At 45.5% G+C, this 144,179-nt stretch overlaps 2 protein-coding genes across 3 annotated transcripts; one reads left to right on the top strand and one right to left on the bottom strand.

Moving 5' to 3' along the window:
• The first annotated feature begins 69,526 nt into the window (after window positions 1-69,526).
• Window positions 69,527-79,452, top strand: SMNDC1 (survival motor neuron domain containing 1). The gene is made up of 6 exons (XM_084264882.1): window positions 69,527-69,615; window positions 70,303-70,422; window positions 74,104-74,246; window positions 75,986-76,147; window positions 76,797-76,950; window positions 77,686-79,452. Exons 2-6 carry the CDS (start codon window positions 70,303-70,305, stop codon window positions 77,821-77,823), a joined length of 717 nt encoding a protein of 238 aa, XP_084121008.1. The 5' UTR covers window positions 69,527-69,615; the 3' UTR covers window positions 77,824-79,452.
• An 8,638-nt stretch (window positions 79,453-88,090) lies between these two features.
• On the bottom strand, window positions 88,091-143,649 carry MXI1 (MAX interactor 1, dimerization protein; the record flags this gene model as incomplete). 2 transcript variants are annotated; one of them, XM_084264814.1, is made up of 6 exons in its annotated part: window positions 88,091-88,284; window positions 89,553-89,724; window positions 90,927-91,041; window positions 115,131-115,160; window positions 132,822-132,954; window positions 143,466-143,649. In XM_084264814.1, 6 exons carry the CDS (start codon window positions 143,647-143,649, stop codon window positions 88,121-88,123), a joined length of 798 nt encoding a protein of 265 aa, XP_084120940.1. In that variant the 3' UTR covers window positions 88,091-88,120. The 2 variants fall into 2 exon arrangements, with proteins under 2 accessions (XP_084120940.1, XP_084120941.1); XM_084264815.1 differs by lacking the exon at window positions 143,466-143,649 and adding an exon at window positions 133,654-134,051.
• Window positions 143,650-144,179: the final 530 nt, after the last annotated feature.

Here is a 144,179-nt window from a genome sequence, read left to right as displayed (position 1 = left end):
TTGTTGTTACTTTTGGAGGGTGTATCTAAGGGCTTCCTATTGCTTGTGCTTTAACCCCCAAGCACAGTGAGCTATGGTGAGTACTAATCAACTTCCCTGCGTGGTGCCTTGGGAAAGTCAAACAGGAATCATTGTCCATTGTGGGATAAATTAGCATGTACCTCTAAAGTTGCTTCCCAGTCCATATACTGTAAGGCCATGCACAACCATAACATCCATGTAGCCATTCTGGCCAACCTGTGTTTGAGGTACAGAGGCGATGGCAGACCAGAGAGCCTGGCACTTCTTGCCTTAGTACCAGCAGCACTTTGCCTGAGCAGGAGTCACAGGGCTCTTTCTTAGGCAATGGTATCTCCTCTGAGAAAATCTGACCCCCCCTTGTATTTTGTTCCTTGCAGCATGCTGGGTTTTGTTTTGCAGTCCCTCCATCAGTTGATGGGCTGGCACTTCTGTTGGACCCAGTTGGTCTCTTTCAGCTGGGCATAAGGCAGAGTAACAAATAAATAAATACACAGATGATGTTTTGTTGTAGAATTTAGTGTGTCCTTTCCTCCTCCTTCTCTCAGCATTTTGGATGGAAAAAAGCTGTCAGAGGTAGGTAATGGAATCTGGTCCTCATTTCATGTACTCTGGGGCTTGATAAGAACAGGATGCCAAAATATGAATCACAGAATGGTTTGGGTTAGAAGGGACATTAAAGCCCATCTGGTTCTAACACCCTGCCATGGATGGGATCACCCTCCACTAGACCAGGGTGCCCAAAACTCCATCCAATCTGGCCCTGAACACTACCAATGAGGGGGCAGCCATAGCTTCTCTGGGTAGTCTGTTCCAGAGCCTCACCACCCTCACAGGGAAGAATTTCTCCCTAATATCAAATCTAAATCTCCTCTCTTTCAGTTTAAGGCTGTCACCCCTTGTCCTATCACTACATGCCCTCGTTAACATTCCCTCTCCATCTTTGCTGTAGGTTCCTTTAAGTACTGGAAGGCTGCAGTTGGGTGTCCCTGGAGCCTTCTTTTCTCCAGGCTTAAGAACACAAACTGTCTCAGCCTGTCTTCACAGGAGAGGTGCTCCAGCACTCTTGATCTTCTTCATGGCCTCCTCTGGACTTGCTCCAATAGGTCCATGTCTTTCTTGTACTGTAGTTATACTTGGAGCAACAAAAATAAACAACAAAAAAACCCCAGCTGTGGACAGTTCTCTGCCAAGTTCACTATCAGTGTTGGATGAGCTCTCTGCCAGGGAGTCACTTTTCTCTTAATGGAAACAGAAGCAGCACAAGACCTGTTAAAAAACCTTTTTCTATCCAACTACTAAATTGACTGTGATTTCTCCTCGTGACAAAGCCACACTGGACTGGCCACAAACTCCATTATAAGGAGAAAATTGTAGACTCACCTTGAAAGTAATTAATCTTATCTAAGTCTTTAATTGTAAATGCATGAAATTATAATATCCTAAGCTTAAGGGTGCTTCATTTGCCGCTGAATACTGGTAATAGGATAGGGCTTGTGTCACCTTACTGATCTGTGTTTACACAGCACCAGCAAGCAGACAAGCTTGAGGAAAGCACCACATTTCCTTTGCTAAGGGCTATGTCAACTACCTCCCAAGGCCTGACAACAGGGAGGAAGGGAATGAATTTGGTCCCCATGATTCAGAGGTGTGGGCTGTGCACAGGTCTCCATTTCATTTCAGAGAGAGGATTTTTCTGGCAATATGCTCCTCTTTAATATTCTCCCTCAAGATATTCTGCCTGGGAGCAGAAGAGCTCATCTGAGTGGAAAAGGACAGAGTGCTATGTTCTTCGTAGCCCTGGCCACAGCTAGACATGTTCCTCCAGAAGGCAAGTGTTTAGGGAATTAATGACTTTTTTTTCTCACACAGTTACTTCTCTCCCAGCTCAGTTTCCCAATCTGACTCACTTTCCAGCCACACCAATGCTAGCACTGGCTGGAAGGAGGGAACAAGACAACAACAGCTGTGCATGACCATGCTGTGATGCTGCAGGTCCCATGGCTACCGTCTGTTTCAGGTACCCAGAAGCCCCAGGACAGAGATAACACCTCAGGATGAAGGGTCATGTCGAGTTCCATGAATGGGTGAGCCAGGCACACTGCGCCCACCCTGGCAATACAAACCAGAAGCTCCTGTTGCTCTGGCTAGCAAACAGCACGGTGTGAGCCCATCAGTCTTTTCTTAGGGAGCAGCTGGTGGACCTGCAGAATATGTCCGTTCATCCTCACATAGTCTCTCTCTCTCCCCTCCCTCTCCCAAGAAAGTAAATGCCACATCTTCTGTATTTCTTAAAATATCCCTTGTTAACATAATGAGGCCATTGACAGTAACCTCAAGTCAGCATCCTACTGCAATTCTGACAATTCAGCAGCATCCTCACTGCTCCAAGGAACTGGAAAACACAAGCAGGGCGGAAAACACAAACATCAATGTGCAAAACAAACACATCTGATGTACCAGAGCAGCAACAAAGAGCCTCCAAAGGCTGCAGGGAAAGCACCTATTTGTTGGGGAGAGCAGACCCGGGGGGCATAATGAGCTGGTGAGGTTTCTTGGGATTCAGAGGTAATTAAAGAAGGCAGAAGTCAGCAGAACAGAATATTACGCTGTGACTTTGCTAAAGTCATCAGCACTCACCCCCTACTGAGAAGTCTTCTCTTTCCCTCTCTCCCCGCCCCCAGCCCGTTTTATTACCAAAACCCAGAGTAATCTCACAGAAATGGAGAAGTTAATTTTAAAACTTTCTCAAAATGCAACTTGGAATCTTAGGCGCTCTGTGCAGGAAACGTATAGAGGAAATAAAAGAAAATCAAGAAGAAAGTTAGTCAGACAGTGAAATGAAATGAAACTACAGCTGCAAAACTTAATGGATTTTTATGGCTGGGGGAGCCCACACCAGCATTTTGGTCTCCTGCCAGCACAGGCAGCAGCATGAAACCCACGACCATATGGTTAGATCAGTATATATCTGCCACAAGCTCTACTGAAACTGGGCTTGATAGCTGGTGCCAATACAGCTCTGTCCTGAATTCAAAACAAGTGTTTGTTCTAAAGAAAAAAACTGTCTACAGTTGGTTGCCACAATACAGTGATCGGAACGGGATACATCTGACACTGAAGGCTAGGCAGGCAAAAGGGTTGCTTTCAAGCTAGTATGGTTACATACTTCCACATTTTAAAGACCTTGGAGATGGAGATTTGGTAGAAGACCTTGTTCTCATTTACTTTTTCATTTTCACTCACAGCTAAATATCCCATGTCTGGCTGAAACTGGACAAAACCCCACTGTTTTGAGAAGGAATGATGTCACGGCATTTCCAAGCAGGCAGGGTACCCAGGCATGACAGCAGTGTGTTGCCATTACTGCAGGAACCAGAATATTAGGAGAATTTTCCAGAAAGGCACAGTATGGAGAACAGCAGGTTTGTTTACGTCGCTTTGCAAGGCCAGCACCACATGGCCCTGCACATCATCCCAGTTGAGGCCAGACCCTCCTTGCAAGTTGTATTTCCAGAAAAGAGGAAAAGATCAAAGCCATGGGAGTACTTGTAAATACATTGAGAACTGCCTCACTCTGCTGCATGAGAGATGGACTTTGTTGGAGAATTAATTGCTATTATGTCCAGAGAGTAATCTTGCACTGCCTCCACACCATTCCCAGCCACACTGACCTTCATTGCACCTTGACTCTTTCAGCCCATCTGGCTATAAATTAGGACAGATGGGTTACACCCTTTCCTTCTCCTGTAGTGCACATGAACATCTCAGCAGTGCTGTTGGCACATAAAAGCTTTTGCCCTTTCTGTTTCCCTCCCTAGATAATGAGCCATCTATTAAGGAGGCAGATGCAGTTTTAGCTGGTGATATCTTATGTAATTATGTGGGTGAACAACAGATACAGAGAGAACAGAAGATGGTGGAAACCAAGAAAAGCCAAACTAGGCAGAATTTCCAGAGCCCTGCAAGCTATAATATCATCAATGCTCTTCCCCTTCATTGTCTCCCTGCTGCTGGAGCCTGCAAAAAAAGTTTGCTCCCCATGACTCCCAGGCAGCTCTTTTCTGCACCTGTACTGCATCAGACTCATTTTAAATAAGCCTTGAAGTCCTGCCTATCCCACCAGTCTCAATTCTCACATCAACCAGCTTAGGACAGCTGGACATCAACCAGTCCAGTCTTAGACCTGGACTCCCAGAGGAACAGGGTTTTAGCTGAGATTAGTGTGTCTCATCAACCCCCCACTCAACTGTCAGCCAAATAAGATCTTTCCACTCATCTGATTTCTTTGGTATAGTGTCCACGATGTGTTTGCATGCTGTTCACTAGCATGTGCCTATATTCACCTGCACTTCAGATGCTCTTGGTCACACAAAGCCAGTGGGACCACGGCTGCACCCTTACTTAGCCAGGAAATACTGCAGAGGCCATCTTCTGAGCAGGAAATCAGTAATCCTGGAACCAAACAGGGCACATGAGTGGAAGAAGTACAAGAAGCTAAAAACATTTTTCAGATCCCAGGGAAGTACAGGTAGAACGAACAGTTACAGGTGGCAGCTGGAACCGGGTCCCAGACATTGCTTTGCCTCCATGCAGATCTGAGATTTGTTCTAGCTGTGGGGTGCAAATCCACCCCAAGTCTTCTAATCTTCTGAAATAGCCTTCTGAGCTGAATGGTGAGTTTGGCCTCAGGATGAAAAGAAAAGGTTTTGGGCAAACTGCTACCGGTCTTACTGGTTTGATGTTTTTGCTCCAGTTACTCACCCATCCGTACCCTAAAGCTGAGATAAGCTGGTCTCACAGGCCTCTCCTGGGGGATCCACTTGTAGCTGCCAGCCCTGCACACACACGCAAATTAAATCTTACCTAATGGGCAATTACCAGGGGACTGGGACATTTCATTCGCCTGATAACAGCACACACACCTCAGAGAATGAAATAACATTTTGAGGCTGGACACAAATGCACGTAACACAAAGATGTTGTGGTTTACCCTACATGTCAATCATTACATATCTGACACGGCATGAGGAAACAGGTAGGAGAAAAAGTGCCCTGTGGGGCCAGACTCTGTATATTAACATGGGAATAGGCAGTTTTTCCTTGGAAGATTTTATAATTTATGACAGCAGTGCATGGGTGAGATGAACTACGGATCAGATTGGAAATGGATGCACAGATGTGAGGAATTATTTGCACAAGATGGATGGCCCTTTCTCCATTGCATCTATTTCTCGAAGCTCTACCTACATCTTCCCCCTTACTAGAGGTGTAGGACCAAAGAAAGCTGGGAGTGGGAAACTTTGCTTGCACCAGTGCAGCAGGAGTGCTAAAGGTCACCCAGACTTTCAAACAGAAGCTGGAAATCTTGCATGGATGTGCAGGCTCTGGTTCAGGGTTACATCTCAGTCCCCGGTCCCAAGGTGCTCCCCTGGGATACTCACTCCAGAGAGCTCTCATGCTGCCTCCTTTTCTGCAGCAAAAGTGGATAGGATCACCTGTTTGTTATATAGCCACAAACAGCCTTCAGTTGAAATATAGATGCGTCCTGTTCTCCTCATTTTTATTTCATGCTGGTGAAAAACACTGGGCTGATTGCATTGGCCTCTATGTACCCACACGCTGGAGTGATGAAATCTCTCTTACCTCACCCTGTCCACTCACTTGCACTAGGATCTACAAGACTGGGACCAGTTTGAGGGCTGGAGGGGCAGTTTGGTTTCTATTGTTCACTCACACATTGGCCTCCCAGACAAAAATGCAAAGAAAAGGCTGCCAAGTGGAAGAGGTCAGGGAGGCAGGCGCACACTTGCTGAACCGGATTTGCAGTGACACGGCGTTTCTGACCCACAGGCCAGCAAGCACTCTGCTGCTGGATTTTCCTCCTGCCAACTGGCTCTAGATTTGCATTGGTAACAGATTTGCATTCAGTAACACACCATAGAGTCTTTGCTTCTAATTTCTTGCATGGCTGACTCCTTTGCCTCCTTCCATGTCAGAAGCTAATTTAGGTCCAAAACGTGAAAGAGCATCATGCAGGAGGCAGAATGATACTGGGCAAAATAAAATAGCACAGGATCCTGTAAACAAGACTACATGAGAAAGAGCATTCAGAAAAGATGCTGAATTAAGATGGTATGGACAACTTTAAATTTGGATGCAAATTAAATGGGTACACGGAAGACAGAAGTCAATATGTTTTCTGATCTCTAAAAGGGAGAGTCTACAAATTGAATTCTCTATAAACAGACTTTTAAGTCTATTAAAATAACTTTTTAAGACCCATGTGAGCATTCACTGAAGACATCAAATTATATTTATTCCTAAAACTCACCACAAAAATGTCTACAAAAAAGACTTTCCCTTTTTTTCCTTCCCTGTAGAAAAACAATAGCAATCAAACCGGTTTATCTTACCGTACTTGTTGTAAATACCTTTATGGCAAGGTAATTGCTAAGTGCACTGCATTGAACACTTTGCTGCTTTGTTAGAGGAACATTTGTCATGCCCTTTGGATGGCAGAAGAGAATTCCCCTGTGACCTTTGGAAAATTAAATCAGTGGCATTACTCAGAAGCCAAAGTCGAGAAGTTTAAAAACAGACTTAAGAAGGGCTTCCCATGCCTCCTGAAAAAGACATGATCTGTACTTCCACTGGAGCCGAGCTACCCTTTCCAGCCCTTTTAGACCACTAATGATTTGTGCCTAACTAGCACTCAGGGTAGGTGATTCACTGCTGAAAGCGCTGCAGGGCTCCCTGTCCTGCGCACAGCCCCGCTCTTGTCATCACAGCAGAACAGGACATAACACCGTGGGCTGCCTGTACTGGAGAGAAGATCATGAGCTCGATTGTGTGCTACAAACAAAGGGAGAACCATTATCAGATGCTGCTTTGCCAGGCTCCATGAAAAAAACGCCTCTGCAAATTGCATAATGCCCCTAGATGTTCCCAGCAGTGCCATGGCAGGCCCACAGGGCTGGCGCTCGGACAGGGAGGAAGCCGGATCTCCTCCTTCCCGCCCTCCCTCCCAGCATGGGAAAGCTCAGGAGAGCTGTTGTGTAGGCAAAAAAAAACCCCCTCACTTATCTCCTGGGAAAGAGCTGTGCTGCTCTGCAGTGATGTCTGACGCATAGAGCTGTGGTCATGGATCAGAGGGAGCATGGCATGGCTGCAGCATGCAGTGCTGAGCTCTGGGGAGTGCCGAGAGAGGGAAGTAGGAGAGGAGATGTGCGTGTTCTCCTTGTGCATACATCACATCCCTGTCCTTCAGCCTGCACTCATCTTGTTCACTGAAACAGTGCAGCCCAGTTTTGATTGGACCCTGTGTGTTATGACAGAGAGCTATCTAAGGGACAGAAAAATGCTGGAAATACAAAGCCTGGGTGTGCTGAAGGACCATCTCACACCCAGCATGCAAAAGCTGTAGTTGAACAACAGAACAAGGCTGATGTGATACTGTCTTCTTTGCTGTTCCTAGGTTGGATGAGTATCCACGTCCATACCAAGGAGGGAAGGGAAGTACAGCTGTGGCTGAGGGAGGGGGCTGCCTCATTGCCCCAGAATCAAAATGCAGCATGAGGCTGAGATCTCCAAGAGCACAAAATTCCCACCAGGACAGCAGTGACATTCCCAGCTGATGTTGAATGGGCAAGACTTCACCATGAGTGAATGTGACTGTGATCAGCAATGTGTGTGACCTACCCAGCTTCATTGCACTTGCTTGAGAGTCCATATGCTTGGAATGCCTCCTCCTCTACCGCCTCCTCCTTCACCTCCTCCTCCTCCTCTGCTGTTATTGGTGGCACTAGGGATTTATGAGGTGGCGTGGAGTGTTTCCTAATACTTCTTGGGTGTAACTTTCCAGAGCAACTGATTGTGTTATTAACTGTGGCAAAGGGAAGAGCGTAAGTGAGCAGGCAAGGGAGAGCTCTTCAAACCCGGGAGATGAATGATAAGTGATATTAAAGAGCTTTATGTATGCAAAATACATGTTTAAAGCTTGTAAAGTTATTGTTACAGACATTGCTGGGTTTATTAGAAAAGGGGAAAGTTTTTTTAGAAGATTGAAACCTATGTAGAAAAAATGAGATGTATGTAAACGAGACAGGAAGGAGCTGGGAGTTAATGGAGTTAAGAGTGGCAGGAGAGTTTTAAATTAAAAACTGGCAGTAAGAGAGAAGTATGGAAGAACACAGGTTGGTTGAAGCTCTCAAACCTCTCTGTTAAGAAAACAGATAGGACAGAAGGCAATGGCAGTAAGCAGAAAACAGAGAAGCCCAGTCTCTATAAAGAAAGCCCCAGTTAAGTAAGGTGCACAGTGCACACAAACACAAAAGATGGGTAGCGAGCTCATGACTGCAGTTAAAACTATTTCTGTACAAATGGCAGCAATCTGAAAATAAAGGAAGATGAACTAGGATGCCTGGCTTTAAATAAGGATATTGGCAACACACGTAGCTGGGGAACTTTCTAGAAAGAACTAATTAGTAAAATACTGCTATACCAGGTTTAAACAGTGTAAATGTCAGAACAGTTCATGTCAGGGAGGGAAAGATAAGTAAGTGACTCAAGTTCTCAGATGTACATAGATCGAATGTACTGAATTAACTGTTTACCTTTAAGAAGGAGAACCACATAAAAGTGAGGAAATTCATTGAAATCAGCAGCTAAAACAGTAAAGCACTTGTAGAGGATGTAAGATTGTTTGAAGACACTCTACAGCAGGCTCAGCATCAAATAAAAATATTCAAACAACAAGAAAAAGTAAGCCAATGTGATTAAACCATGTAACACTTCTGAGATGTAAAAATAAACTCTTTAAGAAATAGGGAATTAAGGAAGATGGAAAAGAACACAAAGTCTGACAAAATGGATGTAAAGCTACAATGAAAGTACAAGAAAATGAAAAGCAACAACCTGCTAGAGGTATGAAACTGAAGATACGATTTTTTCAAGTACAGCAAAAGCAGGAGGCTGCCAGAGAGTTCATGGGGTCCATCTGTCTGCAAAAGAAGCTCTTGAGAGAGATGGGCCATAGTAGAAACAAAACCCAAACTTGTTGTGTAGGTGTTGCCGGTGGAACTCCCACACCGGAATACTCTTTAAGGAGGATCAGTCTGAGGGGGCAGCTTCATGACACCCTCAACAGGACCAGGCTGAGGCCACTGTGACTTCTCCCTTCTCAGTCAGAGTCTATGCCATAAACATACTGGGTCCACTACTGTATGTAGAGGCCAACACATCTCACCCCACTGAGCACAGAGCCAGCGCAGCCCATCAAGTTTCCTCACCAGACTGTGTCTGGGTAGCAGGCAATGAAGGGCAATGTGTTGAGGATGTGAGTATGACATTTCTGAGCTATATGGTTCAGAGACAAAGCAGGTGGATGTCAGCCCACTGAGGTGATTCATAGGGGCTGGAAAGGGCTGGTATCTTTACCTGAAACAGAACTGACACAAAGCAAAACATTCTCTCTTTCAGCCTCACTGAACTCCTATATAAATTAGGATAATACTCACCTCATGGGGTTGTTTCAAGAATTAATTGATATGGTCAGAGCTGTATCCTTAGATGCACACAAAAAATGATTTGAACAGCTTTTAAGCAGTTCTCTTTTAAGTGTGAAACAGACGCGGTTACATCAAGGTCCTGTCAATTGGAGATGTGACCAAGGTGAAAGTGAGAGTCTGGAACTGATCATCTTCAAAGTGGGAGTGCCTGGGGTGGCTGCTCTGTGTGGGTGCCAAGCACCACACAGGCACTGGAAATTCAAAACTGGTGATTTTTTACACTGACATCTTTCATCTGTGCTAGATCAGGCTGTGAATCAACATGTTGCAGGCTTCCTGTGACGGGCAGACCCATGCCTCAGTCATTTAAGGTAGCGTTATATGCGAGTTGCATCCTTTTCCTCTCTGAGCATTTCTGCTTTTGCAATAATTAAGCAATTAAAAAACTTCCAGGTTTCCCATAAATACAACAATTACAGTCAGCCATATCTGAGCAGGTCTTAGTTCCATGAGCAGTTCCTTCATGATCATTTCTATTGTTGTAATGGTTGCTCTCCAAGACTTTACTTGGAACTACACTGTGTTATCCAAAAGACTTCGTGCTTTATCCAGTCCTAAGAAGAGGATTCTCTGAAACCAAGCACAACCAGAAATACAAATAGATGACATTCACAGTATCTGACTTGCTAATGCTAATTAAAACAAAATGAAATGAAGATAACTAGCCTATGATGATTGTCTCTTTTCCTGAAATTTGGTTGTTTGCAATTTCCTAGCCACATGGATCTTTCAAACTGAAAATTCAAGTGTTGTTCTTCTCCAAGTGTCAGTATGCTCTGAAGGCACTAGAGATTTCTCAGGAAGGTATGGTTGGAAACCCTGTCTCCTGTCTCAGCCAAGCTCCTGAGCCATGATGGTATGGAGGGCAGACAAGGCTGGTGTTCAGATTCTTCTGAGTGAAGCTGGAAAACCTGGCAAATGCTTTGGATACGCCTTATTCCTTATGTCCCTACCTGAAAAATCACATGGTCCAGTCATGCCGTATGTCTAACAAACAGGCTTAAGGTTTAGGCTGTTGTTGCTTTTTTCAATCAGACCTTAGGTCACCATCCACTAGACCACAGGCACTTTAAAACTCGTGCACGTAATTAAATTCCATTAAATAAAGGCTCAAATCCATCTTGTCTTTAAACCATCTTGAGTGCTGGCCTGAAATAACCTGATGTTGTGTTTGCACTTTTCAGCACTCCTCAGCGGAGATCACACACATCCCATTTCTCATGCTGGAATTAAAAGTGACTCCTGGCTGATTGAACCTCTCTCAGCTTCTGTGATACTCACACATCTACCACTCTCCTTTCCAAATATTTAGTCACTGTCATGGTTGCCGTTGCTGCAGTCTCTGAGTGGTCTCATAGTCTGTAATTCATATATATCCATCACATCTCTGTGACTGACAGCTGCTCCATTGCCAAGAGCACAGATGGAGATCTCTGGGCCAGTGAATATGTGTCCCACACCATTGCAGACCTCTTCCAGCTCCTTGGAGCCCTCAGCAGCCAGCATAATTGCTGGATCAACTTTTCTTTCCCGTTTTCCCTCTGGTGAAAGACATGGGCCAAATCCCACTGGTATCATGAGCATCTTATCATTGATTTCACAGACCTTCTGACTTCAGCAAACTTGGCTCAAACCTCATTGCTCCTGTCAGTCTTCCTATGTTCCTGGACTTTGCAGGATAACTGCTAAGGACAGAAATAAACCCTTTGTTTACTCTGGTAACTGGAGAGCTGCTTTAACCTCTGGCTAAAAACAGGTGCATTTTCCTATCAGGTTCATGAGTCACTCATCCCAGGAAAGGTCGGTGAGCTTGGTAAGCCCAGCGCTTACCGAACAACAGGAAAGGATGATTTTTTAATTGAATAGTGGTAAATTTCATCATCTGCTTTTCCTGGGTGGCTTTTTCCTTTCAAAGTCACGTTAAGTCATTGGTTTAACACAGCTCAGGCATGTTCCTCGCAAATTCCTGTTCCGTGTGGTATTCCAGCATCATATCCAGTTTGGGATGGAAAGCACTACCGGTGTCAGACTCCTACAGGAAATAGCAGGTGTAACGTGTGGCTACATAAACAGTGCAGGCAATTAATACCTCTGTAATAGATTCTGTGCTTGGTCCAGCATAATCAGACCCGTCAGCAGAGTGCCTTGTACTTCTGATTTTTTTTTTTGATGTGACAACAAAGTGCTCCCTTCCCACAGAGCTGTTTTCACAGAACACAGTACTGCTTCTCACATACTGCCTGGCCAGGAACAGCCAAGGAATTCTTAAAAGGTGACCTCCCAAGGTGACTTCTTTTTGATAAATTAAAAAAAACCCCAAACAACTCCAGCACTCCAAACCTGCAAATCTTTCCTGTCAAATTTTAACACCAGAAATTCAGTTCTCATCACCCTGTTTTTCCACTACTGAAGACTCACAACGACACCCTGAGAAGCTACTCTGGGGATATTTCTTCACTTATGTTCTGATTGAAAATCAGTGGTTCCTGTCATGCACAGAATAGAAACTCTGACCTGGCCAGGGCATGCTGCTAGTCCAGACCAGTTTACCTAGTTGGCTGTAGGGGACAGAACCTGGGACTGGACCCCCTGTCTGTTTTGCACAGTGCCTGCAGACAGGGAAACTAAATAAAAACCACTTGAGTTCTGGTGGCTCTCTGGTGCACCTTCCCCGGCTCCCCCGTGGCAGCCAAGTGCCTGTGAAAGAACCCTGCAGCCTCTGAGCACCTGAAAAGTCTGTCTCCATGGCCAGAAATGCAGAGATCAGCACAGCACCAAGGTCACAGAAATACAGGAAGGTCTCTGCCTGAGGTTGGGACAGGCTGACTGTGCAGTGAAAATGAAGCTTGGGGGGGACACACTGATTTTGTGTCAAATCTCTGGTGGTTTCCTTTCTGACTTGAAGCTCCCCTTTCTGGAGCTATGCCCACAGACTTTTCAATTGAAAGGCTATTTTCTGCTTTTCAACTGAAGAAAATGGCTGACCAGCTCTGTGAAACCCCCCTAGCTGAGGAAAGCCCCAGGCACAAACACTTTTCCCATAGGTTTAGGTTGGAACAGAACAGAATCAGAAAAGCACAACGAAAGAGAAGTTCAGAACAACCAGGCTGGTGATGCCTGCACAGCAACAGAGCCCCAGCATCCAGCCCTACTTCCAGTGGCCAAGGTCGTGTGTGACAGTAAGTGACCCTCTCAGCTGGACAAGGGTGGGAGTTTTTGACAAGAACCCTGCGTGAGCAGCACTCCCAGCACCGCCAGCCCAAGCTGTGTGAGAACTGAGGAGCAGAATTCAGCAGAGCAGTGAAACAGAAGTGGCAACAGAACCACACTCAGACATAAAAGTGACCATATGTTCTACTTAAAAATAATTACTCTGATCTTAGCTGTCCTATATTCACTAATAGGGAAACTGGTGATGTGATGATATCTTTTTTTATTAAAGAAAGGAATACTACTACAACTATTACTACTGAAAACACTTCCACCGCAGTGACAATTTAATCAAAGCTTCTCAATTCTCCTCCACAGTCCTGAGCCCTATGACATCAGACCATCTTCAGGGCAGACAGTGTAACATTATACGAGTACAAACACAATTATTTCTAGTTGCCTGCTTAGAGGCCAGTATACTCAGAGACTCAGCCTGAGTCTGATCCACCCCAGGCACTGTAAAGCAGGAGCGAGAATCCACTTCTGCTTCTCCCACTCTCCCTGTTCAGCCAGCACCACCTCTCCTAATGGCAGAGAAAAGGGACCTGACAGAGGTAGGATGAAAAAGGATCTTTCTGCCCTGCCAGCATTACAGATTGAAAGCACCAGAGAATGGGAGGCTGACAGTTCAGGATGTTTTCACAGCAGAGAGGGGAAGGACATCAATAATACAGAAAAAATGTGCCCTGTAGCTCTCGTGGTACCAGTGCTTTAACACACATGCATTTCTGGGCCACCTAATAATAGCAGAATATTGATAAGTAAAGGGCTGGGACTAGTGTGCACAGTGTGTGGGGAAAGTGATGGTGACGGAAGAAAAGCTGATGGGGGAGGAGTCAGGAATTGATTAATTTGATAAAAATTAGCGGCATGTAGTTAGCTCCACTGTCAGCTGTCCATATGCAGTTGAAGGACATGAGAGGGCAGGCTGGCCAAGGTGACAGCCTGGCTGCAGGAGGTATGGGGTGCTCAGGGGAGGGACCACAGTCTGATGGGAGGAAATGGGTTTTGTTTCCACAGTGCTCCAATTAACCCAAACCAGCCTGAAACAGTGCAGCCCCACACACCCATCAGCTGCTGGGTTGCAATGTACACCAACCTGAGACTCTGCAGTCCAGGACCCAACAGAAAGACGGAAAACAGTTTTCTCACTGCCAAGTACCACCCCTGGTTCCCTGCAATACAGCCCAGGCCCGGCTTTTACACAAGGCTGACTTCACAGGGTTCTCCACTGTTTGCAGGATCTGGTCCTTCAGATGTCATGGGTGAAGCCATGACATAAGGGAGAACTTTGCAATGAGAGAAAATCCAGCAATGGGGAATCTCCCCCCTCCTGAAACCAGGAGAAGCGCTACAGCTTCTGTATGCCTAGAAGTGCTTCTTCCTGGGAAGGAAATCGCTAGTAAATAAACCAACACATTTATCAAGGCTTGGCTTGTTTTTCCCAACCTTTTCAAGCACTTTGTAGCTATGAAGAGGGATGGAAGGACCTACTTTCAGTAAGGAATCTGTTTATGTGTCAGGCTTTGAGGAGGCAGCGCTGAGTTTGGTCTGAGCACAGCCATCGTCAGGCCATGAGCAAGCCAGGACCTAACCACTGCAGGGGAGAGTAAGTTGGAAAAACTCCCTCGTGGATTCCCAAAACAGCCACTGGCTGATGTGGTCCTGAGGTGACTAATAACAATTTGGACTGATTTGACACTGTGGCTTTACTGGAAAGTTAACTTCTTCCCCCAGCATAAGGAGGCTCCCTCCCCTTGCTGGGTTCCAGAGAAACACAGAGGAAGCTCAAATAAAATAACAATTTACTTCAATGCTGTGTCACAGTGATGCTGATGGGAGGGAAGTGGGGAATTTCATTTGATCTGTGTTAAAATGTCCCAACTAGATCATATTCAGATCTGGCCTGCCAAACAGGCCCCACAATAAAGAGCCGAGAGCAGAGAACTAAAAACATGCATTGAAGAGGAGAAATCTAAGCCAGTCTCTGTCAAAATGTAGTGTAAGTTGGACCTCAGTTCACCCTCCTCTTCTTCAGCTTTGCTAGTTATCCTTCTTGGGTTGTTTGTTTGTGTGCTTGTCTTTAAAATATTATTTCTCTGGTTGAAACCTATTACTCCAGCTCTCCAGGCTTCATGGAGGCATTATCAGCCTCCAAACCCTCCTGCATTCCTCCTTCGTGCTCCTGTTCCTCCATCACAATATCCTCTGTCAGCCCAGAGGCATCAATTAGAGGATGATCCCAGGACACTCACAGGATGCCATCAAAATGCTGCCCTGTCACCTCCTCACACCACTTCCTTGGCATTTGTTCCTCCAATTCCCATTTTGCTGGAAGGGAGGAGCAGGAAAACAAACGTGAGCTGTGCTTCTGCAGAACACAGTGGCAGCAGCTCCTTCTGTCAAATTAATGAAAGGAACTGGCAGAAAGGAGCTTGTTATTCCAGTTCTGCTGGACACCTGATGACAGGAGCAATTGATCCCAAATGCAAATAAAAATGTTATGAAATGAGTAAGAGTCAGTTGTCCTTAAAAAAAAAGTTTGCAACCTGAAAACTGCATTTTTTTTCTTTCCTTAGTGACAAGTTTGGAAACAGAAAGAAATTCGTCAGCTTAATCACCTGGAGGTGCTTAGTCTGCAGGTTTGTCAAAACAATACTGAAAGATGAGATTCTTAAAAGTTGAAAAAGAGCGATACAACCCTGCTTCCCCTTTTCTAAGCATCCTTACTTGCATTATCAGCAGAGGCACAGAAAACATAAAGGGGAATTCAAGCAGCTCAGAAATGTCGAGTTCTGAATTTCCCAACGTGAGTCTTTTCAAGTGGGACGGGGAGAAATTCCTGTTTGTTTCTCAAGAAACAAATAAACAAAGAAGCCACCCACAAAGCATAACACCACAATCCATCCAAGTCGTGGTTTCAAAGTGAACATTTTATGTAAACCTAACATCTAGTTTTGTGAAACTGCTCCTGAGAAAAGCTCTAAGCCACAAATAACTCAATTGCAACATTTTCAGACCTGAAGTTCTCAGGATTCATACTGCTTCGGGACATTTGCATTTTCACCCTCCCTCACCTCCTACTTCACTACAGCAAACAGTTCAGGGAAGCTTTTAAATGCAAGTAAAAATCTGCTTTCAGCGCTGACTATAATTTTCAAGAACACAGTATTGAATAGGGAGGGGAGGAGAACCTATCTTGATTTTTTTTTTGTTGGTGGCTTTGTCCTGAATCACAAAGACCAGATGGGTAATTTCAAGCAGAAAGATTTTTGTCTGAATGGGAAACACACAGAACAAATGAGAGCAAAAGCCAAGCCTCCTGCGTAGCAGGTCCCTCCTATGGCAGTTCTCAGAGTGAAACATGAAAAGCATCCCTGCCCCTGCAGACCCCTCAGGGATGGAAAGCCTCACAGCACTGCAACGCCTTTTCTGAAGGCACTTCATAGCTATACACACCCAATGTATAAACCTGTCTATTCCTTCACAGACAGTAAAGGATGGATGAACAGTGAAAGGCAAAGCTTTTTTTCACTCAATTAATAAAACACAGCCAATTCTTTTCTTCTTGTGCAGAGACCTAGTGTGCATGGACTTGGTGTGCAAATAAGACAGTGCAACGTTATTCTGACTCTGTCTTTACCCCTTGCCAAACAAGTATAAGAGAGAATAAACATTTCTATGAGTATGTCATGCTCCACTTCCCAGTATCTCTTCCCATCCCTTTGCTACAACTTACTTAAACAATTATTTCTACACTTAGACAATCCTGATGTTAACTGACTCACCTGTACTGATTACACCATTGTAAAGGGATTATCTCCATTTAATCCTTGTTGTCCTACAGATACAGATTAGAGCAGCATTTGAAATGCACACAAGCGAACTCAACCTTTATGTTTAACTTCGTTTCCTTGCTTGTTGTGGCCTCCCTTGCCTCAACTAATATCTTCCTACTGCTTGCCTTTCCAAAACTGAAACATCACATCCACACCTATACAACTAATCTGTTCTTACACCGTGCACCTCCACGTTCCCTTCTCCACCTGTGCCTACTCTTTTACCAGCTACACAGACCCCACCACCCTTTCACTGTGCAAATACCTCTGAGCATCTCACACAGCGAGCCCTGACTGGGTCCTACTGCCTCTTCAGTAAAACCAGAAGAGTATCCCTGCTCCATGAGCTGCTGCCCTGCTGGACACCCACTCCAGCCAGGGCACAGAGAGGAAATAATCAGTCCATGATGGCAAGTCCTCTTTTCACTGTTAGTTCTTCTTGCAGATTTGCACATTGAGGAACTAAAGACAAGCCTGGATCTGTATGAGCACAGCCCCCTCCTCTACAGTTCTTTGTCTTTAACATGTTACATGACACATACTAGATTGCAAACACTTTGCTCTGTGCAATGTCTCTGTTCCCAGTTTTGTAGTTTGATACAGTGAGCCTCCAACCTTGATTTCAGTCTGACATGATAATTAATAACCAGTAACAAATAAACCTTAACCAGATTTCCACATGCTTCCTGAGTACACCTGAAGGATATAGGCTGCACAACAGCATCCCTTGTGATTGCTTGAAACAGGCAGATCTAATACTCCAAGACTTCTCTCAGACTGGAAGTAAACAACCTCCCTACAGCACCACCCTGTGCTCCACCCACCAACTCCACTTTCCAAAAGTAATGGGCAGTGAGAGAAAATGAAAGGGTTAATTTCTCTCTGTCTCCGGTTCACCCTTCCAGGCTATTTGGTTTCCTTTCAGACTCCAGCCCATGGAGGCAGGAGAGGTGAAGGATAGAATTACACACGGGGCATATTTCCTGTACTTAGTGGGTGGATAGAGCACAACTTCCGCACTAATAATGTCAAGGTAATTAGGACATCCTGTAAAACCTGTGACAGGGAAGAAATAACCATTGTTTATTGTCATTTCTACTGCTGAGGTAGTGGGCAACTCTTCTTGCCTTTCATTTTGAGTCCAACTCTGCTTCAGCAGAGACACAACCAGGCAAAATACAAGAAACACAGGATTCACAGTATAGACTTGGGCTAAAATTTTGGCTTTTTTCCAGTTCAACCACTCCTCCCACCCCTGAAGCAGTGACTGAAACAGGCACCTCTGTCCCTCATGTGAACCTCTGAGCCATGGGGCTGCAGAATCACATCTTTGGCTTAGTAGTGAATTAGTTTGTGCAGTGTGACACACCCCCAAAAAGATGGATCAAGAGCACATGTAACGCACTCCCTTCTTCCACAATGCAGACTCTAGTCTGGTGGTCAGGAGAACCCTTGGACAGATGAGGTAGGGCTCTGGAAAGGCATCTCCCCTCTTGAGAAGAACCCAGTGTGCAAGAAATTTTTCCTGGAGTCACTTCTCCTGGCTTCTGCTGGAAAGAAATGCTTCTTGCTGAGCTCTGGAAAGAAAAGGCACCAGCTCTGACCTTCAAGTGTTATGAAGCCCAGCAGCCCTCTCCAGGTCACGGGAGCCACAGAGTGGGGTAAGATTTAAGTAATTCTGCTCAGTGTTTCCTATTGGCTCTCTTATAAAAACGCCTTTCTTTGATGTAGGTTTTGGTGGATGCTAGTTAGAGGAGTAGAGCTCTTCCTCTGCCCTTTGGTAACCCAGATTTTGTAGAGAAGTAACAACATTTCACTGGGCCCAGTGAATGTGGCTGGAAAAAAAGGAAACAAGCTTTGGGTAACTGAAACTATTTTTAGATCTCTGTTTCACAAGATTATTATCAGCAGGTTTAGCTACCTGAGCCCTACAGGTTTGCTGAGAACTGCCTCTCCCCTCACTAAAAATATGCTGAGGATGATATGGTTGCATGGATTTGATACTAGGAACCAGCTGGATGTGCAAGCCCAGGCCCCCAGCCCATTTGCTGAGTGGGATGGATGGGAAATGAGACAACTGTGAGACAATGCACAAGCCTTTGCCTCTCATCACTTGTCTTTTCTGGCTGCAGTCATCACAGCCTGTGCACGCACACAGATGCCAGCACAACCCGTCCCCTATCACAGGAAGCGTCTACGTGGTCAGATGCAGAGAGTCATATGGTAGCTCAGCCTCTCCAGAGCTGGGGGCTGCTGGGTTCCTGAAGCCATTTAGATGCATTAGCAAGGACCACCTCAGTATCACTTAAACCTTGCCAAGGGAACATGAGTGTGCAGACAGACCCTTGACCGGGGCACTAGGTATGAATTTGTATGTATGTTTCCCAGCTAAACAGGCTTTATGATCTGTTAAATTATCACTCTTCCCTTTCATAAGGCTTCCTGGCTGCTGGGGGCTGGTGTTTGTAAGCACTTCAGGGAAAGCAACATTGATTTTTTCTCAGGTGGAGGGTTTCAGGATGCCGCGTGTCTCTTGTTTGCTCTGCCAAACATACTTCTGAGAGTTGTGGTTTTGCACACATTGCAAGCACAGCCTGCATCAATATCCTGGGGGGAATTGTGATTCTAATTAACACAGAGCACTTCTAAAGGTGTCTCTATTAAAGCTGTACATAAGGGCAGTCTGCTAGGAAATTTCCCTTCCCTCTCATGTGGCACAAGCTGTTGCCATCTGCAAAAGATACGGACAATAATGCTGAGCCTAAATTGTTAAGAGCACTGCTGCTGGGCTTGTGGGGAGAGCCACATGTTGTACAAGCCCTGTCTGAAGGAGCCTGCATGTAATGAAATTCTGCACTTGCCTTTCAGAACCGCCAGGTTTTCAAACTGCGCTTGTGGTTGTGTCATCAAATTCATCCTGCAAAAGAAAGCCATGAATGTCAGATGTGAGAGAGGGGCAGGGAAAAAGGATTTTGGGCCCTGAAATAATTAAAGCTCACTCTGAGAGAGCCTGAAAAAATGAGAATGTGAGAATAAGTAACAGTGTAAGTCAACACATGATTGCTAGCAATCAGAAGATAATGGATGTTTGTAACAATGCTTTTCACCCTACAAAATAACATTGGTGTCTAAAGACTGGTTTCCACTCTGAATTTACTAGCATAATTATATTTCTAGGAACACCAGTATAGCTCTGTTTGGACACCTTTATTTCAAAATAAGAACGTTCATATAGGGTGGAGATACTGGTGTAACATAAAGTATAATTACTCTGGTAAAATTCCCTAAGGAAAAAACCCAACTTGCCTGGTTCATTGTATGCACTGGTTTTAGAAGCCAACTCTAATGCACAGATGAAAGAAAAAGCCCACCCACCCAAAAGACAGGTCCCACAGTGCATCTGTCTTCCAGGCTAGAAAGCTGAGACTTACAGAAAAATGCACCTTTCCACGAAAGTCTGCAAGGAGGAGGTTGGTGGCCGAAGTGGCTGAGTAACAGCAATGCCTTTGGTTTAGGTCACTGTTTCCTCTTTGCTGCTCCAACGTGGGAACAAAGCTGTGGGATAACTGGGGGTGGGAGAGCTGCAGTGGTTGGTCTGGGCAGTGCCTTTCCCTCAGAGACCAAGAATTTCACATCCAAAGCAGCCTGAGCCTCTCAGGCTCCGGAGGAGTGCGGGTCGGCAGTGGTTAACAACTGACCCTAACCCTTCTGCTTGGGAGTGGGTTGAACTGAGGCAGAGGCAGTGGGAATTCCTGCTGATGGGTCCAGAAGGGTCACCTGGTGGTAGCCTTAAGCTCTATGCAAACTCTGAAGATTGCCCCTGCTTGCCAATCTTGCTAGGCCACTGAAAAGGTGAGGATTTCATGGGGATGCTCAATTGTAGGATTTTCTATTGTTTTCTTCTGCAAAGGAAGATCCCAGCCTCTGGACCTGGGCATAGTAATCCTGAAGGTCATCTGTGAGCAGCCCATGGCCATTCCCTGCCTCAGCACTTTGCTCAATGCAGCCTGCAGTGACACAAGTTTCATGGGTTTCAACCACTTCCTCTGCAATGCTGCCTCAGATATCCCCACGAGAAATGCCATTTCCTTTTGCTAACCTTTTCATGCTATTTCTAGTCATGCCCAAGCAGCTATTCATCTGTCCAACTTACTCAGCCTTTGAAGGCACACAGCTCCTAAGAGAGGCAGGTGCCTGAAAGTGATGGTAGCAGGAGTCCAGCATGAGGACATGAACACTTAATTCAAGAACCAAGCATGTTGCACCAAATCCACTAGCAACTATTAATAGCAATGAAAGAAATGTTGTCTTTTGCCCTGGAGACTCTCTGCTACTTGCTCGTAGCAGAGGGGTTTTGAAACAAAGCAGAGCTGTCATGGCCTGGATACAGACCAGAGTCAGTTCTGTTCACTGACCTCTCTACTGAGGCCCTTAGTTCCTCCCTCAGTCAACTTTCTAACAGAGAGAAGCAGCTGCCCAAGAGTCAAAGTTCTTAAAATGTTGATTTAATCTGGACTCAGAGCTGCAGGAACTTGGAGATGTTGGATAGGTATAAGGAAGAGCTTCTGATGGAGGAAGTTTGGAGCAGCTCTGCTGTCTGTTCACAGAATCCTGCTGGAAAACAGGACGGGGCAGGACACAGCGAGTGAGAAACACCTACAAAATGATACTAGTCATAGTCACTTTGAGCAAAATCTTGCAAATTTACCAATGAAGATGCTTCAGGAGAGAAATGAGTCACCAGAGACCAGCAGGCTACAGACATCATCCATCAGCCACAAATTCACTATCTGCACACATCTTTTCTCCTTAGTTCTCTTCTTTTTATTGATTCTTCCTTTAGTGCTTCAGGAACTAGGATGGTCTTTCCAACATTCTTCTTCTCTTGCATTCTCCCAGGGAGGAAACAAATTCCCTTCACTGTGCATCATCATGCAACCAACACATCTGAATCTGGGGACAAGCATCATGGCAGAACAGAACACCCAGAAGGGATGACTGTTGACAGAGAAGCTGAGATGTCTTGCAGGGATCTATCTATACAGGGCCTCTCACATTTTGCATGGGTTTATAGGATCCTGAATGGAGCACATTGACTTACATGATGTGCTCTCATGGAGGAGGCCAGATTCTGGAGCACTCTCAAACTACATGCGACCTCACCAAGTGTCTGAGACCAGTGTAGATAACCTGTGCTGGAGCTCAAGTGCCAGATGGCATTGGGACTTTCACCAAACAAGCTGAGGTCACACAAAACACATACATATTTTAAGAGAGTCATTTAACATACCCTCAGAAGTGAGGAGGCTTCTGTACACAGTTATCACAGCTTTGCATAGGTCCAATTGGTGAGAAAAGCTCAAAAGTTCTCTTCTCCTAAAAGCAACCACAGAAGAAATACTTCCCATCTCAGCTACCAGTCTGTGAACATTGCCGAGCTTGGACTTTGCTTATGAGATACCCTGGATGTCAGGAGTGAGGTAAGTCCTCTGATTCCCCGAAATCATGCCTCCTAGTTCTTCAAAGAAAACGGCAGTTTCTCTACAGATACATAGCTCATTACCATTGAAACTTCTCACACAGAAGAGGAGCAAAGCAGTTCCCCACCAGGTGACTCTGTAAAGGACATCCTGCACAGACATGCTGACAGACCCCTACCCTGGCTCAACAGACACCTTGAGTGATCACAAAGTCCAGAAGAACCTTGTCTCAAGTAGAAGTGCTTGTAGGATAGAGGAAACGGCAGAGATTCTTCCCCCTGCCCCCAGCCCCAGTTCTGCATAAGAGACTCATGAATTCACATCTGCACTGAAAGGCAGCGCTGGCAGGACTTTTATCCTTAGTTCACCCTAAAACAATCCCTTGACTTGATCCTAAACCAGTCCCATTCCCGTCAGGACACAAGCATGTTCCAGCGCCATCTAGCCAACTTGCCTTAGAAACACACAGCAGCACTTGTGAACCGCAAAACCCAGCTGTCCCCAAAAGCACAAACCTCTCACCACCACCAAACCCAACACTGAAGATCGCGTTGTCAGCTCTGGTTGGTCCCGATGTACACTTTGGCTCGATAAGTTTGCTGAAGGCCTCTTGAGCTAAATTGATAAGTTGAACACTACCCAAAGACTGAGTTTCATGTGCCTTTCCTACCAGAAGAAAAGCTAACAAGGGAGCTATCATGGCATCAACTAACTTTCGTTTCAGGTTCTGTAGTTCCTTTGAATGAGAAGTGAGAAGTGAAACTTGGGTGAGGGTACAGGATAAATCCCCAGACAGATCTATTACATGAAATCTAGAATCTCTGTGCACCTCTGTAATGTGGCTTGACCTACATCAAAGCTGGATCTTAGTGAGAGGGAAAGCTTTGCAAACAACTCCAAGGAGGAAACCCAGCCAGCTCTTGGAAGTAGGATGGCTGTGTCATGCATGGAAGTAGAACCAGTGCAAACACAGACTAGCAGCTTTCATTAAAGGAGCTGTTTTCATGATCAGTTTAAGCCAATCTAAGCCTGCTTCCTCCCTGCTACACACTGCCATCAGCTCTCTTGTGTGGGTACTGATCATCACAGGGTTAGGTGCAGTTGCTGAACAGGCCTGCTGATCCAGTTGAAAACCAAAACCCTGAAAAGGAAAAGTCTTCAGACAGGTAGAAACTAATTCCTCTCCCCATCCCAAGTGCCAGCATCAAGAAGGGAGGTGGCAGAAAGATGCAGATAGATGCTCAGGGGAGGACAGGACCACTTATTTTGGCCACAGCATAGTCCTAAAGTATAAATACACCTGCCTAGCACTCTAAAGAAATCATTTCATTCGTAACAGCTGGCTGGAATACATGTTCAGTGTCCCCACTGAGTGTGAAACATTAGAAGACACCATAGAGGAAGCCATAAACTGAACTGCAGTAGTAACATAATACTACCACCTGTAAAGTGACATGTCTGAACGCTGACCTTTTTTATTGAAAGTTCATTATGCATGAGAAATGAGAACTTTCATGTAATGCCACAAAGAAAAACAAAAATCTGCACTATGGCAGATGTCAGCGTGGGCAGTTTGTAAAGCTGAGCTGATGTGAAGCACTGAGCATCCCAGTAATGAGTTTCTGAGATTATGGATTTGTTAATGTGTAACTTTGGAGAACGTGGGAGTGGTACCCATATTCCACTGACCTGAGTGATGTAAATTTATCTCATGAGCCTTCTGTACTTCTGAAAGGAAGTATCAGCCTCAAGTTAGTCCAGCTTGGATCACTGGTCACCAGAAACTGTCAATGGAAGGTCTGTTGCCTAATGCTGCATGTTGAAACAAGACATACATTTGCTTCCCAAGACAGCATTTCATCCTCTTTAGAAGGGAAACGTGCAAGGGAAACACAACAGCTACTTTATCCTGCCTTCTGAAACCATAAATACTGTAAACACTCAGGTTTGAGCCTGATGCCCTCTATCCATGGCCCCTCTTCTCTGTCCAGCTGTGTAAGCAGCAGTTGAACGTGGGGTGTCCTTTTCACAAATACCTCAACCCTGATGGGATGGTCTCTCCCAGCAGAGACTTGGCTTGGGCAGGAACCATTCAGACTTTTCCCCCAAAGCCTCTAGTGCAGATGCCAGTCAGTGTAAAGGGCACAGGCGGTTTCTGGCAGCGTGGAAATGCAGCTCCCCCCATGACAAGTCATGGGAGACTGACGTGAAATGGCCAACTTTGCCTGTCCCCAGGGCCATGATTTCCTCACTGCAGCATGTGAAAGAGACAGCTTTTGCCAAATGTCTCTCCACAGACAAGGTAACAGTTCAACTTTCACCCGTTGTTTGGCTCACCCCATCCAGAAGACTCACTGGACTGACAGAAAGCAATGGCATGATAGTACTTACTTGGGTTATACCCCATTGCATACTTGAGAATTTGGCCTTTTGCATTGTGAGCAGGTTTTTACTTTCATTTGAAAGGATTTTAGTGCAATTTGGAATCTGTGCTTTCCTAGACACTGGAAAAGCAAAAGGCTCGACTCGTACATCCAGAACTCACTCCAGGCCAGAACCTGGTGAGGAACTCACTGACAAGACCCAGTATTTCCAGGTTTTAAGATCTGAATGTTGTCAACAAACCTTCCCCCTTCCCTAACATTACATGAACTTTGATACAGCTGCTTCAATAGAAACAAAGAAGTTGCCAGCTGAGAATTGCAGATCTTTGAGTCACTCCTGCATCCCCTGTCTGCATTCACTATGGTAGGGTTCAGCTCTTCCATCTCTGGATTTTCTAAGTGAAAACAAGGATGTATATCTGAGCAATGTGCTTTAAAAGCAACCACCCAACAAACAAGCCAGAATTTATTGAGCTCAGTACAACAAGAAGCAAGATTAAATTCTCCTAAGAGCGTGTTTCAAATCTGAATGGCAGCCTATCATTTCTGTGTTATAAACTAGGATAAAGGGAACACAAAAGGGGTTGCTTCTGAGAGTGAGCCAAATTTGTGCTACTGGAGTAGACGTCCTGCACCCTGGACTTTGCTATGAATATTAAGTGAATCTGGTCTGCAACACCAAGAGCGCCAGGCAATTTCTGGTCACCCATTTAGCTGCCAACCTCCCCAAATTTAGTTACCACCCTCACCTGACTTAGCAACATGGCAACATTGCAAACTCCAAATCATGAAGTGATTTGATGTCACACCATGGAACAGAAGTTTATTTAGGAGACACTTACAAGTAGGTTACATCAGAGCAAGTCTGTTAGGGCCAATTATTTGAAAGTTACTAAGAACATCACTGAGCTGGTGCAGAGGGCTGATATTTAGGTAGAGTCTCTCTATTTAGCAGAGGGATACAGAAGAGTTGGCTTGGCAGCAGCCTTTTCTATATAATAACATCACAGTGACAGGAAATGCATGCTGTTTTCCGGCATTGAATTTCTAATTCTGGCATCTTGCTTCCCTCAAACAATTTCTGTCGTGTATGTGGCTGCACTAAAGCATTATTATCTTTTGAAAGCCTGGTTTGAAGCTTTTTGTGCTATAGTGGAACACGAGGAGGGTTTTGGCTTTGTAAAAGTGGCGCATTATTGCTCCGTCATCGGGAGAAATTTCTTTTGAGGCATAGAGGAGTTGTGGAGAGAGAAAGAGAGGAGGCCTAAGTCTGTCTGTAGCTTGTTGTGGGCTTGACAGAGATGCTCTGCTGGTTTTGCCAGTAGCTGTATGGCTCTTATAAAAGATTTCTGGGCAATGGCCAGCTCAGCCTCACAGAACTGTTTTGGTCAACGTTTTGGAAAGAGGAGAGGATTTGAATATCTATGGGTAATGGAACGAAATGCAGAGGTGATGCAGTTAAAGCTGCAGCCCATATATATGGCTTCTAAGCACAATCCTCAAGGAAAGGATTTTATCAGCAACTCTTCCCTGGCTATGTAATAAAAGTACAACTGAATGCTGTCATATCTAAGAATCCTACAAAGTTTCCAGGGCACCCCTAGACAGGGAGATGACACTTCAAGTTAACCAGCCCCCACTACTGCTGGTGGAGTCCCACCTGTCCCCAGCAAGGAGCCACAGTTTGCAGAGTGGAAAGGGAATAAGCATTATGTTATATAAAAAAAACCCAACCTTCTTACCACAACAGCAGCACAATCTCAAGAAGCTTTACAACCCTCATGGTTAAAAAGAAATCACAAGCAACCCACACACTAATCAGCCTAGTTACACTACTATCACATCCCTCTGCCATCTACAACAGGACACCAGGCTGGGTCAGATGAGCACCTTTGCAGGGAGGTCAGTGGTTTGACATGCCAAACAAAGTATTTGGAAATTATTAGATATCAGGACTTCTGAGTTCAATGTGTGCCAGCCATCAGAGGCAAAAATACCCCAGCTTTACACAAAACCTATAGCATTATTTTCAGTGTACGTATTTGCCTATGGGGAAAAGGGAGTTCTATTGTGAAATATTTTTCCTGCTTCAAAATTACTGTTGTTCCAGTAAATGCCACTGAAGATGTCCCTGTTGATGCTCTAAACTATTAAACCCACTCTGGTCCTGTAACTGACTGTCACTGTGTCTAAAGGTGGTTACTCCCTTTCCTAGTCCACTCAGGCAAACTTAAGCATGGGGTACTGTAATTCCGGGCTTGCTGAGAAGACAGCTGATTTGAATAGCCTAAAGTCTGCCTCAAATAACTGCAGCATTAGTATCAAATGATACTACTCCTATGATCCCAGGACACACCCAAAGCAACCATCAGCTTCCTTGGATGGTCCCTTTGAACTGCACCTTCACCTCAATCCAGCCCACTTGCCATCGTTTCAGGTCCCATATGTGAAGATGGTGTGCTGACACGTACGTATGGTGCTGTGTCACCAGGCACTCCTCAGTCCCCGAAAAGAACCAGCTGACATCAGGAAGGAGAAAGGAAGTGGTGAAAAGTCATTACTCCTGGTGGCATTAAACCTTGGGATTGCATCATGTGAACATGAACAGCCTCATAAACCCCTTTGTGCCTGCTGGGGATTTGCAAATTTAGTTTTTCATTTATGAGCTGTGGCCAAATTTAGTTTCAATCTACGACATTCCCCTGTCGTATTTGTTCCCATCCATATTCTTGGTTCATCTTAAATTAGCCTATGGCCCAATCTAGACTGCAACAGTCAAGGACTCAATTACAACTTGTGTTGCAATCAGGTCTGAGAACAAATTATTTCCATTTTGTGGTGTTGATGGGAACTGGTCCCATGAAAACTTGAACCCAGAGAAAGCCAGATGGTTCCATCAACTCCCTTGATGGGAGAGAGAAGCGGTGCTGGCAGAGCTGCTTTTGCACTGTTGTGCTGGACTATTATGGGAACAAATTTCTTTCTCCATCCTTTAACCCAAGCTCACATACACATTTTTGGTGGGTGGCACATCTGGCTCTCAAACTTATTGTTTCTCTGACTGACAGTTGGCAGAGGTTGGCGGGTGATTTTCATGACAATAAGGCTTTTGTTTGGCGCTCCTTTCCAGCCAGCAGATGAGAAGCAAAGACACACAGCAATACTCAATAAACACAGCACAGCTCTTTCCAGGGATAGTTTCTTTTTGAGTCTTTTCAGTAACAAAAATAGCTTTTCCACAGAAGTCTACATGTTTCTGGAGAATTTATATATATATATAAATCAAATATATATATTATTGGTGCTACTCCTCCAGGATAAACATAGATATTGTACATCTTATTCTGTCCTCTGGGAAGACTATTCAGTTGGAACAGCCTCCCCTGAAGAATCTCAAAAGTGAACAGAACAGACTGAACTCAAGTCTCAACCTCACATTCCCCTAACCAGTCTAAGCAAATTCAGCTCAGGTCTGAATCATATAAATGTGAACCAAATGAACTTCCCCATACTGCTCTGGAATAGGGAATGGCTGCCAGCATTATATAAAAGATTATTTCAGTCTTGAACAGAAATCTGTTTGCCCAAGGTCACAAAAATATTCTGGCAGAGGCAAGAATAAAAAATCTTGATTTCTGCCTCCCAATCTGCCCTTTAGGCAACTGAAACCAAGCGAGTACCCTGGGGTAAGAGATACGCAAGCACCACACCAAATTTGGAATAGGAGGGGAAGAGAATTTGACATTATGACAGGACAAATATTCTCCTCCTCATGGGAACTGTATCTCTAAGGCCCCTTCCAGCAGATGCTGGAGCTCAAAGAAAAGACTGATCTTTGTTCTTGTACCTCAGAAGTGCTGGGAGCCCACATACAAGCCGTAAAACCAGAGCACCAACATTTCCCATCCCTTTGCTTACATCCCAGGAGAGTTCACATCTGACACCAATTACTCTGCTCACTCCAGATGGTTTTCAAATACGTATCAGCAAGTATTTAAGGTGTGTTTTTCAATTTTAGCAACTGCTTTTCTCTATGGCTTAAAGAAATACCCATTAATGAATGGATAAGAGAGGGAATCAACAGAGGAATCAGGAGAGTGTGTGGTTTGCTCCCAAGCCTGACCTCCCAAATAACTTAAAGACTTTAACTGGGAAATGATTGTTCAATACATCAAAACACATTAAAGCAAAGCTTGACTCCAAGCTTTAGCTGCCCAGCAGTGTCTCCCAGCCCACCAACCCCAGCAGCTGGCACCCATTGCCCCAGGTTGTCCCATCATCTCTGGGTGGTGACATGGCACTGGGTCCCTGTGCTGCCTTCCCTTCACTGACACACCCCACTGTGATGCAGGCTGGTGCTAGAGAGGAGGCTACCTTTGAGAGAAAGGCTGGGTGAACAGAAGAGGGGCTTCCCACTGTTCAAACCTAGGAAGGCACGCTGTCCCCACAGCACACCTGGCACAAAGCTCCTGTGACAGTCCAGCTGCCAGCTACAGTCCATGAACCCTACTTTGCAGTGGGGCCTTGCACTGGGCTGACTCCACCATCATGGCAGAATCTGGAAGTTGGTGGTTTTTTTACTCCCCTCTGTAAAAGTCTCAGCAAAATGACCAAGTGGCACCTGGCTGCTGAGAGGAAGAGGAGGCTGGTAAGCCTTAACAACACCATGCTCACCCAAAAGCGCCCTTTGACAGAGGACTGACAGGCACTGACAGCACACTGGTTTTTCAAATCTGAATTTGGGAGGGGCTGAGGGTACGTGATGGGAGGAAACAAGTGTCTAAACATGAAAAAGACATGAGAACTGTTAGACAGGTGAGTAACTGAGACCATCCAGGGCTTGCCTGGCTTACAACCGTTGCAGCAGTGCCCAGAAAGACCAGTCCTGGGCTGAGCCGCCCCACGTTCCTCACCTGGTGCACACACAGAACAAAGACTGTCTTTATGCAAAGCACTTAGCAGAGGACACCCAACCCATGGCACCACCAAAGCCACTCACCTCCAGCCACCAGCAGTACACTGGCTTGTTCAGGTTTGGGAAGAAAAAAAAATAAATCCATCTGTAAGAGCCTGTGGGATCCTTGGACAAGACCCAGACCCCTCCTACGTGGCATCTGTAAGAAAAAATAGGTTATATTGCATTAGCCTCTGAGGATAAGACCTCATAATAAAGCCTGGGCCTGCTTAACTTAGCAGGCATTAATACTGACAAGAGTTCAGGGTTCATCAGTCAAACTAATTTGTTGAACATTACCCTGCTGTTGCTTATCTGGGATAATCTTTCCTGCTGGAGGAGGGCAGCAGCAGGCTAAGGCTCTCAGTCCCCCTTTGCATGAGGTAGTTTTATTTTCCAGCCGCCGCTCCTGCCCAGCTACAGCATTTCTGTTTAAAGGTGGCTGCAAAGAGGGAAAAAACGCTTATCAGTGTCCTCTTTGTTTCTATTTCATGAGGTGCCAAGGAGTCAGGGAGGGCTTGTCTCACTGCTGTGGGGTGTAGTTTCAGCAGCAGAACCAGAGGACTGGTATCACGATAGGGCGATACAGAGGGCTTGGGAGCAAATCAGGTTTGAAAAACCTCTGTGAAACTTGTTTTTGGTAACCCTGATTTTAATTTATTTTCCCCATACACACTTGGCATAAAAAGCTGTGCAGGAGACACACCTGCCTCCTCCAGCAGGAGCTGAGAACACTTTTACTCATCAGTTCACTTGCGAAATTCTCCAGCACAACCAACTGCCTGAAGCCTTTCAATAACAGAGAATGTGCAATCTCAAAAGGAGTCTGAAAATAACCCTTCCCTTGACAAAGCCTTCAGTGAAGGAGGAGAGAATTGTGAGGCCAGACCGCTCTAGCAGGGAACCATCAAGGGAACGGGGCAGGGGAAGGGCTGGGGGACCGCGTGTTCACTGAAGCATATGGTTACCAATTTGCTGGACATATGTTGTATTCCCCACGGGGCACGGGAGGACTTCTGGATTAAAGGGTGTAAATCATTGGTTATCACCATAGAATTAAGTTCTATTCTAAATGTACAGAGTCTAAATATATACCTTTTTCTCCCCAGAGATCTCTTCCCCTAGTTGCAGCTCAAAAAAACCACCAATCACACTGTGTTTGCTTTTAAGAAAGAAAATGAAAATGACTGTTCACACGGACTTTCTTCCCGTTATTATGATACTTTTTTGAGGGGAGGGAGGGAGGGAAAGAAAAGGGTGGGGAGAAAGTAGATAGAAAAATGTCTTGGGACGTCTTATGCCATAATTTCCAGAGGGAGCCATTGATCACAGATGTGCTTTTACACCACAGCAGCACCTAATTAGTTTTCAGGACTACTGCAATACATGTTTAGGAATCTCTGAATAATAGAACCATATGGTAACATTGTCAGAAGGAGAAAATAGGGACCCAGAAGGCATTAAAATGTACTGGCTGTAAATAGAAAACAATTTGTCAAACAAAGAATGAGGAAAAAGCAGGAATGTGAGTTGTTGAAGATAAATATTTTCTTCACGTCCTCTGGAGAAGATTCCAAGAGCCTCAATCTTTGTTTCCCAGCCTTTTTGCTACAGTTGTTCCCAGAACATCTGTCCTGTGAGACTGGGTATGGTGTTGTTGCAAAATTTTTGGAGGACTGAGGAGGAGCCTGGAGATTTGATTTACACCATGGCAGGTGTCTCCAGCTTCACAACCATATGAACACAGACTTGAGGCACCCACACATTTTCCTGAGGAGGTTAAGCCAGGACTCACTGGAAGCTCTTTTTAGGCCCAAGAACTTCCTCTTCCACCCAGAACATCTCAGGGAATAATTAAATGTGTATGTAATAGATAACACATACAGGAGAAAGTAGTCTGATACATCCATGATGGCATCAACCTTTTTTTTCATACACAGTAGTTGGGGTTCATGCAGAGCCCCAGACCTTCTGATGCTTCACACTTGTAGCTGGGCTGCAAGATATCCCAAACAAATATCCACAGTCCTCAAAATCCTCCTGGATAAAATGCTCACCTAGAAAGAGGAGACCTGCCTGAGGAAAACCCATGCCAGAACATTACCACAGCTGAGCTCCCTCCTCCAACTTCCTCCACATCCTTACTGCAAAACAGGCAGGTCAGAGCTCAGCTTCAAAAGCAGCCTGGGCTCTAACCTCACCAGATAGGCAAGATGACACGTGCTGAAAGTGTCTGCCTGCACTGGCATAAGGGCTCTTTGCCTAAGCAGTTACAGTACTGGGACCTAAGGTAAGTTTCCAGAACAAACCTACAACACAGCAGCAAACACCGAGAGATGTTTCCACCACACAGCTTGAGGTGAAGTGACTCCCCATGCAGGAAACCCACCCAGCTGAAATGAGGTGGTGACTGGGGCTGTATTGTGGGGAAAGGAGCCTCTCCTGAACAAAAGGGTGCCACCGAAATGATCACAATGTCCTCAGCATGAGGCAGGGGCAGCCGTGATTGTGCAAAGTGCTCTCTACTCATTACCCTTCACCAAGCTGTGTTCCTGATTGTGCCTCTCAAAACAAAACTTCAGGGACACTCCTTTCTTGTCATCAGCAAGAGGCAATTTCCTCTCTCCTCCTGGAGAGTACATGTAATCATTCTGCAAGGGACCAACAAGTTTAAATGGCCCAATGTGCTAATATTAGATCTTCATTCCTGACTTCAGATTCGCTTCAAATACACTTTATGAACAAGAAATATATACGCTAACAATTTTAGGGTCACATTTTTCCAAAGGGCCCAGAAATCCTCACTGCATACATAAATAACTAAACTCACAAGTGATAATTGTTAATTGCATGCCTAATGTGCAGACCTTCAGGTAGCCAAACCTCCAGAGGGCATTCACTGCAACCACAGCTGACTGCAGGAACAAAATTGGAAACCGCTTCTCACAAAGCAGCCCAGAACATCACTGAAGGTTGGAAAGGGGAAGGAAATGAAGACACACGTTCCTCCCCTCAAAAGCCCCCAATCCTAAAGAACCAAAAGAAGAGCCAAGAGAACTAGCTACCTAACCTTTGACAAAACCAGAAATGACTACTGAGTCCATTAAAAATGTATATATAGATGACATCAAGATAGATTGTCATCATCCTTGCTTTAATAATTAAGTTTCAAAGAAATAAGAACAAATTCTTCATGCTTATTTCTTTTAAAGTCTTTAGTGAGATACAAAGGAACTAGTCTGGGTACAGGTGGTAATCTCCCTACACAACAGGAAGCTCTACTGGCTGGGTTACTCTAAGACTCAGTTTACTGCTGGTAGTTAAAGCAGTGGAATGTTTTACATTAACCTGTCGCTATTTTTAGCCCATGTAAATCCCTCTGGATTGCCTCAGGTGCTGGTTAAGGAAGGTAGTGACCATGTGTTAAAGCCAGACCTAGAGTCAACCGTTTCTCCCCGTCAAGACCCAGGCCTGTCACTCTTCCAAATGCTTTCCAATTTGACATTATCTTTCTGCTTTAGATTACCACTGCCAGATTGATCTCCTCATCCCTTCTGGCTTTCTTTAGCAATTACCATTTCATAGACTTCTCTTTTTCACAACACGAGTTTTGGATTATTTTCTTCCCAGAAGAAAAGCCAAACCTGAATCTTGATGTCTGCCCAGGTTTTAGTTCTAAATCAATTTCCATTGTCTTTTGTCAACATTCATTGTCACAAAACCTTTCCTATCATGCCATGATCAGCTTTTAAGTATTTTGTTAATGTTTTTTGCTTGAGGCCAAAGAGAAACATTTAAAATTTTCAGCTTGGCACCAAAAGACCCCAACACACTGCTCAGAGGCTAATCTACCACACAGGAAACATGTTCCCTACAGACATTCCTAGATGCTAAGAGTGGAAGTTGTATGTGACAGACCAAACTCTGTTTTCTTAGTGATTCATAAAGAATTTGCATCTACAGCAGACACCCAACAGAACAATAATTACATGCCCAAATCCTTAACAAACCACACCACTGAGGAAGACTTCCCAGATGCATTTATCAGAGAAAGGTTCAAGCAACACCCTCTGCTGTTGCTGTGCTTTATATATCTTACCTAGAGACACTGCTTCCAGACTGAGAGTAGAATTTAAGTTTTCACAGCTCATTCACCATTGACTTATCACTTATTCTTTTATGAGTGGATCACAGCAAGTTCCAACAGTGAGGGTATTTTCTGTAGATGTCCAGAGCAACAAGAAAGACCCAGAGCATCCTATAAAAAAAAATAAATACATGAATAAAGACTTGTTTCTCCAGACACAATGGGGCAATAAAACCCCAACACTGTACACTGTAAGTGGAGAAATTCATTGGGTACTTTGTCTTATTTAGGTTTCCCTATCTGCTTGCACAGATAGCCCCATTCTCTGAACAGCCAGTATACACACTGTTGCTTTAAACTGTGCAGCTAAAACACAGATATCTTAGATAGAAATGTAAGGCTTCCTGGACAGACAGTAGTCAGTCAGGGGAAGCATTCTTAAAGAGTGTATGAATTTGAAAACACTAATTCCTTAAGATCATGAATCACAGAATTGTAGGGGTTGGAAGGGAACTCCAGAGATCATCGGGTCCAACCCCCCTGCCAAAGCAGCTCCCTAGGACAGGTTGCACAGGTAGGTGTCCAGATGGGTCTTGAATATCTCCAGAGATGGAGACTTCACAGCCCCCCTGGGTAGCCTGTCCCAGTGCTCTGTCACTCCTACTGTGATAAAGGTCTCCTGCAATGAAGGTGACAAGTGGATTCAAGTGATTCAGCCAGTGACTATCAACTGTCCTCAGCCTACAACTGCTACCAAAGTTTTCTGGGCAAGAATAGTTTCCATGGCGCTGAGGGCAGGGGCTTATACACGCTCCCTTGGGATGCTGGTCTTAGAGTCCAGCCTTCCCTGAACCTACTCTTGTCCAGCACCTGGTATCCCAAGAAGATAAAGTGTGGCTCAACTCTAAAAAATGGCCAGATAAAACCATGCAGATGGGATGTGTTTTCAGTCCTCATCATAATGCTAGTCAGTAGTAGGCACGCAGCAAGGGATTCACATTTCCATCACGCCAGCTCTGCTTAGCACCCTGTCGCCGTTTCTTTCTTGTCACACCACTGACTAACCTGGCAGAGACTAACATAGCATGAAGCAAGGTGATATGATTGAAGAGGCTGAGAAATATTACACCAAAGACATCGCAGTGAAATTCATACCCCTAAGTGCTTTCCCTCCTTCCTATCTTTTTTTTCTTGAGGAGAGCACAGGTGGGAAGAAATATGGTATTCAAACTCAGAAAGGGCCTTAAAATGCAATCATGCAAATCTTTTAGTCTAGTAAGTTGAAGGCTGGCCTTTATTTTGGGTAGTTTCCAGCAGCATCAGTAAGTTGAGAGAGGGGAAAGAGAGGACCCCAGCCCTAACCAGGGCTGATGGTGTAGGCACTGTCACTGTTTGGTGAAGAATCCCTGCAGATGACTCAATGAGCCAGACAACACGTATTGGTTACAAACTTCATTTTCTTCCTTTTGTACCAAACCTGAACCTGCTCTCTCTCCAGAACAAGGTCAGCACTGGGGCCTTCCCTTCCCTTAATTTCCTCCCCTGACCCCTATTTTGAACATTGCTGTTAAAGTATGATGGCCTTCATTTGTACCCATGAAGTCATCCACATTTCAGGGCACTGAGAGGAACATCCCACTGCTATCCACAGCTTTAAACCCTTGACTGACTCAGATTTCTCTCTCCATTTCTTTCTTGGCTCCTTGGCATCCTTGGGTGCTTTATACCCTGTGATGCAACCAAAGAAAGAACACAAGTTACCATAGATTTCTGCTTTAAGTTACTCCAGTTTGCTTAGAAGGCCTTTTGCAGGGAAACAGCTAATTCCTTCAACCTTAGTGTCATAATGATACTGTCTTCCTGAATGAAAGAAACAAAGGAAAGAAAGATAGAAGTAATAGGAAGAATAATACAGCTTGCTTAAGCTTTACCACAGAGATGTATTTCAAAACTATGGAAATGTTCATAAACTGCACCAACACCTGGCTGTGATTAACCAAAACGAAGCTATGCTGTAGCATTATTATTGACAACGATTGTAATTTTATCCATTACATTTCCACTGATTCCACAGTACTGCAGCTCCATTGCATTGGTATCTTAGTAAAGAAACCTTAGACATTATTAAAAATTCCTTTTCCCACATAAATACTGTTACGAAATTTCCATAAAATTAGAAATAATTAATATAAGTGTGCAGATACTTTTTCTTTCATAGAAACAGGGTCTACAATGTCTGTTGGGACACAGAACATACCAGATTTTGCAACAAGCAAACCTCATTTTTCTCTCTTTATGAAGGGATTTTCTAACTCAAGCTAATTTGATGATATCTTTCTACTTCTGGCTTTTTAGTTTGATTAAAGTTCTCAGATATCCCTTTAACTTCCTGACTTACCCTGGACTTTATGTGTCTTTTTTTGTGGTTTCATTTAAACCTCCTTTCCTACCCTTGATACTTCAGTCTTTCCACAGTGTAAAAAATACATGTTTTTTGACGCTAGCAGCTCAGAGGATCTTCTGGTGTTCATATTGTTTGTCCACCTCTTTCAGTGTTGACTCATCTCTGTGACGTCCACTATTATCTGTCCTGTCATTTTAATTCATGCCTCACAGCATTATGATGTGGCTTGCTTTCCATGCTGATGGACAGATATGGTTTGAAAGAGATAAGTGAGAGAAAATAAAGGGCTTTCCTACTCATCTCATGTCAGCTGTATTACTCCACAATGACACATTTTTTATCAGAACCCCCACAAAACCAGGAGACCTCCGTTCACCCAAAATATCAGCTTTTTTCCCTAGCTGCTCATCTCTAATCCCCATTTGTGAATTCACTACCTCCTCACTTCGTGCTGTTCTGCACCGTTTTTGTACTTGGGTAACTTTAGCTGTTAAAGCTGAACCTGCTTTGGCAGGGGGGTTGGACCTGATGATCTCTTGAGGTCCCTCCCAATCCCTACAATTCTGTGATTTCTCCATGAAAACTCTATAAAACACAGGCTTTTAAAAGGTGCTTCCACATCAGGAATAAGTCTTACCGAGGTTTAGGACCTCTATTCCCATGGAACTGTCCCTGTCACCAGAAGGCCTCTACCATGCAGATACGTCCCCATCTCCATGGGTACAGCCACACAGGCACAGACGCTGTGCACGGGCTGGGCACAAACATATGACCCTCACCACTTGTGGTCCTGGAGCCCTCCTGTGAAAGGGTCACCCAGTGAGGCTTTTGGAACTCAGAACTGAAGGCTTTAGGGGTAAAGGACTTAATCCAAAAAAAACCAACAAAGATTTCAGGGGTTGTGACAGAAGTCATGTGAATACCCACGCTTGGGTGGCTGTTAGCAGAAACCAGAGTAACACAAAAGGTTCTGCCTTAAGGAATAGCAAAGCACTAACTCAAGGTGTTTCTTTACTTGAGAAAGATGAGTGGAAAACAGGTGGTACTTACCAGACCTGAAATGAGTAGCAAGAGAGTAGGATGTGATAAAAAGGCATTATTTAGGGAGACAGAAGAGAGACAAATTAAATAATTGACAACAGCAATCTAAGAACAGATATCCTGCCCAGGAAATAACAGGAAAACACTATTTTATGTTGTTACCTACAAAAACACGTATTTTATGTTGTCCTGCAACCACCTTACAGCCTCATCTCACCAACCTGTGCTGCTGTTGGTTAGCACTGTTGCATGCTCAGCACTCTGCTCCTTGATTTCCCACTCATGCAACAAGTACTTCATGTGCTGACCATAACTCAGCAAGGAGGTACATTGCTCCCACCAACAGTTCCAATGGAGAGGTCTTTCACAGTTCTCCTGGACATTTTATGTGTGAAAAAGATGCTGGATATCATACCCATGGGTATAATATGGGAATAATTCCTAATAAAAAATCAAGTGAAAAGTGGTTTATCTACAAAGAAACCTGAAAGTGTCACCCCTACTTCTCACCAGTGTACAACACTGGGAATATAAATTAATGTACATGAAGATGATGTTTGGCTCTTCCTGTGAGCTGGAGCGGTGGCAGCCTCCCAAAGCTAGGGACAATAGTGGAGAAGACAACCAGCAACATACAGTCCACTCTCATGTAGGCTGCAGGTCTGTGATGGGACAATTTCTGACCTCCCATCTTGCACACCCCACGGTCGGTGAGCACCACCGCACAGCCCACTCTCTCCTCAGCTTTTCAAGCACACCTTTGTGTTCTGCTCCAGGTCTGGAAGCTGCTTGCCAATCAGGAAATCTGAGGGCAAGGGAACCAGCTGCCTTTGGAGACTGGTCAGTGACACAGATTCATATACCCAGACAACTGGATCGTTCCAAGACGGACCATGTTTGGCAAAGGGAAAGCTGCAGGGAATCAGCTTTGCTCAGCAGCAGGTGATGTAACGTCTCTGGAAAGCAAGATGGGCAGAGAGCTCTGATGCATCCTCTCTCTCTGTCACAAGAACAAGAACTGGGGATGGAGGATATTCATACAAACGTGGGAAAAAGCAGAACAGAGGGAGGAAGGAACAAGCAGACGGGGAGGAGGAGGTGCTGAAAATCGGCAGGGGAACAGCTCTTTCTGGGAGAGAGCAGAAAGGGTTTTGCGTCGAGGAAAGCTGTCGCCAGTTATTTTTGTACAGATTTTAAAGTTCACCGAACCCAGCTCTGGAAGTTGCATGTTGTGTTTTTGGCTGGCAATATCAACATACCATATGGAGAAGGCTCAGTTTGAGCTTTACAATATTGTTTGGATTTGATGTTGACGTATTTTCATTACTGAACCTGCCTTGAATCGTGTGGTCTTTTCTCTTGATATATGAAGCGAACTCATAAAACAAAGCAGCAAACCCTAAAAACAACAAAAGAAATACACAGGGAAACTCCTGTATTTTTAATTAGACCTGAAATTCATTGTTTTTAGCATCCTGTCTTTAACAGCATCTACCAGACACAGTAGATTCCAGACAAGGGGAAGAGGCAAGAAATACTACACTACTGCAGATATCATGATGCTGTTTCTCCATCTGTTTGTCCCATTATTATTGGACTGCTTCCCTGTTTTAGGGATTTGCTGAACTAGTGGGGTAAAAGTGGGGAACAGTCTAAAGATAGCCCTTACATTTATTGGTACACTAAGAAATGAAAGGAAACAGCTCCCACCTTCTATGCTCTGGGAAGATCCCTGGCAGAAAATAATCTGGAACAAAAACTTGGATGGATGAAGACATAGAGGCTGGAGTGAAACATACAGGGAACAGAAGAACTGGAGGTCCCAGAGACAAGGGAGCTGCAACCACTTCCTAGTTTCGTTAGTTATAAAGCTTCTCTCCTGTAATTATTCTTCTGCTGGAATTGTGTATGTACTTTGAAAAGCTCAGGGCTTTTGTCACTCCAGACCACTGATCACAGCGGCCAAAGGCACGATTGTCAAATAAACACCCTGCAGATAACCTGCTGACCTAATCACAGCGTTTGGCATTGGAGCCTGAGGACCTGATCTGAGGCAAGGAGAACACCATGGGCTTCAGGTCAGCCCAGCTAATGGCCAAACGGAGCTGCTGAGAAAGAGCAGGAGAAGTCAGGGGGTGGGTACAGCCACTGTCAAGAGAGAAGGGCAGCTTGCTTTGCAGACCTGCCATGCTGTAGCAATTATACAGTAATTATACAGCCTGCTGTCCACAGGGAATGAGAAGCCCAAGCAGCAACCTTTAGGCTGCACAGTGGAGCTGCAAGACAAAGGTAAATCAGCTTCACAAGGCCAAACCTGACATTTGGGTACCCAAACCTGTTGTGTTTGGGGTTTTTGGGGTTGGCTTTCTTTTGTTTGTTTTTTAAATAATATTCTAAGATTGCAATGTCTTTAGAACACGAATAATGTTGATTACATTCTTGTTTGGCTAAATACTTTGTGTCCTCACCCTGGATAGGGTCTCTCATTGTTACAGTAATATGAAATTCAACATCCAAAAGCATCCAGTGAACACCCTGGGCTGTGCTTGGACCTGAGAGCCATGCAGTGAAAGATTTTTTAGATTTTGTAAACCTCTCTTCAGCCAACCACTGTCCCTAGCTGATACTTCTTTGCTACAACCTGCATTTTAATAAACTATCATTTCCTCTGCTAATTACCATCAGCAGCACAAAAATCAAGCAGTAGTAAAAGGCTCTCCTACGCATCTCTTCCACCTCCTTGCAGCTCATGCCACACCAAACCACATATTTGCATTTGCAGAGACTGCTTGCCTGAAGTGTAATTGAAGACATACAGATCATCTGTTTACAGTAACAAATTACAGTAATTTCAGTGAGTGACAATTTCACTCCTAACATGGCTATTTTCAATATGCAGTTAAAACACAAGAAAGCTGCTGGTGACATGATCAGAAAGCTTGCAATGACATACAAAGAAGGAATACTGTAGCAATCATTCCTTTAGAGATAGGAAAAGCTATACTGAAAAAGAGAGCCACTTTTCCCTTCCTGGAACTCCAGATGAGGAAGCTACAAGTATGTGATTACAGCATTATACTGTGCGCTACTACACCTTTGTAGCTAGCGTGGGTTGTGCTATGCAAGGAAGAACTCTGCTAGCCATGATCCTGGTCCAAAACCTCCCTTAAGCACCTCTCTAGCAGCAACTCCTGCACTCATTTCCCTTGGCATCCCTATCTACTCCTTAGCTGTTCTGCAGGCTACACAGAATATCCATCTTCCAGGTAGCAGCAGGAGCCACAAAACAAGTTCAAACTGCTGCTTGATTCACCTCATGGGAATTTCTACTACTGGTTATGGCCTCTGGACTGCATTTGTTAAAGCCTGGTGACATGGGGTGACCAGTGCTCCACTGCAGAGCCAGAAACATAAGAACCTTTCACTGGTCACCTGTCACCACACCTTGCAGAAAACAGCGTTGGTAAAGATTTAGAAAGAAGTACAGACATTAAATGTAGTTATCCCAGTATGGTTGGAATCAGAGATTCCCTGGGGAAACTGCTTGCTCATTACACTGGACACTGGCAGAGAAACTTAGAGACCAGTGACCAGGTCCTCTAACTTCTCTGTAGACACTTGAGGGAAAAATCTCCATTAAATATTTTCAGGCTTGTCCTGTTCAAGTGGGAGATTGGAAAGGGATAAGGTAGACTCATTTTTAATTAACAATGAAGGTCACAATTAAAAAATGAAACTATACCTTGAGGGAAAAAATGAGGAAAAAAAAAGAAACACTTAGACTTTCATGTGACTGATATCCCACTAAGCTGACTACTTGCTGCTCAGTTCTTAATACTCTGTGGTTACTTCTAAAACTTTTTTCACCTCTGCTTGTGCTGGAGCAGTGGGAAAGAAAGAAGAACTCACTGCTGAAAACTGAGCACTATCACTGTATCTTCATTTCTACTTGTAAGAGCATTTGTGCAACACCAACCCAGCTCTGCCATCTTATAATCCTTACAGGTGCTCATTACCACAAGCCCTGTTGAGGTAGGAAGCAGTCATATCATCCCTATCAGAGCAAACCACCCAGCCAATGAATTAGATAATTTGCCCAAAGACACCCCAGAGCACTCAGGTTTGTCAAACCAAGGCATGGTGCTGTGCCACCTTCTGACTGGCTCAGCTGAACTCTGTTCCCTTCTATTTTCTCCCATGCTTTTGGAACACCCACACATTTATTCTCAGTTTTAACAGAAATTAAAGCAAACACTATTTGCACAAAGAACGGGGTTTTTTTTAATCAGAAGTTGCAGCTGAGTACATTAAGTCTTGAAAACATTAAGAGTCATTCTAGAAACCAAGTTATCCTTGAATTTCACTAAATGCTTGTTTACATCTCTTTATCCTCAACTGTCCTGCAAATTCTCTCCGATTTTCCAGCCAGAGATAACCTAAGTACAAGATGCAATTAATTACGTGCACCAAGTTGTCCTCACCTGCAATAGCAACCTTGTGTTTAGAGGGACACTAGTTTGGTTCAATTCCTACAGTTACCCTCTCTGAAATCCACCTCTCTGCAAAACCCTCACCTGCTGGAATCAAGAGAAAACAGCTTCCGAGGGGCCAAGAGAATTTCTTATACACATCAATCATCAATGTCACAGGCACTGCAATGGCACCTTCCTCTCTATGTGGATATGAGAACTTAAGACCCTCTCTGCTCTCATCAGTGAGCAACTTCAGCAGATTTGGGTCAGCTGTCCTGGCTGTGCCCCCTCCCAGCTCCTTCAGCACCTTCAGCTCCCTTACTGACAGGACGGTATGAGAAACTGAAAAGTCCTTGACTTAGTGTAAGTTAAACCATCAGTGTGTTATCAACATTGTTCTTACCCTACACACAGCTACTAGGAAGAAAATAAACCCTACCTCAGCTGAAACCAGAGCAGTGAGCTGGCAGCAATCTCTGCTATCTATCATGCTGAAGTTGAAAGGAAATCAGAGATTTTCCTACAACAAATAAATTGAAGTAGGTAAGCCCTTAAAATGAGCCAGCACCCGACACACAAAAGCCAGAAAACTCATTCCTCTTGCCTTTGTTTCTGCAGCACAGCCCTAAAGAGGCTGCTCTGCTCCAGTCCACTGCAGAGTTCATTAGGAAGACACTGCATGATGCATCAGAGGTAGGTGTGTGTGGGAAGCAAAGCTCATAGTTTCACAAAGCATTTTGCAAATGCTTTTCTAAGCATGTGTAGTATCATTTGCCTCAGCTGCTTAAGCCTTTGCATTCAGAGCTCTGCTCACCCCAGTACTTCAAGCTACACAAGACAAATTTAATTAAAATTTCATAAATATTTCTGTGAAGAAAGCCAAGTGAATTCTGTACAAGCAGGAGGAACAAACTGACTGACATCTCTATAAGCTGAATTCCCTGATTTACTTACAAAGCAGTCCGAGGGCAAACACAAAGCCAATTTTCCTCCTACACAGTATACGTCAACCTGAGGAACCTTCTAGGAAAGGCAGGAAAGAATGCACCCATTCATTCATTTTCTGTCTTAAGACTACCAGCTAAGGAGGTACAGCTAGGGAAGGGAAAGGAAAAGGACATCTCTGTGCAAGGCAGCCCTCTACCTAGTATAGGTTTTATGAAGGCCACTAAATTAATTTAGGTCATCCTTATAAGAACCAAAACAAGCAAAGAACCATAACTGAAAGCAAGTTTTCTAATAGGGAAAGTATATACACACCTACCCATCCTGCCCTTAGATGCTTCCTTCAGGAAGGGAGATGAAGAACAGCATGAAGAAAACTTAAATAGCTGCTAAAGCCATATGACTCTTTCCAGTAGCAAGGGTGCTTCACCCTCCAGATATACTGAGAGGGAAGTAACATTTATAGCCCTATTGAAAGCAGAAATAAAGAAAAGTAATGAAAAGACCAGTTGTTTCCCCTGCCTTCCTTCCTCTCTCACCTCCCCCTAACTCATATACCCTCCAGGAAGAAAGATTTAACTCTCCTTTGACTTTTTGGAACAGCTGGTCTGTCTCTAACAAATGAGATACCCAGAAGAGGAAGTTTAGTAATGATTGAGCTGCTGAAGAGACACAGCTGACCTCAGGGCATTGCCTCCCCTCTCTTGGAGAAACACAACCCTTCCTAAATGCCAGAAGTTGAGGCATTTCCCCACAGCAGTTCAGAGAAATCTCTCTTTTTTTTTTTTTATTTTGTGGGATCTATCTTGCTAATATTTCTCATCATTGCTCAAATCTTGCTCTCTGTTTCATCTGAGGAATGCAGAAACAGCCATTATACCATGCTTAGGCCATTATACCATGACAACTGCTGTGAACCTTACATGCAAAAGGCCATGATTTTAGGTGGAAATTTTGGAGTTGTTTCTAACAAGCAGTATTTTCTTATCTCTTTAGAAATGTGGCATTTGCTTAGTTATCTGAGTGGTTTTAGGTTTCCTCTAAGCAAAAGGAAGCAAAGAATTTCAGATAAGAACAAGAGCTGATGCATTTCAAACCGGATTCACAAAAAATGTTTTCATGTCAAGTGTTGTAATGGATCAGGAGAGCCCCTCCATTCTGCACAGCCAAGGACTTTCAGTGTTAATAGAGAAAGTAATACTGATGGCAGGCTATTCTCATGTTCTTCTGCATTGGCAGCAGCACAAAATGAGAGCTACAGAAAATGCCAGGGCAGAGGGACACTGTGTTCATTAAGGGTTGCAGATGGTAGCTCGCAAAATGTGGGGTACATTCCTTGAGCCGCTCAGTTCAAACAGCAAACACAAAACACAACAGGAATTGGACATTCCTCAAGTCATTTCCAAAGCACTGGCCTCAGCCAGGACCAGGGGAGCAAAAGCTACTAATGAATGAGCAGCTGGGTCTTTGACAGATGATCCACACTCAGTGTCAAAGGTGGTATGGGGTCTGCAGCAATACTTGTCAGAAACGTTGTCCAGCAGACTGAATGACAAAAGGGGATGCTTTAATTGTTATTGACAGCAGCCACTTTTTGTAAGAGCTCCTAAGTTTCTTGAAATTGTACCCAAAGCCCTTAGAATGTCCAGAGAACTCACTCTTTGAATTGCCCCATTGTGAAGCTCTCAACCGTACATCTGCCATCACTGTCCCCGCATCCAATTGGACAACTGGGACATCATTACATCAGGTCACTGAGCTCTATACCCAGCTCCTATTAGAAATTAGCTTGAAGTGGCAAATTTAGATCTTCACATTGCTATAAACTCACAGATATTCAGATGTAAGAAGTGAGCCCTGCCTCCTATTTCCAGCAGACATGTGAAAAAAGCAAGCTTGAGAGAGCTGAGCAGTGGCAGTCCTTAGTTCAAGTATGTGCTACCATAACACACCATGAAATTATCATCTAGCAATGACTTAAACTGTGTCCTGAAAAGTATCCCCTTCCCCAGGAGGGGGAAGCAATACTACCCAATCAAAGCCTGTCACTCACAGACCAAGTGCAATTAGCCAGAGGCATGTTGCTACTGATAATAACTATAATGAATCCCCAAGCAGAGACACCTTCCCTGGCAGGCTGCTGTTTGGGCTTGAAAAACGGTTGCAGAATAAATAAAACAAAAACAGAAGCCATCACATTAGCTACTGATTTTTCACCTCCTACTCAAGCACTCCATAGAGATCCACTCTGGGCTCTGTGAAAAGCAAGCAATTACTCTCAATCAGAGATATCTGGCATGGAGGGAGTGACTTAGTGCATTCCTTGGGGTGGGTGGGTATTTTTATACTAATTCAGATAATGGAGCTAGCTTGCTGAGTGGGAGAGGAGGACTACTCATTTCCAAGACTACCTCCCAGCCCCCCCCCCTTCCACTCCATTCCTTGATTTTTAACGTACTCCCACTGCTTTATGACTGGTGCATTACACATAACCAGCTCCTGAGGTGATTGCTCCTTGGTAATAGGAAAGAATTGCTCACATTCCAACACTGGGTGAGTTCATTTTCTTTGGTTTTTTCCCTTTCTTTTTTTTTTTCTCTGGCATTGCATATAGCAACATATATATTACACTGCACCAAACCCACTTACCCCCCCACACCATCTGCCCTGGAATCACACAATTCAGCAAGGTAACTGCAAATGCAATGCCAGGAGCAAAGAAATTAGGTGATGCTGTGTTGCAGAAAGATCTGGCCACAACTTGTGCTCAGCTTTGCACAGCTGGTCTCAGAAGGTACCAGGCTGGTGACCATTATCTCAGCCAACACCAGGACAGGAAAAGAGCTGGTGTCTGACTTCAGACTGACATTTCAGATGTCACTGGCCAGGGTCTTCCAGCTGATATCCTGGGCTGACAGCTTGCCTGGGCATGAACTAACTTCTCCCCAGTTTGCTAAATCAGCATTTGTAATTCTGGTCCCTTTCACTTCTTGTCAGAGGATAAAGTGAGTCAAGAGAAATCCTGTGCTGGCAAGCCAGGACTGTTCCAGCCACATTCCAGGCATACTGCTGGTACAGGCAGTTTATTCCAAAAGACAGCCAAGACCTAGAGACCCCTTTCCACTTCCAGCTACATCAAACCCATTACTCCCTGCTTGGGTCCATTAAACTGTGTGTAAAGTGATGTTGCATCTCTGCAGTTGTGCAAGAATTTGATGGTGTTGGCAAAAAGCTGGTTTTGTATAAAGCACTAGAGAGTAGTGTTGTGCAAAACAACTTACTCACTGATAAATTCTTAGTGCAGTTTTGCCCAGAGGTGAAACACAAGGGCAATATTTCAATGTAATTCCTTAATAAGGCCCTTCCTTACTAAGCACAGTAGGCCACTTATGCCATGCTATTGCTGTCAGCCTCATTGCCTAGAGAGCATAGAGGTGCTTTCCCAAAATGTCACTTACTAGACCTACTTTTGTTTAACCCAAAGGTTTCCCTTCCTCCCACTTCTGAGCACACATTCTCCAGAACAGAATGAAGGAAGTATTTACCCTGGATCACTGAACGACAGTATTAATGAAATCTCTTTCTAGCTCTATCAGTGCTAGACAGCTGGCAGCTGTGGATGCCTGTGGCATCCAGGTACAGACATTTTCAGGGGCTGCTGCTGGCAGTACGCTGCAGCATGAGAGCCTGCAGTGTAACAGGGCTGGCTTTTTTAGTACAGAGTATCTCTCCTGCAAAAAAAGCACATCCCTTGCCAGCATAATACTGCCTGCTGTACAGCAACTGTGTAAGAGCAAATAAATTACAGCAGCACATCCAAATCTCAGAGTTTGCTACAGGGAAACCTTGTCAGCAAATTTCCCCTATGGGATACATAATACGGTCGTCAGATACACTATCACTAGTAGTAGACAGCTGGAAGTCAAACAACAGCTATAAAAACCCTTTGAGATACAATGCTGGCACCTTACAAATTGGGTATTGTTCAGCACCTGTTGTCATTTCTACCATTTTATTTTCTTCTCCATTAATTGCACTGATTTTCTGATAGAGCCTACACACCAAGCAGGTAGGGTAGTTGGCCAAAGAGAGCAAATCTTAGCTCTACATAATTCCACAAGGAAGGTAATTAGTAGCACTCTTGCTCTAACAATTGGAAATAATGCAGAAGAAAGGAGGGACCTGCCTACCACTGAAAGTTTATTTAGATGAAAGACGAGACTTAAAGACAACAGTAAACTTTGAACAATTTGGTGTTCAATCTTGATCCAGAATGAAACCAGGACTGCTGTGAACTGAAGGAGGTACCATTTCTCTAAAAGATGAAATTGTTATTAAATATTAAACCATCAAATTATCATGGCATATTGTGCATGAGAAATCCTCAGACTTTCAGAAAAAACACAACTCTACTATGAAAAAGAGGAACAGTTATTACTGAGGCAGCATGTCAGAACAAATATGCAAGAGCAGGAGAAGAGGAGGGAAATATAATGGAGAAGGAGAGAAAAGCTTTTAAATTTGGCTATGCATAAGAAAACAAAAATTACTCACTTCTCTCAACCTAAACTATGCTGAGGTTTTATCTGTTATATAAATTTAGGCTTCCAATGGAGAGTCAGACCTACATTACCATCACAACACTGAGTCACTCAGCTGACTGACGCAGACATACTGAGTTCTCCTGCTGAAGAACTTAGGCCTTTCCCCATTAAAAACAGAAACAGTCTTCCTTCTTTTCTTTTTTTTTAAAAAACATATTACTCCTCTTGGGAATGTCAACAGCTTTAAAATGGTGTAGTCAAAGTATTCTAACAGAAACTAAATTATTTTCTTGGACAATAACCAACCTGCAACCCGAAAACAAACGTTACCCTCTGTGACAGCCAGGCTCACTTAAAGTTTAAAACCTTTCTTCACCCCTTTGTGCAGCTTCCCACAAGTGAAGTAGAAGCCTATCCCACAAACTGTGGTCATGGGAAAAGCCACTGCTGAAGTACTATGATGACCGACTACTTCACATCAGTCTTAGTGTGAAAGATTAAGAAATAATCCCTGTTGCGCAAGTATTCCTGGAACTCTTGAACCCTGAAAGTTACTTAGCTTTAAAAGGTTAATGAGCACTGAAGGTACTAACAGAAAGGGAATTCTGTAAGTCACTTCAAGAAGTTCTGGCCACGATGATGTCTCACGTTATCGTGTATTTCAAATGAAGTGAATTTAAATGAAAAAATGCAACTCAATTGTGCATCTCACCACTGATTAACCAGCAGTTTGTCTCTTAAACCACTATTAATAAGAGCAGCTCTTCGTCATCCTAGCAGATGAGAGCACTTTTCCATTAAAAAGTCACTTCCCCATAAATCAGAGCTTATCAAGAGCAACATTTGACGTGCGTAAGCAGAGGAGTAAGAGGGGAACTCTGCGAGTGAGCAGCAGGCTGAACGAGCACACAAAGCAGGCTATATGCTGGACCAAATGTGTGCATCACACAGATTCAGCACAGCTAATGACATCTTTTCTTGCCAGGCATTAAGATTCCATTAACCGGTGAATCATTCTGCCATCTGCAAAAAGCAGGTCCTTCCGCCCTCCTCCCCTCACTCAGGACAAGGGGAGGCTTGAAAACAACTTTCAGCTCTTTTAATTTGTCCTTATGAGCAGTTCCATTGTTTCCTTTGGTGATACCATTAGTGATATCTCTAGCTCTCTCTCAAAGAGATTTTACAACAGTGTCATGTAACATGCCAAGACCAACAGGCTTCCAAGTGGCATGTACACCAACATTCAAAGTGACAACCAAAATTGACACCTTTGAAGACAGCCGCATAGACAAATAGATGGTTTCAAGTTCACTGCCATTAAGAAAAGTGGCATTCATTTTTTAGAGCCAGGATTGAAGACAAAATATTGCAACAGAGCTGTGAGACTAGCAAATAGAACCTAAGCTACCTGCTCAGCCTCCAGTCATCTGGCAATTTCCACAGACCACAGGAATCTTCTGGCCCTTCTTACAAAGGAGGGCAGTTTCGTTTGCAGGTCAGTGCCTGCCACACAAGTTTTACTTGGTGATTTGGCTCCCCAATGCCACACAAAAACCTAGACAAAGAGGGAACTCATGTCACCTATCTCAAGCTGACAGTCGCTAACCACATGTCAAGAGCTGCTGCTTCTCCTCATTCCAAGGACACCATTAGTCATGGATGACCAGACCCAGGAGCATTGCAGTAGAGAGTCACTATTTCAAAGTTACTGCAAATGTGATTCCCCAAGAATTTCCTTAGTAGCAGTCCACATCCCACATTGTTCCCACCAGAGCTGGCATGGATGCTTGGACACTCACACTGGCAACCAGACCAGATAACTGATCCAGATGCAAAAAAACCCAACCCCAAAGCCAAAGGTATTTTTTGCTGTGCTAGCATCCTTGGGAACCTGCCATGAAAGCTGGTTAAGATGACTTCAGCAACATTGCTGTAAAAACCAAAACCACGGCCAAATGATCTGCTTTAACAAGGAAATTATTTGGCTTTGTTGTTTTGGGTTTTTTTTAAAAGCTAATTTTCAAAATAATTAAAGCTGCAATTTAAACTCTGTGTTAGGCAGCATCCTCTCCCTCACCACCAGTTTTTTTAAACACTCATCTGGCTCCCAGGTCAAAATGATAGTGCCACTAATGGTCCTGAAATCAGCTTAGGGAAAAAATACCCCAGCAAACCAGTTCAGTGTAACTGATTTCCCAGGCATTTAGCCAGACTTTTTCACTGCTGAGTTCAGACTTACAAACAACAGCCCTCAACCTGCCTCAAGTTACATCTAAATCTTTAAAACCTAGGGCTGCTCCTTCCCATGTCTGGTCAAGAACAAGGGGGGACAGAGACAGCCCAAACTACCCTCCCACCCTAGTCTGTTATTCACATTCAGCCTCCAATTTCTATCAAGGTAAAGAAAAGAGCAGCATCATAGCATAACACCTAGCTTTTACAGTAATTTATCTTAAGTCTCCTATTTAAGTAAATAAGAGCTGAAACAGGAGGAGGAGAAGGCTCAGGTCAGTTGCATCAATTTCAAGGGCTTCGCATTGAATTGAACGTGACATTCATAAAATTGCTGTTAGTGGCCGGGTGCACCTGAAGGATCACTTCTGTCTGAAGAGTGAATTCTGCAGACCTTGTATTTTCAGGGCTTCCTTTGGCTTTGTTTTTTGAATTTATCAAATTGTAGATATTGTTAAGCTAATGTGCAAGCTTACCCATGCTTCCTTACAGCATGAAGCATCTCCTCTCTCCTTCACTTTACATTACAAAGAATCCATCCATGGGGGCTTTTTTGCTGTTTTGGCTTTAAAGAGAACATCATGAAGTGCTGTGCCAAGAAACCTGATCAAGGCACTATTTTAACTTGTAAGTTCTTCTGAAACAAACATTCAACTGGCAGCTTTAAGTAGATAACAAATGAACTCCTCTAAAAGAACATTTTAAATTCAGAGGTAAACCAATTCTGCCCTGCAGAAAGGAAGAAAAAAATTGCCAATTCATTAAGACTAGTTTGATATACATTCACCCCACAAAGAAATGCAGATTGTCACAGCTGCCTTAAGCAGTGATTACAAACCAGTTATTCAGAAGTACCATCCATTCCTTGATAAGAGTTATTCAAGTCATTTTACTACAGTTGAGTATGAAGGCAGCACACTGACAGTCTCCTGATAGTTTCCCAATGTTCCCAGCAGCTGGAAGTGGCAATTTTGCAAGTTCTCACAGAAAGCTCCTGAGAACGGGGAGTACTGAGCTACTGTGAGGTATGCTCAGAGAAAAACGTCATACTAAAACTTTACTGAACTCCCCATGAACCTGGGGTTCCCTTATTTTTTTTTTTACTGCCTCCTATTTCCTTACTCTGGGATTCCAAAAATAATCCATGAATAACTTATCCAGTGACTTAAGCTCCCTTTCTTGGTCACGACTTCGATATTTCATGAAGAGAGCTGCCAGCAGCAGCTACTCAGGCAGCTCAGATGATGCTGCTCCACCCTCCGATGGGATGAGTGCCACAGCACTGCACTTCATGGCAGTCACCGCTGAAGAAGCCACTGTGTCACTGGTGTGTCATAGACATCACTTCTTAAGATTTCTTTCCCATCCCTGCTGTGTCCACAAATACCTCCAGTTTGTATGCCCACTCTTTTAGTCCCCAAGCACTGTGGCCATAACAACAGCTGTAGGGTCTGGGGGCAGGATGAGTGGACATCTCATTGTTCTCTCTGTATGTTGGTGCTTCCCCCAAATGACTGTCGTTACCTGCACAGCAACTAAGCTAATGCCTTGGTATTAGACTCACGGGATATTAGAATTATAGGGGGATAAAAATATAGGGGGAAAAGGATATGAGTAGCAAGAGGAAGTGTTAATAGTGTGTTTAAACAGGTTTTTCTGTCTTCTTGCATCAGGTAGTAATAACTCAACGAGATTTCTCATGTAAAAGAAAAAAACCCTGCAAAACCAGTTTTTGAAGTAAAAACCACTCCAGAGAGCAAACAAACAACTTTCTGCACAAGGCTATGTGGCAGCTTTCCCTCTGGGAAAGCTTTTATTTTTTCCCTTTGTGATTTCTCCACAATTCAAACCTCCGTGTCCTCCCCAGCCCTCAGCAGCTGCTAGTTCACACGTTCTGCAACGTGATTGTTACTGATGCATCTCACAAGGTTTTTTTACAGCCACCTTCATTCTCCACTCTGACCAACTCTCTTCTCCCACCCCCTTGAAACTTCTCACAGGGCAAGAATTTGAAAGAAACAGAAGAGTCAGTCACCTAACTTCAGGTTTGCAAGGAGCGGCTGCAGCCCCAGCTGAATCAGAGCCTTTTGAAATTGAGTCATTTTGTCTAGTTTGCTCTAATGCGATAAGCTAGATGGGATAGAAATTCTATATATTATTACACAGAATTATTTCAAAACATGGAGCTAAGATAAAAGCAGAGTCCAGGGAGGGCTAATCTGTGCCTGGCAGCCCACACTTTAATCACATGCCGATTACTTTGTTAGTCATCTCCTCATCAGTGCTCTCAACCCACTCCTGCTCCTCCTGCAGTAAACTTTAATTAACCAAAGAAACACTGGAGTTACTCAGTGAGAACAGAGGAGCAGAAAAATGGAGGAACCGAATGCCTCTCATCATAGGTGAGAGTGAATCAGTCTGGAGGTAGAGGAAAAGTCAACTCTTCAAACCAAAGCAGCAGGAATACCTGTCTGTGAGTGAACATTTTGAAACAACCCAAAAGGAAGATTTTCACACCATTGCTCTTTCTTGTGTCTCTCCCTGGCATATGCTTCAGGAGAGCAGCTGGTCTTTTACAATAAATTAAATTGAGAAAAGAGCAAATAGAACAACACATGAGTCACCTGCGTGGAGAGTTCACTAAAAATCACTGCTCTTCATCTGCTGTGCATTATCCTTACTCTGATGGGACAATTGTTAGCTAAAAGCCAAAAACAAGCAAGTCACATAATAGCAATGTTTGTACTTTAGGCTGAGCCTTCAGTTCTTTCTAATTTTAGTGAGCTAGCACCACCCCTACATGTCATGCCGATTACCACAACAGTAACAGCATCTGTCATGCTACGAGCAAGTAACATCTGAGGTGTTATGGTTTTGTTATGCTCTTAGGGGTAATAATTAACTACTGATGGAAAGGAAACCACTACAGTAAAGGATGATCCATCCCACTGTACAACAAGTTGAACAAGTTGTCATGACTTGCCGAAGAGAATCTGTGGCAGAGCTAAGGTTTGATCCTCCTGGATCACCATCCTTGCACCAGCACTAGCACTCTTTCCCATCACATCAAGCCAGGCAGTGAGAGATGTGGAAGATGATGAAAGGAAAAGAAGGTCCTGGCTCTTCATCTGGGGATATTTCCGTATTGGTTCTGCAATGTGAAGAACCTACTAGATTACTTTAGTTATCAGGTGAAGTGTCAGAGAAACAAGAGACTGTCAGGCCCCAGACTCTCCCAGTATGCTGAGTCACACAGAAGAGCTGGGACCAAAGCTGCCCATTAGCCTTTCATGCTGGTAAGAGACTCTGCATAGCATCCTGCACCCAGCATGCACCTGGCACATTTGCATAATTTGCAGTATTAGAATAGAAAGAGGATTGTGAAAACAATGACTGAGGCAATATTCAGCTCCAAACGGATGTACTGCTACTACCCAGCTATAACAGGCTGCTGACAGAACTAGCTTTAGATAGATTTGTCACTTCCTTGGTCTCATTGTCCCTTCATTCTTCTCCTACCCTCTGTATCACATCTTTCTTCCCACTTCTCATGATGGTCTACATTTTGCCCATCCATAGCACTCTGCTGCTGCACCACTCTCTCCCTTTCTCTCGAAAACTCATGATGTCATGCCTCACTTTGTGCCAGCATCTGTTTCAGTCACAACAGACCAGGATCCTGCTTCTGACAGTGACTACGGGCAGATACCTGAGAAAGACAATAAGAATCAGATTCTTTTTCCTTCACATGTGGAGCCTCCCCCCTTCTTCTACTCCTCACCTTGTGCTGTCAGTCAGCACTTGCTCTCATGCCTGATCACGTGAGGATATAAAAGATCCTAATAACTAGGTTTGAGAGGAACAAGAGCAAAGCTTTACAAGAGCTCACCATCTGGACAGTGCTTGGTATAGAGCTGTCACTCAGTGCCACATTCACATGCCAAGTCAGATCTATCATTAGAGAGATGCCTGCACGCATGGGCTATATTCACAGCTGAAGCGGGGCGAATCTCAAAGAATTAATCTCCATTTTTACACACTCTTTCATCTCAGTGCTGTGTCCTCTTTCTGACACTTCAAGATGCTATTGCTGCATCCCAAACAGCAAAATAAGCACCAGAGGTAAGGAAGGCTTGCTCCTCCTAAGCACAGAGCAAGAGGCTGGAGATTCATTCTTACCATTTAGGCTCCTGTTCCCCTTAAAGAATTTCAATTTTGCTGTAGCAAACCACTTTCTCCCTCTCATAATCAAAAGCCCACAGCAGTGAGTGCACTTGGCCACCTCTGCGTTTCGCAGCCTAGAAAAAGAGAGAATGACTGTTGTGTTGGCAGGGGAAGGATTTGCCGGCAGCCACGCACAAGCCTGCTGACCTGGCACAACATTCAGCTGTAATGCAGAACTATTTTCCCATGCTGCTCATTGTTAGCATTTAATTGTGAGAGCTGTAGAAAGGGCTAAGGGATTTGGAGGGAGGTTATGGGAAGCGGAGCATGATCTGGAATGCTGCTCGGCAGCCTAGAGAGCAGGCGCGGAGAGACAGCAGAGGCTGCCTGGATAAATGGGGAAGGCTGAGGAAAACTAGCACCATGCAGCAGCCTGTCTCCAAACACAAGACAGACTGGATCATCACAGAAAACAAGTTTCATAGCTGCTCTCATGCCCATTATGAGAGGTGTATGAATCACATCAGTGATAAGAGAGTGACAAATAATGTAAGTACTGCATTATTGGACTGGGGGGAGCAAAGGGAAACTTCAGCGTGGTGTTTGCAGAAGATGGAAGTCCTGGGCTACAAAGGGACCTTTGGAGCTGAAGGAGCCCATGTTTTCATGAGCGTTTACTTTGGTGACTAACATGTAGATGCACAAGTCACCTGATTCCATGCAAGCATATAAATCAAGCATGGATCAAGGTCAGAACTGAATTGCAGGAAATTTATGTACCAATGTAAAGCAAGCAGAGTGTAAAGGGCTGCTAATTTGTTGTCAGTTATGTCACATTCAGGCCCTCTTTCTGATGTAAAGTTTTCAACTCTGAGATAGATATATCTCACAGTTTGATTTATACCAAGAGCTCTCACCTCCTCTAGATTGCACTGAAGATTTTTGATAGTTGCTCACACATGGAAAGAACAGATTTCATCATGCCTTCTGTCATGGTGTGTTACAACTAGTTAAGTCCAAATCACTGATAAATGCCTGTAACCGCAGGAATACCTGTATTCCTTACCCATTCCCTTTCATAGGTTTGTATGCTTTGGTAAGAGTTCTAAAATAATAATACAACAGGTACAGGTTAAAAAAAAAAGAAAAAAGGTCTTAACTAAGCTTCACGGTCCCTTCACTACAAATAAACATCATGCTTCACTATACCCTCTTGCCCATCACTTCCTTTCAGCTCAGTGGGACCCCAAGTCCCTTCTGATGTGTAGTACAGAAGGTGTAACTTACAATGTCACCTAGCCTGAACCCTGCTTGGAATATTAAAACCCAAAAATATATGCTTCTCAATAGCACTCCCTTGATTACCTAATTGATTTTTTAGAAATTAACAATAGTAATGCTAAAACACCCAGCAGCCTAATTATCAGCTGCTTTTCATTTATATTCCCATTAAATTCACAGCTGCTTTGCAAAGTGACAGCCTGCTGCATGAAGGCTGCCTTGTATGCTCTCCCTCAAGCCGCTTCCATTTATTCCATAGAGAATGACGACACAAATAACTCAAATGCCTGCTTGGTTCTTGGCAGATGCCGCTCGCATATGACACACTATTCAAAAAGCAAACAGCAAGAATGACATGACATTCTAAAGGGAAAAAAAACAGGGCATATTCTTCCTCTCATGCTAATAAAGCAGTTAATCTTCAAGTATCTGCTCATCTTTTCACTATCCAAAGGAACTTCATTTTGAGCCCAGTCTGCCAGTTAACCTGTCTTGTAACAAGCCATAACTGAGAGGTGGATAGCTGTGAATGCTGCAACTGCTGTTGAAGTGGGGCAGGGGGAGAAGAATGAAAAGCAAGGTGTTTGTCTGCATGACTGGCACATTCTAGAAAGCACTGTTTTCCAAACCTCCCCCCCACCCCTCACCCCCCCCCCCCCCAGCTCAGATCCTTGGCAGGAGCACCTCAAAAAGAAGAATGAGCCTGCAATTACATTTTGTTGGCTTTGAAACATGTTAAATTGACTGAATATGTGTCAACTTTATGCTGTGAGATGTTTCAGCATCTTGAAAAAGTATTTGCAGATGTAATTTTAATTTGCCAGGGCAAGCATGCAGGCACTTAACCAACAACACAATTCTACACCAAGAACAAGTCTGCATCATCTCAGCTAAGAACTTGTGCAGTTTTGCTAAACAGAACTAGGCTGATTTCAGGCTGGATGTTACAAGGAAACACAGGGAGCTATGTTATACCCGTGCATCACAAGAGCGTGTGGTGATAGGACAAGAGGTAACGGCCTTAAACTGAAGAAAGGGAGATTTAGGTTAGACATTTGGGAGAAATTCTTCCCTGTGAGAGTGGTGAGGCCCTGGCACAGGTTGCTCAGAGAATGGGGTTTGAATGGGGTTTGGGCAACCTGGGCTAGTGGAGAGTGTCCCTGTCCATGGCAGGGGGTTGGAACTAGATGGTCTTTGAGGTCCATTCCAACTCAAGTTCTATGATTACATAGGAATAGCTCTGATGTAACTCATTCTGCCAGCACTTTGGCCCCTGAACTATTGTTGCCCATGAGCAGTACGTCATAACTGCTGCAGTTTTTATACACGTGTTTCTGTCCACTCAGAAGCAGCCTGGGTTTGCCTGCTTCTGAGTTAGAAAACACTCCCACTATAAAATGTTACCTACTATGTGTTCCAGCTGGAATCATCCAAATGACCTAAGGATAAATATTCTAAATAATAAACAGACACTCTGGGGTGTTTTCGTTTTTCAGGCTCCACTAATCACCCTCTGCCCAATACCTTAATTCAGCGTCATCAATGGAAGTGAGAAGCACAACTGAGACATCTTCAAGTAATTACATTTTCACAGCAACCAATTTTAGCACGACCAAATGAAGTTATTTTTATACATTTACACTACCCATAACTAAAGCACCAGAAAAAATACAGAACATGCTTTTAGAGCAGCCATCAAAGGCCAAACACAGCCTTCAGACACAGCTGTTTGCCTATTCCCACTTTAAAACAGTGAGAAAATGGGATGTTTGAGCCATATTTGGTTTAAAGGTTCTCTTAGACTCCTCAAAACCAGTCACAGGACAGAGAACAAAACACGCAGGCTAAGATGTTGAACATGCTCAATTTCTGAAGGCACTGATCATAATTAGAGTAGTTTGTCATGGAAGAATTAATATGAAGGATATAAGCAGGATACAAAGTAATACACAAAACCAGTTTGGCATTATCAGCTGACATCAGATGACAAGCCTATGTTTTAGTGGTTTAAGAGTTGTAAAAATGCCATCCTCATTTAGATCAGACCTCCTGCAATATTCCCTGCACATTCATCTGGAGCAGAGGTTGTTACATTTTGTATATAAAAATCTTGGGACGTGTGCAGCTTATAAAGGATAAAACCACCCCAATATACACAGGAGTAATTTGTAGTAAAAGCCACAACCTGAGCTGAAAGGAAGGAGAAAGAAAATTTGTACTTGTTATTTTATGGGTTGACTCAGACAAAAAGCCAACAGAAACACCCTGAAACCACAATTTTGGGGTATTTTTACTAGCTAATTTTTGACTTGTTAATGTTATTTTCAAATTAAAACCCTGAAATAATAAAATATGGAAAAGCATAATAAAACTAAACAGCCTTGAAGAAACCTGTGACAGCATCTGTAAGCCTTGTTTCAGGTTTTAGAATAAATCAGATATCAAGTTTGGATCTGGCCTAGAATTTTTTTGGGTTTTTTTATTATGGGATATCAAAACTATGAATAATGTACTTAAGTTCCATTACCAAGTCCATCAAAAAACTCTGTGTGTCTTACAGCCTCTTCTAACTACCTACAGCCTCTTCTAACTACCCTCAACTAACATACACAGCTTACTGATGATGTAAACCTGATGAATTACATCTGGTTTCATCATCATGCAGCTCATAAACCACAAAGCAAACCAAAAGCACGTTTTTAGAAAATCATTTGGAGTCAATCAAGTTCCACAGCTTTATGATTCTGAACTTTGAAAAAGAGCAGGGAGGCAAACACATGTGAATTTAAGGCAAAGGGCATGTTTACTATAAATGATATTCCCTCTCTCGCATGGCTGTAAACATTGGTGTGGCTTATTTTTGAAGGGGCAAGAAACACATGACAAGTGTATTCAATGATTCTGTTTGTTAAAGAAAACAAGATGTTGTTGTTTATTGCTTTATAACCGAGTGCTCTGCGACCTTCCCTGATAAATGCTTCACTAGCTGAGTCACAGCATGTGCGGGATTACTCCCAGCTGTACAAGTGTCCTCAGGTTTCGTTTACACCTGCAGATTTACCTGATGTATATTAATTTCTTCTTTAAGTCTAAACTCTCTGAAGTGTGCTTCAGAAGCTCCTGGCTCTGTCACCCCCTCAACGTCACCACACACCCCACCTGCACCATTGGCACTGAGGGTCAGACCACGATAGCATGCAAGAAGGTGGGCGATGTCTGCCGGCCGTCTTGAGGAAGAGGAGCGGAGGGCTCACAGCGTGTACATCGACATATGTTATGTGGGCCACAAGAGAGCACAGCATGCGTCACGCTGACTTGACGCTATTTTAAGCAGCAATGGGTAAACTAAATGACTTGGATGAGCAACCAAGCACCCCCCTTTCATTACGTGCTCGAGGGGAAAATGTCCGAGTCTTCTGAGATTCCTCCAGCAGAGAAGCCCAGCAGTACTCTGCTTATTAGCTTCTACCCTGGGGTATTCCCACTCCACAGATAGGGAGCAAGGACGAGGGGTAAGTAACTTTGCCCATGGTTTAAACTGCAAACCCCTGGCTGCATAAAACCTCAGGCCTCCAGGTTTTAAGCCATACTCTCCACATAATCCCTAAAGATCCTCTGCCTGCAAAACCTGATCTAGAAAAACCTAGCTTTTGCATGACAGGTACCAATAACCTCTACACTGGATCACCAAAGAAACGCCAGGCACCTTATCTCAGTTGACTTCCCTCACGAGCTTGAGCAAAGTCTGAACACGGGTGCAGGCACGAGTTAGCTGCACACCCTGTTTTGAGAGGCTGGCATGAAGCAAATGGAAAGCCAAGCCTGACCACACAAGCAACAGTATGAAACCAAAAGCATAAGATTCCTAAATGACTTACATGTTGTGGTGGTTCAGCCCCAAGCAGTTGCTGAGCACTACTCACAGAAGAGAAACACGCAGAGCCTCTGTGGTTTGAGATAAGGACAGTTACCTGACAAAAACACCATGAAAGGGGAACAATAACAGCCCATGGCAAATTTTACTCATACCCAGTGATAACAGAGTACCTTACTGTCTGACCAGCACAACACAGAGTACTGAACTGAGGACCAGCCCAACACCCCAGCCACACTCAAACTGCCCTGGAGGCACCTAGGGGTGCCCTGCCCCACCCAGCCCCTTTTATGGGGGAGTGATGTCAGGTGGTGTGGAAACAGCCTGAGCTAACTCAGCTCACCTGGGCTGACTGCTTGGGGAGGGTAATTCTGGCCTGGCCACAACCAGGACACGTGTAGCCAGCCTTTGAAACCTTAAGGCACCCAGGTTTACTGCACTCTGCATCCCACTTTCACACACACCTTAATTATGGCACTATTTAGACACAGAGGGCTCTTCCAGTGGTGCCTACATCCTTATCCTACCTGTGTGAATGATGCTCAATGGGCAGTTTGCTTTCTGACCAAGGGACATCTCAGAGACTTGCCCCCAACCAAGTGAACCATAGACACACTTGAAGTTACCTCCAATGGAAGCCTATCCTAATGGAAAAACATTCAAAAAGAAAAAATTGTAAAGAAATATTCATACTGCACTTAAAGGGCATGTTATTACAAGATCAGCCCCTAAATAAATTTACAATCTCTGTTAAGTAATTTTTCATACAAAAGCAAACCACGGTGAAGCAGGCAGTGAAGTCTAAATCATGGCTCTATGCCACATTGTTTACAGGTTCCAAGACAAATACGGAGGCCAATTTGCCCAATGAAAACAAACAGCTCCACAAGACTGTTGTGTTTCTTGTGTTCTTATGAGGTGAATATACATTTTATTCAGCTCAGTGTGTCCATGTGGTAAGTGCTATACACTGACTCAATTTTGCATTTTTTCCTGCAGCAGAACCCAAATTGCTAACTCACATCTGTAGGTTAAACCATGCCTAATTTCCTTCCTTCTATTATTCTATATCTCCTTCCTCTCTTCCTGTTTGTGTGCTAAGGATACTGACATCTACTTATATCGCTTTTAACAATTTCTCCAACCAAAAAATTGCTGTCAGAGGTTCTTAACTGGTCTCATTAGACACATGGAGTCCTTTAATGCCATGTAAATGCAAATATACTGTCTGAAAGCTTGACTAGTTCCAAAAGAGAAGTGAATCAATATCTACTGAACAACCTGTACTAAAATCACTTATTAATAAAACCAATGATAGAACCAGTCCAGAGAGACTTATTCAGTGATTTAGAGCTTCAAAACAAAGTGTTTCCCTGCTCAGATCTATACAGATGCTCCAAAGAAATCTAGAAAGATTATTTCCCAAGGCATTTCACCGGAAAAAAAAAAAAAAGAGGAAGAGATTAGCATAGCTGATCAAATAATTCAACCATTCTGCACCACAGTTCCTGACAACAGCTCCCTCAAGGTTAGCTTTAAAATTACATCACAGCCTATTTTGGCCTTGTGTTACATTAGTCTGAAACCATGTCTATATTTTATTGAACTCTGATTCTGTTACTGGTATTATATATTGCCCAGATTAAATTTTTGAGCTGGTTTCATGGTTTGAAAAGCATCGTCATCTACTGGTAGGGAGTTTTTAGTGCAGTGGGAAATGGAATTAGGAAAGATCTACTGACTTAATTGAAGACGCCACTAAAAGCATTTGTCAACTGCAAATATCCTGCTTTCAGATTTTAGCTGTGATCCTGGGAGGAGAGTGTGGAGCAAACGACTCTCTCTGCACAGAGCAGCTATACTGAGGAGAAGTCTGAGACACAGAACAGGACTGTCTATGTACATTACAGCTGAGGATGCATTTACTGCCTTTAGACCCACTGATGTTATTCAATACAATGTTTGGATGTGCAATAATTTGCTGTGATAATCATGCTATGTTGTGCCTGCTTTCTAGCTCCAAAGAAAACACTGTCCTTGTAAGAAAAACACAGTTCAACACCACAAAACCCTCTACCTTTTCCACTGCTGCAATGTATATTCAAATCCCCAACATGATGAAAAAAAATGCCCAAATGAGTGCCCTAAATCTAGACATATTAACACCAGGAGTGCTAGTGAAATAAGCCTGCTTGGAAGGCAGAGGATAAAACCCCTGTGTTTGAGTTCTCCTACCATGTTTTATCCCCATGGCTTAAGATATCAGTGTCATGACTCATTCTGGGGATTGAATTGCTCCCTGGGCGACACCACCTCCTCATACCAGCTTTGTTCCTCATGCTAGTACAAATTGGTCATCCATGAACACTGAATGAAAAAACTTCCTCATTACTCATCGCTGGATCTATAAAACTAATACCACAAAGCGATGTTTAAACAAGCCCACTGCTGCTTCAGGTATGTGGCCTTCCAACATTTCTAGGCTAAATAGTTTCATCAGGTGTGACAGGGAGGATAGAAAAATGAGAAAAAGTTAGACACAACATCTGCTTTGTGGCTCTCTATAAAATCTCTGGATCAGTGCTGCTTGCAGCACTTTGGATCCATATTTAGCTTTTCATGTTTATTTGCTTAACTAGCACACCCCAAGGAGATTCTGAGAGTGATGCTTAAAAAAACCCAAACAAACATAAAAAGCCACCAAACCTTCAAACTCAGAAGGCTCAGCTCTCAGCAGCACTTTAGCTGATTAGCTGTCCATCCTGACTTACACTGTAAGACACTGTGCCTTCCCATACTTAATTACAGGCTACACATCAAATCCTCCTGCTGAACATAGGAAGAACAGGTGCTTGTCTACACATGCTCCTGCCTGCACCTGTCCTGGAAAAGTTCAGTTGTTCACCTGACCTGGCATGAAACTAAAAACTCAGGGAAAAGCAGGCTGCATCTCAGTAATTAGTGTGATTATAAGCTCGGTTGCTTAATTCAAAAGACACTGCAGTTCTATCAAATAATTCCCATTATGATGGTCACTGACAACAATCATCCTCTCATTCCCAGGGACATTGGTTGCTTTTCATTTTAAGCTCTCCCTGCTGGTAACTGTACAGGGTCGAACAGCATATTTCACCTGCTTACCAAATTATGTGAATAGGCTTGACTAAGATGAGGACAACCACCCCCTGAATTTCAGGGGACCTAATCAGAATCCATCATCTATCCCTGAGTCAACAAAATTAGCAAGCCAAGTTGTGAATCCTCCTGCAGCTCCAAAGCTTTGGAAAGACTCTGGATCTATAACTACACTGAAGAACTGGAAGCTTCTCACAAGGGAAGCATAGCATGTGGAATCAAAAGTCTCATGGGAAAAAATCCAGAATATGAAACAGCACAGCATATCCATTATACCTTTTTTCCCTCTGTAAGGAAAGGATGTAGATAGTGCTGCACGTAAGTAAGATAAAACTGCTTGAAAGAAAACTAAACAAACAACCAAAAAACCTCCCATAGATTTTTAGCCAATACACAATGACTAAAAATTATCCCAGAGCCCAAAAGTGGTGTTGATACCTCTGTTGTGTAGTTAGGCTTCCAAATGACCCGTGTCTTAGTATGTTCTTGGCAACCTGTCATCTTGGTTTCCCCATCACATCAACATGGATACCACAATATTTTTATATGATATTTAGCATTTAAAGGAATATCAACCAGTAGCTCCACTTTTGTTTCCCTTCAAGTGACATATAAATAGAAACACGGGTGAAGCGAGTTCTAGTTGCCCATCTGATGATACTCTTCTTTTATTAGCAGTCTCTGCAAAGCACCATTTGCTTGCCAAGGATGCAACCTGGCTTCATTTGGAGACGGCTGCAATGACATGCAAGACAATTACTGTAAGAGGCATTTCAGTTTCATTTTCAGAGGAAACATCTGTAGGACTTTCAGTTTCTCCAAGCATCGGATCAGCTGTAGGATGTGAGACAACACTCTGATTACCAGGAACAGGATGCTAAACCACATGAAAGCAGTCTCGCTGCTCAAGTAGTGACTAACATGATGTAGAAAGGAACATTTAACAAGTTTGTTCACGCAACAGGATGAGTGGTTGCCATATCTCACTGCTACGTGCAGGCTCCAGAAATTCTCTCACTTCAGGAAAATGTGTCTTCAAGTCTGTCAGTGAAATGAAGGATGGAAAAGTTTGGAACAGTAATGTGCATATTTTGCATTTTATGCAAATTGTACATGTTGTTTATATTGGTAAAGAAAGCACATTGCTGCATGTGAATTCTGCAGCTACTACAGCACAGTTAATGTTTTTAAAGGTTCATGTACTGTGTAGTTAGCAAAAATAACCTTATCATATTTAAGCATAGTTAAGCATAGTTAGGCAGCTTCTAGGTTTCCAGGATAGGAGTAAAACATAGCAGGAAAAAGTCAGATTTTGGTGGTCCTTGATACTGCTCTGATGCCAGGCATTGATGATCTGGTTTGATGCCAGCAGAACTCAGTCTTTGCCATGGCCTCCTCCAATTCTATTTTAAAGAAGAAGTATTCATTTCTACAACATAAGGAAGCTTTATTATGCCTTGTTCTGCAGGGGGGCAGGGACAGAGATACCGAGGTCCATAGGTGTCTGAGTGGCTCAAGTTCTGATTTTGTTAATTTCAGGAGAGGCAGCAAATAATCAGAAGGCTCTTTATAAATAAAGTTTCACTGTATCAAATGGTTTCTTTCTAATTTTGATTGCCCCCCAAAAAACTCCTCACATGGCCTAAGTAACTCTGATCAGGAGCAGTAGCTGCCCCAAGCCAAGACACTATAATTTTTCAAAACCTAGGAATGTATGACAGTTCCTGAAAGCAGCCTAACCATGCCCCAGTGGCAGCGAAATTACCTGTGGGTGGATCAGAGCTTCTTTGGGCACTTCTCAGTGACAAGTCCCGTTGTGCAATTAGCTCTAACGTTACACTCAGAGCTTTCTTTGTTCCTTATACAGGTCTACCTCACCCATACTCACAGATCCTCATAGTGGTATTTACTACCTCTCTTGCAAAGCTCTCTTCTTCTTTCACCTTACTTTCCTTTAAAATTCAGCAGAGATACAAGACCTACAACAGCAGCCTATTTTTAAATATGCTTCCTTGATTACCGTAAATCCTGTGTTCTGAACAGAGCACTGAGACCAGGAGCGTGCAGCTCCCATGTGGGCAGACCACCAAATACTGACTGCCAGCACCGAGCTCCAGCTGTGGGACACAGAAGAGTAACTCATCCAGCTCTTTGTGGGTCACTGCTAGCCAGTGCTACAAACCCCAGCCAAAGCATGGCACACAGCTGGCAGGAGCCCCACACTGGGGAAAACACACACAGTCATCACTGCTGCCAGCTGCACCCAACATCCCCTTTTCTCTCCTCTCATGTACTGGTTACCAGTTTCCCTCTCCTCACATACAATACCCTTCCTTCTGCCTGTGCGCACCACTGCAGGCCCCAGGTCTCCTCTGGCCCACAGCAATCCCACAGCAACAGCCTGTTCGTTATTTCCCAGGTCCCTCCCCACACACAAACAGAGAATACCCCCACGCTATTCCCATATTAACCTCGAGTTCCTACTTCCCAAACCTCCCATGCTGCTGGCTCGCTGCTCCATGCTCCTCTCCTAATCCTCACAGGCTCCTCACATTGCTCGCTGCAATGGCCCTTGCTCCCTACTTTCCAAACTACTCTCATCATCTCAACTCCCCTGCCACCCAGACCCCTTCTGGATGTAAGGAGTCTTAGCAACAGACTTCCCGGCACCCCAAGAAGAAGGACCAGCATCTCCAGCTGCCACCTTCTGAAGTCCCCAGGCATCCCTGGGGACTGACACAGGTGGCAGAATCCTCAGAGAAAGAAGTCGCACCTTGACTTGGCATATTGCTCCCAACTGAAGAGTCACTTTGAGCTGAAAATACCACCTGACAAGCTGCATGTTGTGTAGGCTTGATTAAGACTCCTCAAGCGGACCTGCCTCTTGTGTTAGTAAAGTACTGATCACACTGGCACATTGCTGTTCCCCTCCTAAGCCATTTTGTCAGCTCTCACAAGCTCTCAGTTGTATGGGAATGGAAATCTAAGAGCCTCACACTCTTCTGAAGTGGATGAAGTCCTAATGCTCACAAGCGTTCAGTCCGTTCTTCCTAATGCTGGCATTTCCTTCTTATCTCCATGCTGCCCCACCCTGGGTCTTATTCCTCATCAAGCTCTGATTCACTTTTCCTCCTCAGTTTTAGTCACCATGCCTTTTGCACCCATGGGGCACAATTGCTGCAGTCATTCAGAGCACAGAGCGTGTCTGAGCCCTCAGTTTCTTTGCTTAGCACCACAGCCCGAGTCGACTACTTTGGATATAGAGAATTAAATTATGTTTGGAAATGGGCACACACTCACCCACGTGATCCTGCTTCCACATGAAGGTCTGTGTATACCAGCATTCCAAAACCTTAAAATTAGGCCAAATTTCAAGAGAGTAGAACAGCAAAAAGTGAAGCCTTAAAACAAGCAGAACTTCCCCAAGAAGCTTCGAGTCTGTGATTTAAAGCGAAGAGGCACCCAAAGAGGAGAGCTGTGTATTTTAATCATGTGTCTGACCGATCAGCATTTCTTTCTAACTTGATTTTATACGTGTCAAACTTTCCAAAGGTCAGCCAGAGTCAAACAGCCTATAGAAACAAATACTGCAGGAGCAACCACAAAAAAAAAAAATGCCTCATAACATGAAATATTGCAAAAGTGCCTTTATGGGCCAAGTTGACAGCTCTGCCCAAGAAAACAAATGGTAAACACCCCCCCCCCCCCCCCAAAAAAAAAAGACCCATGCTTAGAGGCATGGTTAGCTCAAAAAACCCCAACACATCTTCAGGAAAACAACCCTTGAACCCTTGAACTATTAACATGGTGTTTTCTTGATGGTTTGATCCAAATGGGTACACCAATGACTTTCCAGCCTGACATACTGCTATTGACAGGGCAATGTCTCCCATGCAGGCAGCCTACCAGAAAAGCCTAAAAGAATCCAGTGTCTCCATTTTGGCCCACTGTTGGATTGCAGTTTCAGTCATGAGGACAGACTGTTTTGTTTGCAGAAGCCAATTTATTATTAGTATTTTGCTAGCGACTAGGTCCCTGTGCTGAGCAGAGCAATCCATCCATCCAAAGTTGAAAAGCAGGGACCATTCGGATATAATGATGTCTTTAGGGCATGAGTTGCTGCTGAGGACTCCAATCTCTGACCCCAAGTTGCTCCAGGATTTAACATAAAGGAATGCAGAGTATTGCTGATGTAGGTGTACTTACTCACCGTAACTCCTACGTGTTTCGAAAGACCATGGAGCCCCAACTGTCTTAACAAAAATAACTTCAGCTCTATGTTCCCATTAGCTCCGGCTATAAAAATAACGCAGCAGACTGTAAAAAAAGGGGACATCATTTTGGACCTGTAACTGAGCGAGTTTCCATTGAGAGTTACAGACGGCGGGTGATACGGAAATACTGTGCAGCACCACTACCACCTCCTGGACAAGCTAAGCACGGCTGCAGGGCGCCTCAGCGTCCCTTCCAGCTGTCAGTCAGTTTGCTTTCAGGACAGGCAGCCCCTTCATGAGCCCCTAGGCATGCCCAGCTACACTGGGTACCAGAAAGCCCACCTTCCCAACGAAGGCTGTGCCATCACTGCAGTGTCACGGCTACCCCGGTGTCACTGCAGCCCCACAGCTCCAGCACGGTGAGAAAGGCTCCAGGCACATCCATGTGCAGAGTCACGTCCCTCAGGCAGCTTCCTGCCAGGAATCACAGTGGAAAACCTCAACACTAATGGAAACAGTTTGTCTTAGATAAAACCTAATCAAATTACCTTTTCTTTCTGTTACTAAGTTGGGGAAACAAATTATATGGCATTTGTGATGAAGCACTGTTGTAAACTCACACACCTTCATTTGGCAGTAAACATTAAGTTCTTTGTATCAGGTATGATAAAATTCCAGTAACATGGTACAAATTATTTTGCAATTATTGTATTACTGCAGTATAACTTTGTAGCCTGTAAATAACATGGCTCAGTTCTATGAATACACTGTAATACTGCACTACAATGTATGAACACCTCATAAAAAGTAAGGATTTGTGAAGAGAGACAGTTCTGGTGGCTACTCTGCTGCCCATGGATAAGATGAAAGTACAGGATGCAGTTAGAAACACTCAGATACGGCACAAACATACCTGACCTTGCTCTGGTCTCCTAACACATGTAGAAAGAACAAAATCTTGGCAACAGATAGATAATGCATCTAAAGAGTGCTAATGTGCTACTGTATCACTTCAAGCACCAACCATTTCATAAACTGTAAAGTATATGGTTTAAAAATTGTAATCTGTAAGATAACAGGAAGATGTCCTGCTTATCACAGCATCACTAGCTTGGAAAAGACCTTCAAGATCATTGAATCCAACCAAGCCTCTATAATCAAACATAGATTTAAAAAAAAAAATCTCATTTTTTGGGTGAAGAGAAATCCAGTTTTAAGGATGCAATTACTAGGATTTTCCAATTTATCAGAGCTAAAGATAAGTGACTTCAGGATGTGGCTTGTCTGCCTATATATACATAGCAGCATGTGCTTGAATGGCAGTGTGCATGGGAATGGTGCTATCCTGAGCTGAAGAAATCAAGAGAAAAAAAAAACAAACCCAAAACTCTTAAAGGTAATTGTACTTTTAGCTTTTATTCAACTGGGCATATTCAGTGCTTTTATGTTTCAAGTACTTCCCATCATTTTCCTTTCAAATTAGTTACATGTAGCAATCACGTCACCTCCTGTTCTTTATGAGGTTAAGGAGCTCAAGCGTTTCTGCCTTTTGGTGAGAGAAGGGCCTTTCCTCCAGCCATCAACCATGCTGGTGGCTCTTTTTAGACATCTGCAGCCCTCATAACACTCCAGACCTTAGAACCGTATCTACTATTTTGGTATTAACTCTCACCAAAACTTTTGTAGAGGTAAAATACCTCCATATGCTGACACAACCACAGAAATAGTCTCCTTTTTGCTGTTGTTGCCTTTGGAGATACCTGGACGCTGCATGCCTCCTCAGTGCCTCTCTGTCACATCATTCCTGCAGACACGGCCTGGATTTCTTGCTCTGAGGTGTGAAGTTGAAACCGATTGTACTCACGTGCATTTTAACTCATAGGTACACCAGGAGAGTCACCGGGGCGATAAATGTGTGTGTCTGCTGATCTGTCCACAGTGCCTTAAATGTTTACTATATATACTAGTGTTTCCATTATTAATGGAAACATAATACTACATATACTAGTGTTTCCATTAATAATGGAAGTGTTAATATTATTAATTCCATTAATAATGGAAACACTAGTATATATAGTATTATGTAGTATATATTGTAGCATATATAATATATACTATAATATATATTATGTATATACTATACTATATATAGTATATATTATAGTCTATATAGTATTATTAATGGAAACACTAAAAAGATGCTGCCATTGTTACACGTGGTCTCATCAACCAGTCTGTGAACAACGTCCAGTAATTTCTGCATTTTAATTGTCAAATCATACACCAGGATACAGAAACATGTTCCGTCCTCAGTCAGGACATCCTCCAAGGACACACACCAACCGGCACAGACCACGGCGGATGTATTTCCCCCTTACTATGTAAACAAACCCAACGTCGCTTTCCCGTGAAGCCCTGCCGCCGGTGACCAGGAAGGAGAGGATGTTTGCAGGAGACACTGACCCTCCTGGCAATACTAAGAAACCTTTTGGGCCCAGCTTACTCTGCCTGGCTCAAGGGCACAAGGCCTGCGACTAGAATCATAGAATCCTAGAATGGTCTGGGTTGGAAGGGACCCCAAGGATCACAGAGCTCCAACCCCACTGCCACAGGCAGGGACACCAACCTCCAGGCCTGGATATACACAAGGCTGCCCAGGGCCCCATCCAACCTGGCCTTGAACACCTCCAGGGACAGGGAATCCACTACCTCTCTGGGCAGCCTGTTCCAGCACCTCACCACTCTTTCTGTAAAAAACTTCCCCCTAATATCTAATCTAAACCTTCCCTCCTTTAGCTTTAGTCCATTCCCCCTTGTCCTGCCATTATCTGCTCTTTTAAAAAGTCGAATCCCCTCCTGCCTATAAGCTCCCTTCAGGTACTGGAAGGCTGCAGTGAGGTCCCCCCGCAGCCTTCTCTTCTCCAGGCTGAACAAGCCCAGTTCCCTCAGCCTCTCTTTGTAGGGCAGGTGCTCCAGCCCTCTAGTTGTGGGGTGTGCACCCAGAACTATGTTTTCCTTCCTGGAACAGCCCTGCCGGGGCCGCTGCGCTTTTCCTCCCGCCTGCCTCTGCTGCGAAACGTACTCCCCCCGAGCTGCCTGGCGCTCAGCCGTGCACCGCAGCAGCCAGCGGGAACTGTGCGGATCGCGTCGGGCCCAGAGCCGCGAGCGAGGGCAGCCGGGGCGCACGCAGCCCCCGGCACCCTGCCCTGTCCTGCAGCAGCCAGCGGTCGGGCCCGAGAACCGCCACCGCCCCCCACGGCGACGGGAGCCGCGCCCTGCCCGAGCGAGGATGCCGCTGGCGGCGTCACCGAATGCCGGTCTCCTCCGCTCCGGCTCGGCCCGCGAAGCCGCGGCAAGGAGGGCCCCGGCCGGTCGCTGCCGGCCTCTCCTTGTACGGGACTCGCGAGGGGACGATGGAGAGACCGGCCGCCGGTGGGTCGGTGCCGGCCACTCGCCGCCGCGCTCCCGCCTCCCCAAGGCGCGCTCTCGCGGCCTCGCGAGGCCGTAACGGACCTCCACCCCCTCACGTGACCCGGCGGCTGCGCGAGCGAGCCGGCGCGCTCGGATCGGCCGGCGCTGCGTACCGGCAGCACGTGACGCGCGCGGTTCTCTCGCGAGCGCCCGCGCGCGCTGGGCCTTTGCCCCGCCCTTTCCCCCGGCTGAGACGGAGGAGACAGAAGCGGCCGCGGCCCGACGGGACCCCGAGCGGCGCCATCCCGCTCGTCCCCCCCAACCCCGGCCCGGCTCGGGCTCCGCACGCCCGCCGAGGTGAGAACCGGCGGCTCCTCGCAGCCCCCGCTCATTCCTCCCTGCCGCCCGGCGGCCGCGTCTTCCCCGCTTCCAGCGAGCCCGGGCCTAGGCCTCGGCTTAGGCCCGAGCCAGGCCTGTCCGCCGGCGCGGGCCCTTCCTCACGGGCCCGGCCCCTCTCTCTCCGTGCCGTCGCTCCCCGAGTCTCCCGGCTTAGTCCGACGAGGAGCGGGCGGACCCCGGTGCCGGGTAGTCGCCTCCCGGGAGCAGCCCAGGAGGTGCCGGTTCCCGGGTGCCGCAGAGCATTTCGCCGCTGTAAGCGCGCAGGCTCCGGATTGTGGCAACCGGAGGGGGAAACCTCCCGTGCGCGGTGGTTTCCCGGGGCTGGGGGTAGTTTCGAGGCTGCCGTAGGACCCCGCTGCTTGGGCGCTCGGAGTTCCCGGCTTTCCCTGCGCACACAGGCGTGTGTTTAGGCTTTGGCTTTTACGAGCTTCCTGGGAGCAGTTCAACAGCACAAAACTTAAGGTGAGTGGCCAGCTGTAGTCAAAGAGTGACTTGCTGAAATTTAACCCCTTGTATTTTTACTACTGTAGTATTAACTTTTTGTGGGTTTTACCAATTTCGTCTTACTTGGGCCACAAAACACGACCAAAAAAGCAGCAAGGCCGTTGTTCTGACGGGTTTTGTGTGTGTATGTGTTTCTTGCAGATGTCAGAAGACCTTGCTAAGCAGTTAGCTAGCTACAAAGCTCAGCTGCAGCAAGTTGAGGCTGCCTTATCTGGGAATGCCGAAAATGAAGATTTACTAAAACTGAAGAAAGACTTACAGGTGAGAACTTGAGGGGTATGAGTCGCTGAAACTTCAGGGTCTTTAGCAAGTTTTCATTTTTCCCAAATACTTTTATTGCAATAAAAATATGTGCTTGGTGGGTTTATTGCTTTCTTTTTGTACAATTTAATACAACTGTGGTAGAGTCACCTATTTTATTCCCGTCTTGTAAGTAGTAAAAAAAGTGAAATTTATATGGCAGACTCTTCTGCTTAAAAGCTTTAGCCAGAGTGATGAAAGATATGCCAGTGCTGCCTTTACTCTCTGTTGTTTTTTCTTTTCAAACAGCATTTCTCAGTCATTAGTGTTTGTCACTTTTACAATACTAAAGCCTGGGCTTAACATTTCACCTTTCTGCTTATTTTTAGTTGTCAAATCATTTGGTCCAGAATTTGTTTATTCATTGCATGTATTTGTGATGATAGAAGCTTTAGTGTGCAGTTCAGCATTCCTTGTACATCTGAGCCTTGATTGTGTTAAGATTTTGCTTTAAGAAAGGAAGAGAGTTGTGCTCTTCATTTGGCACCTGCAGTTTTTTAAACATCTGAGAGGATGCTACATTCTTAAGAACCAAGAAGCATTTCAGGTCCTTAGAGTACTGTTTGGTGACAGGAAGACCACCAACCTAATATTAATTGATAAATGGTGTTTCAGATCTTTGTGCATTTAAAGACACATTGGCATATAAAAGAAACCCAACAACCCCAGCCAGCATTACTGTTAAAATTTGTTGTGAGAGTGCAAGATGCTGCTTCATTTCTGTTGTGGATTGCTTTAGCTGTCGGATCCTAAAATATATCTGACTACCCAGGACAAGATTCAGTAGCCACTGTTCTGTATGGAAATAATGACAATAAAAATGATGCTTCAACCAGAGTGCCTCAAATCAGTGATCTTTAGAATTCCTTTTAAATTGCAAAGGCTTTGTGCCCACAAGGCACTTTATAGATCATCTGAATGTCCTTCATTGTACACTGTTAAAAGCATGTGTATATTTTTATATTTTTAAAATGCACAGCAAAACCCATATGGGATGATATTTCCGATACCAGCACGACCTCGGCTTTGATATGCAGAGATCATTGATCTGAAAGGACAACTTGCAAACTTTTTTATAAAAGCTTTCTGCACAGAATGGGGAAGATCTTTACACTTTCGTCCCCAAAAGGTTTGCTATCCATATGTTCCACCTTGAAAATGACATAATGTTTTGCAGACTTAATATATGCCAACCTAACAGCTGTAAAAATGGGTTCAGTGCTTCAGTGTCCCAACTAAATAGCTTTTTGTCTGTCAAAAAGATTGTTATTATGTAACTGAAACTTTTTTTTTGGTATCATAGCGATGCCCTGGTGCATTTTTATACTTGGTGTATTCCTGAGTAACCAGGTTAAAATAAATATCAGAAGAAGTTTTTATGAATATTGAACTTTCCCCTCTTTGTTTCACTGAGACACTTCTAGGACAGTGTCCGTGCACCCAGGGACATTCTGCATCAAGTAGAATTGATGGCAGCTGTCATCTCCTGTAATTGGAGATGATATCTGTGGGTGCTGTGTTCTGGAGTCTAGAGCCCTGGCTTTGTAAAGACCAGTTGGTCAGGAAAAGTCTTGGCAAACTCCAGTGTTCTCTGCGGGTCACACCTTCGCATCACGGGGATGTGGCAGCGAGCCATATTGTTCAGCCCATTCGGCTGCACTGAGCTGCTGTGGTAGCCTAATTCATGCTCAGAAACTCCCTTTGAACGAGCTGTTTCACTGCAGATTTTAGAGCTATATCACTGGTTGCACCCTCAGGTGCTCAGCACTGTATGTGGATATCAGATGAAGATTTTTACCAGAAGTTTGCTGTTTGTAGTCTGGTGTGTAAATGACTTTATCAGATTCTAAGAATTTCAGACTTGTCTGAAATGATTCCCGTTTGAGTTTCACAATAAGCCACCTATGAACATGGCAAGAATAGTCAGCAGTTCCATGCTACCATCAGTCCACATAGCTGAAACACTCAGGTAGCTTTTGCTTGATGTACTTTATATAACCTGCTGAGATAAGATACCTGTCTCAGACCATGGTGCCTCTTGGATTTGCAGAATACAGCTGTCTTTACGTTGAGGAATAGTTTGGGATTTCACGTCTGGGAGGGAAAATTAGGCTATGGCTCTATGTCATGTGGAGCGCTCTCAAATTAGGTAACTTGATAATGAAAATCTGTTCTGGTCCAGATGTAGTATTATGGAAAATGGAGACCACAGTAGTAGAAGTTATTGTAAACATGTTTCTGTGCTTATAGTTGCACTTACCAACTGGCAGTTCCTCTAAAACAAAGAGCAGAACTTGTTAGGAAGGTGTTGGATATTAGACGGCAACAGCTGCGATGGAAGCAAACTTAGGCCATTCATGCCAGTTTTATCTGATAAACTATACAAATCCATGCAAATCTAATCTCTGTTTTTATTTTGGGATCTGCTTATGATCCTGTAGGTTCTTGAGGAATAGCTTTTTTTGCAACTTTTTCCTGAGCTAATCTTTATCTGCCCATAACAGAACTAGGATGTGAAACCATGAGAAGAGCTCAGGCTCCACTGAGCTCCAGTTGAATGTTGTTTGTCTGTAACCGTCTCCTAATTTAAATATTTAATGATAGTTAGGAGAGTGACAATGGGTCATGCTGAGAGACACAAAGACCTAAAGAATTTTTCTTCTGTAATGATTGCAGAGTTGCTTTGCCTTATACAGAAAGTTTAAATGGTGTTTCAGGTGCTGGCTCCTGTGACTTTAATGCTAGTGGCATCCAGTGCTCTTGATTGTGCAGAGCAAGAATGTAACAGTAAGTTGGCCAGTGACTTTTTGCACTCTCCTCCTATCTGGAATAATATGTAAAGGCACTGGAGAAATCTGTTACTTTGTTATTTGTCTTGTTGGGTTAGCAAGGGAAGGCCTAACTGGAAATCTGAAGGTTGGGGAATTTAGAGAAAAACAAATGATCAAAATGACTCTAGGAAATTGGTGTCATTGTTACACACCTGAGTGCTTCCTGCAAATGAGAGGGCGTTACAGAGCTGCAGGCTCGCAAGGTACCCTTCCACCCTGGCTTCAGCTCAACCACTCCACGTATTTTGGAGTAAGCTGAACAAGTGGTTCATGCCTTAGAAATGCTGCAGTTAGACTTGTTGTGCTGCTTAGACACTATCATATATAATCTACCCCACCAGTCCCAAATGGGAAAGGATGGAAGAAACTGGCAGATAGAGAGAGAATGGAAGCATTATGTCCTTTCGTGTTTTATCCTAGGAGAGCTGTCCTGCTGAATACTCACTCTGCCTCATGTTATGTTGGGTTTTGGGGGTTTTGAGACTGTCTAGCTGTGTCTTTGCCTATGGATAAACAATGCACCTAGAAAGAAATGCTGTAAAAATAATAGGCTACTTTTTGAGTTTGAGGAGGGCACATGCAACTGCTGCAACACAGGGAGGACCATATGTCTTTTTGTCTATGTTGGCAATGAGTGAGTTTAGTTAAATGATGAAAAACAACAAAACAAACTTAGTCTGCTTTACATCAGCTTTGAATTTAATACAGTAACTTCAGAAAAGCCAAACCAGTAAGCTTGGGGTGAAATTATGCATGGCAACAAGAGTCAGAAAAATTATTCTTGTTGGGTTTTTTTTTTTGTCTTTTCTAGGAAGTCATAGAATTAACCAAAGATCTTCTTTCAACACAACCTTCAGAAACGCTTACGAGTTCTGACAGTTCTGCTTCCGCCCTGCCCAGCCATTCCTGGAAGGTTGGGGATAGGTGTATGGCCATATGGAGTGAGGATGGACAGTAAGTGTAGAAAACTTCTCTAAGAGTTACATGAAATAGTGCAATGGTAAGAGACTTTAATTCAGTTTGACCTGCCCCTAGGGTGACTAAATGCAAGAACAAACTGGGGTATTCTTGTACGGCCTTTAATAAAGGTTAGTATTCTAGATAAAAAACAGAGAGATGTGGGGTTGCTTTCTAGAAAAGCCTTGTCACTAACCTTGTAAAAGTAGGGTAGCTCTGGGAAATTACCACTGTGCTAATGAAATAAATGGCAGGCTTTCATAAATTGATCTGTCAGAGTGGCCTTTTTGTAAAGGTTTTGGGATCTATAATTCATGATTTGTTGTTGTATTCATATATATGTAATTATTATCAAGAAAAAATCCTTCCTGGAACTCAGATTGTGCCTCTAACTGGAAATTAATTTATAATTGGAAATTGAAATAAGCATTCTAAAATTACTTTCCATGCCACAGAAAACATGTAGGTTAAAAGTATAATTTTTTTTTTCAGGACTAATATCCCAATCACTACCACTCAGAAGCTCTGTTGTTCATCACATGTGGTTCTGTCAACAGTGTAGTAACCACATAGAGATTTTGGTATAGTTATTGATGTCTTGGGTAGAAAACAAACCTAAAAGTGAATGTTTCCTCTGTCACAGATTATTGAGCAAAATGCTTTTGTGTAAGAATTTAAAAGTTGAATCTTGCTCTTATGTTAACTTTAGTAATTCTTGCTGTGATGCTGGGTTAGAGGATCAGAGCTTGGGGCAGTAATGTCTTAGAGCGTCCACTGAAGTGGATCTTACTGGACATAATGGTATTCTTAATTTTTATTTTTTTTTTAATCCCCTGCTTTTGTTGCAACACTGTTTAAGTGACCAGTGTTTCATGAAGAGCCAGCCAGAGTTGGCTTCTTGCTTCCTGCAGTTTGGGTTTCTATGTATCATCACCTGGCTCAGCTCAAGGTGTTGTTGGCCCACTAAACTTGCACAAGAAATTAATTTAGTACACTTTGTCTGGAATGTTGTCTATGAAACATCTCTCTTTGTTCCTTTATTTGCTTTGGAAATATCATACTGCTCTGAATTTAGACTCCATTATTTGAAATACCTTTTGAAATGTCACTTGTATTTTGTTCCCCTTTCCCATCACAAGGTCACTCTGACCAAAATGTTTCACACGCATCAATATGAAACAGACTGATGTCTGTTAGAGTTTGAAATCAGTAAGAAAACTTCCAATGTTGTTAGTGTGGAACAGGGGATATCTTGAAAGCTTCAGTTTTTCTGAATTCTTCTCCACATGGAGAAAAATGGACCCAAAGCCTTGCTCTTGTGAGCTGACATTTTCTGGAACTCCTCAGAAACACGCTGAACGCCGTGTTCTGTGGATGCAGAGCTTTGTTGTGGTGTGGTTTGGTTTTTTTTCCAATCCCATATGACCTGCCAGAACAAGAAGCAAATCAGGGTATCAGATTAGATTGGCCCCAGCAGTAATCATTAGTCTTTATAACTGTGAGGCCATTGCTTCTTGATGCTAAAGGTCAAATACAGCAGATTCCAGTCTTTGTACTTGTGTCCTTTTGACCTTAAGAAAATAATCTCTTGGTTTGATTTGTGTAATGACCCTGAAAATGAAGGCTGAGACTGGCAAATTTTTTACTTAATGCTGTTAGCTGGCTGACAGTGTAGGTGTTGAAGGGCTGAGTATTAAAGCTTTACTCACATGCTTACAGCCATGATATCTTTACAGGTGTTATGAAGCTGAGATTGAAGAAATAGATGAGGAGAACGGAACAGCTGCCATCACATTTGCTGGCTATGGCAATGCTGAAGTTACACCTCTGTTCAACCTCAAGCCTGTGGAAGAGGGGAGAAAAGCAAAGGAGGACAGTGGCAACAAACCCATGTCCAAGTAAGTAATACTCAGGCCTGAGTTGGAAAGCTGCTTTTTATTTCTTATCTCCACATAGCCATAAAGATTGGTAATGAAATAGAATCTTTTAAGTGTCTTCCTGTGTTTGCTTGATGGAGGATCTTAAATCAATCCAGCATGTAATGTTTGTGGCTGGCACCGTGTGTTATGTGTCCTGGCAAGATAACACAATAGACTTTGTTTTAACTCCGATTATGCTGTCTCAAGGTACCTGTTACATAAGCAGTAGATTTAAAAAATTAGTACTTTTTTCACTGACAGCAGAGAGCCTGCAAGTTTCAGCCCAGATGTGGTGCAGGCTGTTCAGAGCTGGGATTTGGCTAAAAACAAGTATAGTCTCCAGGGTGAAGGATGTCTGCCTCTACCCCATACCTGGGTTAGGGTAGCTGCGTTGACCCCACTGCTGGGGGAATGTGTTTTACTTGGTATCCTTGCCCAATACTTGGTTACATGAGACTCCTGCAGACCTCCAGAGAGGGTTTTTTTTTTTTTCTCTTGGAAGTGGAGAATATTTACAGGCTTTGTTTTATGTCATTTACTTATGGAAAACTATTGTGCATGTCAGTCTTACAGGTGTTTTAGTTTCTTACAGGAAAAATAAAATGTCTTTTTTTTTCCTTCTTTCCAGAAAAGAGATGATAGCCCAGCAACGAGAGTATAAAAAGAAGAAAGCTTTGAAAAAAGCTCAGAGAATTAAAGAACTTGAACAGGAACGAGAGGACCAGAAAGTCAAGTGGCAACAGTTCAACAACAGAGCCTATTCTAAAAACAAAAAAGGACAGGTTGGTTTGGTTTCCAGTATGTGAATAACAACAGGGCATAGATCTCTCTGCGTTACTTTGGGAGAGAGAAGAGGTTTTCAGAGGGAGTTCATCTCTGGGGTTCTGAAGTGTGTGGTTTGGTATTTGGTGCACTTCAAAGGCCTGGGTTTGTACTGGGTGGTTTTGGAGGAGTGCCCTCTGAAGAGGCTTAGCTTAGAGAGCTAGGCTCACAGTTAGTGCCGGGGAGTGTTTGTGGGAGCATAAACCTGGGGGCCTGCCTGAACCCCCAAACATGCCTTCCTGTGTTTGTGACCTGGCAGACACGCTGTTGGAATAGCAAGCAGGGTGCAAAAAAAGGTAGCAAGGAACAGCTTAAAGCCTTACTTCATTTCTATCATGGTTTGGCCAAGAGCTGCCACACACAGTGGCACAACTTCTGTCTCCCTTACAAACAATGATTGGGGATCATCTTAGGAGGAAGGCAAAGGTTGTTCAGTGTTGTCCTGGCCCAAGGTCCCAAGTACCACAAGCACATCCAGTACTGGGGTGCCAGAAGGTTCCCAGCTCTGTCTCGCTGGTACCGCATCACAGATGAGTGAGCGTTCAGAAGGTGTGACTGTCCTTAGAGTTGAGAAGTTGAGGATTTTGTAACTTCAGAGGGGAATGGTTGGTTGTTGACATGTTTGTTTTTTTCTTTTTTATTATAAAAGCAAGTTGGTAGTTACTCAGAAGTGGTGTTTTCTGTTCCGTTTGCAGGTAAAGAGGAGTATTTTTGCTTCCCCGGAGAGCGTAACTGGCAAGGTTGGAGTTGGAACATGCGGAATTGCAGACAAACCTATGACACAGTATCAAGATACCTCTAAATATAATGTCAGGCATTTGATGCCTCAGTAGCGGGGGAAAAAGGTGGAACTTCATCTCTGCAGGGCTTTACACTTATCTTTTTATCATTCTATTTTTCTAAAAGTAAATTATTTGTTGGCACATAGCGAGTAGTCCGTTTTGTCACCATCACTTTGGCTTCAGCTGATACGAGCCTTAAATCTCCAGCTATTGATTTGACCTCCCTAATCATTCTATTTTTTGTAGTAGCATTAAAATACATTCTGCAGGTCAGTGCTTTCATGAACTGCTGTTACCTGTTACTCTGAAAGCAATAGTTATCTGCAGCTTTCTCTCCAGAATCTTCCGTTCATCCCAGTAGTGAAGGGTGTTGGGGTTGGTTTTTTCCCCGTTAAGAAAAGCAGTGGTGTGGAACTGGCACTGTCACAGCCTCCCTCATTCTGTAGTCACAGTGCTGCCTCCATGACAGGCTCAGCACTACAGAGCCGCTGTGGCTCTGGGAGAGAGAGCCAGACTCTGTTGGTGCTTACACCTTACCTGGAGCTCCTGAGGGAATTCTAGATTGCTCCCCTGCAAAGCCACTGAAGATCAACTTGCACAGCTACGAATGAGGGCAGAACAAGGCTGACAGGGTCTCTATTTCTAATGATGATTTGTGTGCTAGAAACTACAAATCTGACTCTAATCTCAGTCTGAATTCCTGCACTAGAAGTTAAGCAGAGGAACTTGTGGTTTTGGTTGTTTTTTTTTAATACCTATCAAATTTAAATAGGACAGGTTATTGAAATGTAACCAGAAAGCTATAGGACTAGATCTTTAGACTCATTTCAAACAGAGAACTGTACTTAAGAACACCCACCCCTCCCCAGAGATCAGAGCTGGGGAAGACAAATGGTGCTTTGCAAAGGAGCCACCGTCTCCCCACTCGTAGGTCTCACAGGTTGGACGTTACGGTCACAGACCTGGAATTCGGGCACAGCTCCTGTCTGGGCCTCCTCCAGCCCAGCAGATACCGATGCCTCGGTCCCACGTAGTGAAGTTGTGAGTAAAGGTTAGTCTGAAGTCTCTGTCCTGAAATAACTGACTGGCCCCAGTGTTCGTTGTAACTTCAGCTGTATTACAGTGCTGCTGCACCCCTCCAGTTTTATTCAGGAAACCATGTGTAAAAGCTCTTGCTTTCTTGTATTTCCTATGTGATTCGCTTTCCTCCGTTACTTGTCTCTCACTTACGGTAGTGGTGCCATCTCTGAACCCGTAATGTGTTTCAAGAAGTTAATGGGTAGCCCTGTATACAATGTAGATATTATTTTTGTAAAATCTAGGGCTGAGTTAATGGACAAAAGTACATCGGCTCTTTCCCCATTAATTAATTAAAGGGTGTGCCTTGTCCATTAACCCTGACCATTATTTCCCTGTATATTATGTTAATGTAGCTCATTTTGTAATTTGTTACCTAGATCAGGTCACGTCAGCAAGTGTTGATGCACTGATTGGTGGAACGTTCCATCAGTTACCGGAGTCACAACTCAAGCTAAACTCTACAACTGGTAGCTTAGAATCCATACATAGAAAAAGGTTCTCCCTATACTGGGGGAAGGTGATTTTTATGAATACAAAGTGTGTTAATTTCAGTTTTGTATGTTTAACTTTTATTAAATAAAGTGTTTAAAATCTGCTGGATATATTCTGACTTTGTCAAATCTCTTGGGGAGGCGGTAACTGGCTGGGAAAGGGGTAGGCAGAGAAGCTGTAGGACAGGGTGTTCCACACTAAGGTGAATCACGAGTACTTGATGCTCATCAAGATGTTGCCCAACCCCTCATCTTGGCTGGTGGCAGGGGGTAGGTTTTCCTTTGCATGGAGCGGCTCTCAGGAGTCAGATAAGCTGATGCTGCAGAAAGGGAGCTTGTGCCGCAGCCTGCGCCGCACACAGCCAAGTGATGCTGTCCCTAACCCAGGGACAGTGCTGTGACACTGCTGGGGAAGGTCACCTGCTGCCTCACAGCTGGCTGTGACAGAGATGGTCTCTGCCTGGCAGTATCCAAAAAGAGCAGAACAGTGGGAAAAGCAAGGGCAGCAGCACACTGGCCAAGGCAGAGCTGGAGTTCTCAGGGAGACTGAAGCTTTGTAAAGGCTTTGGAGAAGAGACAACCCATACCTGACAGGCGCTCCTGTTTGCTCAACTTCTGATGTCATTAGTTTAACAAATGGCCTGTTGCAGGGCTGTTCAGTCGCTCCTGAAGACAACTTCATAGTTGAGGGGGGCAAGACCCTCCCCTACAGTAACAGACAGTCCAGCCCAAGTCAAAACTGTTTCTGCTGAGCCTTTCAAATAAGTAACAGTGCAAAGTGTATTGTATTGTCTTTATATAGGAAAAGCACTGCTTCCTGCACTGTTTCCTTTGAGTAATTTACCTCTTACGCTCTGTGTTGCTCTAAGGGTGCTGCTGGGCACTGCAGAGAAATGCTGCTGTAAGAAAGAAATCTCCCCCAAGGGCCTTACCTGGACTAGCGACAGCTCCTCCACCGTGGCTGGGGCCAGCTCATCATGGACAAGAACATTCAGAAGGCAGCCCTTTTAAGTTAGCCCCCCCCCACACACACACAGCCATTCCTTGAAGGCTCTACCACCCCCCAGCCTGGCTTGGGAGCAGTGGCCTGAGGCATTCCCTCACTAAAGGAACGCTAAAGCATGGGTTAAGCAATGCTGGCAACTGCCAAAAGAAACAAAGAAAAGGTCACTTACTTTACAAACCTGGAAGTGACCCAACATGGGGGGCTGGACATGTTCTGGGGTAGGTTAGGTCTTGTAAATTTAGTTCCCAGTTTTACTAGGTGCTCAGAAGAGTAAGAAAGCTGATTTTTTTGGACCTTGGGGAGCTGCAGGTCTCTCAGCAAGCACAGCAAGTGCCTACCCTAGTGCCAGCACATCCTATTACAAAGCAGCCAGCACACTGAAACACTGACATGAAGGTGGAAAAGTTAGTTCAGTGCAAAAGTCGAGTAGAAAGTGCAGAACCACTGAGAGAGAAACATTATGGTACAGAGACATGTCAGAACAAAGATCTGGTCCCTTCAGATAAGGACATGGTGCCAGACAAGCAGCATGGGGGACACGTTTCCTCTCCAGTTACTACATGAAATGGTTTCTCTAGCACAGCACCAGTCTGGTACAAATTCTAATCACCCAGGGAAGCTGAACCAGCACAAACAGGACTGCTCCAAGCACCATAGCTTGGACTGCTCCAATCAGAACTCAATAGAAGCTGCTTGGAGCACGAGAACTCAATTTCCCTTTGCTTTCCCTTACGCCGGAGCGAGGTGGTTGCTCTGCTTCTTCCTGTAGATGCTTGGTCCTGGATGTGTCCAAGTACAAAAGAGGATGTTAACTTAGAGGATTATAGAGCAACACCAGGGATGTTTAGAAGGCAAAATGGGACAGTAACCGTCTGTCCTTCCCATCGCTGTTCCTCCAGTTCCACCGTGGCAGCGGTGTGAGAAACCACCGCCCGCATCTCCTGTGCCACTTCCACTGAGCCTGGGCTTATGGCAGGTGTTCCTGGGCCAGGCCAGAGAGCAGGAGCCCAGCCTTGCAGCTGGCGTTGCTCCTTGCATTGCGCTTGGGCCAGTCTCAGAAAGCTTCACCGAGATTGCAAAACCAGTGGGACATGAGCATCAGGGCGCTGGGAACCACCCACGCCACGCACCCAAGCCTGTTATGAACCTGTTAACATACAACTTGCTTCAGCAGCTCCACTGACAAGACAAAGCTCTGGCCTCGGGCCCAAGGCTCTGCTACACAAAAGCACTCAGGTTATTTCCTCGCGCCAAGCAGGTATCTTCCTACGCTGAGCTCCCCGGCACTGAGTCCCACCGTGGATGCTGATGAAGATGCCTAGCTTGCACCCAGACTGCAAGGAGATACTTCCCAAAGAGACCACCTCAGGGAGGGGTACAAGTGATGCTAAGTTCTAAACCTTACATTTTTAGCAGTCCTGCTGAACAGGTGCCATTTCATACAGCTGTCTGCCACTACAGGAGAGGAAAGAGCTTTTATATCTCTCCATCAAGCTTTCCAGGAGGAGATCCAAAACAATGAATTGTTTGGAGACAAGTAACTTTGATAAAAGGTTAAACAGAAAGGATTTTCTAGCTTGGCTAAACTGAGCACTAGCTGGAGTACTGACAGCCCAAGTCAAGGTAGGCACTAGGTCTGTGTACGTTCTGACTAGCAACCACGAAGTTAAAACCACCAAAAAATACTTTAAATTCCTTGATGGTTTATCCTGCTCTGCTACAATGGCCCTCAAGATCAAAATTAATCCTTGCTGAAATGAAACACAGCCCTGCTGCAATGTTCATGACCTCAATGAGACCTTAGCTAAGGGGTAAACGTGTCCCAAAGTTGGCTGCACATGCACGGAGAGGCTTTCGGGCTCGCCAGTGCTTGTTTCAGCAGGAATCACAGGGGAGGAAGAAGGGATGGACACTGAATCTGTCTTCTCTCGAACCACCCCTGTAGCTACCACCTCACAGAGGAGGCACACAAGTGCTACTGCTTGTTGGAAGGCCGCACAAAATGCCAATATCCTCCAGCTCCTACATGCTGCATGATGAAACATCCCAGACGACCTTACTGCAGAAACCCCCAGTCTGGAAGTGTCCTCTGAAGTGAGATTAGTGCTACTGCTAGCGCTCATAGACACTTCTTGCTGTTCCTCTGCCTGACTTCTCTGAGCTGCCACGTTTCCAGTAAGTGAACACCTTTCACAGATATAAAAGCCCTGGCTAGGGCCACCCTGCGCTCCCCAGGAAGGTCAGAAGCCGGCTGCCTTCCCTTGACCTGCTGAAGACCAACATCAGCCCTTCGCAGCGCATTGCTTCCTCTGTGTAAGCACTGTGCTTCAGTGCCTGGCCCTAGCACAGCAGACTACATGCCAAGCTCGTTAAAGGCCAAATTAACCAGCTCACCCCACCAGCTCACCTGGGGCATCATCAGGGTGCTGCAAACTAAGGCAGCACGGTTAACACTGAAGGTCTTTCTGAAAGACACCATTCCACACCTGCCAGCAGCACAGCTTAGCCCTGTGTGCACACACCTCCCAGGGCTCATCCGCCCTTCCCAGAGGCTGCTCAACAACTCCCCATCCTGGGTATTTCTGAAGGGACCTCCACATGCGCACCCCTCCTTGTGAGACAAGGCTCTCAGTCAAACACAGCAACAGCCCAAAGACAAACCCTAAACACGATCTCTCTGGAGCACAGCCATAGGACTGATACCCACAGAGTCCTTACTTCTGCTTCTGCCCCATAAACAATCAGCCCACTTCTCTGGAAGAAGCGAGCAGAGAAGCAGGGGTTGGTGCTGATGTGTCACCCCCATCACAGAGTCTGCCTTTCTGTAACAGGCCGCTCCAAAGGAAAACAGTGTGCATGCAGCCACACTCCTCCTCCATATCCGTCTTCCCAATCATTACTTGGATCCGTTGGCCAGTTCCAAGCCAATATGACAGTGCACCAGTATTTTCTAGGTATTTTGTGCAGAGTGGGGAAGAGTCACCCAGGACGATCCACAGATCATCTTGTGGTTGCAGAGGGGTTCAGTCACTATCAGGTCGCAGCATTTATCACTCACCAGAGCAGCTGTCCATAGGACAAAGGCCCAGGAAAAAACAGCAGACTTCATTCTGTAATTTATGGACTTCTTTTTCATTACTACTATCATCACCTCCCCGATCTCCGAACGAAGCCCTGGGTTTTACTGCTACCTTCCAGGAAGTGACCCTGGTTTCTCTCTCAGTGACGTACGGCTGGTGCCAGAAAATGCACAACAACAAAAGCTTATGATCCTGGGAGGGGGGGAAATATCTCTCTCTGGTTAATGGATGTGACTGATCCCAGTTCCACTGAAGGCAAACGCTTCATCCATTTAACAGGGTAACACAGAAACGCAGACTCGAAACTGGGGGCAGCAAGTAAAAGAGAACAAAGAGCTGAAAAGCAGGAGGCTGGACCTCACCAGCCAGAAACAGATGGCAGCGAGCGAACAAAAGGAAGAGACAACCCCAAACCCTGGGAAGTGACAGGTCTGCGGAGCTAACCCCACTTCTGGTGACCTGCAGATTTCCAGAGACAGATGGATGCAAGACCACCTCCGTCACTGACATGCCTCTAATGGAATGGACATTAAAATGACCTTCAGGTGACAACTTGCCACAGGATAACCATGACAAATGCAGCCTGATAGTCATCTCCACCTTGTCTGCAGACACGAGATGACACCCTGTAATACGCTGGTGTCAAAGGCAGGAAAATGCTGGATGGTCTTTTTAATGGGCTTGTCCGCAGCGAAAGGACCCAGCGGGGATCTCATTTACAGGGGGAAGACCTGACAGGAGGAGCTGAGGAGGGAGCTGTGCGTGCAGGTGCGGGTACCGTGTGGGAGAGGCGTCTAAGGAGAGCACATCTAATTCTGTTTTTACAGGAAAAGTCATCTTATTCTTGTAAAATTAGTCTAAGACTAGAACTAGGGCTTCTGTTACCCTACAGACACAGACATAATAAGGAAAATGAGGGTTTTTAAAAAAAAAACAATGGAAGAGAATGTGATTCGGTGCCCAAAATACCAAGTGGCAAGAGAAAGCGTTATTCTGGCTGGAGCTGAGTTAGTGTGGTGAGCAGACACCTCCAGCCATGGAGCAGAAGACTTCCAGCAAAGTGTTTGACTTCAGGCTCTACTTGCAAAGGAGTAAAACGAGGCCTCAGAAGCAGCATGAACCCCACACCATCGTACATTAAAGACACCAGAGTTGGGGAACCCAAACAGGGACATGCTTTCAGTGGCTTCATCTTTTGGGGTGAAGGAAACATCCCACCCACCCCCAGGAAGGACAGAGTTTGGACAAAACTGAAAGCTTCTGTGAGCCCCTCTCTGGGGAAATCCAGTACATCTGACTTGCTTTATTGGATCTCTTAGAGTTCAGTAGCATGAGGGACCACCTCAGCCTCCAAAGAGAGAACTGACCCTCAAGGATTTGTATCTGCACCTTTGAATACTCATTCTGGTTTACAAGATTTCAGGGTAGCTAGGGAGAACTTTGATGATACTATGGAAAGTGACATGACCTTGAAGCTGATGTGGCACAAGGGGGCTGTTCTGGCTTGCCACAATGGGGACAATTCAGGATGTCCATACGTTTTTAAGCAGAAGGCACTGTGATGATCCTACATAAGCATACAACTGGCCTGTACAATAACCTCAAAGCAATTTATAGCAGCTTCTCTGAGCCAACAGGCCACCTTGACCGTTTCAGCGTGACAGACCAGAGCAACAACTGGCGAGGAGTGTGACAGAGCATGTGAAGTGCAAGCACAGGGAAAAGGCCGGAGTCCATAGCGCAGCAACGACGCTGGGCAGAGCCACCCCAGAAAAACCAGAGAAATGTTTCCATCACATGAGAAGCTACCCAAGCCCTGGATAAGATCTGCTAACAAACGCCCCAAAGAACCTCCCAGCACTCGAGTAACCAACCCCTTGACTTTAGCAGTTGTTATAAAGGCTCTTAATTTTGTCCCGGTGCCCTTCCTGGCTGGGTCACTGCTGCTGGCTGAGCTGTCAGGCAGGTGGCTGGTGATGAAAGCTCACTCCCTGCTACATTTTCCCCATAGCATTTGCCCTTGATACCCAGACCCCTTTGAGCCCACAACACTAGAAAAGGGAGAAGGTGCCAAACTGGCCCTGCAGCACAGGAACAGACATTTCAGATGCTTTTATACCACCCAGAGACACAGCACTGTGTTGTGCCAGCTAGGAGAGGAAAGCCATTGCCCACTCCTTGAACTTCAGTGTTCCCCTGCTGTGATGCAGGGAGAAGGAGGCACTGGGAGAGCTACAGAACAAGGGTCATATGTAAACAAATCCCACCACCACTCAACTGCTCAAGCCCAGGCTGCCGGTGGTCACCACTTTCAAGGAGGATAATAAAGAACAAACAAATCAGGCCTTGCTGGAGCTGAAGTTTCCCACTTCTCACCACTCAGACTGTCCCAAATCTTGTGTCATGCAGAGATTTTATGAACCCCAAACATAAATCCAAGCAGCATTTCTTCTTTGAAAACCCCTGGGCCCCATTTGTTCACCCATTCAGTCTGTGGCAGACTCCTGCTCGCCAGGTCACCTCCGAGAAGAAAGAACAGATGTACCCAGCCACTGGATTACACACACACAAGTGGAAACAGATTTCACACCAGCAACCTGACCCAGACTTTGGAAGTAAATTTAAAAAAGAACAAGTGCAACCAAAACCACCTCCCCTCTCCCCACAAAAACCCATAACAAGCAGAAACTGTTCACAGCTGTGGAAAGAGTATTTCTTTGGTCAAGTGTGTCTGCTGTCCCACTTGCAGGGATGATGCATTTTGGAGGGGGGCAAGGGAAACATCAGACTGTGTAAGCACAGGCAGCTCATAACACAAAACTCTAGAGCAGACCTGCTCAGGATCTTCTCAGTGCTGGGTGGGAGGGCACAAGAAGAACGAGGAGTCGGCTAAAGTGACAGGAATGACCAAGATGGAAGAACACAACTCACTACAGATACAGAAATGTTTAATGGCGTTAAAGTGCTACTTTAATGGGGACCATATGCTAACATTTAAACACAATTTCACTGCACTGCTAAATATGGTTGTCTTTATTTTTTTTTATTTTGTTTTTCCTCTTTTTGCCCAACTCTACCTAAAACAATAAAATAAAATCTAAAGGACTGAAATTAACAACCCATTCAAATCAGCAATAAGTTATGAATTTTATAAAGCATTTTTTTTCCTCTTTTTTTTTCCTTAGTAATGAGGGGTAGTTAAATTACTTAAAGATATACAAAGTCTCAAACAATGCCATAGGTGAGGACTCTATTAAAAGGTTTTTAAAACTTGGAAAACAAAATAATCCTGGCCATTAAAAAGACAAAAATAATAATAATAATTAAAAAAAAAAAGCAAAGCCCTCAAAGTGCAGGTTAGAATGCTCGTCTCCAAGAGTATTAGAAAACATTCGCTATAACAGCTCTTAACAGCACCTGCACAGGTAAGATGGCAAGGCCCTTGGGAACAGGATGTGCAGTCAAAACGTTACATTAACATCAGAGACGTGCTGAGCTTAACTAGGTTAACTACTGGACCGGAACTTCAAAAGTCAGCAAAGGGAATGATTCTAAAAAGAAAACTGAAGAAACCCCCACCAAACCTGGGCTCTTCCAGCTAGCACAGCCTTCATCCACTGTGTGCATGGCAAAAAAAGCATCTTTGCGTTTCATTGGGTCAAGTGCTTCATCAAAACAGAGATCTTCTCATGGCGTAAATTCATATAAAAGACATCTAAGGTTTCATATGGACAAGCTCTAAAAAGACACATCAGACTTGGGGTGTTTTCCCTCCCAACACATTTACAAATGTTTATCAAAAAATCTCTTCAAATAAAAAGGTCATAGTGGCTCAGTATCTGGGCATGACTCTCTGGCATATCACCTCTGGTGTGTGCTGGTTTCTTTCTGTACTCAGCTGGCTGGGTGCCTGCGCAGAGCACGCGCCTACGGGGAGATCTGCTGCCGGTGTGGCAGCCTGAGGCATGACACAGCCCACGGTGTGCTGGTAGATTACAGGTGCGTACCTCCTGCTTTAGCCACGCATCAGAGGTACTTGCTTTTTTAAATGATGTCCAACAGAAAGCTGAGCTGAATGGTGTTTTCTCCTGAACATCTCTCTCTTCGCTGCCCCTCTCTCTCTGGGCACAGAATGAGACCTTAATCATTATTGTCACTGCTATTCCTAGGCTACGTAAGCCGCCTTAGATTTCCTAATACATTACGACAGCATTGGATTGTGATAAACTTTAGGGCACGGTCCTTTTAGGACCACAAAAGCTCTTCAGAAGGGCCTAAACTAGGTTGTTCAACCTGAATGCAACAGAAGAAATCCTGACATTTTTTAGATCTCATGACAGAAAGAGAGGGATGAGTCTCTAGTATCCTCTTTCAAACAAATAAATTCAAAGCAAAGTGTTTCATCACTAAGGTCTAGATCCAGGTCCCACAGAAACAAACGGATTTCACTGACTTCAAAGGGACTAGGGTTTGGTCTAACTGTTTGCCAGCGGGAATTGGGATTGGTAACATGACCAAATGGAACACATGTGGGTTTCTGTGGAGGCTTCCTTCACCCCAAAAGCTTTATATACAGGTCTCTCCAGGACTAGCTGTCAATATGTAATTTCTGAAAGAGGATACTGGCATCTAGGACCCAGTTTGATCACCCCAGTGAAATCATTCGCCCTGCACTGTTGTCTCACTTGGTTCTAGGAAGCAAACGAGAGCTTGACACTGGCGCTGGAGTAACCCTCGTCACTCCCAATACTCTGCAAGCTGCTGTGATCATCAATGTCACTGATGCTGGTTGTGCTGATATTGTCCACTTCTCCATGGGAGAACTCTGTGCTTTCAACATCCACTTCAATCTCTTCTAAAAAGGAAAAGGAAAGAAACACACACAGGTTAGCACCACAGACCCAACTGCTCCCCTCAAGCCAGCAAGCTGCCGGGACCCCTCCCAGTCAGGGATGAAGCAGCTGTCCAGCAGAAAGACTTACTGTGTTCTCCCCTAGAGAGGGATGGGCTGAGGACATGATTTATAAAAAGCCTAAATATCAGCATAGGTGAGTCACCTCACCCTCTGAACTTGTTCTGCCTCTTCCTTTGGAGCTCTCCTACTCCAGTGTTGTAACAAAAAGAAAACAAGAGGGCAACAAAGAAAGGGGAGCATAAGGCTACCCTGGAAAGTGCTACTTACTTGATACCACATTGCCAAAGCTGGTACCACTCACAGGGGCCATTACAACGCATTGCCACCAGGATCTGGGTTACTCTCAGAGGTGCTCAGTGGATTTTAGAACGTAAATCTTATTTTTAAGCAAGACATAGAAAACATCTCAGTTCCCATACCATTCAGAATTTTCAAAAATGATTTTTTAAACTACAGACTCACACCCAACTATTCAGCATCTTTGGGTCTGTCAGTGAAAATCAAAGCATCTATTGTGTCTAAATATTGCTCTCAAGTAGAATGTTTAGAAAAAGACAATTATGTGAATTTAATTAACCATTCTGATCATCTCTATCACTCTGTGGGAAGCTTGGGGGAAAAAAAAAAAACGGGAGGAGGGGTAGTGTAGAATGACTCCAGAAATTTTAAGAGGCAATTTATTTGATTGTGTTTGTTTGGTTATACCATGGCACTTTGGTTGTACCATGGCCCAAATACAGAATAAGATGCTGGATGCTGCTTTGCAACATCTGTTCCAGTCTCACTAATACCTTCTTAAGGTTTTCCTCTTTGTGCTGCTCAGAGATTCAACAGACCAAAGAGCACAACAGATCTCTCAACTGTGCCATCAGGTGTTCAATTACCACCTTGCTATCACACTGTTTTTGCTAACTAATGCTGTGGCATTTCAGAGAGCTATTCCAGAGGAACAGGTCACTTTAAATACCACAGCAATCAGCTCAGGTTGTCAATAACACCACTTCTTCCAGGCTGAGTTAGAACTCAGGCAAAATACTCAAATCTTCATATGTACACGTGTGCCTGTACCTACACGTGTCATGAGCAAAATCAGTAGCTTAAACTCCAAAGGCTGTAGAGGGGGATAGCCAAGGGACAAGAAATGGGTGGCCCTCATGGCTTTGCTTTGCTGAGTCCTGGGGATCCAGTGCTAGTTCAGTGACACCCACCTCGCTCCGAGTCCGAGCGATCCGAGGAAATGGTAGATCCAATGCTGTCCATTCGTATTCGCTCTATCTCCTGAGGACCCTGTAGTTGTTCCAGTCTTCTCTTTAGGAATCTTTGTTCTCGTTCCAGATTCTCAAGCTGGTGTTGGCTTCTCCTCTCAACCTCTTCAAGTTTCTGACACGATCAAACGTGACTCAGTAATTAGTTTCATCCTTTTGTCCTTCCCTCCCTCCTCCACTGCCTAGCCACTTGCTTTGCTTAGGCCTTCCCAGGTCCCAGCAGCACTTCAGCTGTAGAAGAGCCCTGAACCATGCTCCTTCCCAGTTTCCAAGAACAATTCCATGTCCACAGATCTCTTCAACTCCCAAGTCCTGATAAATCATACACACTAGTATAAAAAGTCTCTGAGGACTGAGCCTACCCAGGGGAAACGACTTGAACTGTAGCAGTTTGTGGGTCATTCCACATGCGCTCAGCAACTTGCATTACCAGCACTGTCCACGAAGGGGCCTCGATTCCCTTACCCAAAACCCATTCACGGTTTGTTCGATTCACTGTAACATAAAAACGTGCCCTGGGAGTTCTGTGTTCCTTGCTGCATGGTTTAGTAGGATTTCTCAGAAACAGTTTTCTATTCAGTAAGCGATTTACATAACCTACTACAGATTTCTTTGATCACAGCTGGGAAATCTACCAGGGCACTGTTCTTTGTTCCCTACAACAAGCACATTGCATAAGGAGGAGTCATTTCAGGCTAACTCTGCCTCTTCAGCAGCACTTTTTTCTCCTTCACCACCCCATCCTCCCTCCTGCTATCCTGACCTGCGACAAAGTCTTTCAGCCTCTTCCAGATACCGACAATGCAGCACTTTCTTTTCATGCTTTGCTTTGCCAAAAGCGCATCCAGAAGAGCGCTGGGCTAGCTGGCAGGCTCACACATGAAACCCCAGCAAGCAAACCCTGTCTCTCACACTCTTGTGGTTTGTGCTAATGCTTCGGCAATGGAAACTCACCAGTACCTCAGAAAAAAAAAAAAGGCTGCATTTCCCATCAAAATGCAGTTACTCAACAGTAGATGTTTTTCTTTAAAGAACTGCAGCTGTCAACAAATGATCACCATACAGCACAAGACCCCTGCTCTCCAAATCAATCATTTCTGTAGTTAACAGAGTTCATTATGGACTCTTCTAACAATGTAGGAATGATAAATGATTAAATTAGCCAAGGGGGCAAGGCTTGCTTGTCTTTTTTCTTTTTCTCTTTTTAAAAGGTGTTCGTCTCCTTTAACAGAGTTACCTCTAGGCAGCAAGAACGAGGGACTGAATGGCACTTCCCAACAGCCCAGGCTGAAAGCAGCTGGGAAAAGCAGCTCTTACCTTGATATGTGCTTTGGCTTTGTTGAGCAGCCCAAGCGTTGTGTGCCTGGTGCAGTCTGGTCCTAGTGGTATCAGAACTTTTAAGCGTTCTAAACACAGGCGGAGGTGAGCTCGGCTGCAAGGGGAGAAGAGGAGGATCAGAGCTCTGCTTTTGGAAAGGGAACCTTGTTTCCTTTTCTACTTCCCTCTCACGAGGCATTTTTCACGTTTCTCTCTCCCCACACACCACAAGATTCCCCACAGGTACCAGGACAGACTGCCACTCGGCTATTTACACTGCAAACATCAGCTGCTCACCAATACCTGCATTATTGCTAACCTCTGACAGACATTGTTTATTTTCTTGCTGTCTGAATTGATAATCTGAATCATCCGGATGCACTTTGTGCAGGGGCAAGGCACACAGGCAAATGGTATGAGTAACTCATGGGTTTGCTCTCTCTCAGCTATTTGCTGTCTCTCTTTTGATGAGAAGAACCTTTGTGAAAGCAATTTCAGGTAACTGCTACCCCTTGCACACTTGTGCATTGCTGGCTCAGAGAAATTGGCTATGAAGTGATGCAAGCATTGTCTTTTTGCACCAAATTAAAAAGATCTATGAGAAAGATGGTGAGTCCAGAACACCCAAACACCCCTGCTGGCAGTTAAAGGAGCTAGAGGGATGGTAGCTCCCAAGAACTCTGCTCTTACTCCTTCCTGGGCCCAGGTCTGGAATCTGCTGGGGGTGCAAGGTTTGTGGGAACAAGAGAATCCAAGACCTTCCCTTGGGCAGCCTTCTGACCTTGGCTCACATCTACAAAGGCAAGCTCAAGCACCATAGCACAGCTGATAACTTGAGCCACTTTCTGCAGAATAGAGAAACATGTTGTGGAGAAAACAGTCAAGGCAGCAGCAGCAGCAACACACATTGTCTTCAGGCTGCGCAGGGAAACCGTTCCCGCAGCCTCTTCCTCTCTATCACGTATGCAGGACTGAACAGTAGATTTATGGAGAACTATCGAGTGTGGGATGCCTCCCCCCCTTTCCCAGACATTAATGATTTATGTCCAAACTTGTCCTCCCAATCAATAACACAATGACATCAGCTGCACCATTCACATGCAAGAAACACCGGTGCAAAAGAGTCCTGAAAGCCCGTCCCAGCCCCTGCTCGAGCACAAAGAAACTGAATCTCAGTCTGATCCATCTCAATGCCGGGGGAGAAAAAACACAACAACAAAAAAAGAGCACGGACAGTTCATTTCCATTTGTTTTTCAAATTCACTATTGCACCCAGTTTGAAAGAGGTGGGGGAGAGGAGTCTGTAATCAGGCAATTATGTCAGTGACAAGCAAGGATGATTAAGGGTGGAGGGGTCAGGGGTTTTGCTGATGAACTGTCAGCACAGGGGAGTATTCGCTAGTGGTGCTGTAGCTCTGAGCTCCTCACTGTTTCTATTATAAATCTTTTTACAAAGGGTCCATCGTTTTGCCTCAAGAAGAGCCACAGGGCTGCGTATGACCAGCAAGGGCCTTGAAGAACACGTGTTTTTCATTAAATTTCAACAACTGGAGGGGTGGGGAAATGGAAATCATCGTACAAAAAAATCAAACCAAAAAACCCAGTAATCACATCAATCTTATCTCTTACTTCTCAGCTTGCTCTAGGGCAAATCCCACTGACATTAAACCCAGATGATGTCTGACATTGGGGTGATTTTTTTTCTACTTTGAAGCTCATTTTCAATGTACAGCCTGATCAACAGGAGTTGTGTGCACCCACTACAGGTGTTTGCCCAGTATCCCATGATCTGTAGGGTCAGCGATGGAAAACCATTGCTGGTTCACATCATCCCACAGGAGACTGAACACTGATTTCTGTCAGCTAGAGAAAGAAGGGTGCTCTTGTCGTTAAAGGCATTCTGGGCTTTGAACCCACTTCTGACTCTGCCAGATTTCCTCAGTGACCACAGAGGCAAGTCACCGAGTCAGAATTTGTTAGCCATCAAGCTGCAGCACAGAGCAGCACATGTCTCATCACAGCACTAACTAAGGGTATCTGCACACAGATCTGGGGGCTGAAGAGCAGGGCCAGTTCCACCTAACATGGGACTCGCTACAGAACACTTGCTACAGGTAGGGACCAGACTCCTCCCTGCCCTGCCAGGCAAGAAGCTCCCAGTCCATGGCAAGAAGAGAATTATTTGTGCAACAGGAAACAAAAAGTTTGGGGAATCAACATCAAATGTATCACAGTCCACTCCTGAACACAGACTGCAATGGACAACTGATCAACCTGAGCTTTGGACCGAGCCTCAGCACTGGAGGTTTTACTAGGAACTGGGGAAGGCACCAGGAACTGTGGTTCCTGGAACCAGCCATCAGCTTGGGGCAGGAGCGAGCACTGGCTGGACTGCAGAGAGGGTGCTTTAAAGGACGGCACTGTGATCTGCCACATCAAAAGCTGGGGTATGTGCACACTCCATGAGATCAACCACATTGAACCCCTGAAAGCTACACGCAAATTCCAGTCTAGTAATAAAACCCCATACACTGAAACACTTCCCATTGTGCCCCAGCACCACGGTAGACTGAAGAAGGTTGCTGTTCTCTGTGGGTCCCAACAAAGGCAGGGAGAGGGCAAAGCAGTTAGAAGGCTGGTCCTCAAGAGGATTCGGGAAAAGCTGTCAGAAAGTAATTTTCCAGCATGGGTGGCCCCAGAGGGGACACTCCCCCAGTTCTGGATGCCCGTGTTGGCTCTCAAAGCCTGGGAGATTGGCCCAGGTGGTTTTCAGGGAAGCCATGCCTGACAGTGGCTCCGCTGGCTGGCCAAGGGCTGTGGCCTGCAGCAGGGGTGATGGCCTCTGCCAGCACAGCAGGCATCAGGAGGGTGCACCTGCCTGTGACAGAGGGTGTGAGCACAAGCTGATAAGCTCAGACAGACCGCGGCACGGCTTGGGCAATGAGCACACTGCAGGGGCAGGTGGTGTTGGCTGAGCTGAGGCAGGTTTGGGAGATTTGACCAAAACAATCACTTCCGTGCTGCTGGTGGATTTTCCCCTTGTTTTGCACTCAGAGCTGAGCCACGCTGAGTTCTAGTGCCACTGCAGACATAAGTGCACTTGTACCTCCAACCACAGCCTAACCAAGGGAAATGCAGATGCCTTCACCATAGCATACAGCAGTGGGCAGCCACAGTGCCCAGGCTGGTGCAGACCAGGGGCAGGCAGGCCCTTCAGTCCCCTCCCACTGTTGGGGACGAAACTGACAGAGCTGCTTGGGAGCTCCCGGGCTCGGTGTGGCTGGGATAGCGAAAAGCAACAAGCCCACAAACTGTTCTGGCACGCGAGCCGGCTGCTTTCCATCAGAGAGTTCAGATCTAACAGCTTCCCCAGCTCTCCCCTCTGTCTCAATACACTGCTTTTAAACTTTGAAAATCTAACCCACAGTCCCTGACCTCTCTCAGCTTCCAGCAGCCCTCAAACAGACCACGATGGGTTCTTAAACCACAGAGCACACAGGCAGGTCTGACGCACCGATGGGCGGCTTCAGTAAAAGCCAGAAATAGAACTCCAGAGCTCAAAAGCATCACAGCAAACTTAGCTAAAGGACCACTGCAGAGAGAAAGCAATCACAAGCCTATTAATCTTTCTTATCAAGTCCTGGAGCTGTACCTGGGCAGCTGTAATCGAGCCACGATACGAATAGCTTTTCCCCTTGTTTACCTGGACTCTGCTGCAATGTGGCTCTAACAATGCTGCAGGCTCTTGTATGCAACGAAAATGCCAGCATTGTGCAGGCTCCAGACAGAGCCAGACAGCTTTCCATGTAAACCACTGGATTATGCCAATATTTGACGCATCTGCCAATATCTGGAAAAACAAGTCTAAATGCCCATATTGTTATATAACAGAGAAACAACTCGGGCTTGGTGTGAAGGGCTGCTGCCTCTCGCTGCCTTGATCCCAGGAAAGACAGAGGATGACAGGAGGAGAATTCCAGTTTCAGGCAAGGCTGAAGCCTTTGCACGCTAGCTGCAGGGGAGGTGGGAGAAGCTGAAGCCCTTCTTCCTGGAAAAAAGTCCAACTCTCAAAACAGCATCCTGAGCACACAGTAGGCGCAGGATGTGCTGAATAAGGGATCCACGAAGGAAAGGAAAGGGGCTCTCCTCTCTCCTAAGAGATCAATCCAGTGCTCCCCTGGGAAGGGGAAGACTCTCATCTGAGATTCCTACGTGGGGTATCACACTGGCCAGAAAAGGAGCAAAGTGCCCGGGTGACTTCAGAAAACCAGAGCCTCACACTGTTCCACAGACCTGAGGACAACCTTTTCTCTTGTTCCACCTGCCAGCTCTGGCTAGGACAGGGACCCTCTGCCACTTCTGCTGCCCCTCCTTGTGCAGGGTCAGGGGGAGACTGTAAGCAAGCTGCTCTAGGCTGCAGAGGGCAAGGAGAGTGAGGATGCCATCTCTTCTCTGCCAGGAGCTGTGCTGGGAAAAGGTGTATCAGTCCCTAACCAGAGAGACCAGGAGACTGAAGCAGAAGAGGGAGGAACAAGCCCAAAAGCCCCCCACCTGATCTGTAACATGCTACAGACAGCTGCCAGTCCCTGAAATGGTAGCCCCACTGCACCTGTGCTGTTCTCCCCCCCCTTCACTTTGTGCCTGTGTGAGAGCTTCTGACTGGATCTGGATTGTTTACTTTATCCCCACAGTTCCCCTCCAAGCCTGAGCCCCCAGGCCCTCTGTCCTGAGCCTCTTATCCAAGAGGAGCCAGTCCCTTGCTCTGTGCAGCCCCTCCTTGCACTTGGCTCTGCCTGGCTGCAGAGGGCTGCAATTTCACAGCCTGCTCTCCTCTCTGGCTCCCAATGACATCATCCACTCTGATTATATAAAGCACAGGGAGGAAGCCTTTATTTATGCGTGCTTTTTGCTCATAGCTTCAGCTGTCTCACTCTACAGCATTCACTCAAATCCCACTGCAGGAACCAGGCTCCCTTTTGCCTGAATCAAAACTGCAGTGCAGAAAAAGGTGTGGGTGCAAAGCAAACTTCCCTGTTTCCTTACCCAACTCCTCCGAGGGTATTTTTGAGAGGTTTGGGTAGGAATCAACCTACTCCACCACCCTGAACCACAGCAAGCTGGGCACAAAGCCACCAACCTCTTCCCTGTCTGGGAAGTCCACAGAGCTGAGGGACTTGGGGCAGCACCTCCATGCCTTGTGTCTGCTGGTCACAAAGCAGCTACACATGGGCTAGAAACCTACAGACCTTCAACACCCAAGAAGCCCCCTGCAAGGGTCTGCTCTGGGCTGGAAAGGCATTGTTGCAGCAGTGGCTGTGGGCAAGATGGTCAGGGAGCCACCCCTAACTGTAAATATCCTTGGAGAGACTGCAGTTTCATAACTAGGACAGCTCTTAGGTTTTCAGTTGGTTGGTTTGGGTTCCCCCCCCCCCCTTTTCCCAGCTTCCACCACGGGCAGAGCGATGGAAACTGAGACAAGAAACTTTCTCTACTGAGGAGTCAGTCAAACACACGTGCACTCTCAGCTCTGAAGCAGCAGATTTACCAGATTCAGCACTATCCCCTAGTCAGACTGCTGATAAGACTCTGATGAATCAAGGCCCAAACATCTGCAAAACACACACACACAGACACACTTTTCCCATCTTTGAAAGAACAAGCCTTGCTCCCAGCAGGAAATGACCAACTCGCTTCCAGCAGCATTTCAAAATGCTGAATTCTGATTTTTGTATGTTAAAAGAAGGGAGCATCTGAGGGAAAAGCAAAGTATTTCCCTGATATTTTTGTACTGTGCCTGCAGGTCCATAGGGCTTGAATTCAACAGCGGATTTAGGCATGTGCTTGACATTAGGAAGATGCTCAAGTCCTACTGAGGTTAAATAAGGCACCTGATCTTCAAGAGATGTTAAAAAAAACCAACCAAACCCAACAAGAACCACCAAAAGAACCAGGAGAAGGAAGATCCTAACATGGAAAAGGCCATTATCATCCCTCCCCTCTGCCCCCCTCCTCTTCCCTCTATACCTTTTCAAAGTCAAGTCTAATTTAACCCTGAAATCAGAAACCACCAACTTTGTTTGGATTTCAGAGCTAATAGATTGCTTAAAAAATTCAGGAGGGATCACTGGTTAAAGCAAGCAATTCCTGGAGAAACGCGAGTGACCCCACATCAATAATTCATTGGATGAGAATGATTTTGAGATAAAAGTAATGAGAAACACATGCAAAAACCACAGGGCAGGGAAAACGGGGGAAAATATGGTTTCCTTCTAAAAGCAATTTGCAGGTCAGATGCATGCTTATCTCAGACAGCCATCATATGACTTGATGTTTTTTCCTTACTCTTGTCTCTAACCCCCGGCCCAGACCTCTCTGTGATGGTATCTACCCCCTGCTTGACTGAACCCTCATGTCTTCAGTGAAAGAAGAGGCTTTGCCAAGCACCTGGCTCAGGAATAGGGAGGCAGCTGGGGGCTGAGCCCGTGCCTTCCCTGCTGCAGAGCGTTATGCAATTGCTGCGAGCCCTCCAGCCACGCGCAATGAAGCTGCGGTGGCGCCCAGCCAGCCTGCAATAAACACACTCACACCCGCTCACCCCAGTTCCACAGGACACCAGAGACAAGACACATGTTTCAGAAGGAAAACTGGCTCAGAAACATGCAGTTAGAAGTCAGTACTCTCCCCACACACACACACACACCCTCCACCCCAAGCTGTGAAATCATTCAGAGCAAGCCCTGCTTTCTGGTTTTAAATCAGGTCTCCTCTCACAGTTACTTATTTTCCCGTGTTTGCTCCCAGTTGAAGGAGATTCTTGCTCATTTGCCTTTTTCTTTTTGTTTCCAGTCAATTCCTAGGGATGGTTCCTGGCACGTAGGAGTGTTTGTACTGCAAAAGCTAATAGAATGTACCACGGAAAAGTAATTGGACCAAAAAAGCCTTTCGAACTTCCCATGTCTTTAAAGCCTTTCTATCATTTAAAAGGAACGACAAACTGGAACCGACAATAAAAGGACCTGACAGTGTATTATAAATAGGAATCCGAAAGAACAAAAAAGTTCTAGGGACAGCACTTCCAGCCTGATCTTAACCACATCAGCTCTGCGTGCACAAGTTAAAGATGAACATAGTCCCATCTATTCTCAAATCAAGGGCAGATGAAAAACAAGCCACAGATGAGGAGACTCACGATTAAACAGCAGCAGTAACAGCAATAAACCATAAAAATACAGGCAATGCAGCTTTTCCAAGTCACACAAATCAATGCACCTCTGCCTGGTGACAAGCTGCAGAACAGGGAGGTACCTGGTGGTACAGTGCTCAGGAAAGCAGCATCCCTGATTCAAGCCCGTAGCTGAAATGAAATGCAAACAGTGATGTATCGATGCACTCGGCAACAGCAGTGTCTTGTTCAAAGGCCACCTCAGTCACAAAACCAAGACAAGGCACAATGGGAAAGGAAGCATCTTACCCAACAACAGAAATATTTGGAAAAGATAGCCAGTTTTGTAGCACACAGCCCCTTCCCTGCATTGGAATAGAAGCTACAAAGCTTAAGGTAAGTTAAAATTCTTGCTTTATGCTTAAAATACACATTGTAAACCTTAAAAGTGGCTGTCCTACAAACCCTGGCCTGACTATCCCCCTGAGCCCAGCATGGCCTCCTACCACAGAGCTAGCATATGGCCAAAATGCACCCCCACAGGCACACAGAAATTACTTCTATCCCAAACTCTTCTAGATGGGAAGACTCGTCATTGATTTAAACTCCGGAAGAGCTTCAGATTCTTGGCAAACAGAGGCTGCAAGACCAACAAGCCTCGTGCCAAGTGGTCTGTTGCCACCAATGGTCTGTTGCAAGACGGGTCTTTCTAGCCTACTACTGCAGTCTGGAGGGAGACATGCTCTTCCCACCTCTCTCAACATCACAAAACTGTTCAGGTCTCTCCCTTTCCTGGGATCCTTCCAGGTAAACTGAATACAACTGAGAAGGCTCTCCTAATTTCATGATGATTTTCAAGGCAAATTAATTACTCCACGGCTTTCCAAAACAAATTTAAAAAAAAGGAGGAAAAGAGGGATGGAGAGAGGGGAAATTAGGTAGACTCCAATCCCTTGGTGAAATAATGGGGGAGCTGGCTGAAAATGTCAGCCTTTCTGCAGGACAGGTGACTCCTGGGCTGCAACAGAGAGGGATAATAGACGCTTTCAGCTGTATCTCCCAAAGGCTGCTCAGTCTGTTCTCATGTGGAAATCACATTGTTCAGTGAGTGCAGAGGTTTACCTACAAACACCTTGAGTTACGTGCACATGTGAGAGAGCTTCCACTTCCAGGATTCAAGGCCACAGCACTGCAGACACAGCTGTGAAAAGGACACTTTTGGAAGATTCAGAGTCCTACTCTCATTTCAGAGAGCACTTCAGCAAGTACAGTTGTTATCCCAGACTGAGTCTCTATTACCTTCCTCTTCACTCTGACCTCCAACCAGCACTGCAAAGCCTGGACTGTTTGCTCTGCTATCACCATCCATCATCCTTCAGCCTGCCCAGGTTTTTGTTTCTGTGCTCTTCTCTGACAGTCTACTGCATTGGAAACTCTTTGGAACAAAAATACAGTTGCCAAATGCACTGACGTCTGAACAGGGTCCTGTGACTGCACTCAGAAATCCTAAATCAAGCAGATACCAAACAATTAGACTAAGGCAACATTATGATTCTGAAGCTGAAGTGATGTATCTGGGGCTATTTTTATTCACACAATAACTTCTGGGCCTTTGGGTCCTATTTGGTGCCTATCTTGAAGTTGTTCTCTTTGAACTAGAGGCCTAGAATGAGAAGCTTCATTTAAATGAGTAATAATAGTCAAAAGAGACCATCTGTATTCTCAGGACTTTCAAAACTACAATGCTTAAAGAAATGGCCAAAAAAGAATTGAATGCTGATGCTCACAGTAATAAAAGTGATACCAGCCATTTTGGAAGGTGCCTCCTCCAGAATGAGCTCACAGCTACTCATACTTTCCTAAGCCCTTTGATCTTCTGAGGCACCAATGAGACACTACTTCTACTCAGCAGAGAAAGATCAAACATAACAGTCTCTGCTTCACAATGGAAAGGTGATGAGAGCAGCACAGGTGGCCATCTGCCCAGCAGAGCACTGGAGTCAATCGGTGCCTGGCGTTTTCTCTCACCCCTTCATTTTCACCCAGGCCTAGCATCAAGCTCCCAGTGCCCATTCAACAGCTTCATTTTCCCTCCTCCCAGCTCCTCTAAGGCTTTCTGCTTTTCTTTGAAAGCAATGTGGACAGTTGCTGAGATGTCAAATAGCAACAGATGCTCTGGAGCAGCATATTATTTATCAAAGTTAATCCCTCCCCCCGCCCCCCCAAATTATATATTAAGGATCTACTATTATTGATTTTGGCCATGAAGCATTCTAATCCCCGGTGAACCTAATGAACTGAACTTTACTACAGCACAGTACATGGTGCTAGCAGCTAACCCCCTTTTTAGGCTGAGCTATGATTACAACAGCATGCTAAACATCACAGCCCTCACAGGCCACAAATGCTCTACATCACATTCTCCTTCTGACTTAAAACTACTGGTTGCTACCGGCACGGGCACATCCGGGTACCTCTTGTACTAGATCATTTGACACCAACTTCTCAGTCTTGCTCACTGCCGACCACACAGGTACTGTGGTTTTCATCCCCCTGTCAGTGAGATACAGTTACAACCCTGCATCTGGCTACCAGCGAACATGCAGAGCAGGCTGTAAACACGCAACCCAGGCTCGTTAATTATAAAGCCCCGACTAGCCCAGCCTAATAAAAACCCCGTCTTTGTTAAGAGGCTGTTAAAAATAGACCTGCTCTTTAAATAGCCAGTGGTGTCCTGCGCCCTCGTTCCCACTAATACCATTATAATTATCCTTCTAGGGATGTGCAGTCTGCTCACAGCCACAGAGTCTGGCAGTGCTTCTCCAACCAGCGCAGCCGCCTCCTTCACGCCACCGCCGTGCCTGCAGAGCCGCTGTGCCATTCACCAGGAACCCGCCTCGCCGACCAGGCGGCCGTAACCTGCTTTGCTGCGGCCGGCGGATTTTCAGCTTTGCTGCTAGAATTAGGTCACCAGCAAAGATAGCCAAGATCTTCCCAACTCGCCAGCTATTCTTGCTTATGCTGTTCAGAGGTTTCCTGGCTAAGCACCACGCCTTTGGAAAGAAACGAGGAGGTATTTCAGGCTCCTGCAAGGTCAGACACTGGAAAGTGAGGATGCTCTCACCCCATAATCATTAACTGCCTCTCCAACTGCCAGGCAATGGGAAGAGCTCTCCCGTTTGGATCTACTACCACCAAGTCCTCACAGACCCTCAAAGACATGTCAGACTGTGCACACAAGAAAGCAGATGAATTAGCAGGGCTCTGAAGGGACCCTTGAAGGCCACCTGCCTGTGCTGAGACTGGAAGAACCCAAGATATTAGGCAGCTTCCCACCAGGCAGCCAGAGTGTGTCCCTGGACTGCTCTCAGAGCTGCTGTTTCTTTGTAATACTACTGAAAGGAACTCTGGGCTTTGGGGCCTGCTATAGTCAAGTTTTAAATCAGTGACACCACAAACCAGTTGAAAGAAGTCCTTGCTTTGCAAGACAGACATTTGTCCATCAGTGAAAGAATAAAGGGCACTGCCAACTTGTTACTTCAGAAAATGTATTTTCTCCTTTCAAAATAACGAGCAGGGAATACACTGATATCAAGAATGTATTCTCATCTGGTAACAGAAGTTATTACTAACATATTTTATTCAATTACACAGATAAATTGTTGCTATGAAAAGAAATTTTTACTGTTAATTAAGACAGGGCAGAGTTTTCTCACCCCATATATTTATTTTCTGAAGCTATATTCCAATTTCCTCACCTTGTGGAAGAAAATCGTAATTCCTAATGAAAAAAATATTCTAAGAATGTGGCCATTTGGAACACTTGTTTACATAAAATCTCTTATGCCAGAAGGAAAGCATGTGCTCTTCATCTAATACCCCTTCACACTGTCAGAAATATTTAAGGAGTCATCAAATATCTGCTGTACCTTTCAGGTATAGAGGGCATGCATCTGGAACAGAGGAAGCAGTGCATGTAATTTCACCTTGTAAAATTATTTTAAATTTAACCTCAGACTTCCCAGGAAAAAAAGAGTTACCAGCCAAGGTCACTATCAGAGGTGTGGAAAAAAGCACTGGGCAGGAGAACTTAAGAAATCCTACCACTATTTTTACTATTGGATATGGGTTATTGCACATGAAGAACATCAATACAGTAATTTCATAAATCCAGCAGTTAGCTAATGTTAATGGACAAACAGTTTTAACTCATTAACTACGTATGTTACTCAGCAGGGAAACCTGAGCAGAGAAGCACAGCTCCCAGCACTGTGAGAGCAGATGAGTCATGTCCTGATCTGATACCTATAGAGGAACCAGGAAATAAAAGTTTTTTGAAAGGAGGTACCAGAGAGTGTGAAAACATACCTTGCTTCTGCTCAACTGGTGGGTTGTACTAGTGCAAACTCCTTGTCAAGACATTGTTAATTACCTGTATCGCCCATAAAATGAAAGCTTCAGGTGGAAAAAACACCCCAACAAAACCACGCCCTGTCTTGCCCTTTCCCCTTAACAACCCTTGACACCCTCCTTCAACTCTTTCTCTCTCCTCTGGGCACATCTGAAGGTGAAGAGACTTATGACTGCTCAAACCTCAAACAAGGACAAAATGATGAAGCTGGCCCCCTGAAACCCATTCCCTTGGGCAGGAAGCCAGACAAAATGTATCCTTAAGACATGAAAATTGCTTGATTTTTTTCAGTTCAACTACAAAATTCCTAGTGCTTCCAACAGGGCTCAAACAGTCATTATATTAAGTGCAGGACATTCTACCTGTGGAACACTTGATGAGCTGGAGAAGAGCATGACAACCCCTGCCTGGGTCAGCAATGCCACAGCCACAATTCTAATTCTCCCAAACCAAGAACAGCTGTAGTTGAATAAACTAACATTTGTGAGAGGATTAGCTGTCTTACACTCGCTTGGCCTGAATCCTCCCAGCAGGAAAAGGGTTAGGATCCCACCTGGGAGCAAACCAAACACTGAAAGGTTCATGGTTTGTTTTGGAAACAAAAATAATTTAGAAAAAAGAGCAGAGCTGGAACACCTAAAACACACAAGCTAACAGAAATACTTGCAGTGGCACTGCATTATAATCACAGTCACACCCCTCCTTCCCTGTTACTTTGTAGTGCTTATGTCTCTCACAGGGCCTCATGAACTCAGGTAAGCCAAAGTACTGCTTTATGGTCAGGTATTTTCTAGACAGCATCCCATCCTGGGAATCACTCTCCATTGGTTTCAACAATCACTGGTATTAAAAATGATAATTAAACCCCACGAAAAACAACAAAGGAAGGTAATTTTCACCACAAACCATTCACCTGGGGAGAGGCTGCAGTGGGTTTCCTCATCAGGAGAGCCAAACGGCAAAGCAGCAGCACAGCTTTCCTGACTGTCCTGATGCTTCCAGGCAGGAGCTGGCAGAGCGTGCACTTTCAGGAAGGGTGAAGCAGCAACCCAACGGGGCTGACATTTCAACTCCCTCCACAAGCAGAGAAGGGTTACACAGCAGGGAAGACCTTTAAGTGAGAGTCAGGAGACCTGTCCGCAGACAGCTTGCGTGACCTCAGGTAAATCCCTTGAGGAACTGAAGCACGCACCACTCATCCACAGAGCAGAGCTAATCCTAATTCCTTCAACAGAGTCCTGCACAGCTAAATCTACTCTTGGTTTTCAGGTCCTCATGTACCTCAGCTATGACACTGGTATGTGGAGTGCCTAGGGAGTAGGAAGTTTTCTCTGCTAGTTAATACAGCCCAGAGTAAAAGATGAGGCTGTTTCTTGAAATGGATCAATAAACCCTCACTGCTCCTCTCTCCCTATATATATAGCAAAAGCTATCCAAGGTTCCTTCTTACCACTGTCCCAAGGATTTCCCAAGATGGGATTTCAGCGAAGTTCAAAGGAGTTTAGTCTGGATCAGAACCACAAGATGAAGGCTGTATTGTTGACTTTGCAATCAAGCAGTCATAAAACATTTTATTTCTTTAAAACCTTTAGTTTCTGATGTCCTGCTGTTTATCTCATGTGTCCAAAAGATAATGACTTAGGCCCCATAAAAAAACAAAACAGCTCAGACATCACATGATTGAAAAAACCCAACCCCCTCTTCCTCCCCAAAGCCACCTACATAGGATGCTACCTCTCCTTTCTGGGTTTTTATTTTAGTGCATAGATTACACTGGCTTATACCCTGGGCTTTATGTGGGGCACAGAAAACACTTCATTCTGGATGCTGGGATTTGAGAATCACAGAGTATCACCAGAATTGCAGTGGAGGTTACAAGAGCTGGCAAGAATAATCCTATTTTTCACTTTAAATAACAATTTTAACAAATGTTCCTTTAAAAAGAAAGAAAGAAACAAAGCAAAACAACCCCCAATAAAAACCCTTTAAGAAACTCCCGCAGCTTGCTTTCCCCTGGATGGCTGAGGGGAAGTGCAAGGCAGCACTGTCTGAGCAGAGCTCTGTGCAATAGCTTTCCACTCCAACTACTGCTAACCACTTACAGCGCACCCAACCCACAGCCTAACCCCCCTTCCTGCTCCGCTGTTTCTCAGAGATCACGCTACAAAAAGCCCCACACCTCAAGCTCCAAGAGACACTCTTGACTCCAGAGGGCCTTCACGTGCCTCCCTGGAGAATACAGCACCAGATCTAAGATTTCTCTTCTTCCCCTCTGCAATCCCTTCCCTGACACGCATCCCCATATGTGCTTTTTCCAGCGAATACCAAGCCTGTAAGCTGCTTTTCCAAGCCAAGAAAAGTTTAAAAGAGGTCACGCCACAGAGAACAGGCTCTGCGCATTTCCTAAGAGGGTCATATTACGTAGAATATCCACCAGAGACAAAGTGTTCCCATCCGGTTTCCCACTTATTTTGGCATCAAAGTTGCTTTTCTGGGTAGGTGAAGTGGCAAACACATGCACCAGGAAAAGGAAAGATGATTTTTTTTTTTTCCTCTCCTATTCCCATATCCCAGGCAGAATTCCTCAGTGCAGTTCTAGGGTCTAGTAAGAGTGATTCTTGCTATGAAAGATGATTATTCAGCGTTCAGGACTCTCCCCTTCACACACACAGAGGCACTCAACTTTGGTCAGCTTTTTAGCTTCCCTAGAACAACGCTGAAATAATTATCTTAGATAGTAGGAAAAAACTTTCTAGAGGTACCAACAGTTAATCGGGCAATAGGTTGCGCTGCGTCCCCAGCAATCCTGCTGGCCAAGTTTAAGGCCATGTTAGATTGACATCTGTCAGGAAATGTTTAGATAAGAGTTTATCTGGCCTTGGGGTGAGTGGGCAGACAGGACACTTCAAGGCCCACCCAGCCCCATGTCTGAGAGCCTCACAAAGTGCCAGGTCAGCCTGGTGAGTGCAGTTTCTTGCCCTCCTGTAGGCACTGGGCCTGAGCCAGCTGCAGGGGCAGCGTGCCGAGTCTCTGGGAAGCAAGGAGGAAATTTGCCTCAATTTGCCTGTCTGAACTATGACCCTGGTGACAGCGTTAAAGTCTTGCTCCAGAGTGGCAGCTGTATTTGTTGTGTGCAGCTGGAAAAGGGCAGCAATGCCACGTGTGTGGGAGCAGGTAGGCAAACTAAAAGAGAGGATCTGGAGGCATCTGCAAAGCACAGCTTCCACTACCAGAATGAGACTATCCCCTGCCCTCAGGTTGGCAAGGAAATGACAGGAGCAAACCAAACAGGAGGGGCTGCAAGGAAGAGAAACCTCCACCCCAAGCCGCTGAAACCAGTTACACCCCAGTCACCCCAGTGAACTTCTCTGTATGCGCTTACACAGCTGCACACATGGAAACGAGCAGCCAGCTCTGAGGAGAACCAGGATCCAGCCTATGAGAAACACTGGAAATAAACACAGATCAAAGGGAAACACCAAGCTGTATACACAGCTGGGGCAGCCTTCCCCTGTTAAAAGAGAGGGGCACGTAGACTTTAACTGCAAGCTCTTTGTGTGTGCTTGCACGTAACTGTGTGCATCTGTGCAAGCCTGAGTACTCACCCCCTGTTCAGCTTCCTGACATCACCAAAGTGGAGCTAATGACTGGCATTTTCTGAGCTGTGGGGAACATTCCCATACAGCTGGGCAAAATCTACTGGTCAACCCACAACTCAAGCCCCTCCAGGGAACAAGGTCAAATAAGTGGGAATGAAAGACTGAAAGATGTGGGAGATATCTAGCAACTTCTTTTTAACCTCTGATTTCCACCATAAACCTTCACAGCTCCCCCATTCAGAATAACTCATTTGAAGAATTTCACTGTTTCCAGAAGGAGCAAACACTCCCCATTTAAGGGCTGGAGTTTGTCCGTGTGAAATTACAACAAATTACTCCAAGTGTTCAACAGGTTGCATCTTTAAGTAGCATTGGAAAGTTCCTCCTGGGAGGAAAAGGTGGAGAACACAGCACCTAGAGCTTCCTCAAGGTCTGCAAGAGCCAGAGCAATCTCTCCTGTGCAATGCAGCTGAGTGGAAAGAGCAGAGGAACATACTGCAGTGGCAGATGGAAATGCTGACAGCTCACTGTTCTCAAGTCCTGAGACACTCCTGGCTGACAAGTCTCTTCAAGGCTGAGGACAGCCATGGTGAGTGCCTCCGGGCTGATCTCACCTCTGAACTCTCCTGTTCCATTCCTTTTCTCTCCTGGGCTGCTCAGAGGAAGATCTACCAGTACACACATAAGCAGCAAAATCAAGTCTGGCATCAACTTCCTTTTCCTTTCCACATATCCCTTCTGATGGGCATGTGGCTTTGCCTGCTTTCACACTCACAGAAAGGTCCTTGCCCCTTCTCTACAAATATACCTATTTATTCACACGAAGAATGGCATCAATCAACCATCCTCCTTTCGTTGTTCCATTATTCACTGTCCTGGACAGTAAGCCATTCAGAGCAGGAACCCTTACCACTGCTCTCCAAATGACTAGGCACAACTACAATGCTGTAGATACAAGCAGGGGGAGCAGCAAGTGCCCAAGTGAAGTATTCATCTCAGAGTCATTAAGAGCTGTGCTCCTAAATGATTCAGATGCTTTCAGATATTCCACCCTAGCTCAGCAAGCAGTCAACACAGAGATAGCAGGCTGCACTTGACTTTATAAGCATGACTAAGTTTTGTGCAGCTGTTTACTAGCTACCATGATAAAAACCACACCCTTATCACACAAATTGTTATCAGCTTGGACCAGGCATGAACCCACTGATACCATTCAGAGTCTAGCTGGATGAAAGTAACACTGTGTTTCAAGCTCACGTCCTGTTTCCACTGGAGGTTCCATTGAGTAAGCTTTTTTTGTATCAATTTCTGTTACACCTCCTCCTTCCCCCCCCTTAGCCCCTCCTGGGCAGAAACCCCTGCGCAGGCAGTTACAAGATCACTACGCAACTGCTACATCCCCTTTCCTGCCTCACCTTCTACAAGCTGAACATGCTTATTTGCAAAATCTCCCATTCAGGACAATCCCTTCTTCACCTTGAGTCTCAAGGTACTCTACTTAAACTCCTGGGGAAAAAATGTAGAGCAGAAAGCATCTATCCTTTGCATAAGGTTTGCATCTTTCCCTAAATAAGTCATGTTGCTCTACGAATGTGCTCTCAAAGGTAAATAATTAACATGCAAGAGGGACAGAAAATCTTATTATACAGCTAATGGGAAGTGATGCTCATGCAGCACTGTGCACATAAAGGATACCTTCAAAAGACAACCCTTGATTTTTTATTTTTTTAATGGAACATCAGGCAGAAGACCTGACACATCCCAACTGCTCTGGGATCCAGGGATTTCTTGGTGTTCCTCCAGACTTGGACAAATCTAAAATCTTTCTATGAGATCCAGCCTGCACCTGACAGCCTTGAGCACCACCTCAGAAAACGGGGATACTCCAGTTTTGTAAAGGGACTGTAAGGGTTTACCAAAGAGCACACACAGAGTGCTGGGCAGGGATGATCTGGGTTTCCACACAAATTCAAGCTCTCAAGACACACAGAAAGTGAGGCAGGTAGATGATACCATCTACCACTATGTTCTGCCACAGCCTTCACGTAGCCTTGTCCACATTACCTGATGGTTTCATGGGAAGAGAACTCCTGGCCCTCAGTTGCACATTGCCCATCTAAATTGCTTTATGGGTGTCACATGCATTGTTTGGGAGGAAACCTGGTCTGTTTGCCCACAGCTATGCAAACTGCTCAGGGTGACCAGTACCATTCGCAGCCAGGCAACAACCACAGCAAGTCCTGTTACACACTTGTGCCACCCACCAGAATACCCAAAACAGACCCACTGCAGCAAAGGTACCCTTCCCTTTGTGCCCTACTTTTCAGATGAGAGAAGGTGTGATGACAGCAAGGCAGCATCACACTGCACCCTCTGGCCCGGGGCAAGGCTGACAGGCAGGACACAAGGAGTGAGGATGAAGTTTTGAAGGAAGCTGATGTGTGAAAGTGGAAAGTTTTATGAAGGTAAGAAAAAGCAAAAGCAAGCATCTGGCTAGAGCTGTGGTCAGTGAAGTACAGGAGTGGGTTGATGCAAATTTGCTCCCACATGCCCATTACTCCACGCGCTTTCCTTGTTCAATGGAGCTGTCTGATGCTCCCCATCACCCCCTGGCATATAACATTATAGGTTCTCAAAATTGTGATACTTTAGTAAAAATGATCTGCATATAGAAAGGAGAATGAGGGTTTCTTGCCTACGTTTCCTATCCCACGGTGAATTTTGTTTGGTTATCACAAGTCTGCATGGGCTACGTTGCTTTAGTGCCCTCACCACACATACCAGATATAGCTATATATATCAGCACACACAACTCCAGCTTTTGTCCCAACAGAACAAAGTCCTGAAACTTGTAGTTAACCAGTAATCTGTCTCAAAAATTATATTCTTATCACCTCATCTTCTCTAAGGCAACAATTCCCCACGTGGCTTCTAGCTGGTAATGCTTTCAGGGCCAGGAGCAATGTTAGTCATTTGAACAAGAAAAGTTGTTGCATTGGAATTTTTGGCTCTTGGCACTTCAACAAACAGCACCCTGGGGAAAAAAAATGCAAAAAGAAAGTGCCTGCAAGTCTCCAGAGATGCATTTGGGAGAGAGATGGCAAGTACGGAGCCCTGACACAGTTGAAAACTGATCCAGGAAAGCTAAATGCTTGACTACCTACCTGGGGCCAGATTCTTCCCCCATCAAATCTCACTGATTACAGAGGGGATTTGCCTAGTCTTTTTGGACAAAAAGTTTTTTCAGTACAGCCATAAACATACCTGAGCTTAGAGGGGTTAGCCTGAAAAAAACCACACCCAGGTAGAAATTCGAGGATGCAAGTTTGGGAAGAGGTTCAAGAACCACAGCTGGCAACGATGCACTCCAGATGCCACCTAAGTACATAGGACTGCTTTCATTACACATCCACAGCAGCTACCAGACCCCCTCCTGACTCCCTGAAAGCAGTAAATGACCAGGAACACACCTTTTGATACCCCTTCTGTTCACTACTCCAGAAACCTTAGTACAGAGTGCTGAATACGAGAACACAGGGAGACCTGACTGCAGAGCATGTTTCTAAGTTGGGGGTTTCCTCTCAAGTCTCTCTGCTGGGAGGCAAGATGACAAAAGGATTCTCCACACCAGGCCATTACAGCAAGGCCAAGCAGATTGGGCTGACATTTCTTTCTATGTTATGGGAGGAACACACATCATGAAGTGTCTCTTAAAACACAGCTTAAGTCAAGAAGAGTTTTGCGATAAATAAGCCAATTTTTGGAAGCTCATAACACTGATTTAATTGTGAAACACTGTTGAAACAAAAACATTTTGCTTTGCAGCAGTAGTATTGTTCTTTTTCCTCTTACTTCTCCAAGTGCTGTTGGATTTTAAGGGAGTTGCAGAGATCTGGAAGCTGAAAAGAAGGCAGGAATGCCTGCATTCTTCACTGCATCATTTTTAATAAAATAAAAAAAATCAAACTGAAACTAGAAATTCCAATGTGAGCTGCACTGAAGGACTTCCAAAAAAAATGAGGATCATTTTGTTTCCTTTGAATTTTGGCATGGGGACTAACTGTCCCTTTTCAGCAATTTTACTCAGAGTTCAAAATGTTCTGCTGCCCAGGCAGTGTGAAACAAAGCCTTTGTAGACTTTCGATTGTAAGTGAATCAAAATGCTGCTCCTGCACAAGGAGGCACTTCACAGGCACAAGTGTGATGGTCAGCCAAAGAGACCAGTCTTACAGCATCAGACTGGGGAGTTCCCAGAGCAATGCAAGAAATAACTGCAACACAGCAAAAGGCAGGCTGACACTAACTGATGACTGAGCCTGAACTCCTCCTGAAAGAGCATCTTTCCCATAGCCTTACTCCACAAACTCCAGACTTCACTCTCTCCAGGTAAAGCAAATTCAGGCACGGCAGTGTAATAATTATCCAGCTCTCCTAAACCAGAGGGATATGCTTCAGCTCTTCTGAAAATTGTTAGTCCCTGCTGAAAACAGAGGGATCTGTCACCCAAGAGTCAAAGACAGCTAGTGACCTCCAACTCTTGTTCCATACTGGCCTTGGAGACAGGAGGGTTTACCTGCAGTTCCCACAAGGGCCAAGGTGGATCAGCACATGCTCTGATGTTTGAATGTGTCAAAGAAAGATGCATGCTCAGCTGTGTTGGACATGGTTTGACCACTGCAGGGAACATCACAGGTTCCAAGTGTTATTAATGAGGAAAAGAATAGGTACTGTCAATGTTTGCTACATGAAGTTAACATGAAAACAAAGCCCACTCCAGAGAACAAATGAAATTTACTGGATTAGTTTCTTATTCCAGCTCTCCTGATAAATAGCACCGAACTCAACACCACATCGATTAGTTGGTTCAAGACAAACACTGATCAGATTGCCTTGGCAAGTATATATAGCAGTACAAAAGCACAATCATCCATGTCTATTCAGAGCAGCAAGAATTCACTATACTTTCATTTTCCCTCTCTGTATCTTTGTCAGCCTAGACAGCATGTCTGCACTATTTAAATGCCCTGTTAAAGGCTTTCCCCTCCTTCTCTTGTATCTTGCTGATAGATATACTCAAGCACCTGATCTGAAGAAACATAACTAAACTCTGCAGTTGCTGCAGAGCCAGAGAAGGCTCCGTGTTTCCATGCAGGCTGACCCAGGTCATGGTTTACTCCTAAACGTTCAGTAGGGTTTTTCCTTTATCTCATCTGCTACCTCAAAACACGTAACCTAACATAACAGTGTGAGAAACACTGCAATAGCCTTTCACATTAAAGAGAGAATGGGTGGAGAATCACACGAGATAGAAGGGGGATCCTGATAAGAGTTGGTAAAGCTACAAAAACCACAGTACTCAATCATTACTATGTGTCTGTCCTCGTCACTTTGTTTCTGATCATCTCAAAAGATAGAGAGAAAGGAAGGATCTTACACCACTGTCTGCTTTTTCATGAAACATAACTCTTCAGCAACTTGGTTTAGGAGTTTTGTCTCCTTTTTCATTTTAAACAAGGTATTTTTGTAGAGCCACAAATTCTGTGAGACCTTCAGAACATTCTGACTTCGGTGACTTCCCCAAGGCCTGTTTCCCTCCTCAGATCTAGCTTTTGTTTGAGCTAAAATATTGCTATCAGAAGAAAAACCTGCCCTGATAGCTCATTTCTTACCCAGCTACTCAGTTGTATTTTCATTCCTTCAGGTGTATTACAATGCAGTCACCACAAAAAAAACCCAAATCTAGGATATACAGGAAGGCTTTTTTTCCTTTTTAAACAACCTGACCAAGAGCTCTAGAAACACCTTGCTCTATCAGGAGACATTAGCTTTTCTGACAGACACCATCACCATGTTGGTCTACCAGAACTGCCACTTCAGAGTGGCAGGAAAGCCATCTCAGTGCCGTGTACCTTCTCTTCAACCCACACTGACCACATCCTTCCCAGATTGTCATAAGTCTACAATGTTCACAGCCAACAGTTAATTCTGCTATCTGTATAACACACCCCATTTAACTTAAACCTGAAGTTTTTGGGGGTTTTTTTAGAAAACATTACATTAGTAGAGTTGATCTTTCTTTATCATGTTTTCTTTTAGAAAATGATGGGGTGCTGCCTATGACTCCCTTTTTTAGTAGGCACGTTAAAGGACTAAGAAGTACTGTTTGAGTTACGCCTTGCAGCAGATGAGAAGCAGAATACTGGTTTCTTGTTTAAATGCAAGCTATGACTCATCCTGGGCAGAGATAAACTGAAACACATACCCATTAAATAAAAAACAAACAATTTTCCAACATGAGGATTAATGACAGATAATAACTATAAATTAACTTTAATCTCTTATAAATCAAAGCCCCTTATACGAACGTCACTGCAATCTCTTCAGACAAAAAACACCCAAAACCAAATCAAAGCAGAAAGAGAAGTCACTTAAACATTGCAGTTAATATTCAGTACTAAATCAAACAGTTCCTTAGCAGAACCACTGGAGCGTTAATGAAATATTTTAAGAACACAAAAAGGAGTGGAGCTTAAAACATCACTTTTTAAAAAATATATTTTAGTCACTTTTTGACATCAAAGAGGTACAAGATTCTTAATTCTGATACTCAGAATATAGAGCTCAGCTCTGCAATACTGAGTCCAAGTTAAATCACATATTCAGAAAGGAGGAGAGCATTTTGTTTTTCTAGCATTCTCTTGTAATGCTTGAAAGAAACTCTAATTGTTGAACGGGTTAAAACAAAATTTAACTGAACATAAGAAAGCTGCTGTTTGCAGACAAGACGAGGAAAAACCAGAGTCAGAGACCTAATAGTGGACAATTTTGAAAATTATAGTGTGTGTCAGTAATGGAGATAACAGTGAGATTCAAAAGGAATAATCTCAAATAATAGGGGAAATGAGCACCTGCCAGCCACAAAGCCATTAGTATCAGGGCTTTTATCTTTTCAACAGTTAAGTCTGAAGATACTGACAAACTTAACGACACAGCAAATAAAACATGGTGAAAATCTAACCAGGAAGCTATCCCCTGCACTTACAAAACACTGTTGTGGAGTTTGAAAATAAATGCTTCCAGTATGAGACCCGCTGTCCAAATCATTGGTAATAAACACTGAAAAAACAGCACAGCCACTACAAGGTCTAGCTGGGTTTGCAGATATATGTAGCTGACCAGTTCACAGCATCTGCACCTAAGGACTGACAATCCCAAAGCAGAAGTAGCAGGCTCCTGACCAAGATCCCAGATTTAAGAGTCTGCCTGTACAGACCACCCAATGTGATCAAATGCATGCAGAAGGATGGATCCCAGAAGGATGAAATCCAAAGGCTTGTAAAACCATGTCTGAGGCACAGACCTGGAATACAATACAGTGCCTCAGATTGGGAAACTCTGGAGGAAAGACCTTGCTGAGAAGGCTGATGGGTAGGAATCTTCAGAAGGAGATGATCACAAATCCACACAAATTTGGCCAACATTAGAGGGCCAGGTTGGTACAGGAAAGATGGGGACAGATCTGCTCTAAAGCTGTACTGAGGGCAGGCAGCGTTTGCAGTAACAAACAGATAGGCAAACAAGCACACTGAAAATTAGTGATGGTTTACTGTTGTCATGGAGAAAAAAACCCCATCCTCCATTCTGGGTAGGACTCAAGCACCACATTTTCATTCTCTCACTAGTAAATAAAACTGTACAGAGCACTGGAAAATCCAGGAGCCAACACTTCTCAAGACAGCTCAACTTGGGACTGGAAAGGTTGAGACTTGGGGAGCAATGTAGTTCAGACAAAAAACCCTCCTTGCATCACCCAAGAAAGGCAGAACCATGACAACTACGTAGATCCTCAAAGCTACCAGGAGTTAGAAGCACAGTCTAGAAGAAAACACACACACCATGCAAAGGCCAAGCTGCTTCCCAGCACTGCTGCTGCCAGAGGGAGGCAGACACTGAGGGAGCTGAGGGCAACATGACGTACAAGGTACGTGGCTCCAATTCCCTTGAAGCTACCTGGGAAGATCTTGTCTGAACAGAAATGTGCACTTGGCTTGAAGCCTCTGTATATCTTTGGCCATCCTTATAGTCCTCCCATGCCTTGTTAAATGATGGCTGCTAAGAGGGAAGAAGGGGCAATCAACCTACTTAGACTCAGCTTTCCCACCGTGGGGGTTTCTTCATAGAAGCAGCTGGCCAGAGTACTGCTTTTGTTCCAGCAGCCACAGAAAGCACAATACCCCTCTTAGTCCCCCTAAAATCCCACAGAAGAGCCAAGATAAGTTTATAATGGAAACCCAGACACAACCTTAACTATAGCATCCTGAATGGAAGGCGATAATCTGATCTGTGTGTGAACTAGCTCCCCTTGTCTCAACGGTATTTATCTTACTTTAACTCCTGTTACAAAGGGTTGAGTCATATGGCAGAGCCAGCCAAGTAACAAAACTGCAAGGCTTGCTAAAACTTCAGATTCAAGGATAAACAGGCACAATCCTAGAACAGGTTAGAAGAGAGAGTCTTCACAGCAGCACTGGTAGCCAGACCTCTGAGCCTCTGGACAATGGTATTTTCTTCTGCGCTGCAGAGATTATCACAGCCCAGTGGAGGGGTGGGAGGGAGAGGGTGCAGAGCACAGGGCTCTGCCCTTCAGTTCATGGTAACACGTATTACCCAGGGCCCAAGAAACCTGATCCCGTAGCAACCTCATGTATGGAAAGTGCCCCAATCAGATTTCACTGTGTCAGGAGAAGAACAGTATTTACTCTGCATACAGATTAGTCACAAAACTGGGTCACTTCTTGCCTTTTCAGAGAAAGAAGAAAAAACAACCAAAAACAAGGCTTCTTTTTCAGATCTTTGTGTGCCTTCCCCCTGCCTGCCCCCCCCCCCCCCCCCCCAACTTTTAAAACTACGTGATGCAGCGTGGTCATTCACAGCTGCCTAAGCTGATCAAACAGCACCTGCATGTGTGAAGTTAAAGCACATTACACTCACTAGGCTGACGTTTCTTAGAACTCAGCTCATTAGCTACTTACCGGTTCTTTTCTAGTTCGTTGTGCGTAGACCTGGAAGATAAACAAAAATTTGGATTAGCCACCTCTGCCCTTTCAGCACCAAAGTTCAATCACAGCAAGATGCACACATCCCCATGGCACATCACAGCCTAAAGCTACCCAACTACATGCATTAAAATCTATAGCTACAGCCTCAGCATCCCTGTTGACAAGAGATCCCTTCCCTCCTAAGTGTGTATTTACCTGCAACGTGCAGGGCTGCTACTCCTATTGATCCTACAGGATATCTTCCCTAGAGACTTAAATTCACACAAAATCCCAGAGAGGAGCAATGAATAGGTTCAGCCATTTCCAGACTACTTCTGGCTCTGCCCCCAACTCAGTACAGAAATCCAGTCATGTTTCTTTGTGGTTTAGTTTCTACATCCACCCTGTAAAAGTTTTGGTATCATCTGCTAACACAGGAGCTCATGTAGTATTAATTTATGCACATCAAATACATGGAGAATTAATTTATGCACACAAACACCTTCCAGCAGAACTGGCTCTAAGGACAAACCCTGGAGCCCTACAGCAGTCATGTTTGATTTAGCAAACGTAGCAGAACTCCAGATATGGCCAATATTTGGGCAAGGAATGGGATGACCAGCACTGCCATGTTTGCAAACATCAGCAGCACTGAGTAGCACTTGTAGGATGCCTGGAAACCCCTCAGGGATTGAAACAGCACCGTCACAGCACTAGCTTGCAGCAAAGCAAGTGACCCATAAAGCGGCACTGTGACCACTTGACAAAGGAGGGGGCTTTGTCTTTATACCTGCCTGCTACGCCAAGCATGCTGCCAGCACTCCCTAATTTAGAACTCACAGCTTGAAAATGAGACCAGCCAGAAACAAAAGGGAAACAGGCAGGTTCATTCTCCTCGTCTCCGTGATGACAGCACAAGTGGCAAAAAGAAAGCTGAAATCTTTTCAGGATTTCTGGTCTAACGTTGTTGTTAGTAACCCAGGTAAGGTTGTTGAGGATTATTTAAAAAGGATAGCCATTTATCCAGCATTTCTCTTTAACAGAAGGTCACCTTAAAATAAGAGTAAAAGGAGCCCAAGAGCTTAATAAAAAGGATCTATTTTCTGTAATTTGGCATCACATTTCTTCCGGAGCTCTGAGAAGATTATCCTCTATCCCCCATCTGGAGAATCCCACAGAGAATTCTACAATTAGGGAACTGAATGGAGGATGTGCTCCAAGGGAAACCCTGTCATAATTAAATGCTACTCCAAAAAAAAAAAAAAGGGGGGGGGGGGAAGGGAGGTGGAGTGTTTAACAGGTGTTAGAAGCTCATTGATGATGACGAATAAACTGTGGACGTCTGCAAAAACCAAGGTAAATGAGTCTCAGCTAGTGGAGGCTGAGAGCTGCAGGTGGCCAGAGGAAGAACAAAACTTTACCATATGTCTGTGCAAGGTACCAGGCACAGGAGGATATAGGATAACCTAAAGGCAAAGCACACTACAGCTAAACTCCTAAAGTGAAGGGAACTCCCAAAACAAGTATTTCCCTCCAAAAAATGAGACGATCCCTTAGGTCTGGTTCCTAGAAACTGGAGACACGAACATAATATTTAGTCCAGAAAAATCTCCCAAATCAAACCCACATCCCCCACAGAGCCTAAACAGCAAAATCCATTTGTCTAAGCAACCTGGACGCAAATTAACCCACCAGGGCTGAGCTGAGGCCCTTTAAAACCACTGCCCTTATGTTCTTTGGAACATGCTTATTGTTCTTATTTACTGTATGTTCCTGCAGGAGACTTTACACTCTTCGTGGCTATGACATTAGCAGTTATAAAGCCATAGATATGCAATGGCTTGAATTCCTATATTATATTGAGCCAATTATCAGGGCCAGGAATGAAAGAAAAAAAGTTTGGCCTACTGCTGTGAACAAAATTAAAACAGCAGGTTCTCCCTACTCCTCTCACACAGGAGACTCTTTATTACCTATCTGCCTTCTGATGAACAAGACAACTGAGAGGGGTCACAAGTTTTTCACCTAGTCAGGAAATTTATGCTGTGACTTTTAACCAGATCAGTGGCAAAGAAAAAAAACTCCAACAGACCCCCTCCGACACTTTCCCATTGAAACTGAATCCAAATGAAAGTCTCAGCAGTGCTGAATGAATCCTATGGGGATGTTCATTCTCTTACCTGCCTATGTTTAAGTCTTACTTGGGACATTTGGCAAAATTTTGATTTTTCCTTTCACCTACATTTAGATAAAAACACACCAGCATCCCAGTACCACCATTCACTAACTTATTTCCTATTCCAGTTTTCCTTTGCTTCAACAATGGATAAAGAAAAAAAATCCCTCTCTTCTGTTCATAATTCATTTCATTTTCTGTAGCTCCTGTTCTAGAGATTAATTTTCTCCCCTTGTCTTTGGGCTGCACATGTTACTAAGATTTATTTGGAGTTAAACAAGGACAGCACTGTCAGTGAAGTGGAAAAAAAAGCACTCGAACCTCTATTGATACTACACTCAGGGAAAAAAATAATCTTTTCAATAGGTACAGAAACAAATGTAACTAGACCTCTTTAACCAAGCTGGTCTTATCATCAACTGAGAACCTAGAGAGTATCACCAGACTGAAATCAAAGCTCGCTGCTTGTACACCATTCACCAGCTTTTTAATGGTAGGGGATGAATACCACAGCTGTAAACTATTGCCACACTCGGGGAACTTCCAGATTGACTGGTTGGGACTGATGTGTTCAGTGTGATGTTGCTTTGCTGCTGATGACAGTCAGTCACAGCCTGTGTCACCCAGTGAAATAAGGACACAAACCAGAGGAGCTCACATCCCTGCTGATAGGTGGAGAATGCAAGCAGGACCTTGCCCCCACCTACAAAGCTGGAACCACAGCCATGCGGGTACAGGCACGTTCAGGGGGGACAATGAAAGTCCAACACATGCACCGGCACCGCTCAAAACCTGAGCTGCAACTCAAAAATACAGCTCAAGCACAAACTGTGTGCAGGGCTCTCATTTAAAACATCCAAACCGATAACTACACATAAAAAACTAAAGGAATTTTATGTAAGGAGGAGGATCCTGCTGTCTGCATTTTGAAAACAGCTTGGGAAAAGATCAAGGAGGAGTTTTAGAAGCTTAGCATAAAGGAGGCAAGCAAACAACAACAACAATAAAATCCCAGCAAGCCAGTCCTCATTTTAAACAACAAAAAGCTGAAGAGGAGAAACTCAAGTTTATTATTTCTCTGTACCCCAAATCCCTGAGACTGTATACAAAACAGAAGAAACAGGAAAGCAGCAGTTGTCAGTCACTCTAATTTAAGGTCAGATGCAACAACCTTTTCCTGCCAGTTCCTGTGATTCTGCCTGCATCTTGCTATCCAACACACTTACAAGGTGTTTCTGAAACATTAAGCTATACTGAATCCCCCCAGTGAATGAGACATTTATTACTTTACCCCATTTTCTTTATTTAAATAAAATCCCTCCTACCACAGTAGAGGCAGCCAAACTTTCCCTGAACACAGGTAAGCCAACAAAACAAACTGCACGAGGGAGGAACAAGCTCTAAAGAGCACTGAATTCATTTGTCATTGGGTTTTTACTGTAATTAAAATCACAAAGCTGCCACATGACATTAAACACAGCTGACCTTTCTGGTTTACACATTTAATATTGATAAATAGGCCAACAAATGCATCTGCAGCATATCTGCATTTTGGTTTGACTTCTTAGCGATGTAATGATTTTCCAAAGGGAAAACACAGCAATCGAGAATCCTTGTCCTACACGATACACAGGTGGCATTTGAACCCAGTGACTATCATCTCCCTGTATCTTGTCACTCTCCTGTCTGTATCTGGCACCAGCTCCTGGCTCCCAAGGAACCCAGGACTCCAAGACCTCCATCACATCAGATGCTGGTAGCTCAGGAGATGCTACTGGTCATAGGAACTGCCAGGTAAAAGGAGTGGGGAGGAATAAAAACAACCTCTTCCAATGCACGTCCTTAATGCCAACATAGAACCAGTGCTTCTCCTCCAAATTCACTCACCCCACTCTGCTTTAGCAAAAGATTAATCAGGAAAGAAATATTCCATCAGACTGTGCAAACTAAGACACAGCTACCTGAATTATGTTTAGCCAAACATCAAGAACATCCATCCACAGAGCAGGCCAATTGCTTTCTGGTTTACTTCACCCAGGTTCTGCTGCTTTTGCATCACCACATCACACACAATCTCATTTTTCTTCATTTTAACAGACCTCTCCCACCTTCTGGCTCTGTTGACACCCACTCACTTGGCCACCAAATTCCCCTGCAGGGAATGCCCTCTTCCATTCCCCAAGCCAAGATCAATCACCCTTCTGGAACCAATGAACTACATTATTGCTTTATCCTTTATGCAATGTTTCCTGACACCAAGCTGAGCAGTGCAGTTGACATGCCTGAGGGACAGGATGCCATCCACAGGGACATTGATAAACTTGAGAAGTGGGCCCATGTGAACCTCACGTGGTTCAATAAGGCCAAGTGCAAGCTCCCACACCTGGGTCAGAGCAACCTTTGTTATCAGTACAGGCTGGGGGAAAAAGGGATTGAAAGCAACCCTGCCAAGATGGACTTGGGGGTACTGGTGGATGAAAACCTGGATGTGAGCTGATGACATGTACTCACAACCCAGAAGCCAAACCATGTCAAAAGAAGTGTGGCCAGCAGGTTGTGGGAGGTGATTCTGCCTCTCTACTCTGGTGAGACCACACCTGGAGTAGTGTCCAGCTCTGGGATCCTCAACCTAAGAAGTGCATGGACCTGTTGGGGCATGTCCAGAGGAGGGCCACAAAAATGATCAGAGGGGTAGAGCACCTCTCAAATGAAAACAGACTGACAGAGTTGGGCTTGTTCAGCCTGGAGCACAGAAGGCTCTAGGGAGACCTTACTGCATCCTTTCAATAGTGAAAGGGCTTGTAAGAAAGATGGAGACAGACTTTTTAGCAAGGCCTGTTGTGACAGGACAAAGGGTAATGGTTTTAAACTAAAACAAGGTAGATTCAGACTAGATATAAGAAAGAATTTTTTTTACAATGAGGTGAAACACTGTCACAGGTTGCCCAGAAATCTGGTAGATGTCCCATCCCTTGAAACATTTGAGATCAGGTTGGACAGGGCTCTGAGCAACCTGTTCAAGTTGAAGATGACCCTGTTCACTGCAGAGGAGTTGGACTAGACGACCTTCAAAGTGCCCTTCCAACCCAGTCTGCTCTACTATTCTGCAGAAATTGCTCCTATTTGAAACAGACAGATGACAAAAACAAACAAAAAGATGGGGTATTCAACAGCTTTTTTCAATTTTAAGTCCAGACAGTGAGTTTTGTTTTGTGGATGCAGGTGAAGAACCCCAGTGTTTTGCCAGGGTTTCAAGGAGCAGCAGATCAGCACCGTAAGCGGTCTCTAGGAAAACAACTGTGCAAGCCATAGTCTAAGAAGCCTATGGAGAAGCCCCACCAGTAATAGCACGTGAGGATTTCAACCAAATGCAAGACAAATGATAGCTGCACAAGAGTCACACCTTCCTGCCCAGATGGAGATGCTCAAGAGATGAGTTTCCAAGGGAATCATGAACCGACCTGATTCTTGGGAGGTGCAAGGAGCCTGGCTCTCAGAGGGCTGCATGGGAGCCTCAGGAACAGAGCAGCTTACAGTACTCAATGCTGCCAAGAGCTCCTACAGTGAGGAGTGGGATGCAGCTGAACAAGAGATGGCATAGCTGGAACAGAAGTCCTACTGCTGCTGTGTCTAAACCTTTTGCAAGTACCAGCCTCAAGTCCAACACGAGCCTCAGCTCAGCCCTCAGCCTTGTATATCAGCAAATTTACCAAAACATTTCCTTCCAAGCTAAACGTTATCTTGGTCATTACTACCCCATTATCCCCCTACACTACCTGACCTTGAGGTCCAGAATAAATGCTTCTCCATGAAAAGCTGAAGTGAGGAGATAGAACAGACTATTTCAGCTTCTTGGTGATGTCAGTGAAGATGCACCAGACTAACCAGGCCACAACCTCTGGCTACTTTTCCTGTCCTTCTTAGACAGATGTTGTACCAGATTCCTCCCAAGGCTTTGATAAAAGCTGTTTTCCCAGGATCAAACCAGACCCTTTCCAAAATTCATATTCTATGTCTCCAACAGAGAAGGGGATGCAGCTATGCTGGCATCTGTTCATGTTGTTCATCTTTGGAAAAAAAGAAACGGCCCCACAGTCTGTTTTCCACTCAACAAGAGGAAAAGAGCTCCTTTGTGTGGTTCACAACTGTGGAAAGTCACCTACCCCTGGATTCCTACACAGTATCCTGAAAGCTTCCTGCAACACTAAGTCAAAAATAACTTTAAAAAGTACACTGCACACATCTCTTGAAGTGTTTTCAAAGCCACCTATAGTATTTATACAGCCCCCTTTAAGCCTGGTACCTGCTCCTCATAATCACTGTATCCATTTGAACACTTTGGAAATTAACTTTTCCCTAACACTTTTCATGCAGGGGAACACCACCAACTCACAGACACTCAGAATGATTCTCCCAGGTTGCTGGGACAGAGCAGGGTACTCAACTTGGGTTCCCTGAACCCCGGGATGAGGCTTGCATATATTAGCTTACCAAACTAACACTAGTTTACCAATAAAACTCACTGGATGGACACATCAGACATAACCCTCAGGTGGGGAAGGAACTGCAGCTGCAGTCTCAAACAAAGCACGCTGTTCTTTCGGTGCATGTTCTACTTTTTCAGCACAAGGGAGGGAAAAGAAGGAAGACAGCTCCTCCTTCCTGAGCACCATGAACGTCTCAAGGTCCCAGAGCTGGGCTCCCCCAAACCAGAGCAACACCCCATTAAGCAGTAGCACTCTGCAGGGTAAGGGTTTTCCAAGCCAGGCCACAAACAGCAAGAATGTTGTTTTGGATTCAGTGCTGCAATCTGGGGCCAGCAAAGTCCCCAGCTGGCTTCCCTCCCCACTGTGCAGGCTGGGCACAAGCATGCTGGTTTGGGCCTTCTGGACCACCTGAGATGCTATGTGCAGAGGCTGTCCCAGCCCCAAATGCTAAGGGAATACTGACCCATCTCATACACTCCCTCATGCAGGGCCCTGCACGGCCAAGAGGAACTGGGTTTGCTGAACAAGCAGCTATTCAATATTTTGTTTTCTCCTCATTGTTCAGCGCATGGCCTCAAGCCAAGCCCTGCTCTGAATACAGAACCGGTGGTTTCCTTACAGGCTTTCCGACAGGCTCACCGAGAGCAGCAGCTAGGCAGTTAACAAGTATGTGTATTGTCAAGCTTCCTCATTTTCAAAATTGAAAGCTAAGAAGCTAAATAACAGGGAAAGCACAGTTGCAGCTTCTCATCCTTCCAGGTGCCTCTATGAAGACCCCCATGGGCCTGGTTTTCTGGGCCACTTCACACGTTCAAAGCACAACTCCCACCGATGCCCCTTGCGGCTGTGCATCATCAGCACTTCCACAGCTCAGATCCCAGGCTCATACCTTCAGGAGGGAAGCTAAAAAAAAAAAAACACCCACCAAAAAAGCACCCTCAAAAAATCATAATATGAGGAAGAGAGTATTGGGGGTCCTCTATGATAAGCCAGGCTGAAAGGGACTTGCTGAATGCGCACAGGGCTGCTGACAGGGCTCAGGACTGAAGCGAGTTCTCCAATGTGCTGTTCACTGCTCCATTCATCTGCCTTCTAACTACTGTGACAAGTGAGCAAAGGTCCTACAGGAATCAGCTCCTTCTCTTCCTAGCTCGCAGTTACAGCAACATTAGAAGAGACTCGTGCCCACAGAGCAGACACAAAGGCTGATGTGTGTTTGTTCTGGGAGGTGTCTTAGCCATTTCTGTGGAGAAACCCTAGCCTGCCCCCCTTGGATATGCAGCAGCCAATGGACATGCTTCTAAAATGATTTAGAATTTGGCCAAATTCAGGTAGATTCTCACAGGTCAGGAAAAAGCATATTCTCTGCCTTCACCAAGGCAAGATTCCTGTCTGTGATCTGCGATGCAAGTGAGTTTGAGCTTTTTGTAGACAGATTCTTGACTTTAATGCATTGATAAAATCATATTTTCACGACCTGCTGAGGAGAAATGTCGGGTGGCTTCACCAAGGCACCTGCAAGCTCCCCAGTGAACAAAGAACATGGCATGTAATGAGGACAAGCAAAACACAGATGGTTCCTCACACTTCCTCGGGTCTGCACTGTGCCCCAGGTCTCTCTGAAGTGCTACCTGAGAAGGACAGCCTCCCTACACAACGATCATGAAAAGATCATTCAAAGCAAAATTAATTATTTAAGTAGACTGAGGCACAGACTTCATTCATCCCCTCCTAACACTTTAACATCTGTTTAAATTTTCTCTGTCGAATATTCAAGTGTATTACAGGGCAGGGTACAGCCTGACATTGCAGAGAGCTCTATGCAGTCCCTGCCCCGCTGATTTCCAGCGGGTTCCATGAGTCTTACTGCATGGTCAGGGGCTCAGCCTTTTCCAGGGCCCCAACAGAACCACTATCACAGTTGCCAGTACCTGCACAGCAGAGAGACTGCAGTGATTTACAGAAAGAGAATAAAGGCACAGGAGGCAATTTTCAAATCTACCTACAATACTCAGGACCCTAAGTTTCATCTTCTTTCAAAGAGCCACAGGCTCCAAAATACTGATTCTGCTTCCTGAAAACAGGATTAGGAAAGCGTGCATTACCCCAATGTACAGATGGTAGGAGCCATATAATGTACAGATGGTGGGACCCATGTAGGTCATCTGACATGCCCAGATCTCGCAGCCTTTCGGCAGCAGACTCAGGAAACAATCCAAGGGCCCAGCAGGCCAGCCCTTTGCCCTATACCATGCTTCTTCCCACACATAACGTTACCCTTTCGAGGAAGATGGTCATATACAGAAACAGCCTTAGCAGTGTCATCTGCAGAACAACAGTCTGTTTGGGGAACATGTACTTCTCTGCAACACATATCTTCTGACCTAAAGAAACTGCCTTCAGATGCACTGGGAAAAAATGAGGCTTTTTGAGTAAATGCCACCTGACTGAAACTGCACTTTGAGAAGAAACTGATGGCATTTGTATGGCTGTGGGCCAGGACAGTCTTTCTTCGCTTCTCTTTAGACTTGTTAGTTATCTCTCATGTTACAACTATATTGCTGCAATACTGTGCCTGGAGATTAAGGGAAATACACTTGGAAACAGCACTGTTAGCTACGCACTGTACTATGGAAACTGAGGCACAAAGAATTACACGTGCTCTAAGAAAATCAGGAAGGAACCCAGATGTCCTGATGTCTGGGGTTTCATTCTGTCAACAGGGATATACTCATCTAGCATCTGTGTGATCCTTGAAAAACGAAGGCTGAAAAAACCGGAAGAGCTCCAATTTCTTCTGTTCTTACAGTTCTGGCTCACAAGCAGCAGCAACTAATACGAAGGCAGTGAGGTGGCTACCTCCCACTGCTCCCAGATGGCCAAGCTACTCATGAAGCAGTTCATGAACTGCTGCAGTTTGTAGCCTAACTATCAAAGGCAAACCAGAACTGATGCCATGTTACCTCACTATGTCTATACATTGCTTTATGGCTGCCCAAGCACCTGGGCAATGACCACTGGAGTAATGGTCCCAACAGCAATCCCTATGTCATCTGTCCCTTCCCATAACTTCTGCCTTCTTGGTGGCGTGACAGATGGAAGGAGATAAAGGAGAAGTGTTCAGAAAATAATTGACTGTTTTATGCTCTGGAACTTTAATCAAAACTGAGGCAGAAGAATTGCTCTCAGTCCACATGCCTGCTTGTCACAGAGCAAGCAGCAAAGTATAAACAAGTAATTAAGATAATGTTGAAAATAATTTTGACTGCTTCAAATTGGATTCATAAAGCAACAGAACTGAAGTGAAATCACTTTCATATCAGAGAATGGAAGTACAGTAGGGAGCAGAGAAAGGAGATGGGAATATATCCAGCAGGATGGAAAAAGCAGGCCTGTTCTCTCTGAGCTGATCAACAAGGCAGTGTCTCATAGCAAAGAGATGCAGGCAGGGGCCAGCCAAGTGCACAGCCCCAGAGACCCACAGCCTCTGATCAAGAGAGCCCAAAATAGTCAACAAAAACAAATCCTATCTTTGTTGGTTCAAATGGGGTAGGGAGTAGGAGCCAACACTCTCAAGAGGAGAGCAAACAGAAGCCAGTCTTTGAATTTGGGCAGAATTTTGTCAGGAGTGATCAGGAAATGATCCGCAGCAGAAACTCCCAACAAGCAAGACAATTAACTCAACAGCATGATATAGCCTGGTCTGTTTGGGTCAGAAAGAAAAATGGATTTAAAAGGGCAACCAGGAGCAAGAAAGGAAAAAAGTCAGTCTTACTAGAAACAGGGGACCAGATGGAAACAACACTACAGGTGACCACCAATTCACTGTCAAGTGAAGGACCAGATCAGGTCAAACAAAAGCACGAGGGATAAATCCCTGCATGTGTTGTAAGACATGGCAAAAGGCGGGGGGAGAACCCCAAACACCTGACAAACAAGGAACACTACTTAAAACCATGGAACTGACTGCATACTGAATATAATGGCAAGAGAAAATGAGGGAATTCCAGGAATAGATGACTAGGTTTATCCAAAATATCATCCCCACCATCCCAGAGCACCAAATTTTTCTGGGGCTAACAGCCTTCACTGGGGCTAACAACCTTCATGTTTCAAAAGACCCTAAGAACCAAAATCTGAAACTTGTCACCCCACCAGCACTGCCATCAGTAATACAAATCAGCCCACAGCAGCTGCAGGACATCTCTACCTGGGTTGAGTGCTGCAACATCAACAGCATGAGCCCTGACTAACTCCCACTGCTGTGAACCAGCACGCTCCTGCAGAGGCTTCCCCCAAATCTGGGAAGACAAAGGGATCATGAGTTTTCAGCCACAGAGAGAACAATTCACAACAGACAGATGCTGCAGCAGTGAATTATGGCTAAGTTGCAGATAACATCTACAACTGAGCCTGCTTCTAGTTTACACAAAGGCCTCTCTGCACAACTCAGAGACTACAAATTATATTTTACACCTACTGAAGGTATCAAAGTATAAATTCAGCCCAGAATCATAGGTTTCTGCATAGAGTCCATGCCACACAGATCTCCCTATGTGTGATTATGTTACTAATACAAAAAAAAAAAAAAAAAAAAAAAAAGGAAAGCCTGAACTGCAGCTCTGCAGGATCTTCCCACTTGGAGGGCTATAAAATAAACAGGGTGACAAAACAGAACACAGTGTGTTCCCCCATGGAAACTGCTACATCAGCCCTAGCACTTCTGGAGACCTCATTCCTCACTAGGGAGTAGGGTTTGTGCTTCTCATGCCATTTGCTGGGTTAATCCTCACTTTCTGTATTTTGCCTGGTAATTTGCCAGTCGTACTGCAGAGCCAAGCATCACTGAAGAGATACTGCATTCTGAACCTCACCTATATGGGGCATTTATTTTTTTTCTCCCAAATCATTGGCACAATCTCAACTTCTGATACAGATCAGTGGAGACAAGGAAAGGTACAACATTATACCAGCAGATTCAGGAACTCCAGCATCACTGTGACCTGCTTGCCTACGCTTGCAGACTGCACTGGGGCAAATTACATCAAACAGGCAGATGGGATGTACTGAGCCTGAGCTGAGCTATCCGGGTACAGCCCTACCTGCCAACCCACTCCAAATCAACCCTACTCCAGTACAACCCTACACAAGAGAGAGTGGGATTTTAACAAGAGCTGATTCCACCTCTCATGCATGGACCAGCAGTGCATTTTTCCAGTCTAACACTCAAAATGTCATTATGCTTTCTTAAAAGTAAGTCATGCTCGCACCTAACTACCGTCAATCCTGCTGGCCAGTGCCTCTCAACATCTCTGTTGATAGCCAGTGCTATCTCAACAGGCCTTAACAGCTCAGCCTTGTTCAGTGTTCCTTTCTTGAAAGCTTAACTAGCATACTCATATATACTCTCTACTGGAAGGCAAGATTCCATCTCCAATTATCTTTAGACAAAATATCAACAGCAGCATGAAGATTCCAGACAGTAATCACACTTCGTACATTATCAAAACGTGGAATAATTCAAAACTTGGCCCAGCAAATCTCATCCATTCTCTGCTTTACACATGTGGATTCGTACCATATGAAGCAAAGCAAAGTCCTGAGCCATGAATAGCTCCCTGTCACTACAAGGCTGGGAAGAGAAGCACAGCCTCTATCCCCAACATATTACACAAGGGCCAGATTCTAATCCACCTACACAGAGCAAGTCAAATTCACCTTACTCCACAGCTAGTGGGAGTTATGATCCAATGCAACTGGATTAAAAAAAAAAAACCCAAACAAACAAACAAAGCATTGGCCAGAAATAATTAACAACTGACAGAGGTTTGGAAGCAGCAAAGCTGTCAACAAAAAGCCTCATAGCCCAACTCTCTGGGACACAAAGGGGTAGGGGCTTTATGCAGAAAAGTAGAACACCACAGGCTGACACAGTGACCTGCTCTATCAGGAATTTCTTACACAAGATAGGCAAACCACTCAGGCCCTTGGGCCTCCTCTCCCTAAATAAAATCAGAATTACAGCACTGTCCTAACTTCAGAGGCTGTAGGAAAGGCTGAATATTGCTAGGTACTCAGTCATCAGCATAAAGGGTGCAGGGGGCAGTGAACCTCCTCTGACACAACAGATACGATACATTTTAAACTGTGCTTAAGCAAGTGTTCACCAACTCCCTGACTCCTCCCCTGCACAGCAAGGTACAGCTGCACAGCACTGCTGTTCTGGTAAATCAGGCTTTCCTGCACACCAGACAGCCAAGGTTGACTTGCAGCTACACATGCCACATCCTTTTAGCTCCTGCGCCAGTGTTTGTGAACCTGTGGCACATGAAGCCATCACCTGAGGCACATGAGGAGCCTAATGCTTATCTCCCTGCTCCCCCTTCCCCCAATCCTTGCCTAGGGGACACTGTGGGCAAATTAAGCTTGAAGCCAAAACTACCTGAGGGTTTCAATAATACAGTCCCCATCCCTACCCTTAAAAACAGCTTTAAAGGTTATGTGAGTAGAGAGCTACACAGAATCACGGAACAGCAGGGGTTAGAAGGGACCTCTAGAGATCACCTAGTCCAGGCTTCCTGCTAAAGCAGGATCATCTACAGAAGGTCACACAGGATCACATCCAGGCAGGTTATGAACCTCTGCAGAGAAGGAGGCTCCACAACCTCTCCGGGCAGCCTGTCCCAGTGCTCTGTCAGCCTCACAGTGAAGAACCTTTTCCTCACACTGAGATGGAACTTCATCCACAAACTGTGCTCCAGTTTGTGCCCGATGCCCCTTGACCTGTCACTGGGCACCACTGAAAAGAGTCTGGCCCCATCCTCTTGACATGCACCCTTTAGATATTTATAAGCATTGACAAGATTCCCTGTCAGTCTTTTCTCCTGGCTAATCAGACCCAGCTCTCCCAGCCTTTCCTCATATGAGACACACTCCAGTCTCCTAACCATTTTTGTAGCCCTTCACTGGACTTTCTCCATTAGTTCCTTGTCTACAGAGAAGATTCAGCACAAATCCCCCCACAAATTATGGGATTTAAAAGCATAGTGAAAAAAATTCAAATGGGGCAGAGGAGAGAAAACAAGAGACAAAATGAGAAGGTACATCACTAGCTAGAAAGGTAAAGAAACCCAGACACCCACATTTTCAAGACATGGCATCCAAAATGCCTTACCATACCCATTAGAGCTGCTGATTCCAAGCTCTGCAGGCAACCTGCTACCAGCCTGTATATGTCTGAAAGGCCCTTGGGAAGCAGCCTCAGACACAAGGGAGGATAATGGGAAGAGAGGAAAATGAAAGGAAAAAGAAACTGGACAGAGATCAAACCCTCCCCCATGGAACTGAGCAATAGATTCATTGAGTGCCCTTAACAACATGGGCCTCCCAGGAGAGCTGAGGCTCCTAGTGTGGCTGGGAGGGTGCTTGGCATTTCCCCAGGATCAAGCCAAAAAATAAATAAGGGGCCTCTCTACATGCCTGAGAGTCTAAAAAAACCAAACAAAACACAAATGACAATCTAATATTGTAATATAATTTCAGATCCCGTTATAAATCTTAACTTCATTAAACTGATTGTATTATGAGGGAAAAAATAATTTAGCATCCCTGCTGTTTATTTTATTTCCTGCTGACACAACAATTTAAATTGATTAAAAACTCTTCTCAATTATTTTCCAAAATGTCTAAATATCAAACCAACCCAATTCTAAGTAACTATAATGAACCTATCAAATAACTGTGTCTATTGAGAACCACATCTGTAGGGTCTGTAAGAGGAGTTTCCAGTGACACTGAATGCAAGTTGATGTACCCACAGAACTGGACTTCAGTATGGGCTCCTGTAGTGAGTTTTTAGAACTCGGCTTCTGTTCCAGAAATGCCTTCAGAAGGAATAAGCATTAAGTAAGTGATACTGTGTGTTACAATAAATCTCTGCTAATTTTTCATCCCAGTCCAAAAACCAGAAGACAGTTTCGTCAAGAGCAAATTAAAAAAAAGTGTTGAAATTAAATTCTAATTTAATATGGGCTGGATAATTGATTTGCTTGGGGGTTGGTTTTGTTTTCAGTTTTTTTTTTTTTTTTTTTTTTTTGCTTTTAGCTATGTGTTAAATGGAATTACACAAAAAAATACCCTCTCCCTTGTTTATTATGAACTTGAGGTCACAATGACTGTGATTCTCCACACATTTTTGCAGGTGGGTAATTTTCGGTACCTAAATATCCCTGACGAAAACAAGGCTGCATTTATCTAAATATATCCAGATTTTAACTCACAGCATGCAACACTAGGTTTTTAAAACACCCATGCAAAACACTACACACAGAGAAGGATAACATCCTGAGGATTGCAGAGGGGAACCCCTCTGCAGCAATCTGCATGCTGTCAGTTGCACAGCTGAGACAAACGAAGGGAGAACACGAGCCAAAACATCCTTCCTTAAAAATGCATCATAAGAAGTAGAAGTAATGAAGCAATGGTTTCCCTCTTATCTGCACACCCCTGTTTGGAATAGAAACAAAAATTCTTTTGCTGGGGCTGTCAGACCAACATAGTTCTGCTAGAATAAGATTTGCTCCACCACTGCCATCCAGAGCCAGGCTGCCTGTTCCTCAGAACTTTCTGGGTGCTTGTGCCGTGACAGCACAGAGCCTGTTGGGAAGAAATAGCTGTAATGTCTGTGCTGCAAATGCTGAAGGGAAATACTTGGATTTAAGCTATGAATTTAAAAGCATCTTGTCTCTGTAAATACCCTATACTACATAATCATGGATTATTTGGTTCAATAAAGAACAGTAACAATGCATATGTGTCAATCTGTAAAGAAGAAAAAAAATAAACCAACTGTGCTTTGCCAGGCTGTTTGAGAGACATTCTTACAGGAGGCTTGTAAATGGCAAGATCTGCACAAGATCTAAATGCATAATTTCTCTACACTAATTAAACATTTTGAGACAAAAGCAGTCGAAGAAACTGTCTTGTCCATGCATGAAATTTAAGTTTTGTCCCTTATCAAGGGCTTGATATTTAATTCAAAGTAAATTCAAACTCCACTAGACAGAATGTACTGAATCGTCCCTTTGATTTTAGCAGGAAGGGATGATACAGTGCCCTCCCTAAACAAAGCTGATGCTATACTGAGCATCACACAAAACACACTGCAGTGGATTTGGAGGCACCCTGAACTTCACAGTTGTCACTTCCCGGCACTGCAGCCATCTGGAAGGCCTGCCATCTCCTACAGCAAGTGCAAGCTGCTACGACTTGTGCTAAAAGAAACTTCCATTTCCAACTGTGTGTGCGAGGTCTGAGCTCCCCAAAGCCTGGCTCTGGTCTCTGCCTGGAGCAGAGATGATGCTGGTCACTCCCTAAGGCCAAAACAAGCATGCAAAGCAACACATTAGGTAAAGATTCAATTTGGCCTCACTGTTCCTAGTATAATGAAGGTTTTAAGACTAGAAGAGTATCTTTTCTGCTTCTCTGTTGCCTTTCCCCCCACATCAATATATTTATCCTGTCACACTAAATGGCCCAGTGGGCTGTTCTCAGTGCAGAAAGGTGCCCATGAGAGCTGTGTCTGGGGGCTCCCTGCCCACAGGGCATGCTGAGCACCCAGGCCCCAGGAGCAGGGAGTGCTCTGCATCCCTCTCTAGCCTACAGGCAGCTGGATTTGGTGCTAAGGAGCTCCTGAGGGGGATGTGCTTCCAGCCCTCCTCTGGAGAAGGGCAGGTTGCCATGACAAAGGCCTCTGAGAGAAAGAGGTGTGGGATGGAAAAATAGTATGTGAGAAACCTGGAGGGAAAAATACAGATCTCAATTCAGCATTTGCCATCACTTCCCAACACAAAGCCACTGGGATTTGGAACTTCAGTTCAGGGGAAACAGTAAAGGGCTGTAACTGCCCTGAAATCAAGAGAGGCTGGATGAAGGAGGGGAAGGAAATATAAACACACAAAGAGCTCAGGATATGCTGATCCTGATGAAGAAAACTTCCCCACAGCAAGGTGTCCTAACATCACTTCAAACAACCTTTATTATCAAATGCTGCTGAAGCAGAATCACTGCTAGCAAAGGCACCTTTCCCCTAGGCCTTTACGGGTCCTTCCCAGTGGCCTTAAGAAAGCTTTAATCACCTGAGCCACCTGCCATCATTTTATGGATCGCACAGGCCTCACTGCAGTAAAAGCAAGCTTGCAATTGCCTTTTCAAAATCATACTTTATGTTTCTAAAGTTTCTCTACCCCAGAAGGTCTCAACAAGGTCTAAACAATTCTACAAAAGGGAGCAAAAGGAAAAGAACAAGAAAAAGAAGGCTGATTCCACCACAGCACCAAGTGATAGGCTTAATCCTGCTGTCTCTTCTAGATTCAAGAAATGAAGAAGTATGACATTGTGTAATAGAAGAATCAAACCCATGGAGTTCTACAGTTACCAAGCAATCAGAAAGCTGGGAAATCCCACCACCCTAAAAGGCAGAGTGAAAGACAGCTTCGTTTTCCTGAAGTGAATTTTTAACACATCGTATATAGCAGCTGGTCATCTCCCTCTCTCCCATTTGTTGTAGGGGATCCATTTCAAAACATAATTTCCTTACTTCAAGTCATGCCTGTCATTACAAGCCCAAAGCATGCAGGCTGCGCACATGCTATCCGTTAAAAGTGGTAACTTCTGGGTTGGAAAGACATCAGCTGATTATAATGGGAATAGCTATTGCCTACTCCTCCCTGAACTCTGAACAGATCTCCCTATTCCACTTCCCTCTGCAGCATCTGAGCCTTGGCACAGAGTCAGCTGGCAGTGCCACTTCAGATACAGCTCCCCTGTGTCTCCTCTGCTCTCGGCACTACGGATTCAGAAGGAACGCTGTACTTGCGTGTCCCAGCTCTGAATCTCCCTGCACTCACACTCTTAACATTTTCCCCACAGGGTTAAGTTTGCCTCCTCCACCTCCAGCTTTTCTCTCCAGCTTCATCCTCCCAAGCCAGCCCTGCACCCCACGCCTTCCTGCCCACACCGTACCTGTTGGCAATACTGGCGTTGCTGCCACTGCCGCTGTGTTTCCTTGCCCGGCTCAGCCGCCGCGTGGGCTTTGGGTCTTGTAGTCCAGGACTTGGAACTGAGGGGAAGGTCGAGGCATAGCCATGTTCACATTCTGCATAAAAATCAACAGGCAGGGCATTAAAAAAAAGAAAAAAGAAAGTAATTTTTAAAAAATAAAAGGAAAAAGAAAAGCCATCAGGCAGGCCTCACCACTAGCCTAGCTGGGGAGGCCCTTACCCACAACAGCTAAGGGAAATGACCAGTGATGTATGCAGAGAGAAGGGGGCTAGGGGTGGAAAAAAGAGAGTAAGGGGAGTGTAAATGCTCTGCCAACCTTGGAGGAAGGACACCAACATTCAAACACCTGAAAACATCAAAAGAAAACAAGGCAGCCCAAAGAGCACCTCATCTCTCTCCTCCTGACCGAGCAATCCGAACCAGGCAAACCAGGCCTATGTCACTGTGCCACCGAGATCTCTGCCAAGCCAGAGCCACCCACCACCAACCTTCCTTCCCAGAGGGAAACTTTCACACCAGTCCCCGCTCCTCCTTCCAGAAAACACACTCACCTCAATCTCCCCCCCTCTCTGTAAAAAGCCTTTCGCCTCAGCCACCACCTCCAGGAGAACCTCTCCGTCCTGTCCCTCACTGGCCCCCTCACGGTTCAGCGATTTACCACCCGCCCACCAGCAAACACTAGCTCCCATCCCCTCTGCCAGAGCAGCTCTCACCCCTCCGCAGGGCTCTCTGACCCCAACCCCGCTCCCCCCACGGAGGGCCATTACCCCAGCACCCCTCCTCCCCCCATTACCTCTCTCCCTTCGCTCCAGATACTCGGCCGCCTCCAGCAGCCGCTGGATGTTGATCATCTGGACCTGCTCCATGGCCCGCAGGCCGGCAGCCGGGGCACTCCGCAGCCCCGGGCCCCCCTCCACCCCCACGCTCCCAGCTCCCCCGCTGAAAACGGGGGCGGCTGCGGGGAGGAGGAGCGAGGGATCGCCGTCTCTCCCCGGGCCTCCGCACACCGACAGCCCTCTCGTCCCTTGGGGGGGTGGGGGGTGGGGAGGGCGGCTCTCCTGGGAGGGCGAGGGACGCACGTACGGAGGTGGCAAAGGAACACGCGAGGCAACGCCGGGGGAAGGGCCGGGATCCTCCCCACAGGGGAGGCAGCGAGGCGAGAGCTGCTCCCGACCCAGACCCGTCCCTACCGCCTGGCCAAACGTTGCCCCCACCCGCCACCCCCGCTCCGGTCCGCAGCCCCCCTCCCCGCCACCGGCCCCGATTTACCCCCGCTTCGGGCCCTGCCAGGATCCAACCCCCTCGGCCCCCGCCAGGGCTCGCCCCCCTCCCGCCCGGATCGGCCCCTCAGGCCGCCCCGCCCCGCGCGCCTGCCACCCCCGCCGCCTCGCACCACTTTGTTTACCTCTGCCCAGCGCTCACGGGAGAGGGCGGGGCGCCGCCGCGGGGCCGCCTGGGGAATGTAGTTCCCGGGCCGCCGCGGAGCACTGTGGGACGGTGGGTAGCTGGGGTCACAACGGGCCCCACGCAGCCCCTCTTCCCCGGCCGGGGCTTGGAGCGGCCTCCGGGTCCCAGGCGCCGTGGCCCATAGCCTTGCGGGGCGGTGGCTGCGTGCCCTCATGCCTGAGGGGATGGCTGTGTGCGCGCCGCGGCCCCGAGGTGGCGGTGGCCAGGCCCCAAGGAGAAGGCTCCGTGCCGGCCCCGAGGTGGTGGTTGCCAGGCTCTGTCCTTCCTCTCTTGGAGCTGGCTCACACCCCTGGTGCATCAGTGACACGAACCCAGCAGCGCTCAGTCCATACGCCCAGCTGGAAGTGCTGGGGAGATGAGTGGACACAGTTTCCTGCCAGGCCACCACCACTGCTGGCTGGGGAAACAACCCGTGGGCAGCAGACGCTGCCAGACCATGGTGGCCGGTGGGCCAAGGGGCAAAGCAGACATCGCCTAGGAGGCAGGGGGGGCCTGCAGCCACTTCATCCCTCTCCTTGGCCTCTCCAGGGCACATGAAGTGCCAGGACTGTCGTAGAATAAAATAAAGCAGAAGAATAAAGCAGAGAGGATGGAAAAGCAAAAGATGTTGCAACAGGGTGGGAACTTTCCAAATCTCACCTGTGGAAATGTAAAGACAAGATGCCAGGTGCTAGGAAGTCACCTCTGGAGCATTTCTGATGGGAGACAGAGGTGCAAGACCTATTTTTAATGTGAACACAGCCCTTTGAGATCACAGGCAAAAGACAGCAATCTCACTATATCTGAAGCAGCATGCAAACAAACAATGGTGACCATCCCAACACTTAAATGAATACTGTCACACCTATGCCTTGCAACCTGATCACTTTTCTCAGCATCTTAATTTTCATACAGGCACAAATCCTTGAGATCACCTCTGTGACTGAATTTTACCAACTTCAATGCTTGCTGGAATGGAGTTTAAAAAACCTGTTAACATTAAATTGTATGATACCAGTCTCTAAAATATTTCATCTACTCAAATAGCACAACCAGATAATATTCAAAATCAGAACCAGAACATTTAGAGTAAAAATCTGAATCTCAAAGAGATACTGATTTAGAAACCCTCCAAGGGTTGTTCTGTGGCTCTGATTTGGATTATTTTCAAGGGTCTGACCCTTTGGGCTGTGACTGGTTACATTTGCAAGCATTTCTCCACCAGAATGGGAGCTGGAAAAATACCTTGAAAAAAAATAATAAAACATAAGAGTTGAGATTCTCAATCACTGGCTTGTGTCTGGTAGCAAAACTTTTAAGCAGAGCACAAGGTATGAGGAGACTTGCAGTGAAGTTGCAGGAGTTGGCAGTATTCAACCTGAGCAGGCCCAAAAAAAAGTGGATTCAGGGTAGCTAACCTCTCTTTGAGCACATTTCTCTGATTCACCATTTCTGAGGTTTCCTCAGAAAACTGCAGGCTTGCAGCTGATGGAGGTAAAAATAATAGCACTATTCAGTTCTTACACAACCCTGTTCATCTCTCAAAGGGTTGATTTGTTTTGTGTCTCTTAAGATGGGATGCTGAAGAATAAAGGAAGCTGGGGCATCTTCTGGGACATGGCTTCCTTGCTCCCCACTGCAGAGAAGCAAACCCCAGCCCTTACTCAGGCGGGACAGCCTTCATTCAGGTACCTACACTGAGCTGGACCACAGCACTTATAAAGACTGGCCTTTGTCTGAGAGAGGAACTCCTGCAAGGAGGTATTCTCTCTCTCTCTCTCTCCCCGCTTCTTTTTTCTACACTGGAAACTTCAATAGTTAAAAGCAAACAGAAAGTTTCAAATTTGAGCGGTCCTGGGGACTACTTATGTGATCTTGGATTACTCACAAAGGGAAAAGGACACAGGTGCCCACAGCTCTGCAGCAGTGGGGTTATTTCAACAGCATTTCTGGGCTTTAACTGTGCTTCCTCTAATCTGCTTCCAAAACCAGAGAACCATTTGCCTCTCTGGATTAGCAATGTTAAACACTAAAAAAAACACAGTTCACCATAACCCCTCCAAAAATCCATGATGAAGCCCCAAAACCACTGTAAAACAGGTTCTTGTCAGCAACCCACCACTGGCTTTTGTGATGGTACATTCAGAGATACATGATGCCACTCTGGGGATTAATCAAGGAAAGCCACAGCTGGAAAATGAAGGGGTAGTTCAGGAGCATATCAAAGTGTGAGCCTCCTGAAGCTGAAGTTCAAGATACAAAGTAAGAGAGTATGAGGAGAGGGACACTGAGACACACAGTGATTTAAATCAGCACTGGGATGAAGTAACAGCAGGATCAGTTCTGCGTGAAATGATGTAGGATCAGCTCTTCCATTTACACATCAGCTCAGTTTCCAAGTCTTTGTTTCTCAAGCAAACAATACACAATTAGATTTTTTTTTTTCCCTGTGTGAAACAAAGACAAATTTGAGAGTAAGCCATGGTACATCTTCCCAAAGAAGGAGCTGTAAAGAAGCAGACCTGGAGCCACAGGAGAGCTGCAAGATCTTTCAGTTGCCATCGCAAGCGCTCGTGTGGGCAGGTCAGTCTGCAAAACACCAGAGTTGTATGTGACGGGAACAGAAGTGGGTGGAAAGTGAACGGCATGAAGAGACCTGATGCTGTTCAACAGCTGACCAAACCTACCCCACCCCCCCCAAAGTCACATTTTAAATGTGGTTGGGCAATACACTGACAACGCCGGGGAGGGGCTAAGGGAAGAGTATTTTAGGGGAGAATGAGATCATTTAATTTAGTGGCTCCGAATGATCTGTAAGTACAGTTTTCTGATTATAAGTGCTTGCTGCTTGGCACCCCTTCTGGCAGCTGTGATTCACTTTCATTGTGTGTTCTGCTGCTTCGCCCTTTAGAAAGGGGCTTTTTACATTTTATTAAATGGCACTTCGGCAGCCCTCCATTTCCAGCCTTAATAATGGATTTGTTAATCTCCCTGATAGCCTTTCCCTCCTCCTTAGCAACAATTTAAATATCCAAGAAGAAATCTGCAGTGCAGAAATCAATTAATATTTACATCTGAAATGCTGCTGTACTATTTTAATCAAATAGAACAGATGTGGTCTGTTTTTTACCAACAACGCCATCGCTTGCATTAAACAAGCATCTTCCAGCAGGGAAATCTTCTAAGAGCTTTCCAGAAAGTAATGTTTTAAGCTTCTCAAACCTGCGATGACTCTGGCTCTTTTCTTTCCAGTCTGCAGGAAGGGAAACTGAGGCGTAACCTGCATAATCTCTTGCATGAAGACACACCCTAAGCTAGAGGTGGAGCAGGAACATAGCTCACGCATCAAGATGCCCAACCCTCTGCTTTGAACGCAAGTCTCAGAAATAACACAATGCTTTGCAACATGGAAGCTGTTTTCAGTAAGGGCAATCCCTTTGACTAAACTGCCTAAGTGTTCCCTGACGCCTTTGGGTTTTTTCCAAAATCCTCCTATCCCCAACTTTTTGCAACCTCTGTTTTCAAAGCCTTGAAACTTAACACTCCTGCAACCACAGCATGAACAGGGATCCCCAGTAGGAACCATTCTCTGCTGCTCTCAAAAATTCACTGATTCCACAAATTTCTGGGGACAGCACATCCATAAAGCTCCTGTTTTTCCAGCCAGGGTAACATCATCTCTGGCATACCTGAACATCTCACCTATCAGCACACGCTGTAACTCATGATGCTAACAGCTCAGTACTGGAGGACTTGTAGCAGCAGACTGGAGAACATCCCAAGTTCCACCTACTCAACACCCTTCCCATGCTTGCAATACCTTCCGTAAGGGACCTACACTGCCCGTAGGACGTGGCCTCATTTCCCATCCAGGAGCATCATTCTTTCACAAGGCATCAGATAATCCCTCTCAGCACTCCCACTGGTGCATGGAACCCATCCACTGGTGACAACAGGCATTTCTCAGAACCAAACCACCTGGATATCCAAGAGTTCAAACAGGAATGAAGTGTATGCTGTATACCTCACTGATTCAAAGACCAAGCTCTGCCAATCAGTAAGGTAAAAGCCACAGGTCAACCTGCTCGTCAGGTTATTTGCTTCTTTCCTCTGGGAGATGTGTTGCTGTTTTCAGACCTGTGACGTGCCCCAGTTTATTTTGAGTCAGTGACTTACTCTGTGACTCTGGTTAAGTCACTTGACTGATCCAGCTGCAAAATTAAGTAAGAGAAACTCCTGTAAGAAAAAAATACATTACACATACAGGATGGGATCCTCCAGCTAAGTAAGAAGAAGGTAGGATTCTTCAGTGAACAGCAAGAGGTGCTTCTCTGCCAGCCCTCGGGATGCTCTGTTGACAAGGGATGCGAATGGGTTCTCGGCAGCACTTCTGGCACAGTCCCATGGCTGTACCTTTGCCCTATCATTGCTCCTGCTGTGGCTTCCTTCTGAATTCTACACCGAGGTCCAAACAGCATGAGTCAAAACAACCCAACCTGGAAGCGGCTAACACATGAATCACTGTGGCCAGGTCATGAACCGAGAGGAATGAAAGGGGTTTACTGTGAGGCAGATGAAAAATATATGAATAAAGAAGCCCTGTGCTGCTTCATACATCACATCACTGTAAGATCCAAGATCATCTATACTGACCTTGAGCCACGTGTTCAGCTCTCATTGATTCAACGGGAGCTCTGCGCACAAACTGAAGGTAGTCTTGTCTCCTTCTGCCCTCTGCTAATTATAGGTTCCTGATACATCTTTACTTTGGCTTGTCAAAAAAAAAAAAAGACCCCAAAGAACACATAAACAATGGAAGGAGCCACATGATGAAGATACTGTTGACTCGCCCTCAGGTTTGGTTTTCATTTCCTTCAGACAAGATTATTCAGGAGCAAAGGACAAATCTAAGGTCACCTATTTGTTATTCCTGGTCAGAAGGTCAATTAACACAGACAGCACTTCAAAGTGCAATGGAGATGAAGATCTAGCTATCTTCTGTGAAGGACTAAAGACCACTGTCTCTTGCATGCCGACCTTTACTAGACTTGTGAATAAGGACACCACTGTTACAGTGGCTTGTGTGTCTTCATGCTTTTAGAAGAGGATATGGCAACACACACCTGTATCTGCAGTGAGATCAGTATGTATTACATACCTTGTTTATTACAGATAAGTCATCAGATCCAAAGAATTCATCACGTGTTTACGCAACTCCTCCTGGCAAACGTGTGAGTTCACACACACAAAGGGGATGCTTGGCACATACTAAACCTCAGCTGAGTTTACTCCAGGTCCCTCTAATAGCCTCTTCCGAACTCCAGCATGTCAGCTGCTGCAGATTTCCAGCCATGCTTATTCATGAAGTGGCATTTGCAGAGGTTACAGCTACACCAACAGAGCTACCCTCAGCACAACTTTTATTTCTGAAAACAGTCACTGTCATTTTTTTTTCATGTGACATTTCTATTCCTTAGATACCAAGCTTAAATTTCTAGAAACAGGTCATTTGGAAAGCCGTACATGTCAGTTAGTAAGGTGTGTTGGGATTGGGTTTTGTGGTCTCGCCATGAGAACTGCAGCAAGCAGGAAGGCAGCGCTGTTACTCATTTCCAGAGGCTCAACTGGAAAAATAATTCAGTTACATTTCAGCAGTTAAAACACTCCCGTTTACCCAAGCAGTTTACCCCTGTGGTTTCAGTGCTGGTGCCGAAAGGGCATTCCTGAAGTACAGTCTCCCCCTGCCATAGTCCTGACGGTACATCCTGCTCCATGGCTCTCAGCCCTGTGGTTCTGTTTCCACACCATCCAGCCACCCCACAGACCCTCTGCTATTATTCGAGACCACAATGATGGGATGTGGGACCTATAAACATTAAAAAAAATAAATCTTTATTTCTCCCTGGGCATGAAGCAGGTAGGAAAGCCCTGCCCTAATTGAAAGTCCCACCCTAGATATGGAAGGCTCCACCACCCACCTCACACCACTGACCTGCAGACAGAGGTGAGAAACCAGTGTGTTTTGGGGGCTGAAAAGGGCCTCGTGACTGCTTCACTAGCACCAGAAGGTGTGACACGCACAGTCGGGGATATCGTGGAGTTTGGATCCACAAGAGACAGGGGTGCCTCTGTCTCTCAGTGGGGGACTCTACCAGATCGCAGCCACTCCTGCTTGGGATGGCATTGTAAAAAGGTACAGCCACCAAAGGCTGGGCAGAATGAATGTGGTCACTCAGTGTGGTTTATTGGAAACTGCATAGAACTACTAAGAAAACCACTTGAGCTCCCCCAGCATAACAACCCTTACTTAAATTCCTGCCTTTGGCTCCCGAAGCCCTTCAGCTTCTGCACAGCTGTAACGCTGACCCCAGCCAGCACCCTGGCACTTCACTCAGCCCTGTCCCCATCCCCCATCCTGGCCAAGAAGAGACAAACACCTACCTGTTACCTGTTTTTTTTTTCAGACCGTGTTTCCTCAGGGCAGGGCACTGTCATTCCCCTACGTGTACAGCACCTAGCACGACAGAGCTGTGACTCAGCCACCTTCCTGATGGGAGTAACACCAAAATAGCTCGTTACACCCCTGCGTAACACCACGGTCGAATGACCTGGGCATCCTGCAGGAAGCAGGCGAGCACGGAGTCTGTGCGTGACCGAGTCTGGCCACAGCGCCCATCACCAAACATTTCTGCACTCATCTCCTCTGTCACTGCTAAGTGCCAGGCTGGAGACTGTAACAACAGTCTCTGCCAGGCTGCCAGCACAGGGTACGCTGAGAAACTGCTCCTGTGCCGGCAGACTAAAGGGTATAGTATCCCCTTGGTGCGATAACCTGAGCTCCGCACGCAAATCCCTTCCCAGCAAGCCTGTGTGTATAGGTTGGGGTATAACCCTCCCACTTCTGCAGCTCGTCCTTAGTTGAGATAGGGCCCGTAACCCTCACAGATTGTTTTCCAACCCCAGCAGCGTTTTTCTTTGTTTGGGAGCCACACGTAAAAGCTGCCTGGTTTACGGCGGTCACGTTCGGAGCAGCACGTTCAGTAGTTCAGCTTTCGCTGAAATGGGACTTTTCAACCTGAAACGTCCTGATTGCAAATTAAAACTACTGAAAGGGCTCGCAGAATTCCCTTGACAAGGGTGAGGATTTTCAGGACTCTAACTGCGATGGCTGTTTGCAAAAGCTGCAGTGAAAACAAAGTGCTCAGGAATGGAGCTGTTTGGAGGCAAAAACCTCTTTGCAGAATTTAGCAATAAGGAATCCTGTATCCCACTGTCCTGCTCATCATCTGGTTCCAGACAAGGGACCCCACAAAATGATGCAGCTTTACACAGAGCCTATAAACCATCAGATACTATCTGCCTCAAAAAGCAGGAAAATTTCTATTCCTCCCCCCAACCCCCCCCCATGATTCTGACAGCTCCTCTTCAAAACCAGACCACTCTTAAAGAAAAACAACCAAAACAGCGTTCTCCCACTTCATTTCCAAAGCAGCGAGCGGTGCTGGCGCTGCTGCTCTCGCACGCAAACCCGGGTTTGGCTGGTAATTCCCGTCATTTTCCTGCTCGCCGCCGCGCTGCTCGGCTCCTGGGACGCGCGGCTGTGCAGATTCATTACGAAACAACAATTGGCACGTGATACAAAGACAAAAACAACCAAAAAACACCCCCCCAAAAAAACCCACCCCGCTATTAAAGCGACTTTCGAAGGCAGAAAAGGGCTCTCGGGCCGTCCCCACCGCGGCAGAGCGGCGGCAGATCCCTTTCCCTGGATGCCTGCGTTGCACGCAGCTGTTCCCGCAGAACAAGGGCACCCTATAGCGTCTGCCGCGTGGGACCCAGAGCTGCCACTCAGGGGGGTGAGCGGCAAGGGGAGGGCGATGGAGACGCGCGGAACCCTCCGTAAAGTTAAACGAGGAAGAAAACGCAGCACACGCTCCGTGACGGGGACGGGGGAAGGGAAGGGAAGGAAAGGAAGGGGGAGAGAAAAGACCTGGGGAGGAGAGAGAGAGAAACACAAGTGTGACGGGAGAGAAAAGCCAGCCAAGGCGAGGAGGGCAACGGCGACGCGAGGAAAACAACAGCGAAGCGGGGGGCGGAGCGGAGCGGAGCCGGGGCTGCCGGCCACGTTTGCACGTAGCACCCCCGGGGGCACAGCGGCACCCGGAGACCCCGGGCTCGGGCTCGGCCCCGCGCCCTCCGCGCCCCCCTCCCGCTCCCGCCCCCGCCGCTCCGCGGTCGCTCCGCGCCCCGCTCGGCAACGCGTGACGTCACACGGGGGACCCCGGCGCCGCGGATTGGCGGATCGGGACGCGGGGCCCCGCCCCGCGGGCGGTCGCCGCCAATGAGCGCGGCGAGCTGCCTCCATGTGCGAACCATGTGGCTGCAGGGGGCGGGGCGTCGCCGGGCGCAGCACCGCGGGTGTCCGCTCCGCGCGTGGGGCTCCGCGGGCGCGCAGCGCCGCGGGAGGCACGGCGGCCCCTTTGTTCCCAGCGCGCTTGTTCCCTACGGTGCCTCCGTTGCTCGCAGCCCGCGCCCCGCCCCGCGGGAGACCGTTCCGCAGGGGAAAGGCGGAGACTGCGCGCACCCTCCGCGCCCGCGGAGCAGGAGGCCAGCGGCGCGGCTAGCCGCCGCCCCGCAGCGGGTGCTCGCCCTGCCCTGCCCTGCCCGCCCCGCCGGCTACCTGGCGAGCGCTGCCGCTTGCCTACGTGACTCTGCCCATGCCGCGGCGGGGGGAGTGGGGACGTGTCACCGCCTCCTCCCCCGCCGCTCCGGCTTTGCCACCGGCTCCGGCCCCGCTCGGGGCCCGCCGCCCCCCCTCCCGGCTCCTCTCCGCGCCCCCTGCCCCGCCGAGCCCGCCCTCCCCCAGAGGCGGAGATGCGCCCCCTCCCCGCGCCGTCCCGCTCCGCTCTCCATCCCAAACTTTTCCCCCGGGCCCGGCTCTCCTGTCTTGCGGGGGGAGGGTATGTCCCACGCGTGCCTCCGCCGCAGCGGGACAGGGGGGGGCAGGGGGGAGCTGGACTCGGCGCCCTTTGTCACCGTGTCCCCGGCTCCGCAGCCAGCCAAAAGTTTGTGCTGTTATTTCCCCCCCCTCCCTTTAACGCTCCCCCCTCCCCCGCCGGTCACGCACACGCGCGGCCACGGCCGCCAGCCCACGCTTACTTTTATTCTCCTTCTCGATGCGCTCCAGGTAGCTGGCGGCCTCCAGCAGCACCTGCACGTTGTAGAGGAAGGTGTCCATCCCCGCCGCGGGGCTTGTGTTGTAGATGTCCCCAAGGGGGCACCGGGCCCCGCCGGCCGCCCCCGCGCCCCGCAGCTCCCTCCGCGGCCGGCCGCGCTTCCCCATGCCCCGCCGCGCCGCCGCCTCCCCGTGCGGCGCTGCGTGCGCGTCTGTCCGTCTGCCGCCGAGCCCGGCGGCCGCCGCGGTCCTAGCGCTGCCGCCACCCGCCCCGGCGCTGTGTCTCCCCACGGGCCGCCGCCGTCGTCCCGCCTCCCCCGCCACCCCCGCCCCCCCGCCTCCCCGCGCCCCGGCGGGGCGGCCCGGCCCGGCCGCGCCTGCGGAGTGCGAGCAGCGGCAGCGGCGGCGCCGGGGAGGGAGGGGGGACAGAGCGGCGCGCAGGACTGGGGGTGGGGGGGCTTGTCCCGCGATGGGGGGGACCAGCAGTCCCCCTCCATCCATCCCTCCCCCGCAGTCCTGGCGTGTCCTGCTCCCCCCGCAGCAAACAACCCCCCGGAGACGGGGGCCTGTGGCGCTGGCGGTGCTGGACCAGGGACAGTGGCACAGCGGGGGAGTGGGGGGTGCTGCCCCCGCTGCACCGGTACGCGTAACACAGGACAGCCAGCCCCCCCCCACCGTGCTCCTTGTCACCCAGTGTC

Source organism: Gallinula chloropus, assembly GCF_964237585.1.
Source record: "Gallinula chloropus genome assembly, chromosome: 5".
Taxonomy (NCBI): domain Eukaryota; kingdom Metazoa; phylum Chordata; class Aves; order Gruiformes; family Rallidae; genus Gallinula; species Gallinula chloropus.
The sequence above is the reverse complement of the archived record's forward strand: the minus strand, read 5'-3'. Positions and strand labels throughout refer to the sequence as shown.

Bases quoted from the DNA above. Each gene is read 5' to 3' on its own strand.
- SMNDC1 (XM_084264882.1), top strand. From the start codon at position 70,303: ATGTCAGAAGACCTTGCTAAGCAGTTAGCTAGCTACAAAGCTCAGCTG. The intron at 70,423-74,103 runs GTGAGAACTTGA...TGTCTTTTCTAG, and splicing joins AACTGAAGAAAGACTTACAG to GAAGTCATAGAATTAACCAA. The intron at 76,148-76,796 runs GTAAGTAATACT...CCTTCTTTCCAG, and splicing joins GGCAACAAACCCATGTCCAA to AAAAGAGATGATAGCCCAGC.